Genomic DNA, 141215 nt, shown 5'->3' on the forward strand with positions numbered 1-141215 from the left:
GGTGTCATCTGGAATGCCAGGTGCTTACCCCACGGGGGAGGAAGAGACATTCAGTGCTCCTCTAAAACACCTTCCTCCCCACACTGCATGCAAAGTGCACGTTTGCTTTACAGCATTTCGGAAAAAGCCACAAACTTCAGAGTTCAGAAACTCTTTGTGCAGCCCAAGACCAGCGTAAGACATCCAAGAACAATTTTCAGACCACGCTTTCTGATACACTGAAGTATGCCTGGACAGAAAATTTTAACAGAAGCAACCGCATCTCCCCGAGCAATAGAAAAATGCTCCGACATTATTACCAAATGAGGAATTACAGCTATTTCTTGCTAAAGCTCTCATGCTGCAACTCTAATGACTCACAGAACGGCAGCGACTGCTCAGAGTATTTTGGCAGTTACTGAACACCTTTAAGCAAGGTTAAAAAAAAAAATAAAATTGCAGCAGCTCGTTGTTTTGGAAGGTTTTACAGCATGTAGCTCTCTACTTAGGTGGATGGGTGCTCCACCTGCTTGCAATGGACTACCTCCACCTCTCTTTGGTTTGCAATGTACTCGATTATTGACCTCTATGCTTCTGTGAGGGAGCAATGAACAGGCAGAGTAGGGCCATTAAAAAGCTACCATCAGCTGTGTTATCTGAATGCAGGAAGACTTCCAAGTATATCCTGAAGCATCAGTACGGCCCTTAAGCTTTCTCGGGAGTGTTTTTTTCTTCTCATCAGCTGAAAGTTTAAAAGCATTTTTCAGAGGCCAAGTGGCTTTAAATGAGCTTTCAGTGAGGCAACATCTTGTCATGACTAACACAACTGAATTTCTTGTAGCAGGGGAAAAAGCCTATTCATATGTATATCAGGGAATCGCATGACAAACCTCAGTACTGGCAAGTTTGAGCATCTTCTGCTTCAACGAAGCTGCCTTCTAGCCCCAGAAGAGCAACCTGAAAGCAAAGCAGCCTGCACCCAAACTGATTCCAAAGGCAATGCAGTGGAAGCAGCAAATAGGTAAAAGCAAATTTGGAGAAGTGGAAGGCTGTAAGGATGTAAGCCGTTCTCACAGCTGGTCTATCACAGCCGCATGATACTGTATTGTTTTTAATCTGCAGTTTTCAACTTCAGATTTCTGAGACCAGACCAGGCAGATGTGGCCTTCTGACACATTGGATTATGTTTTTGATTTTTTTTTGCATTCTATTCTGATAAGCAGAGCACACCCAGATACATTCTCAGAGTATTTCCTTTCATAAAATAAAAATTTATAAATCAAATAAACGCATGTAACAGCTGCTTTTACAGCATGTGCCAACACTAGCACATGCCACAGCTTGAAAAATATTATTCTAAATCTTTGTCTATGTCTTTGCAGTATAGTATAGTTCTACTGACCTTCCAGGAAATTATTTCCTATCATTATAAGATTTGATTCATTACATCCTGATGTGAACTCCAGGGATTACTGGCAGAGCCAGATCACAGCCACCACTGTGACCGCTCAGCGAAGGGGTGAACCAAGAAGTTCTGTGACATTCCTAGTGAACACGACCGGTCAAAAAAGTCTCCGTTGTGCCTCACCCTCTGGAGGAATTTATTGTTACAGTTGTTCCTCGAACTAAATTGCTGTGAAGATTTTAAGTACAGAACGCTGTATGAAAAAAGAAAGCCACCGTTTGCACACTTAGGTTTCCTCAGGTGTCTTTTCCTGTGTATACACCATATCTACTCTGTGGTAAACCAATGAAATTGAGACTTCAGGCTTCTATCACCAAGAACAATCTTTATTTTTCATCTTTTACCACTGTGTTGCTCATTAAGTGCATAACCAACCATCCTATGAATGTAAAAGCATCTAATGAAGTGAAGGAGACTCTCCCCGGCAAACCTTAAAAACTCTCAAAATAGTAAAAAATAAAAATAAAAAAATAATAAAAATTCTTTGATTAGACTCTCCTGTTAACACAGAATGACAGCAAACCAATCAAAAAGTAAATGTAGTCATGACACCTTCAATCTCTGGTACTAATGTCCAGCTTAAACAGCTGTCACAGTTGCACTAAGCTCTTCACTGAGTCCTGTGGTGGGTAGAGTCCGTGGTGATGACAGCACAGTTTCTTTCCATCTTGTCCGTAATGACAGTGAAGATATATTTCATGATTGCTACAAATTCACCTGATGTTATTTAATTTTTTTTTCCAGTACAAAACAATTACAAACAGGTTTTCTACAATGAAATAGAAAATTTAAAAAAAAAATAAAAATCTCAGTTAAAAACTATTTAAAATGTATATAATACTCCTATTTCAATCATGTAGTTATAAATATATTATGGACCAAGTACTGCCAAAAAACATTTTGGAAGTCCATAACAGCACTACAAGCAACAGCCACTTACTTAAAAACCTGTCGTTCACTTCGAACCACTGATCCTTTAATATCTTAAAAAATATGGCAAGATTCTATTTGTACAAAAAGACATCATTGAATGCCACAATACATACATTGCATGATATTTACTGCATTATCTATTTCACTTCACAGTCTCCCTTACAGAGGAAGATGCTGCAGAGTTTACTAAGCACAACACGCTTTCATTTGAAGAGGAGATCCTTATCAGTTCCAAGGTACCTTCCTCCCTAAGACACGGTTGGTGATTTTCTGAAAGATAAAAACAAAGCGGTAGAGACCAGTATTATCCCTCTAAAAATTAAAAACACCAAGCATGAGTACAGCTTATATATGTGACTCTAAGAAATGACCGTTCACACGTTTTAGGACAGCTACAGCAGCCTCGCTGTTTCACACTCGTCATTACAAAAAACACCAGGACATCCCTGTGCTGGCTGCTGTGGAAATGAGCAGAAGCAAGTACGAAGAGTCAGAGCACATCTTGACATTAGCTGATAGATAGTTTCCGCGTCTCTCTTCAGCTTTTGAAGGCAAACCTCTGGGCTTCACGCGAGCCTCTTGTTCCCGAGCTCACAGTGTTTATGAAAGGACACAGAAAAGAGGAGAACTAGAGAATTACAGGGAAGAGCGACAAGGATAGTGGAAGACACAGAAATTGCATTTTCTACAATAAACCACTGAAGAAATTAGGACTCTACACCGTGGCGGGAGGGATGAGCCGTATCTGAAGAGGAAGCAATGAGCAAGTGAACATCTACATGATTCTGAGAAAGCCTGAAGTAGGCGAAAAGGTGGTGTTAGTTACAAGCCTAAAAAAAAAAAAACACAAGTAGGCAAGTTCATGAAAGAAAAAAACATCAGTATATGAAGGATGCCTCGAAGTCCCTTGGACACAAATCACACAAGACTGTTAAAGCACCTCAGAGGAGCACTACTGGTGCTGGCTCCATTACACTGCTCTTCCCCAGGCACCTGCTAGCACGACCCACTCTTCCAACGGGCAATTCAGGTACTGAAACATCGCTCTGCTAGCTCAGACAGCACACTGCTGGTGTTCTGAAGCATGGCACACATTCGCGTGGCTTTACACAAGCGTGAGATGAAGAGCTCATGTCTTACAAACAGGGAAAGATAAGGGCATTCCCTGACGTGACCTTTTACGTTACCCAGAGGTATGCAACATGCAGCTCAGATCTTTATACACATATATATATTTATAGAGTACACAGCATGTGCATGAATTATATACACATGATATACAGTGTATAGACTATTCACACTAACACAGTATGCATTCTGCATACATCTCTATATATACATACAAAACGCAAAGCTGCTGACACGAATCTCAGTGTGGAATGTCCCCAGGAACTTCGTGAAGCCTCAGGACTCGAAAGCCTTACCCACACAACCTCTGAGCCTGCCCTTTCAGCTCACAGGCCAGCTTGCAACTTAATAAGCAAACCCAGCGAGCGATGAGATGCTATCTCCCCTCTTTGCTCCACTTCCTGGAAGTGGCTACAAAACAGACTAAGACGAAAACCATGATGCTGTCAAGAGAGAAAATGTAGCCAAGGGGATGAAAAACAAACATAAGAGAATCTTGTAAAGCAGCAGCAAAGTGCAATTCGGTTTTACACCTCTAGAAATGAGCGCTGTTTCCTTTGAGGTAGCGACATCTTGTGGCCCCTGTCTTGCATAGGCTCTAAAAGAAATGCATCCACACGCAAAAAACTTCAGTACTCCTGAATGCTAATGCTTAATAAATAAATAAATAAATAAACAAACAAATAAAAGCTACATGGAAGTATGTAGCTCAATAACTTTGCTATCCCCTTTATGGAGGTTTCTCTCATGCTTCATGTTTACAAAAATGACACACTACGTGCAGCGAACAGAAGAGCATCAGTAACAGAACAAATTTGTACCTGCTGAACTCAAAAAAAATTCAATTTCACGTGAGTAGGGTTGGAAGAGTTCCTTATGATTTATGCTGCCATCAGATCAGAAATCTGTCTCAAACGTAGTCTTCAAAATTAAAGGGCTTGCACCATTCTGTTATCTAACTAGTATAATTTTATGCTCTGTTTGAAAGTAAAAATAGAGAAGGGACAGAATATCGACCCAGACCCATGTGTATGTTGTGATAAAAATAACTTTTCAGATAGCAAAGTTAAGAACTTAACAATTCCAAAAGTTCAGGCGGCAGGCACAGCCCTCTCAGCTGCCTTCTAGCGCATGAATTCTGATGTTTGCTGTTATACGAGGATCCCCTCCTAGCTTAGTAATAACAAAACTTATTTCACTCCCTTTCCTTCTCACCGCATTGCCACGGCAGCATATGAATAACTCAGAACAAGCACTGCCAGCCCTTGCTTCTCGGGTGTCCTGTGTGAGTATTTTTACTTGTGCTTTACAAAAGGAAAAGTGGATTTTGGTTAAGATGTGTTTGTTAATTTGGGACCCTGTTTTGAGCCCCATAAACTCCGTTTCACCCCGCCCCCCCATAACCTGTGCACTAATTTAAGTTCATCATCATCATCTGCTCCCTACAGCTAACGAGAAGAGAGATGCTGCCTCCAGGGAGCAGTGTGCCCCGCATAATAGTTGTTCACACTGGAAACACACAGCTGTGTTTTCTCCTTGGGATGCATTTTTAAGCTGCTGGTGTGCATTTTTCCTTCTGAAGACCTGACAAATTATATCAACATGCACTTATACCTAACATACCCCTAAATACTGCTGCAAGGGTTTCATTCACAAGTGATACTGGCAAACACTTGTCCACGGTCATGTATATAAGGACGAGTGTGTGTGCACGTTTAATTCACTGCTTCCCTATGCAGACATTAAACACCCTTAACCAGTGAGCCTTCAATGCACAGCAGAAACAGCCTGCACGTGGTACTGGTAGCTAACCACATCCTCAGAGCCATCTGCACTACAGTCAGTGAGGTGTACACCTAGTTTTGCTTCTTACATTCAAGAAAGTGTCCCAGAGCCATATTACATCATGGTTGATATGTAATACACTTAGGGTGTAAGTACTCTTTGTTATGATAACAAATAATAATGGTGCTAGGAGAGGAGAGTGCTCAAATTCTCATTTACTGAGCAAAAACTAGAGCAGCAGGTAAGACATCCCCCTCCTTCCCAGCTGTTTCACTGGTGCTCCTCTTCCAGCTATTAATATTTAGTGCTAACCTACTGAGCCGCACCCTCAACTGGGGTGGCTGTGGCACGAGTACATCCTTCCCCCACCAAGATGTCCAGTGCTAGCCTGTCAAAATCCAAAGAGAGGACAACAAAGATTCATTAGGGACAAGTCATGCCCCTGAACACTGACCTGGAGTCAGAGAATATAGGTACCGTGCCCAGCTCCGCCACTGACCCAAACGCAGCCTTGAGTAGGGCACTTGAGGGTCTAACCCCTCTCCCTTCCCAAGCTTTGTCTCTAGATGCACGTCAAACGATTTGGGATAGAACAACACCTCATACAAACCTAGCAGGGGGCAACAGGACTCCTCCAGGAGACTGCAATTAACATAAAAGTCAGGTTTATTCTAGAGCACTGATCTGCTGCATCATCAGCAGTTCACAAACTTGTCACTGTAAGAGATACTCAGGCCAGTTTGGATACCATGAAGGATGATTTAAATGATAAAACCCTAGATTACGTATGTTTTTAGTCTAGCTTTTGTACCAGCATAACAAAACAGTTTTCTCCTCCTAATATTCTGTGTCATCTTTGGAGCCATTCCACAAAATCTGTAGCTCCTTTTTGTCCCTGACACACAATCGGATCTGCTTTAGAAACTGATGCTCTCAGCAACACATTAACAAAATTCTAAACAAACTATTCACTGTATTTACAGCTACTCACTACAGCTATTCTGCATCATCAAGGAAGACAAAAGATTACAGTATTTACTGCAATGAATCACCATCCTCTTGCAATCAAAACAACACTTGTACACAAAACTTTCAATATGATTCCCTCTTCTTCCAGCTGATTACACTGCTTCAAGTGAGTTACTGCCAACATTCATCAACTCGAAGACCTTACTGTACTGGCATCTGAGATTCTCAGACTAGTAGCAAAATATGTTGTGAATATACAGTGCAAAAGCATAACAGCAAATTCAAGTAATTCTAGTCATAAGTACCCACAACCAGATTAGGAAGGTATTCTGGATAATACACCGCATTACAAGCCCCTGCTTTTAAAATCCAATTACTGCTGTTTCTAACAAATAACTGTTATTCCAGCTCTGGTAGAACAACTCAGCCAGAAAAGAGTTGCAGTGCTAAAAACTGAAGTGTAAGCTTAAGATCCAGAAGAAAAAAAATCAGTTTTCATTTTTAATGCATGTCCTTAAACCAGTGAGGCCTCTAATGAATTTTATTGCCTATTTCCTGAGTTCTGCAGAAGGCTGCATTTATTGGTACATGGGTTAGACAGCAAGAAGGTGAGTCAGGTTAGAACCTGAGTGTTGATAATAGACTGCTGTTTCCCATCTTTTAGCTTTTACTGTCTTAAGAGAAAGCGTTTGGATGGCTGAAACAGCTCAAAAAGGGATACAGTGGTCAGCCTGAGAGATGTGCATCACAGAAGGGACTGATTGGCCTCCTCTGTTTTATCACATCACTCACTGTATATAAATTGATATGCTTTGTTACACAGAAATACAAGATAATAAGATGTGTGCATATAGGAGGAGAGATAGACAGAAGACTCTTTTCCTTGTTACTCATTGTGATTAACCCAGGAGAGTCTCTAGCACGCAGCTCTTCAATCTTTATGTCATTAATAAAACCTAAGCTTGACACACATAAAGCACTTGTTAAAAAACTTGGACAGCCAGGGAGGAAGAGCACTAGCAGCAATTGCTGGCTAGGACAGAAGCAGCTCCCTGCATGGATCTCTCCACTTCACGGCAGAACGGGGCAGGATTCAGCAGAGCCCTAGAGTGACCCAGCCAAAAGGGCCCCACAGATTCCTTCTCCTCCTCCACACAAAAATCCTGGAGTCCTCACCTCATCTTTGATCTGTTGCTGGTTGTACGGTGAGACCGCAGCACAGGAACTGTTCATAAAGTGCTGGTCAGTGTTTGTGGTTCAAAACTAGTCACACTCACGCTTGGGGATACCAGTTTATTCCACAGTTTGCCAGGCAGACCTGATCCTAGGCTGATCAGTGCCAGTGCATACTATCAGCCGAACAGGCATTTAATTGTGAAATCCACAGCCCTCAAATTTAATTACCACCAGGACTGCCAATTCTCCACTGGAGAAAAGTTAGAAACGACAACTCCAGGCTTTTTTTTAAACATGGCTATAAAGTTATCTGTGAATATTGTAAGTTCAAGCCATCTGCAGCAAGAGTACCCAAGAGCTACAACAGCAGCCTTCAATTCTAGGAGCTTATTTATGGAGTATCTCCTTTGGATATGCTCCACAGCCCACCTTGTTCTGCTCTCAAGACTCTGCACATGGCCTTTTTTGTATGCTGCTTACATGGGACTATGCTTCCTTGTTGGTTTTTTTTCCTCCCCCACACAATATGTAGGTACTGGAAGGATTTCCAGGTTAGATGTTTGTGGGTTTTTTTGTTCCATATTTTTATAAGCTTGACTTCTTTGACCCTGATTATCCTAATCACCTAGCATCTACAAAATAATACCACAGAATTAGCACTCAGTATTACTATAAAGCTTGTGACCTCACGGAAAAAAAAAAAATCTAACACGTTCCAATATAAGCACTTGACCAGAACACCTACCGTTTTGTAAAGCTGTGCTTTCAGGCGGTACGAGTTGTATTCCAATTTTCGCTTCTCTTCCTCTCGCTTCTTCTGCACTTCTGGCAGCTGCTCATAGATCCTTAATGTAAATACAAAAAGTCAAAAATAGTGACTTGGCAGGAAGGAATTTATCGATGTAAAAAAAATTCTCCTTTTTATCTTCACATTCTGTTAAAGGCTACTGGCCAACCACAATTGTATTTGGGGTTTTACTAGTGTCACACATGGAAAATTTGGAATACGCAGCAGTTGCAATACCAGAAGTTCCCACAATCCATAATGCCATTCTCTTACAAGCAGCACCTCCCAAAAGCAGTATTTGTAGCACTGAAACGACCATACAGCTGCTCTTATTACCCAGATGCAGAAGGTGGAGCTTCGATATCACCCGTGCAGAACGGCTTTGTTGCTTTGAAGGTGTGCTGCTTTGGAGTAACACGTTTACCCATTAACAGCAATATCCTTACGACAAGCATAACTTGAATTAAGCTGTTCAGGAATCTTTTCTGCCCAAATGCTGCCTTGCCTTGATCAATGCTTTGTCTTCTCCCCTGCTGAACTACTCCCATAGCAGAGCCAAACAGCAAGCGATGCTCTGAAATAAAAACGAAGGTGCCTAATGCTCACCCCAGTGTCAGCGCACTGTTCTAGGCTGTTTTATATGGTGCCGCCTAAAGAAGGGACCTAACCGCTAAGATGGCAGAACAGTGCTGACACTGCCTCCCCCAAATCTTCCTTTAAGATCTACTCAATTCATGGCAGTGGTTGCCAGGAACCATGCAGCTTCAAAAAGATTACAGTCTATGGGACATGAAAATGAACCTTGTTCAAAATTCCAGTCCCATTATATTTAAAGCAAGACAGATACTATAACTCCTTCCTTAACGTACTGACTTGATAATCAGCAATAGGAGGAGGAAAGGAAAAAAAAAAGTGTTACAATACCACAAAGGTACAGTTTTAAGAGACTGCTTCATTCTTACGTCAACATGATAACAACTTTCCATAATTACTGTTCACTTTGAATATTTTAAATGCATCTATGCCTTCAACTCCTATTATCTGAAAGTGCTTCAACCCATTCCGTTTTGAACACTGCAAATCAATACAGCCCACCAGCCGGGAGGGAGGAGAGGCGTCTTTCACAGTTGTCTTGGTCCTAACTCCAGCAGGAAAATAAGTTATTCTTCAAAACAGCAAAAGAAGTGATGGAGGCAAACGAGTCAACCTGCATTGATTTGCTATTTAGTCAGTAAGACTCAGGTGTTACTTCCATGTTTCAAAGGACAGAAGGACTAGAAATTAGCAGGAAAACAAACTAAAATGAAAGTGAAAGATGACTATGTAGGCAGAATCAACAAAGCAAGGAATCATATGTAAAATTTTGATAAGTATTGACTTTTATGTCCTAATTCCCCAGTATCAGCTATGGAGAGCCACACTCGTTTGTACAAGCATTACACAAGCGTGGGTATCAATCCATCACAGTTGAACTGATGAGCTTATGTTCTCTGAAGGCAAGGAAATACAAATCCAACACCAGGAAATTCTTTAACAGGCCACTTAATATTGCATCTATAGAGACAACTGTTATTAGATTTAAAAAATAATAAAGAAAATAAAGGAACTGTTTCCGTGACCTACCTCTTTGCGTATATTCCTATTCTCCTACTCTGTCTGCAGCTGCTCTTAAGGTCATCTTTCTAAAAATGTCACTACCCACAATGCTGCTACAGAAAAGAGGAAGTAAACCATATTTGGATGCTTATTTTCCATCTCTGATGCTTTGCTGATAGGCAGCAGAGGGTGCTAGGTCTATAGAAGTGCTACTGAAGCGGGGGGGTTGGGGTTTTGTTTTACTACCATCTCACCATTCACTAATGGCTTTACCATTCTAGGGCTCCCCTCAATGAAAGATCAAGGTTTACCACACACTGATTCGTCCCACCATAAAGATATTTAGAGCAAGAAACGGACAAATCAGAATTGTAGGTAAACTCACTGAAAATGGTTTTCATTAGCTCTAGCTAATTTACCACGAGAAATTCCACTTATACCCTCGCAGAGAAAAAGCAAAAGCTTCTGTACTCATTATAGGTGTGGATTTCAGAAGAATGGTAGAGAATAAATGACTTCTCAGATCCAGCTGAGAGTTGGAGTATGACAGCAGTAAGAACAAAAAAATGTCACCGAGTGCGACTGCCTGAATCAGTCTCCATAGAAATCCTGCTGACTTCGGTATTATGAAACCAGAGTTTCTGAAAAATACTTGAGTTCAGATATGCTGATTACACAGCCCAAGTGACCTGAATCCAAATCCTTCCATTTCCACTAAAACATGGAGGTACATTCCTGGGGGAGGCTGGCATATTTACCACTTCTGTCACCTTTTAACTAATGCCCTAAAAATACTGTTAAATGCCAAAGGCTATTGAAATAACACACCCTTTTTGTCCCCTAGCACATATATCACAGGGTTTATTTTCTATATTGTGTATTCCAGTGGATAGTTTGCAGAATCACTATGTGATTTAGGCTGGAAAGGACTCCTGGAGGTCACCTAGTCCAACCTCTTGCTAAAGCAGGACTAACTTCAAGGCTAGACCAGGTTGCTCAGGCCTCATCTTGGTAAACTTCGGACTGCTTCCAGTGATGGAGGTTGTACCATCTCTGTGGGTCCCAGGTCCAGCATTTCACGACCCTCTTTGTGAGAGCCTCATTTCCTTGTCTCTCTCCTTAACCGTAACACATCACCACTGCCACGTGTCCCATCACCATACACCTTCAAAAGAAGCCTTTCTTCTGCCTTCTCTCAACTCCCCTTTTCTGGCAGGGGAACACCACTGCCACATCCCCACCTCCAGCCTTCTCCTCCCCAGCCTCCACAGCTTCTCTTCACACACCACATCTTCCAGCCCTGTCTGTTTTGCTGGCCTCAACCAGAGTCAGGCCACTTGGTTAATAACGCCCAGAACAGGTCACAGGATCCAGCTGCGGTCCCATGAGCATGAAGCAAAGGAAATATCTGCTTCTCACCTGTATGAAACCCACCGTGTGGCTAGCCTTCATCACTGCAGGAGCACAATGCTGATTGCTATCAATTTGCTGTTCACCAGGCATCAGGCCACAAAGCCTTTTTCTAAGGGGCCACTGCATGAGCAGCCTGTCCTCAGGGGCTGCCAATGCCCTGATGGGGTGGTTGTGTCCCCAAGAGACATTTGATAGCTCTTGTTGATGATCTTGGCCCTTTCCAGCCCGCAGACGTCTCCAGAACCTCCAGAGCTACTCGCAGGCATACCAACTGTTCCTCCCAAAAAACTGTCTGTTCCTCCCAAAAAACTGCTGAGGTGTGTTCCACCCCATTGCTACTGATGAAGATGCAATGAAACAGTTCTGGCCCCAAATACTGTCCATAACACAAATCTTTCCCTTCATGTAGCACCTGCATTTGGTGCAACAAAGCACTTACACGATCAGAGAGAGCTTCGTGAGTTACAAATTTATGTTTAAGTATTTCTGCTGTTTCTCAGGTGGTACCTTTCAACCACCTCCTCTTGTATCTCTATCATTTCAGAATCCAGATGCAATAAAACACCATTTTTTATTAAACCCTTGCATATTCTCTCTGTGGCACAAGTATTACAGATGTTTAATACAACATTAGTGTGTTGTGCATTTAGCTATAAGTTACTTGATTCAAACATAAGACAAAATCTATCACAAGGTGTTTTTTTTTTTCCAAGAGTAAAATCCTCACTATTCCTTTGTGGATAATTATTTCTTCCACACAGCTACCTCCACTTGGTGAAATGGTACCTCACTTTCTGCCCCAATTACCTAGTTTGCTAATGTTTAAAACTATACAGACACTCCATTAGCCTGCACCCTGCATTTCATCTCTTTGGGGATCCAATACTTGGACAGTTTGCTGTAGCATTTGGACCGCAGGTACTGCAGCAGAATACTCAATTTACAAAAAACTTTTTTTCCAAAATGGTGTCATTTGTAGGATTTTATGAATAGGTGCTTTCTCACTCTGATAAAGTCCCTACATCTCGCACAGGAAGAGCCGAGTTATCCCCAAAGCCCATTTTTCTTTCTTACAGATACAATTAATCCATCTCTCCTACTCATTTACTCAGGGCACTTATCTATCTGAAACAAAAGTTTCTCAGCCTTACCGTTTAGATCTTTGAACCATTTCACTCTTCGGAATTGTTCTTCTCTTTTCTTTAACCAGGTAACCTAAATAGAAAGTTTTAGGATAAGAGCACAGTGAACAAGTCTGCTTATCACGAAGCATTCTGTTGCATCAATCTTACTCCTTTTTTGGATTTTTACAGATAATATAAAAAATTGTAATACTTTTATTAAAAATACACACAACCTTAAGAACAACGGGTAAATTAATTCATTCCTATAGAACACAAGGAGCAGAACCACAGAAGGTACCTCTGTCAGACAGCATGTGACTTGCATTCCTGTAGCCTTTCCTTTTCTCCGGAGGATTAAATAGCTCTTCGCGTTCAGACTGCAGCACGCTCTGTATCCTCCTTTCCTCCATTACAAGCTTCAGGTGCTTCACCCGCTCGCCAGAGCGGGAGATGAAATCAGGGCGATGCACTGCAAGAGCCTCCTAAGATGGGACGACAAAACAAAATCTAAAGTGGTCAGACAGACTCCCTACAGCTGGAAGAGAATAATCGAAATATCTAATTCATTACCAAAGCATGGGAAAAAAATCCCAAAGCAATATTTGGTATAATGTACAAAATCACGTATCCCTAGTGCTTAGTAGATCCTCAGAGACCTTGTTTAACGCACAATTTGTCAACAACAAGAAAACCAACTAGCTGGAAGGAAATAAAATACCCAAAAAAATGAGCAAAAAGGACACAAACCTCTTCTCAAAAAAGCATAGCAAAGTTCACACGAAGTTTAGCCTGTAGAAGATGCCATACCTTATTATGGTCTCCCTTGCTATAAATCAATGGGCACATCAACATTAGCACTTCGTTTTTGATCAAAAGTGGAATTTTCTTTTTTGTTCTCATTTTATTTTATTTTTTTAATATCTCCTGATATCCCTGTTTGCCACGCTTCAGTTTCCATCACAGGGAAGTCTCTAAGCACAGGAACAGATGCAACTGAACTTAAAGAAACTTCAGAAGTGCACCTGCATTAGCACGTGCCACTTTAGCTTTCACTTTTTATGGATGATCATCTTCAAAAGTATTTCTGTATGCTGTTATCTGTATTTTCCCAGACATTTAGAGTGATCACATTCAATTTCATCTGGAGTGGACATTATATATGCATGTGCATGAATATCAGCACTTCCAGTGTTTGCACTGTATGAATCAAAGCCCGCTTTAATCACACACTATGTACATCACACCATTACTTCTGCATGGAAGCAAGTATGACTTGGCATTACTTCAGCTACATTCCCTCTAGTTCTTGAAGCCAAGTGATTTAAGCCCTAAAATATTAGCTCAGTTCAAATAGATGATCGTATTGCGCAAAGTCAGTTTACAATAACAAGCAAACATGACTGATGACTTCATTGTGTTTTGGTTATTTTTTTGTTTTGCCTTTTTAAGGAAGAACGGTCTAACTTGTTGATTTCCAGCAATCATAAAGATGAGTTTACAAAAAAAAAAAAGAACAAAGTGTTTCCACAAGATTCAGCATTACTCCTGACAAAATCCTGTAGAGATCCCGGCAGCCTTACAGCAACAGCACAAGAGCGTGCCTTTACCTGTAGCGTAAGCTTCACGAGCGGCCGAAAGGACCTGGTCTCAGCATCTCTTTCTGGCACTGCTGGCTGAGTCACGTTGCTGTGCTGTTGCTCTTGCCAGTTCTTCTCTCGAAGAGGCTCCCTCCAGGGCTTAGTGTTGGTCAGTGGTTCAAACCAAGATGGACCAGGACAAGAATTGGAAAAGTTTTCTTTCCTAGATTCAGATTTCAAATCCTCCGCTTGGACAAACCATGAAATTCCTGTGGAGACGACCACAGAAGACAGTAAAGATAAAGATACACAATGCCCTTTTTCCATCCCCATCTACGGCCCTTCATGCCCAAGACCTCATTAGCTAAATACAATCTGGGGCCTAACACTGCAATAAATACTCGCTTCAGTTATTACACCAATTTCAGTGGGACTCTGTACCAGAAACCTTTGGTTGTTTCTGAAGAAGTTTTTTGCCAAGTGTCAGTAAACCAGCAAGCCTCTATCAAACAGCACTTTTGGAAAGGCACAAAATGGCTTCATTTGTAAGTTTCTTTCTTTGTAGAAAGAATATGCCCATGGCAGGGGGTTGGAATTAAATGATTTTTAAGGCCCCTTCCTACCCAAACCATCCTATGAATAGTTACTTATCAGCAATTACACATTTTAAGGAGCCTCTGTATGTGCTAAACCTGATGGCTTTTTATAGACTTTTTTGAAGAACAAATGTTTTACATCTTCCAAATGTTAAATATGTATACAAGAATTAAGATTACTCACAGTTTACATACATAATGGGATTTGAATACATCAGCTAGTATTCTGAGCAGATATTCTAAATAAAAATGTTATGAGAGAGAGTGATTTGTCCCTACAACAACAACGATGATGACTAAGGAAAATATTTTTAAACATTTAATCGTGACACTGTGAAGACTGTCAGTAAATTTAAAAAAAATAATCAAGAAACTACTCCATCAGCCCAAAAATGCAACTCCAGCTGAAAGAGGGAAACAAGTCTAGCTCTTCTGGTACCAAATTCTTCCCTTAAATACTCTGGGGAAAAAAAATAAAATAATAATAAAAAATTGTTCTTTGAAGCCTTAGTATATGAAGCAGTAAGTAAAACTTAACAGGGTCAGGTTACTCAGAACTTAGCAGAACCTTTTATACCTTGAAAATGAAACCACTTATCTACAAGATTCCTACCTTATCCCCTGCCTTATTCATTGCCTCCTATTTGCTACCTTTATTGGAAAGGCAGCATCTAATGGCTTGATTGAAAATGCATCATAGAGCATTAGAAATCTCATTTGCCATAGTGAGTATTTTTGTTTAAAATTTACTGATTAAAAACAACGTAAGAACTGACTAGACTAGTGTCAGAGACTACCGTGTTCCAGTTAATCTTCCTCGTACGTTTTGCTGGTCGCTGTTGAGATGCACAGCTTTTCTGCTCTGCAGAAAGTGTATTTTGGACTGACCTTGTGGTAAATGCAGTCTGCTCCTTTTTGTCCTTTTCTCCATGAAAAAATTGCCTGGCTGTCCCTTCTGCTTACCCTTGCTTCCTGCTGCCTGATGATCTGTGACCATACCAGCTGACTCTCCAAAAATACCATCGACACGATGCCAGGGTTTCCGTGGCCGTTGATTTGGCTGGCTGGGCCTTGGTGTAGGAAAAGTCACACCAACATCTCGGGTGTTTTTCTTAGTTGCACTGTTCACAATCTCCAAGTCTCCTGTAGACCAAAACAATGCAGTAACATCTTATTCTAGAGCATCTGGAAGTACTTCAACATCAGCACCTACGACACGCACAGCTCAGGGGGTGACCCTCAATTTTTAATTTGGAGTTGAAGGGTCACTTATTTTACCCCATCTTCAAGAGGCAACATCTTTTATAATACCACTTCAAATTCAAAGCAAATCCACTGTTACTTGGGATTGTTACTATATGATAATTAAATAAAATTAAAGATGTGTACATCCAGTCCCCCAGGCAAAGCAGGGATATTTTTTATTTGCATATTATTTATACATTTGTATAAATACATAACATATATTGTGTGTATGTTATATATATATATAAATAATATACAAATATAATATACAAATATATACGTGTATTGATTATATATTTGTATTAAAAGGGTGTGGGAGTAAACTTGAACCACCACTGCACATGAAAAAAGCAGTAATAAATAAATTATGTGTCTGATGACTGAAACAAAACCACTATTCAATTTTATGGTAGGAACTTGGCATTTAAATTAAAGTAATGGAGGAACTGGAAACTGCCACCGGAAAAAACTGAATGCAGAACTGCACCAGTCCAGGATGAGCTTGTGTTTTAAATAGAACATAACATCCAAAATATTACCAAGAGGAATGTGAAACACTGCAGTCACAGGCCTTCTGAAATAGTATGTGCCTACAAAATACATTCTGTGAGTAACAGATGTCTTACAGAGAAAACAAAATATAAAAAAATAGTCAGTCCACCTTTACGACTGAAATGAATCAGAAGTTTAGGTTAATAAAACTTACTAGTGAGTGAGAAAGTTGGCTACTACTCAAGCAAGACAAGAAAGGAAATGAAATGGGTCATTTTAATTAGACCAGAACATTCTTTTCTAAAAGCACATGAAGTGAATTTGAAGAATGCTGCACATACGTACCCATAACCAGGATTGTACAACAGACCCTGGAAAATGTTTTCAAAGAGATAAAAAGCAGAAGCAAAACACAAAAGACAAACTTGGAAGCCAGCAGCTCACCTGCTTGGACACCTTTGTTTAACATCCGTGTTCGTCGCTTGTTACTAAGAGCTGAGCTTGGCCCCCAAGAACTGCTGCTTGAAGAAGTTGAATCCAACGAAACACGGATTGCCTTCTGGAGGGGGAGAAAAAACAACAGAAATTCCTAAAAACCTAAGTGAAATGAAAAGGAAGAGGGATTTAAACAGCAAGTCATCCCTATTCGCAGTACCTTGACTCTAATGTTATTTAGATGTTTAAGAGGCTGCTCAGTGTCTCCTATTGCTGTGCCACACAACAGTCAGCCTTGGTTTTATAGCCTCATGCAGCAATGCACTTTGAGCACCCTGTTCTCGTAAGCAGAGTGCACGGTTTCTGTAAGATCAAATTCTGCACGGTGCTGAGCATCCTCCTGTTCATCTGTCCGAAGCTCAAGGGGCAGCATAGCCTGTCGAGACAACTCGTCCAAAGCCCCTCTGCAGCACCAAGACCATTTGTTGGCTGTGCTTTCAGGAAAGATTGCAAAGCGCAAGGTATTTCTGTTTTGGGAAGAGGGAGAAAATACATCTGAACCGAATCCTATATTCCTACCCTCTCAAACCAAAAGCCTTTAGAGGTGGCTGGTGTTGCTGGAGGGACAAACTGTCTTGAAAGAAAAGCATGTTGCTCTTTCAAGTGAATTCACAGCGAACTCCAGATCTGCAACGCTGGCACGAAAGAGCAAAATCTTCTCAAAGCATGAGAAGTTCTCTCACCCTTGTGATCCTCACTACAAAAAGTTCTCCAGGTGGAGAAAATTCAACTCAGAATCAAGAAACATGAGGACCATGGTGAGAGCACAGCTTAGGCGAAAGAAGGCTTTCACATCAACAGTCACACAAACAGGAGCTCCTGCCACAAAGAGAGTAAGCAGCATGACTGCCATAGAATTTAAATTATTTTAATATGTTATAACTTAACAGACATTTAAAATGGAATATATTCTAAGGGTAATGCATCTAGTCCATAAGCTGTTTGGTTATAGAACGCACAAAAACGGTAGTGCTTTATTAACAGCAATTCAGTGGCAGTGCTTCCCTGGGCTTCAAAGCCAACAGCACAGCACAGACCAGCCTCTGCGACTCTGCTCAATTTCATTTTTTAATTATGAAGCAGATTTTGTTTTGGTTTTTGCTTGATCATAGCAATTAGTGTTCTATTAGTAACTCATAACGCTAGCCACAATGGAAATGAACAAAGGCTTTTTATTACCTTTTTATTGATCCTCTGCTACCACCACTTCAATGCAAAACAATTTCATTTCAACATTTAAAGCAGGCAATTTTTATTCTCGTGCACGCCGGGAAGAGCTGTTTTTTAGTTTCATAAAACTATTACAGCTCTGACACAGTGCGCTAGGCAGCTGTAGTAGGTCTGTATCTTCTTTCAGAGAACAGAAGCAAATTTGAATATGGGCTGCTCAGCAAAAGGGAAGATGGGATGAAGCAGGGAAAAAAACAAGATAACCCATTTACATGCACATGCAGAAATAAATACAAGCAGCGATTCGGTACTGAATATCGACATGCATATCCCTATTTGGACCAGAATACTCAGCGCAGTGCCTTCAAAGCCCTTCAGCAGTTAAATAGCACAACCTTTAGTTTTGTACCTGCTACCAGATGGCAGCTTTAAGAGTGCTTTAGAAATAACAAACTGGAATAGATGAAAACCTTCTGGGATGGGTTCAGCGTCTATAAATAAAAAAAGCTGCAATCAAGTTTTCTGGAAGCAGAGCTGACAATAGGCTCTCAAAAAAAAAAAACTGAGCTACAAAGCGCAGCACTTGTCTGCAAGATTTGTACAGTAGTCTCCTTAGGAGTAGAGCTCCTGCTATAAATAAACAACAGTTTCTGAACCACAGATATTTGCAACTAAAAAAAAAAAAAAGATCTTGATTTCTGTTCTGCCAAGTATCACGGAAATTACCAACATTTGGATTTTACAATGAAGTTAACGTTCTGCCATTAATTTTCTCTCATCCTTACTTGAGGCAGGTCAATCATCTCTTTGTGTGTTGGTTATATATTCACACACACAGAGCACATCATGAGATAAAAGTTACCACTTTCTAAGAGCCACATGGATTCAATGCAACACCAAGCACTGAGAACAGTGAGTCTTTATTCTCATGTAAGTATTACCGGATTCTGTTATCTATCTCATAGGTGGTTTTCAAAGTCAAGTAGACTACAGGTTGTTTTTGAGGTCTAAATAGACATTGAAGGATTAGCCTTACAAACAGAATATGGAATAAAATCATCATGCCTCATCCCTGGCAGTGCCCAAGGCCAGGCTGGATGGGGCTTTGAGCAAGCTGGTCTGGTGGAAGGGGTCCCCGTCTATGGCAGGGGGGCTGGAATTAGATGATCTTTATGGTCCCTCCCAACCCAACCTATTCTGTGATTCTACGAACTTCCCAACGCTACAACCATGGCACAGCATGTTGGATCCTAATTTGATATTTAGACAGTCAGTGTGCTGATTAACGGTGTTAATGTTGCAAAGTTTGACTGTTTTATTTCGTAATATTAATAAAAATATTTTAAAACAATTCTTAGCCTTTGGAAGTCTTTCTTCCCAGACTTGCATTCAGTAACTTGACAGACAAATTTAGCTGGTTGTATTAAGAAAAACTAACTTGTTTCTCTAAAATCCATTATTAACAATAACACTATCACTTTCTTCCACCAAAATGAAGAAATATTTCCTACTTGTTCCTGTACTTTTCAGCATTAATGTACATTACAGAACCCCAGAACTCTTATTTCTTTCTATAATCATCAAATCCGTACCATGGCCGCCTTTCAGGAAATTAATTTTCATTTCTCCTGCAGGAGGCCACGTACAAATTCAGCTGAAGTCATCAGAACGATTTTCTCAGCTTCATAACAGCTTTACTCCAGAGTTTTTGTCTAGAACTCTCAGGCCAAATGCTTTCTTTTAATATGCCTAAACTGCCAAATACAGAAACTTACAACCAGCCAACACTCGGATGTTGATTAAATTCCAACATTTAAAATAGACAAACAATAATAAAATTCATATAAATCCTTTGATCCTTTTTATTAAACAGTATTTATTGTTGCCCAGATATACTTAGGTAGCAGTATTCAGTCAAAAGCTGCAACCTGAACTTTCTACCAGGACTGCAAAAAGCACAGAACCTGCACGTAACTAGAAATAAGACAGAGCAGCATCTTGTTTCCCAAGACTACCTCCCAGGCAAATAAAGGAAGAGGAAAAAAGACACAGAAGAACAGAAAGAAAGGAAGCAGGATTGATGTTTTAAGGTATTCTGAGCTCCTCCTTACTCCTGGAGAGGCAAAAGAGACTGTGTCTTGCTTTTGAGCTATCAAAGATAGAAGCCTACCACTGTGTGTTTTAAGTGATTCTCCAAGTAACAACAGAGGCTTTATTGCTGTACAGTAGTTTAAGAGTGCCTGTAAAAATCAGCTAAAATTATTTTTGGTCTAACTGATCACATACCTGGGTCTCTTTCCGTTTCCTGTGTTTCTCAGCAGTAACCTTGGGATATTCTACGCCCACTGCTTTGCTGCTTCCCTTGTCCCACTTTTCAGAGCGACTCTTCTGCTGGTTGATGGTGCAATAAAGCTGGGAAAGTCTTGGTGACACCCGCACTCTTTCATGCCCAAAAGCCCTGATGAGCCTGGCGGTGTCGATGGTGGAGATGGAACTGCTCACCTCTGTCTGAGTAACAGTTTCCAGCTCTGTTTGGGTTACCCCATCTGATTCAGAGATGGTAGAACTTATTGTGGTGCAATGATCTTTACTAAGCCTGCTCTCTGAGGAAGTGTCACTAGGAGTTTCCAAGTACTGCTGGTGCTCCAAAATTTTATTCATGTGGCAGATCATTTTCTCTTCTGACCTACTTTTCCTGAGCTCAACAAAGCTATTTTCATCATGGTTGATAAATGGCCTTTCTTCAACACATGCTGCATGAGGCTCCGAGGTACTTTCAGACGTGCTCTTTTCTGGCAGCCTTACTTTCTTCTGCTCTCTTATCTTGTATTTTCTTTCAAAAGCATTCTTTCCTGATTTTGCTGGTATTAGCGTATGCTTAATGGGATTCTGAAGGACCCTGGCCAATCGATCGAGGCGCTCAACGAGGGAGAGCTCACCGTTACCCCTAAAATCATGGTGCTGGTATCTCTTCTGGCGCTCCAGAAACTTAACCCAGAGGTCATCCAAGCTACCGGTGGAGTGGGTTCTCTGTCTCAGCGGCAGGTCTTTCTCCACATTCTCACGAAGACAAGTTGTTTGGCTACAGGTTAAAGGATAACTTCTAGCTGCCTTTTGTTCTGCGTCTCTTCTGCCGCGCTGAAGCAGCTCCTTTCCAGACATTTCACTCTCCGGAGACATACCAACGTTTAGATCCTCGTTCTTGCTGTAATCTGCTTCTGCAGCGAGCGGGAAGAACTCGTTTTCACTATCGCTCTTATGACGGGCAGAGAAAACACGTTTATGGCGATGTGCGTTCTTCCGGTTCTGGAAGACAGCACTTGAGGCAGGTCTAGCGCGTCCGACACCAGAACCGTCCTCCGAGAGCTCGCTGTTCGACTGGAAGGAGCTCTCACGCATGGACATGGGATGATGAAGGTAGAACTGGGCAGACTTGAAGACCGAGTGAGTGGTTTTCACAGACTTTAAACGATCCGCGTGTTCTACAACAGAAGAAAATCCTTTTGTTGTTGTTGTTCATTTACAAGGAAGCAAATAAAAACCAGCAAATCTGAAACAGGGTGATTTTCATCTCAACTCTCCCATTCCCAAAACGCAGCTCACTTAGGAATGAAGTTTTAGCATTATTAAAAGTACGTAAGTAGTATTTTCTATCATTTGCAACCCAGAACCCAAGAGAATACTGGATTCAACTGAATCTGAAGGAGGAATCTAGATATGCTGCATGTAATTACAGAGATCAAAATTTGGACAAATTTATATCATTGGAAAACTTACATTTATGGAAACTCATGACAGGAAGCCACAGCTCATTTTGCCTTTCAGACAAACGCCCAGGGAGTACAAATGTCCCCCTAGGGCTATGCCTGAATATTACCTCTTAACTCAGAAAAGCACTATATACAAGACAACCAATACCCCCTCCTGTATAGCTCCTGGAAACATTTCTGATAGTATATCAAGACCTAGCTCTGCTTTTTATTCAAGCTCAAATAACACATTTTAGCTCAAAGCAGCAGTGAAATCCCCCAAGAATATGCTACAACTTGAAATTACAGAGCACTATATGCAGGAATACAACTATTAACTCATTTGTAACAGACACACATTAAGTATGCATGCAGCACATTCTAGCAGAAAAATACTCCAAAGACAACTTTAAAGCCATTTTAATAAACTGGAAAAACCATAAAAAATAAAAAGTAAAAATGTTTCATATTATGTTCTTTGTACAACGGACTGAGTTATACAATCATATAGTCAAGGATCCATAAAGGAAGAAAGCAGGAACTACAGATCCTAGTGCCAGAAGGATTTCTCAAGTCCTCAAATACTCAAATTAGTTTTCCCTGGCTTTTCAACATTCTCCCCCAAAATGTTTTGTTGTTTTAAGCTATCTTCTCATTTCTCTCCTTCTGCAATTGTAACAAAGAACTGGTTTTTTTGTTTCTTTTTTTTAAAAAAAAGAAAAATTTGCTGCTGTTTCAGCAAAAGGGGTATTAAGTCCCACAACCAAGCCCCTCCCCACCCAAAGGAGGAAAAGCCTACCTGCCTCATCATGAATCACAGGCTAGGGTTTTATAAAACCTCAATTCCACATGGGAAATAGTGATGCAAGACAAGCACAGAAAGAGTTACGATAAAATTATGTCATTTTATCCTGTTAACACAGGCTTCATAAATTTTACTTTTATTCAGTCACTTGTTTCCTTGCATATCTTCCCTTCCCTGTCTCATCACAGAAACATTTCAGTGTCATGTTAAGATCAGGAACAGCACACCCAGTCTCACTAGCTCTGAAATGAGAGGAATTTGTGTTTGCATACAAGGTCAATGTTTATGTACCTATGTAGGAACATTCCTCCACATCCTCCTGACTAATGAGATTAGGCTTGGGAATACTATGCAGAATTTTTGTTACTTCTGTATTTTACAAAAAAAGGTTACCGACAAAACGGAAGGAATGCAAACAGACAAAAAATAAAGCTGTTTATATAGAGAAACTTTTTTTAAAAAAATAAATAACTTGCAGAATTTTAAGCTCTAGACAAGCTCTGTGGGTAGAGGTAATCTTTTATTAGGCCTGCTAAAAATACAGTTGAAAGAGTCAGAAGATTTTAAACATGCAAGTTCTCTTTCAGAAAGCTTGCTTATTAAGCTTTCAACTGTACTGTTTTAACAAAAGATTATTTCTACTTAGTTCTTTTCCTGCCTGTGTCTTTAGGCCATCATTCCTACAGAAAAATACCTTTAGTTAATTTTATATTAACAGTTGTGCTCCCGTTTCATTTTTACCCAGGCTATTCAGACAGACAGCATAAATGGTTCTCTGCTCCAGCGCAGCATTTTGTTTCTTATTGCAGGTTCTTGTTTGGAAAGCTCACTTCTATACATGCAGTCTTTCTTCAATTCTAACACTGTGACCCAAGATTCATCTTCTGTTTTGAGTTACCCCCAGCAAAAAAAAAAAGCTTTTTTTTATATTAAAAAAAAGTTATTCCTCTTTTCTGTATCCTTGCATTTTAAAAGTGTTCAGAGAATTATTTCTTCCGTTCAAATAAATAGGTTAAGAGAATGTTGTCGTTGTTGCACTAATTCAACTATTGATCCTATGCAGGTTTATCAAAAAAGTAAATACAAAATAATGACATTAAGCGTCTTACAGAAATATTTTAAATTATCTTCTGGAAATATCAATAACGTAATCTCCATTCTGAAGAAAAAAGCTTCACTTCAAAAGAAAATCCCTTCTAAATGGAAGAACTGAAGTCATCAGCAGGAATTGCTATCGATACATCAGCGCAGCTCTACGGGGTGACCTTATCCCAGGCATATTGAGCTCTCTGCTTAAAACAACAAAAATAATCATACTGAAGTATGATTGTTCTATTTAATGGAATGCATTCCAAAAACATATTCCATTAAGCACCTTCATATGGTATTTACATGGTATTAGGAAAAATAAATGGGCTCCCTAGAATAGTGTACGGGACTCTGCCTGTAAGAGCAGGAACCCTGTCTTTCGGCATCCATTATGCGGTTCACATGGTTCTGGTCCCACCCAATATTAGTATCCATAGTTACATTACCTTCTTGCAATTTGCTCATTCTGTTTGACTTAGCACATGTACTCTGTGATAAACACCTGCCCTGATGAATTCAGAGCTGTATCTAGGAGAGATGGCAACCACACCACCGTTTTCTGTTTAGAGTTACTTCTGCCCAGGAACAAGATGCAATTCCCGAACTGAACAAAAATCCTCATCCTTCCTCATACGTGAGGAAGTTTATCAGACACTCAAAATGGCAGCATGAGGTTTTGTACAAAAGGAGTGTCCATCAGGACTAATTTTAGCTACTATCATGAGATACAGTGCAAAACCGTTAGTTAGCTCAGCGTCGTTTCGTTTTGTTGGCATTCCAACAATGCAAGATTGCCTTAAAGTCGGCTGCTGTAGTATAAACCCTGACCTTCATCCCTCAGGAACTCCTCCATTAACCTTCTTGGATGGTGAGGAAGAAGGACATCAGTCAAATCAAATAGAAACTCAGTTAAATACCAGCATTACAGAGATACTTCACATGACATCACAAGATATCAGTGTATCTGTGGGAAGGAACAAAGCTCCTGCCCAATATACTGAGCCATCCCATGTGCTTTTACTTCTATTATTTTCTACATTTGCATCCTTCCCATACTTAAGAGAAAGCTTTGCACTTCACAAACTTAACAGAGTGCCTTAAAAAAGAAAAATAATCTTAAAAAAGGCCCTAATAAGAACTGTAGCTACTGGAATCCTAGCAAATAGAAATGTCCATGTTTCGCAGTATTAGGTTAAAGGCTGGACCAGAGGAGCTTAGATGTCTTTTCCAACCTAAATGATTCTACGATTCTAAGTATTTGGGCAGTCAGGGAGAAGCAGAGAGATGGAGAACAGAAAAAAGAGTCAGATTTAGCATCTTCAGGCAGAGTATAAGCAGTAGCATAAGACCAAACACCATGGATCCTAAAACCTAGTTCTTTTGATGTGATTTCATTCACATATGTTAAAATACATGTATGTGTGTATATACGTATGTATATATACACACACACACACACATATATATATTTTTTTTTTAAAAAAAAAGAACACCACCATGATAACTACCTGGCGCAGCCTCTAGGGGTATCATTTGTTCCTCAGCCCAGGCTAGCTTGGGCTTCGCCCTCTTACTGTACATTCCTTCTTTATGCTTGATAGCTGTACTGTCTGGAGGATTATCATCTCTGAAACCAAGCACATTTTCTGGAAACCTTGAGGGATGAGCATCATTTGATCCTGCAGAAAGAAAGGGCAGTAATTATGAGTAAAAGGCGGAAACACGAAGAATAGATACAGAAATTTCACAACAAAGATGTCTGAAAGAAAGCCTATTATCCAAGTATCAGTACCAGTACATTCAGAAACCAGCAATCATGATCCCTAGAGAGCAGATCTAATGACTAATAGGCAGCAGGCACTGCAGGATTGTTTTCCACAAACTTTGGTGACAACGTTCTTCCGTGAGACGCAGATAAACTTACCTTTTCTACTAATGAGCAGAAAAGAACACAAGAAAATTAGCATTAGACAAGTCTGCTAGGAAGCCAGACACAGGACTTCGGACTCCCTCCGATTCAAATTAAATTCCACACGTTTTCACTGACTGATGTAAATGCCTATTTTCTGAGCTCAGAATAGCCATGGAGAACAGCTAGAAGACAAGACTAGGTCTGTATAACCTCTAAACAGGAATTCAAGACAACAGCAGCATAGTTCTTGGTATTGTATCTCTGTGTCCTAATGTTAGAAACCTAAAACGGCCCCTAACTGATTTATTGTCCTTGTCAACACCACCCGGCTACATTCAGCAGACTTACCCAGTTTCCTTCAGCTACAACTCGGGAGCTAAGAATCCCAGCAGCCCGTTTAAAAACTACCATTTGGTTGGGTTGTTGTTGTTGTTAGTTTGTTGAGGGGGATTGTTTGTTTGTTTATTTGTTTTTAACTCCGCTCTGCATTTTCTAGAACCTTGCACTGTCTCGTATGCATGCTGAATTTTTGTATCTAGCATATTTTTAGAAAACAAGACTTGCCTCGCATTTGTTTCTCTCATTCTGACCATACTACAAGAGGCAGACTGGAAGGAGGTAATGAGCAGGGACACAAATAATTGCAAGCACAGCTTGGGGCTACAGTGACTAACCTGTGCACTTACTGTCGCCGCTGTACCAACCTACTCCCCTGGGGCACATCTGATAGGAACTGGACATCTTTATAATATTAATTTTGTCTACAAATAACTTTGGATGTCAAAAAGCTCTGGCTGAAAACAACATGAAAGTAAGACCTACAAAGCTTAAGTGATGTGTTCTTTACACATAGAAGAGAACTTAAAAAAAACAAGATGATGATTAATCCTAGATCATCCTTTTCTCTACTAAACAAGAAGTGTTTCTTACTGAGAGATAGGTGGATGGGGTGGTAAGAGGTTAGTTTGTATTTTAAACCACAGTTACAAATTGCAATATTTATAGGAATTTTCTATACTGGAATCCTCGAAAATGGAGGAAAGACATTCAATACTGAAAAAGCTACTATCAGAAATGCTTGTGGTATTTCCTGGTATTTCAGAATGCACACATCGCAAATTAAAAAAAAATATGAGAGAGAGAGAGAGAAAATACAGAAAGAAAGGAACTATAAGGAAGGAGAACTGGCAGAGATGTGAAAGAGCCCAAACTAAATAGTAACTCCCAGAGAAAAGTAAAGAATTATCAAGTTCCAAGACATTCAGCCTTGTTTCTTTGCCCTGCTAACAGAATGAGAACATCCTTTTCATCAGAGACTTTGAAACCGTAACCTTAAGTCAGGACTCATATATCTTTGTGTTATAAAGTGGCATGAATGTGAACAAAAACATTTTTCTATTAAAATCAGCACACTTCCTCTAAACTAGGAGAAGAGTTCTGAGCTAAACTGAGATAATTCTGCATGCAAAATAGATATATTTTGACCCATAAACTACAACCATGATCTCACATTGGAACATCTAAGCCAAATAAGTACCTGAGTGAGAGCTCTTAACGCTAGCTTCTGATCCAACTGGAGAAATTTTGGATCCTGCTCTGAGATAAGGAACATAATACATCCCAGTACTTCCAGAAGGTTTATACGGCAGCAGTAACGGCTGATCTGCAGGGATGGAAAGCACAGCAATTAACAGAAGTCAGGATTTAATCCTTTAATGCAGCTGAAGATAAAAGTAACAGATCAGGATGCAAGGAGACAGAAGGTGGTCATTGCAGTAAATCTCGAGAAACAGCATATTCTTTAGGAAAACAAATTGCAATTATTAAGTATCTAATGAATACCTACCCATGGGTTAGAAGACTGACTGTCAATTAAATAGAAAAGATAGCTTACTTGCCAATGGTTTTCCTCAAAGATCAATATTAAATTATTAAATTTGTGACTAGGGTGACAAACGCTGGCTTAAAAAATAAAAATACAACTCATATATCCACAGAGCCTCCATTGACCCACGGTTAATGAAATCATTTACAATGAGCATCGATATCTGTCTCTTGAGTCAATAAACACAGTGTGCTGTTATAACAGAACACACACAAATGTCTGGACCAAAACGTTAGCTGACTTCTAATAGAGAAGAGAACAGCTGATCAAATAGCTGGCATATTTTGCACTCTGATGTAATGAAGTAATCTGTTCTCAACTACACCATTTTAAACACCTTGACAATAGAGATACAAAGTCCAGAGCACAGGAAAATAGTACAAAACCTACAGTTTTTGTAGTACAAAACATCAGTGTGGGAAACCACACTGCAACATCCATATTCCTCCGTCAAGCTTTAAAAAGCCCCGCACACTCTCTTTTATTCTATGTATTTCATTCTAAAATAGTGATGGGTACATTTTTCTTAGTTTTCATCCAACCACTAATCTTTTTTAAGCTGTAAGCAGTGAACCAAATCAAGTTACCTAGAAACAAAACCCGAATTTTTTCTTGAACCAAGACTGTCTCCAACAAATGTGGTTCCAGATAGACTTGAACTGAACCACAACTGTCTTGATACAGCTCCCTACCAACAAGACTGTAAATCCCAAGTGTAAGGGTTCGCTTCATATGAACTGTAAATATCAATATTAGAATTATCTCGAGAATGTTACTTCCACAAAAAAGCTGCAGTTTTGTTTTTACTACCCATAAATACCTCAAACTTGAACAGATGGAAGACTACATATAAGACACTGATTTGCTCACCACCCTGCCTCTGGAAAGAGGAAATTTTGTTAAGAGCTGAAGTTGTATTTTGGGGAAATTCACGTATTTTCTGGAGAGACGACTGATGGGTAGTATTTTCACTGTCTTGTGAATTAACATAAATTTCTGCTGAAAAGGTTGTTTTTTCAGGACTTTCTGTCGTTATCTGGGTGGTGGCATCAGAGGTACTTTTCCCAGTTTCTGCAGGAACTATGGAGTTGCAGATATTCTTCAGATCACACCCCCCTGAACCCACGGCCTGCAGGCTCTCACTGCCTTGCGGAGGCAGCTCTTGGGCTGCTGTGCTTGGAACAGAGGAAAGCACCAGGCAGTGATCTGCTGAAGACACTGGCAGGGGGAAAGATGAACCCCTCTGATCTTCTGGAATAAGGGCAGCAGTTGGTAATTTAGAAACAGCTTCTAATAAAGCTTCTGGAGTTTTTAAAGGCACTGGTAGGGTATTAACTTCAGGTTTATCCCCCAGTCTCATCTCATTTGCAGTATTCAAGTCCCTGTGCAGCTCTGAGTTATTACATTTTGGGGAAAGAGTTATGTGGACACAAGACAGCACTTTCTTAATTGGCGATGAAGGAGACACAGACATGGTGGTTAAAACCTCATCTGGAGACGAATGGCGAGACGCACCGATTTGCTCTCCGGAAGGCTCTTTCGGAATGAGAGGCACTGCATCAGAAGGATGTTGCTCTTCTTCCAACAGCTTAACTTGGCCCTTCAGCAAATCAGTTTGTATGGCTGGATGGGAATCCTCTAAGCTCTCACACAACTGGATGTGGCCAGGCGGGCTGCTCTCCTCCTGCTGATCAGAGTTTACAGAACAGGGTTCAGAAAGCCCATTCGTACCTTGACTGAATCTTGCAGCAGAGTCTAGCCCCAGGATTCTGGCACTGTGCCTGCCCGATTCAGTCACATCTTGAGACAGAATGTCAGGATTTTTTGCACTAAGGGTCTGTCTCTCATCAGCACGGATGCTTACAGAATCCTGATCTGACAAACAGTCTGTTTCTTGATAAGCTCCAGCTCTGTCACTGCCAGCAGAGACATGATGAAACCTGGCTCTGTCAGCAGTAAATGCCATCTCATCAGACCGTGAGCCAGAGAGAACTGGACTTGAAGGAGGACAAGCCTTAGATCTTTCCCAGTGTTGCTTGCCATGTCTCTGTTCCTCAGCGCTAGCAGAACCAACCTCCAAAGGCATTAACCCATCGAGACCATCTCCACTAAGACTGCCACTGAGTGCCATGGAAGTCAGAGGCGACGGAAAACGTTTTCGGGATGAAAAGGTGATAGAGGTAATTTGCTTCGACATCTCTTCGGAACACTTTGGAAAAGACAGCTTTTTCTGAGCTGGTAAATGGACTTCTGTTTGCACATCAGAAGCAGCTGCAGACCTCACCACACATCCGTCCCGTTCCTTCTGCAACGGTGAGTGAAGTCCAACGACGCCAGCAGAATGACTACTTGCAACTGGCTGATGTTGGCTGCAGATAGGCGTTTGAACAGCACTCGGAGATTTAAAGGGTGTATCCTTCAGAAGGCAATGATCAGGAGGATTAGCTCTGTATAAAGGCACGACTTGTTGTAAGCTCGACTCTAAAAGCTCCTTAGTCCTGGAGGCTTGTGTTTGGCTGTCAGCATGAAATCTTTTGTCACTCAAAGCTTTGAAGTAGTCCATGTCCTGTTCCTGATTACAGCCATAGCCAGAAGCAGCTTCCAAACCGCAACTCCGTGCACCCTGAAAAACACAGAAGAATTGATATAGGTTATGTGGACGGCTTTCTGTCCTCACCAACATCAGGATTTCAGAATTCAGAGAAAGAGCAGTGCTATCAGTAATCAAGAGTCTGTAATTACAAATGAGCACACGCTTTCTCTGGAACTCATCTTTTTATGCAACTAATTAAAAATTTGTTTTATTTTAAGTGCTAGCAAATTAGCTAACAGTTTTATTCTTGTTTATCAGTGAGTGGAGTGATGTTGAGAAGTATTTGCAACTTAATTATCCTAAGAGCTAGAACCTTTTAGTTTTGTAAGCTATAAAGTTGTATTACAGATGTCGGCTCTGACGCTTGTTATGACATCAAAACTTTCTACCTTTTTATGAACTTTTTTCGTACACAGTTGAACACTTACCATAAACCTACTTCAAAATGTACTAGGAAAAATGACTACCCTTGGAATGCATATTTGTTCATTAAGTTCAAAGTGATTTAGACACACACATACACCACTATAGCCTTGTAATTTCAGTGCTATTTTAATCGTTAAAAAGATAACCAGTTAGATACACAATCACAGAAACACTTAGGTCAGAAGAGACCACCGGAGGTCTCCAGTCTGATCTGCTCAAAGCAGGGTAAATTCAACATCCCGACAGCTTGCTGAGGGACTTGTCTCATCAAATTTCATAGACCTCCAAGGACGGAGATTTTACACACAAGCTTAACTACCTGTGATCTTTTAAGTTTCTGATGAAAGGTGTCCCTTAATAGCTCCATGGAGAAACAAAACACAATGCAGAACCCCCCACGTTACCTTCCAATTACAAGTGCTCAAGCCTTAACCAAGTGCATGATGTTAAATGCTGGCAACCTCCACGAAATCAGTTATAGCAGGCAGCTAAAAATATTTTCGTTTGGAGCAGAGTCCAAACAAACTCCATGCAAGCGAAGCACTGTGTTGTGACATTTTAAGGTTACAGGGATGCTCTGGAATCTGACATTTTGCTACGGCATAACTATCACAATATAAAGTAGAACTTTTATATTAAATGTTTTCCCTCGCACTTGAGTTGTTTGATTCTAGCGTTCACGAAGCAGAACTAAAGTCAAAGAAACTCAATCACAAGGCAAGAAGAAATGTTCTTTAAAAAGAGAGATGTTCTTTAAAAAGCATGAGAAAATATTTAATTAGAAAAGCTTTAATTTTCCATAATTGATATTTTTGTTTTCCTTTAAAAAAAGCATGCCAACTTCCCAGACAAGACCTACAATAAATCTTTTTATGGTCACCACCCACTGCTGACAGTAATTAAAATATGACTGAAAACAATCAGACCTTTCATTTACTCTTTAAGGCAAATTATAGCTTGTAAAAACTTCCCAATTTTCAGGCGCAGATCATTTTCATTCTCCCATCAAAACAGACACATTTGCCACAAATACTTTTTTTCCCCCATTCTTTTTGAAAGCTGCTGAAACTGCTGGATACCGCAAGCAGCATAAGGAAATCCTAGCAGTAGGTAAGACACTAATCCAGCCAAAACCAAGGATGTCCACTGTCAGTTGTCCTTGTTCATAAATTTTGGGCTAAATTACGTTTACGTCTATGTCTGACCATGAAAATTGTCCCACATCCATATCACACCCCTCTATCACAGCCACTACGTTTAGGACTCTACTATTTGGTTACCCACATTCAGGCATCTCTGTCATGTATTTTACACAGCAGTATAAAATTCTGAGTCTTAAGTTATTTGCTTACGGCCGTTTAAGAAACTGAAACTAATAGCTTTAACTTTCTTCCTGGTTTTCTTGCCCAATTTTACTAACCGTTTGCAGCCTATTCTCCTGCCTTCATTGCTCCATATTCTCCTGTACCTCAAGGTCCATTGCCACCAGCCAAACAGCTCCACCATCAACAATCAACAGCAAACTGCTGTAGTAAGTAAATAAAATTAAAGCAACACAGGCTATAGCCCAACAGCAGAATCAGTCAAAAAACCCGCACCCTACCCTTTACATACTCTCCTCCTCAGATGGTGTTGCCTTTCAGCACCTGTTAATGAGGCAGAAAACCTACACAGCAGTTAATGGGACAATTCCCAGGGCGTGCTCCTCAGTTACAGCCCCTGCTTTCTACGGAGCCTGTGCTGCCTTCTGGCATCTCAAAATGAAATCTGAGTTCTCTACACCTTTTGCAGACAAACCATTAAATATACCATACAGAGAGAGAATGGATAAAGGGTTCAACAAGTGGCTCTTGGTACTTGCCAAACAACACAAATAAACGTGTCTAAATATATCAGTGAAGTTTGAAAACGCTTTAAATCTCATTACAAAGCACAGACACTAGCAAGGAACATTCATCATCTGCAGGGGCTTACAGAGATAAACCAGATGGACAAATAAAATGTGATCCTCTCTCTGCGGCAGAGACCTGTGTTTTTAAGGCTTTTCTCATTACAGCAGAAGCTCCAAAATGCTGGCAGCTCATCTTTGCAGCAACTTACCTGACTGGTGTAAGAAGGCAGTTTGGAAGAAAAGAAATGCAAATACCTCATGATCACACTACAAGCAAGTGAATAAAACACCACACTCCCAGATGCACGTGGAAAACCTGTTCATCTAAGAGCACAAAGATAAATGCTTGCAAGTATAACTGAGAAAAACTTACGTTACCATTCACAGTATTTTTTTTTTTTTCCTGTCAGTGTTGATCAAAACCTGCAACAGACTTTGCCCTGAAGCAAACTAAGGCAACTGCTCCCCTGATCTGCTAACTGCTCAGCTGCAGGGAGGGCACCTTCAGTAAGGGCAGTAACAAAACAAAGGAAATGCTGGTTTTTACAAGTAGCTGTTGCAATTCCAGAGTGACTTTTTATCCACAGAGATTCTTCTCACTTAATTAGGTTTGAACTAAACCTGGTATCATACTCTTATTCCCCCTCCTGACGCAAAATACCAACCCCCGTTTCACACGCCATGCTAGACAGCAGCTCCCTCTTCCATTATTCCAGCCCATCTCTTTCTGACAGATTGGTTTAGCATCAGGGGCAATCGTGGTTAGCTGGGAACAGCAAGACAAGACAAACAGTTTCATCAGCATCCAAAATTGACATCAAAATCCCTGGAGTGCAGTAGCGCATCTGAATGGCTAGGATTACTCTTCTTAGGATTACTCTTCCAAGGCTAGGATTACTCTTCCAAAGCAGTACTTTTCTGTGGCCTTACCTATTCCAAGGAAGTGCATTAGTTTATTTGAGTCCCTGCATTTCCTGTGGCTGGGAGGGACAATAAGGGGGTGTAGAAGTGTGTAAGGACACGGGGCACTTCTGTGCCAGGGCAGGGCTGCTCCTGAGCCCATCTCTTCTCTGAGCCATGTACCAGTTCAACCGCCTGAATGCAGCAACTCCTACTGAAAGCAAGCACAGCAGTTGCTATAAACTCATCTTCCCAAGCCTTTCACATGTTTTATTGTGCTTGTTATGTGTCATCTTTCCAAAAAAGATCTGTACGGCATATGATCCACAAGAGAATGCAGTGCAAATTTATAGCTACAACTCAGTGAACTTCCTGAAAAAGCAAGTAAGAACAAGGAGTGGAAAAATACAGTATATAGTGGAAGAATACAGAATGCAAAGGGAGAATACTCGTAGGTAAATCAAGTGATAACTACTTCGCATCCCCACAAATATAGGTGGAGTAATAAGATCCTAAATTTAGATGGAAAGAAACCATGGGGTTAGTATGTTGAAATTCTCTTACATCCAACATCATTTCGAAACCACTCAGCCCAAACAGGGGGGCACAGAAAGAAATGCACATACGCAAAAGGCACAGAAAGAAGGTTAAATTTGAAAGACAATACACCTGGAGCAGAACAGCACCTACAAGTCTTCAGATTTTCCCATCTGGCTACAGATATAGAAATTACCCAAAGTGACACTTAGGATAAGTGTCGCGAGGTTTACCTCCATACAACGTAAAATTTAACATTTCCTAGGCACCTTCATATAACATTCAGTTAATAAATCCACAGACTGGGGCTCCTGTGATACTCTCCTAAAGAAGCCCAGTGCCCTGCACCTTCCCTTTCCTTGAAGGACCAGTTAAGACCCTTAGGAAGAGTCGACTGGAAATGGAGTCAGTATGAAGTTTAAGAAATAAGCTGTATAAGTCCCATGTTTGCCATCTATCCCTAAACAGCCCTGCCAAGATTTAATGTTTATAAGCACATGAGTAAACTATTTCTCACCTTGTGTATAATGGAAGAGCTATAAAATGGACAGGAGGACGCCACCAATTAAGTGCACAGAAAACAGATGCACAGGGCAGGGTTTGTCAGTTTTACAGAAGAGAAAGCAAAGAAAACAATTCAGATTCTGAGTTACAGTCATGAGCGTTGCTTGCTATTAGAAATGCATCTTCAAAATTAAATGTCATTTTTATATAGAATGCTCCTTTCCGGGGGCAGTATTCAGCTGAGCACTTCAATACATGTTTGAAGCCTGTTCGTTTGCGTATGTCCCAATCACCTCCTTAAAACACCCAGCTTAACTAGAACTTGAGAAACCCTTACGCTTTTTCTTTTTTAGAGCATCTGTTATTTAACACATCACAAATGACAAACAGCAATCGATCAGACGCTATCCCAAACGTAGAACAGAACAATACTCAGATGATCCCTGAGAAGAACTCTCCCAAATTGTCCTGCTCTTTACTTGCATTTTCTTTTTAGTAGACAAGCTTCACATCTTTCCTGCTAGAAACAATAAAATATCACGGCAGTACATTTCTTGAGTTTTCACCTATAAAAAATGAGAGGCAGCATATAAACTTTCTAAAAAGGAATATTTGTCATAAGCCTGCATCAGAAGCACTAAATAAAAATGACGATCTGATGAAAGAATTGTTTGCGTGAGTGCTAGGAACAGTTTGCCATTCATAATCTTTAAAGTTTAGGAGAAGGAAAATATCTTTTCATAATCATTTTTCTGTTCTTTTTGAGTCAACACATCGCCAGCTTCGCTCTGTAAATTCAGGAGGTATTTTACAGAACGGTTTCCATTAAACTTATAGTAGATTATTTTGTCAGGAATAAAACTGGCTGCATTTTTTTCAGTTAAATAGTTTTATTTTCAACAATCTGGATTTTTCAGTGACATTGTTTTCCTTGGAGGGAAACAAACATTTATCTCAAGTATAACAAAAAAAGAAAAAAAAAGCATCTACCTTCATTCTGCAAATTCAAAACTACTTTTGATCTCCAATTAAAGCTATTGTAGAGTAAAAATGCTTCCAAGATCAAAGCAGAAGGTGTTGTAGTTAAGCCAAAAGTAATTTCTTGGAGTCTTGACTTACAAAACAATGGTATTTTTTTTCTTATTCTACACTGGGACAAAACAATTCATAGCCAACACTCATAAAGGTAGAATTATTTGGTTCCAAACTGTAACAAGTCAGTATTAGGGACAAAGCTGTGACCTAGCAAGAATTAAAAGCTCAAGAAAATAGCTCCAGAGCCTCTAGTTTTTGATAAGCACACTGAAGCAGACATTTGTGGGTTTATTTACTTATTTTTATTTTTAAGTGGGAAGAGTCTCTTGTCTGAAATTCCAAAAGTACATAAAATTGTTAAATTTATTTTCCTTTTTCTTTTTCCAGGCTCAAAGATTACATCAATACCTGAATAACTGAAGTTTGGCCTGATGCTTTTTAGAAGCTGATGTCTCTATTACCAACACTGCTCTTGACAAAGAAACTATAAACGCAAATATGGGCTACACATGAATCATACTCTCCCCCCTACCCTAAACTACTGCTTTTCCTGGCATGCAGTCAGTCTGCAGAAAAAAAAAGAAAAAAGAAAAAAAAAGACTAACTAAAGCTAAAGACATTTGTCCCATCCTTGGAAGTGTTCAAGGCCAGGCTGGATGGGGCTTTGAGCAACCTGGTCTGGTGGGAGGTGTCCCTGCCCATGGCAGGAGGTTGGAACCGGGTGATCTTTACGGTCCCTTCCAACCCAAACCATTCTGTGATTCTATGGTTGTCTGGAACACCAGATTAAGGACAGGTAATGACTGCATTTTCACATGCAACGTTTCTATATTCTCAGAAACTGCCCCAATTATCTTCAGTTCTGCCTGATTATCTGGTCTCTCTTCCAGTAACTCAGTACATTCTATCCTTCACTGCATGAAAAGATCATCCATCCCCTACTCATCTTACATAAACACCTCCACGTTTTTCTAGTTCATTCTTTTGTTTAAAATACCCTCTAAGAAGAGTGGCCTACCTTGGGACACACAGACAGCCACTAAAAGCTTGACGTGAGACAGCATTATCTCATGTCCAGTCATCTTGTACAACATCCTTCCTCCACAAAAGGAGGAGTTTACAAGGCACTGTCAACAAGTGTAAATGTTCTGTGAAAAGCAGAACTCATTAAACCTAATGGGATCACGAGCAGTGTGCATTTCTCCCATCACATAATAGCTGACCGTGTCTCTCTGCTTCATACCTTACAATCATAGAACGGTTTGGGTTGGAAAGGACCTTAAAGATCATCACACCTTCCTTCAGAGCATCTTCAGTTATGTATTAGTACTACCCCTGAGATATCCAACTATCAGCTGGGAAAAAGAAAAAACAGGAAAAAAACAGGATGTGCTACAGCTGGTCCAGACTAAGCCATGCCCAAAGAAGAAACAAGCTTATCCACTAACTTCATCTGCACCCCTCTCCCTGTCTATCCACCGGTCTTCAAAAACATCAGAAATATAATTCATCACTGTATGCTGGAAGGGAAGACAAAATTTCAGAGCAGCTGTTTCTCTTTCATACCTTGGCTAGTCCAGATTTCTTGGCACTCAGAAGCAGCTCCGCCTTTATCTCCTTTATTCTTTGTCGGTCCTCTTCATTCAAGTCTGACACAGATTCCTGAGATCGGCTGGCCAGCTTTAGCTTCACCCATGCTACACACAAGGGACATAATAAAGAAAGCTAATTACTTTTCTTTTTTGCTCATCATATATAGCAACAGTTTTATAATTTAAAGTCATAACTACGCTATGCATTTCTAACTACCCCAACAAAGGAAACAAAGATTAGTATCAAATACAGTGGTTTGAATATACGAAACACACTCCTGGACAGACTGACCAGGAATACGAGTCAAAATGGACCTTTTGAGCATTCGTTTGGAAAAATGGATCCAGAACCAACTGCCTGGTTCTGACATCTTTACAGCCTCAGGCTCAAGCCAACACTCTTACACAATCCCTTCCCAAGTACTTAAACTAGCACATTTCTAATAGCTATGTGGACAAAACCACAGTAACAATTTAGGCAAAAGAAGTATCCAAACTGGTAAAGTACAATTCTATCCTATTCTATCATCCTACATAAGGAGACAAAGACATTGAACATTAAGCCTTGTCCCATTAAAGCTTATCATAAGCAACATAATGTGGTATGTGATATCAGCAACATAATGTCATATGTGGCATGAACCTTTAAAACCAGTGGAAGAGGTCCTCCTGTGCCCATACCCCTTCATTTCAAAAGCACTTCAAAGCAATCCCGTAAACATATACCTACATTAAAGGTTTGCCATTCTGATATAACACTTGCTAAAACACAACTGAGCTATTTCATTACCTCGTGCTTTCCTCTCCTCTTCATCCGCACCACTCAGAATTTGTGTCGCATGGATTGCGGGTGATCCACTTCTCAGCAGGCTTTTGACACGGGCTGCCAGCGAGTCTCCACTGCTACTGCCATCGCTCTCTTGCATTCCTCCTGCCTTGCTTCCAGCTACACTCGCTTTCGACAACATGCTCTGGAAGCCTCCTGGGACATCAGTGACTCTGCCTAGAGGCTCTGAAGGAGGATCCCTCAGCAGGCTTTTGACACGGGCAGCAAGTGAATCTCCACTGCTACTGCCATCGCTCTCTTGCATGCCTCCTGCCTTGTTTCCAGCTACACTCACTTTTGACAACATGCTCTGGAAGCCTCCTGCGATATCAGTGATGTTGTCTAGAGGCACTGAAGATGGATTCCTCAGAAGGTTTTTGACGCGGGCAGCAAGGGAATCTCCACTGCTACTGCCATCACTCTCTTGCATACCTCCCGCCTTGCTTCCAGCTACACTAGCTTTAGACAACAAGCTCTGGAAGCTTCCTGGAACATTGGCAGCACTGCCGTGAGGCTCAGATGAAGAAGGATTCCCCAACCCTGAAATTCTTTCAGTGCTGAGTTCACTACTTGCATTGCTTTGTGCAACAGCCACGAGACCAGGTTGATTTCTGTCTGTAGTTACACTGCTGCAGCCTTCTGGCTCCGACCTTCCTACAGATTTCCCCATCCTAAACTCTTTGGTCATCTCCTTTATCATCTCTTCACTGCTACGCAAATTGACATCAGAAGAACTTTCCCATCTTAAATTGCCTTTGTGAGAATCCAGAGGCTTTATTACCGATCCCTCTTCTTGCATACTTCTTTGGGTCATAGTCTCATCCTGTGACAGTATCTTCTGAAACCAAAGGACGCTGTCTTTCTCCAACCCAGAATCTTTGGGGCCATCCTCCTTTTTAATCAGCACTGGGGAAGACTCACCAGTTTCTCTAGAAGAGGCAGCAGAAAAGACAGGGTCACACCAGCTGCCCGCTATAACCTCTGCCTCTGCCAAAAGCTTACATATTTCTTGCAATGCACCAGATCCAATCTGAGAATCACTTTCCTGAGCCTTATTTCTCTCACTACCCACACTCGAAGTTTGTGATCCTCTCTCAACTTCTATTTCACCTTTAACTCCAGCCAAGGAACTGGCAGTCCGTCTCTGTGAGCTGCTACTCACATCTCTCAACTCATTTTTAACTAGCAGATCCTGAGCATGTTTTGCAATCAGCATGGGACTCTCTCTATCAGAATGGCAGTCAGGTGAAACAGTCTGCAGGTGCTGGTTTGGTTCAGCTACTCTGGAGACAGCTGAATGTTCTGCCTCCTGTTGTGTGGAAAGCGGAGCACTCATCTCCACTTGGCGGCATGACACGCTGCACGGACTCAAGGGTTTGTCTCCAAAAGATCTTGAGAAGTTGGGAGAGAGTTCACTAGGTGACAGAACATCGGAGCCAACAGCTGAATTCATTGGTATAGAAATGCTGACAGTGGAAGTGCCAGAGTTGAAACTTGTTTGTGTAACTTCAACTGCTGCCAGCAGTTCACCTACAAAGAAAGAAAAAATTCTTTAAGTTTGGGACTCTGGGAAACAGCCAAATCAGTAAAGACTACTTTTTTCTTATACTAGAGGGACTAATTCTTCCCTTCTTGTAGAGGAAGAAAATAATTACAAATACTGAAAGACGTTCAGGAAGTGTTTTTAGAATGAGACTTGGCCTACCGCTTCCATGAGAATTCTCTACTGGAAGAAATCCGTTAAACCATTTTGGATAAATATCAACAAAACTACAGAAATTGACTTAAACAACTTGCATTTAAATAAATGGTTATTGTACTTTTTAAATAATTGTTCTTAGATAAGTGACATAGTGGTGACACTACATCCAAATGAATACTTGGATTATAAAAGTATCCCTGCAAGAAACGAGTCCTATGGGACAGTATTTCCAAAATACAACAGATAAGCTTGTTTCCCACTAGTGGTTGGAAAAGTCCAAAAGCAGACAGGATGCACATTTGGCATTACATTTAGCATTTAGATAGGTAATGTCTAATTGCTTTACAGAAATGAACTTAAATGCAAATGGTGTTTTTAAATCCATGCTGGCAGGTACACACAACTGCGAAAAGCCAGCTCCCAAGTATGCCTACCAACAGGAATTTTACAATCATAGAACATCCCGATTTGGAAGGGACCCATAAGGATCATCGAGTCCATTTTGTTTGTTTCAAACACAATTTTGTTTCATGCCCCAACCACCGACATTTTCAAGTACACTTAGCCCAGACAACATTGCCCCTGTACCTACTGCCAAGTGTTTCAGTTGCCAAGTCTCCCATAATGTTTACAGAAGGAAAAAAGAGAAAACAAGCAAGCCCAACAGGCTTAAGAAAAAGATGCATTTAATCTCTTCTTGTTAGAAATGCAGGTCAGCACAAGACACTTGAAAGTCTCAGATACTCAAAGGGTTAGACAGGTACTTGTGAAGAGGCTGCAGATCCGCTCTTCCCCACTGAGTACAAGATGCAAATACCAAAAGAGAATGTGCTAAGGAAAATACAAACTTTAACATTTAAATGAGGTACTACATGGGCATGGCGCTGAAGGACTTCTTAACCCTAACTGAACACATTGTTCTTCATATAGAAATGAGTCGACACTTATTAAGGTCGTTATCCATACATTTTTTATGTTGAGATAGACTGATTCATGAACTGATCAGGTCAGCTTTAAAGTGTGTACGACTTTTTGTCACACTGAACAAGCCAAGGAAGCCTCGTGAAGAAAAATAAACCAAGACTTACTACTCTCACAGAAATAAGAAGTTTTGTAACACTTTTTTAACCTTTAGATACAAAGCATTTGCTTCATAAGAAATCCTATGAAAAGAGAAATAAAGATACACGGACACCACACTGCCAAGAAGATGCCACATAGCCAGAATTTCTTGGTGAAAAGGTATGCTTCCAACGGTTTTAATACTTATTTTTCCAGTTCAAATATCTCACATTTGAGACCAAATCATACGAAGATCAAATTGTATGAATGATGAAGAGCATCACAGGAGAAGAAACATACTTGACACTGCCAGGCCACGAATAACCTCACGGGTATCTCTGAAGTTCTGTTCTCTAAGGTTTGCACATCACAAGGCCTTCCCCTCCCACATACCTTGGGGCTGCTGGGTCCTCGCCAGCGTGTCAGTGGAGTCCTTCAGTGTTCTGAGCTCTGAAGGGGAAAATTCAACTTCCCTGATGGGTCCTCGGGGTACAAACGGAGTCAGTATAGTTCCAGGTGACTGATCAATGCCAAGGTTGTGAAGGTATATCTGACAAAAGAAATAAGGGACACACGAGGCACTCTTACAGAATGCTAATGGATTCTGAAGTTGCACATTTTCCCTCCATCATCTCAGGGCACAGTAGAGCAGATCAGTTGGAAGAGGCTCACAGAGATCAAGTCCAACTGCCTGACCACTGCAGGGCTACCCAAAAGTTAAACCACATTAATGAGGGCAGCATCCAAACGCCTCTTGAACACTGACAGGCGCTGGGCATCAACCACCCCTCCAGGAAGCCTGTGCCAGTGTCTGACCACCCTCACAGTAAAGAATTTTTACCGAATATCCAGTCTGACCCTCCCCAGAGCAACTCCCATGCGTCCTGCTATTGGTTTCCAGCATCTCCTTATGTGCTTCCCCTCCTCAGGGAGTTGCAGAGAGTAACAAGGTCGCCTCTCAGCCTCCTTTGCTCCTCAGCCTCTCCCCACAGGACACGCATCCCAGGCCTTTCACCAGCTTTGCTGCCCTCCTCTGGACACTTTCAAGGACCTTAACATCCTTTTTACGTTGTGCAGCCCAGAGCTGCACGCAACATTCAAGGTGAGGCCGCACCAACGCTGAATACAGCGGGAGAATCACCTCTTTTGACTGCCTGGCTACGCAGTGTTTGATGCACCCCAACGCGTGCTTTCCCCTCAGGTCCCTTCCTGCTGAGCTGCTCCCCAACCACTTGTATCCCACCTACATCCAGCACTGTTCCACCCCAGGTGCAGCACCCAGCACTCACCTTCGCTGAATTTCGTGCCACCGATGAGTGCCCAGTGCTCTATCTAGATCCCTCTACAAGCCCTCAAATCCTTCCTGAGAGTCACCAGCACCTCCCAGTTTAGTAACATCAGCAAACTTGCTAAGGGCACATTCAGCTCTTGCATCCAGATCATTGATACAAACGTTGAACAGAACTGGCCCTAAAATTAGTGGGGGCCGGCCAGCAGCCAGATGTAGCCCCATTCACCACAACCCTCCGAGCTCTACCCCCAAGCCTCTTCCTCGCCCAGCGTAGCGTGAACCACTTCATCTCACAGTTGGACTATTTGTCCAGAAGGATGCCATGAGAGATAGTATCCCTGGCCTAAATAAAACCCAGAAAAATGACATCCACAAGGTGGGTGACCTTAGTGCAGAAGGGGATCAAATTAGACAAGACTTCCCCTTCACGAGCCCACGCTGACTACAGCCAGTAACAGCTTTGTTCTTTAAACGCCCTTCAGTAGCACCTAGGACGATCTTCTCCATAACTGCTGTAGGAACTAAGGTTAAACTAAGGTCTGTAGTTTCCTGGGTCTTCTCTCATGCCCTTTTTGTAGATGTGTATAGCATTGGCCAGCTTCCAGTCAGCCAGTACCTCCCTGGACTCCCATGACCTTTGGTAAATTGCTGAGAGGGGTCCAGCTGTAAGATCCTCTAATTCCTTCAGCAATTTGGCATGAATCCTGTCAGGCCCTATGCGCTTATGAATGTTGAGTTGATAAAACCAGTGCCTTACAATTCAGTGACCGATGACAGAGAGTCACTGATCCCCCGTCACGGTCCTCCAACTCAGTGGACTGGGCAGCATGAGATCTGTTATTACTGCTAAACAGTGAGGCAAAAAAGGCATTAAATGCTTCCACCTTTTCCTCATCCTTACTTGCCAGGTGCCCATCTGCATCAAGTATTAGTCCAGTGTCTTCCTCATACCTCCTCTTGCTCTTGACATACTTTAAAAAGCCTTTTTTTTGGTGTGATTACACCTTTTTCTTCCCAAATGGGTTCAGCACAGAAAGCTTAACATGATCAGACTTTGAAATTCAGGCTAGGCAGCAGGAAAGTTCCTCGCTCTTAAGGAAAAGTTCATTATGGGCCAGTCTTCAAGGCAAAGAGTTGTGAACCCTTTTGCCAGAGCTGGTTCAAAACAGTCATGAAATAATTTTGGTGATGTTGCTATAGAGAATAAACCCACACTGGACGAGGGATGAAATCAAATTTCAACCAACCAACCAACCAAGACTTCGTTTTACTAGTGCAGCTAAAGCAATAAATCACTCCATAGTAAAGACAGCATAAAATGTATGTCTTTTTTCCTTTTCCATATGGGAAAGTACAGAACAAATGCACACAAGCACTATCTGTAATTGGATGCTGCATATGTATATATATTCATATAACGTATTAAATAAAAAAATGCTATCCAAGTAAAATTTCTTCATTATCATTAAGCGTTAAAAGCAGTTTACAGAAGCAAAACTAAAATCCTACTTAAAAATCTAAAAAATGTGTGATACATATAGAGAGAAAAACATAACTAGGATGAAACCAACTCTCCGTGCAACACCCAGAGATTGTCAGTTCAGACACACACGGCATCATCCCCTGTATTAATATATTTTGAAAGCTGGAACAGTCTCTCAGAAGTAAGAGCCTATCAAAAGCCACCTACGGTCTCCTGAGAAAATTTCTTTCCTTTTACCAGAGTATCTATGTCTATAGATACTATATACAGCTTAAAAAAAAAAAGTTAGTTTTATTTCATCACTTATAGGGGGAAGTTATTTTCAACTTATACTACAGCCTAAATTTGCCAACCATATGAAATAAATGAATTTATAGAACTTGGCCAACTCTATCCCCTATGATACTTTTATAAACCTACATTTTAATAACTTACGTGCGACCTGATCCCCTTTACCTTGTCAGTGATTTATGACAACAGAATCCTCAAAACTACAGCTGGAGAACATGCCTCGTTATATTGATGAGTCTATGATTCTTTATATTCATTTAAAAAAATGGAGATAACAGACAACCTCTATATCTCATGAATTCCATTTAAAATATTCTCCCTCCAACATTTATATTTGTTTCAACCTGTGCTTTCAGAGACATCTCAGAGAGGAGAGCTTCTAAAACATAGTTCCAAGGACCTAACGATTACGGTTAAGGAATCATCTTGCGAGGGGAACAGCCACATACTCAGAAGATAATTACATGTTTATGATTAACACAAATCTGCATTTAATTTTCTCTAACACTCAGTGGCTATTAGTATAGTTAACATGGCTGCCACAATCTGCCCTTCATTCTCACCAGCAATCCTAAAATGGAGAAGGGAGAAATGAAATCTGCATTAGCCAGATAGGATAAAGAAAAGGTATGCAGAGCCTTCGAACATCGTTCATGAGCAATATAAAGAATCAGGAATTTATGTCTTAGATACCTGAACAAAGTGAACAAGAAAGAAGAGTATTTGCCAAGAAGTTCTGTGTCGGTTTTGCTATTATTGCAGATCCGTGGGTGTGTGAAGTTCAGCTCTCTCTCCTGCAGCCTAACGTTTCCTTAGTCAGCACTTGAGTCTCAACCTCACGTTTGGATAATTATATCCCGATCATTTGAAAGAAGCTGGAAGATCAGAAATGACTTACCAATGCTCTGCAAAAAGAGCTGTAAGCAACTTATTTACAAGTCTTCGTATCAAACATTTCACTTACCACTAATGCTATGTCCTGTTCTTTTTCTTGTGCCCTTTATGCTCCAGCACAATCAGCCACTGATCTTTACGTTCCTCTTGGGTATTGTTACTGTGATACTATCACCTGTACCCGGGGGAGCCTCTGTCATACCCAACCCTTACTTTTCCCATGATAAATATTACCTGAAAGTTATTTCATCCACCTCTGTAGTTAAGACAAACCGAACCACTATCATGGATCAAGTTCACCCGTAGAACAGACCAGTCAGTATAAAACCATTTGTATGTAGACCCTACCAAAGCAGTGGGAAAAACAATGGGACAACTCTAACGTCAGAGTTATTAGAATCACAAAAATGAAGTGTCCTTTAAGACTTATTAGGCATACACAAAATAAATCACCTAGTATTTCTACAATAACTATTGCATGACGGGTTCCTAACACAACTAGATGTCAGAAACTAACTATAAGCACGACAGCCTCTCGACTCAGACAACCAATCTTATGATACCTTCTGCACTTTTGTCCTACTTGCTCTAAAGTAGCTGAATATACTCATATCGCTTTATAATCCCTTGTAAAAAGTTACAAAATTTTATAAGAACATAACTTACTGGGATCCTTTCTTCAATATTAAACTCTTCTTTTTCCGGAGTTCCCAAACAAGCTGTTCCAAAGGGGATGAAGTTATCGTCTTCTGCACTGGTGAAGAAGTGTCCGGAAACTGCTGAAGAGCACCCTGCTGAGCCTGAGCCCCCCTGGCTACTTTCCCCAGAACTAGCAGCAGGAAGATTCAAACTGTCTTGGGAAATATCCCCTAAATTGTCCGTGCTGACATGACCAGTAGGAATATCTACGTTATGGGGCAGTTGTTGATTTTCAAGACCATCACAATTCTTCTGGTCATCAGCTGGAGAGTTTCTATCCTCTCTAAGGAGCTGAGCAACTCTTTCACAGGAAATGAAACCATTTGGGTCTGAACTTTGTCCTGTACTGTCACTTTCAGCATCTTTATCAGTAGGTCCAGAAACCATCTCAGTTGTAAACTTGTGTATCATGGAGCCTCCTAGTCTATTTTCAGACACTCTTAGAACACTACTTTTTTCTTCTAAAGGTTGCATCGCCTCCGTTGATGTTGCTGGCTGAACAACGTCAGTCAGGGAGGTGTTTCTACCAGCGACATTTACTGTGTTGTCAGACTGAGATCTAGTAAGAGGGTGAACATGCTCCAAGTTTTTATTATAACAGTGCAAACTTTCCAGGGAATGTGTCTCCCCAGAAGAAGCAGCAAGATAACCTTTAGGGTTTCTACTACTATTCTGCGTTGACAAAATATTGTTCAAAGAACTGGTAATTGCACTGTAGGCTTTCTTTCTCGGAGAAATTCCACTCGGGTGAGATGAAGCCAGTGCATCAGATACCTTGTCTGACTGGCTCATATTCCAAGTCCCCACCTTCTCCATGAAGCTAAGTGATGGGAGCGACTGAATTCTTCCAGTGTGAGGATATTTCAGTTTCAAGGACTCAAAGTGTTTGTCATTTCCTTTCTGAGCACATTGCAGAGAATGTTCCTTCTCAACAGATGTAGGTGTACTGGTAGACAAGTTCCCAGAATTTTCTTCATTTAAGCACAAAGGAGAGGCCTGAATATCCGACTTGATCACTCGAGCACTGGGTTCTGCCTCAGTTTTGTTTACAAGTATCCCTGGAGTCGACTGATAGCTTGGACGAGCAAGGTGTCCAAAGAATGAGCCATCACCTATGAGGAAATTAAATGAAGGGGAAATGTCTCTAAGTTTATGTCCCCTTTCTATGGAAAAATCTGAAATAGTTAATTCACCCCTGCGCACTCCAGGTTCTGCTTCCACTAGGGCATTCTCACCACGTGAAGAAGGAGCTTCCGTGTCCGTCACGACGAGCTGTTTAGGTGTACAATCACTAGTGCCCGTCACAACAGGGACAAGCTCCTCTTTCTCAAGTCTCACTGCAGGAGATGCTTGTTTCTGCTGATGATCTAGGAAAGCTCCCTGGGGCTCATTAGTAACAGCCACAAATTTCACGCTTCCGAAGTCATTTAAATCTGCTCCATTCTCCTCAGACTCTCTGAGTATTTCAGAAGTCTTTGCAGAAAATTTATCCTGTCCATCTGAACTTTTACAACTGTCTTTCCTCAAATCATCAGGCAACTTATTACAGAAATCAAGCCCAGAAACATTCTTGTTTTTTTCCAACTTCTCTAGGTGTCTCAGGCATCCTTCTGACTCTGCCTCAGCCATTGTTACTTTCTCCACCTGCATCTCTCTTTCACATTTTTCTGAATTCTTAGTCAGTGTTATTTTACAAGAGGAGTTTTCAGATGAGAACTCATCGTGCCTCAATAACCCTTTTTCCTTCTCTGCAAGCTCAAAACCAGGAGCTTTCACATTGTTGTCACAAGAGAAATGTTCATCTTTTGCAGAAGTACTACAGGTCTGCTTTGCAAGAGAAGCTTCCATTTTGTTCAGTCTACTTTCCTGGATTAGCATCGTTTTAGAAGTGGAGCTTGCTAAACTGTCACCTGTTTGGGGGATCAGTGTCTTTCCATTAGCGTCGTTTTTACAGTCCTCATTTGCCTCCTTGTTCACAAGTAGATGTCCAGAAAAACAAGAGGCTTGCTGAGACAAACCACCACTAAAACTGGCATCACAAGGTTCCCCGTGTCTGAATGGAAGCGGATGCTGAGACAAACTAAAGCAGTCACTGGGTGCATCGGAGGGTACTTCAGCATCTGCCAAACACACAGCTTCTTCTACGTGCAAAGGCTTTGAATGCTCCTCTGAAGCACCAGAAACATCAGGGACTCCTCTATAAGAGACAAGAAAAGTAAGTACATTTCTCATGACACTATTTATTTCAACATTTTCTGCTTAAGTATAAGAGGCCAAAGTATGACTTCATCCAAACAAGTAACTGGGATTTAGCAACATGCACATAAATACATCCCCTAAACAGAGCAAAATGCAAAGAAATGTAAAGAAAGTCCAAATAATATTGAAAAGCCCTCCTGCCCTATAAAGTCAAGGTTTGAAAGTTATTTTTTCTACTTGGTATGTTGGTATTTTTAGTCAGTTCGGGTCTGAAAGGTTTTGCTTGTTTTTATTGTACTAACAGGACACTTTAGTTAAATGTAAAATAAGACAGAAGTCTAAAGAAAATAGAGGATTTGCTTACATTTTTTAAAAAATGCAAATGTATAAATGTATATAAATTGTATAACATAGAGGAAATACAAGAATCATCCACTTCAGTTTTTTTATATTAATTATTTAAAGGATATAAAATATAGTGTTTTTTAATATAAAAATTATCATTAAACCTCAACTAATATTACTAAATGCAAGTAGATCATCACCTCTGGTGGAACTGAGTTCTGATCCACGAAGTAAAGTCACCGTACGTTATATTAGGAAACAAACCTGTCCTGTCACACACCGGATACGTAGGGGGAAACAAACATCAATGACACTCTAAATATGTGTATTTACATGCACACTCTTTTCCTGTCTTTAATAAAGGGCAGAAAATTTCCTGACTTCTTTGCACAGGAGTTATTTGTCACACTTTCGTATGAAGGCTTTGACAAAGACTTTAAAGAAATACTTATTGCAGTAACATATTCATATTTTTATATAAAAGTAAGTATTTTAAATGACAAGTGTTACTCTAGCAAATAAAAGCATAGAGTCATATAGAATGGTTTGAGTTGGAAGGGACCTTAAAGACCATCTCGTTCCAACCCTTCTGCCATGGGCTGGGAGACCTTCCACTAGATCAGGTTACTTAAAGCCCCATCCAGCCTGGCCTTAAACGCTCACATAAAAAATGAAAAACACATAAAACACATAAAAAATGAAAAGTTCATATAAGACCTGTTGAGGTTTTCCCTTGTTCAAACCTTTTTGAAGGCAAAATAATGAGAAGAACTCTACTAAAGCCTTCTCTCTACTTAAAATAAATACATAAAACACAATAAATAAAATAAATAAATAAACAAGCAAACAAACAACCACACATCTTTGTCCTTTGTTTCTGTGACCACAAAATGATTATTATTTAATTATGAAAGACAGGACAATTTATGGTCACTCAGGAAAAAAGTTGTGTTCTGTCACAACACCGGGTAACTTTATCCTACCTTAAAGGAATAAAATCCATTTCTGATTGCTGGAGAAGCGTCTCATCTGAAAACCTCCGGCCTTGTGTTGAATACGTCAGCAGGGGAAGACAGGGAGAGAATTGACTGTCCTGAATATCTTTTAAAAACAACAACAACACAGCAATCAAAGTTTGCAAGGTAATCCCTATTTAACTGCCCTGCCAACTAACACAGCCTTCAAACTCAAAAACGTGCTAACTGCAGTCAAAATGATGTAACCCCATCGTTTACTCTACTGAAGCATATTCCCTTATGTTTAAGGGAAAAATTTTAATTTAGCTTTTTTTTTTTTTTGTATCAAACTCAAAGGTTTCCTCTCACCGATCTCAAAATGCTACATGACACTGACATCTCTAACTTACCTTCTTAAGCTTAAATTTCCTTTTGTGCACATCCCTATCCTTTTTCACTCATTAGCCAGCATCTCCCCTAGTGATTTCCTTGCAGCCTGTACACAGGACAGGCTTCTACCCAGACCACCATTTATTCCTTTAAAAGCGGAGAAGCTCCAGTGATGTCTTCTCCAGTTGCCATTTTTTCATAATTTCTGTTTGCAGCAAAGGCCATGTATACATTTTTCTTTCTTTAGGGTTTAAAGACGCAAGTAATAGTAAAATTTAGTTATCACAATTATACTAGCACCACTGTCTACTGCCATAGCAGTAAGTTTTAGGTTCTATCACATATTTCTTTGTTGTTTGAGGTACTTGGCATTTCCAACCTTTTTAATTCACTGCTTACAAAAACAAAAGGAAATGTTTCATAACACAAGAATACAAATAACTGTAAGCTTGCATTTGATAAATGTAAATGACAACATACACGTTTTGATAGAAGCAAAACAATTACTTCCACTTCAATGATAAGTAAACAGATTTTTTTAAGCAAAAAAGCAATTTGTCATCAACAGTCTGACTTTCAGAATCAGAGTTCACATTGACTTTAATTACGTTCATTAGTTTCCAACCATCGCAGACCAGCTATACTCTGGATCACTTACAGAAGCGTAATCACATCAGATAAGATGACCATTACACAAAAAGAATAAAACTTTAACATTACATCAGCTTTATCCCAAGGCTTTCCGCAGCCTGTATTACATCACCTGATGAGTGCTATCTGACCAGAAGATGACCTTTGAGTCATTTTTAATTTAATACTTACAATTAATGTTTTTAATTACTTTAGAACATTACATAATAAGAGCATAATTAAAGGAGTAGAAATAATTTTATGTCACACAGCAAAGCTGGATCAAAATATGGATGCCCCCTACTCCCACCCCATCAGCAGCCATAATAATAACAATAATAACAGTAATAGATTGCTAGTTTCAGAAATTCCCTTTTATCTCAGCAGCTGTCTCAACCACATGGCAAGCCTAACGTCTCCTAGAAGAAACCAAATTTGTACCTTAGCATCAGTTGTACAGATGGCACAAACATGCTACAGCAACTTAAGTGAGGAGTCTTTGTTTTTCTAGCACCCAGTACCTCTTCAAAGCTAAACTCTCTCCTCTACTTGATTAAATAAATGCATTGCACTAGTCACCATTCCACTGTACTTTCATCTTAATTATTTGCAATACCAAACAGGAATGAAAAGATAAGCTGCCTGCTTTTTTGGACGTTTATAGGAACAGGAGCATAGGCATCCTAAAGGTGGGGGCATGGTATGACTTGCTACTTCTGAGCAACTGGACAAGAGAAAGCATTTGGAAGAGGCTCCAACGCAGACTGGTAAGCACCTGTGCCAAACAGGATGAAAAAATGTTTTACGCTTCCATGCCCATTATAAAAGTAGGCAGAACAGCAAAAAGGAGAAAACACTGTCAACATCAGCATAGAGAGAGCAAGATCCAGCTAAGGAACAAGGCCAAGGATGTCTTTTTACTACAAATAGTGCCTCGGGGCTTCAACCAAGACCGTGGCCAAATGTACTGGGCTGTTTTGTATTTACGTGGTTTGAATCACAATTTGAATCATGACTTAAAATCACGGAACAGGAGACTGATTCATTTCACTGTAATCTCTAACATTATTTACAACTTACTTTTAAGAAAACAAAGAGGTTTGTTTCCAGTGGCTGATCCTGGTTTAGAACCAAATACATTCTGCACATTAGATTTCTTATTCCCAGTCACTAACTGGAAACAGACAATATTTACGATGTATTTAATCAACCATTTATTATGTTTAGTATATATTTATTCAAATAATTGTTTTTAATTTTTTATTATACTTGAAAATACTGAGACAGTAGACTGACCACAGATATCTTGCACACAGAATTGTATTAAAAATGCAAAACCATTTATTTTAAGAAACATTAAGCAAGTTGGAATCCAAACTACCTTAGCTGTATTAGATGCATTTTTTCCTCCCAAATCTTGTTTTGCATTTAAAATATTAGTGAACAAAGGAAATAGTAACTGTAGTTATTGAATTAGACTTGTCATCTCCCATCATGATATACTTCATGTTCTCAGAGCTGGCATCTTATTTTTAGTCATACAATAGAAGAGGAAAATAAGCTTTTCTCAATTTTCAGCTTAACTTCTTCACTTTGAATGAAAATGTATTTTCAAGCTAAACTGAAAATCAGAAGTGATTAAAGAAAAAGCTCCCTGCACAATAAAGCCTGGGTGTGCTGTCTTTGTAAATGAAGAGACAAAAAAGACTATGAGGGAGGGAACCAAAAAATAATTGAAAAAAAGCTGTCAAATGCTGTCAAAAATAGATCCTGCCAAACAACTTTTAATGCATCTACACATGTATTGATAAAATAAATGTGCATATAGACATACACACACACCATTAAGTCACAATATTTGGCTGATAAATCAATGCTTTGAAGATATATTATATCAACACAAATTTAAGTACCACTCAATATTTGTGCTGAGAAATTCAACCTCGCACTCAAACTGATGAAAAATTATTTACCATTCTCCAAGCAGAGTTATAAACAGGAAATCCTCCCTACACGGGTATGCATCCAGTCAGTCCCTTCAATGGCCGTTCTCGTCCCGGTCCTATCCCAAACCCTGGCCCCCAGAAATCCCCACCTTCTTAGAGAAGAGGCACACAGATGAGGCAGATGTTTGCCGAGCAATAAATATCTCGCAGCAGAGACCACCACTACAGGGCGGCCTGGTCACCTGGCATCGCAGCACGGCAAATGATATCACAGAATCACAGAATTGTAGGGGTTGGAAGGGACCTCCAGAGATCATCGGGTCCAACCCCCCTGCCAAAGCAGTTCCCTAGAGCAGGCTGCCCAGGTAGGCGTCCAGACAGGCCTTGAATATCTCCAGAGAAGGAGACCCCACAACCTCCCTGGGCAGCCTGTCCCAGTGCTCCGTCACCCTCACTGTGAAGTTCTTTCGCAGGTTGGTGCGGAATTTCCTGGGCTCCATTTTGTGGCCATTGCCCCTTGCCCTGTCCCCACAAACCACTGAAAAGAGGTTGGCCAAATCCCTCTGTCTCCCACATTTCAGGTATTTGTAAACATTGATAAGATCCCCTCTCAGTCTTCTCTTCTCAAGGCTGAACAGACCCAGGTCTCTCAGCCTTTCCTCACAGGGAAGATGCTCCAGGCCCCGTATCATCTTTGTGGCCCTCTGCTGGGCTCTTTCCAGGAGATCCCTGTCTTTTTTGTACCAGAGAGCCCAGAAATATAGATAGATAGATAGATACAGATCTTTATATAGATAAATAGATATAGATCTTGTTATAGAAATAGATCTTTTTATGACCAAAGTCCAGCCATACGTTTCAGGGGACAAAGCACCCTAGCAAATCTAACAGAGTCGAGGGCTACCTTAGAGGATGACTTGGGGTCACGATCAACAAGCCAGGACAGGAGCCCAGAGCATTACTGAACCCAGAATGGCAAGCATGTTTTCTAGACATACAAGGAGAAAAATTGTTGCTAAGTAGTAACAAGGACTGCTCTCGCCTACCTTCTGCTGAAGCTACTGTTGAAATAGCATTTGCAGGTCCTGATAACTGTAACTCAGAAGATACCCCTAAAATAAGAAGATACCACGGGAGGATCGGAGAAAACAGCCAAGTGATCGGAGAAGCACGCCTCACCACAAAAGGCTGTCAGAGCTAGATCTCGTTAGTGTAATAAAAGAGAAGATTACCGGTGACTCAATCACATTTGTATGTATGCATGCAAGACCAGAAATCTGGTAGTTAAGAGGATTTCAGTTCATATATATATAAATATATATATATAAAACAACAATCCAACATAAAACACGGAAGCTATGCAAACCCAGATGATAAGATACTCCGGAGGGCATCGACAAGATCCAGCATCGCTGGCGTTCTAGAAGATGTACAAAGTAGTTTAAATAGATCATTAATAGCTTCAACATCTATTTTTTGCTTCAATTCTCTCTTCTCTCCTTCCTCAGCCTCTTATACATCATCCTGAACAAGAGCCTGAAAGTTCTCCACCTCCACCCAAAGCAATGAAAGCAAATCTCAGCAAGGTACAGCCCCAGTCTCCCCACCCCAGCCCAGGAATGCATTTCCCCCTCCTCTTTTTGCACAGGCACCAGAACTTCACTCAGAGGAAGGGTGCTGGTGCTCAGTGCCTGGAGGCAGCACACGAACAACAAAGCCATGCAGGGTGAGAAGAAGGGGAAGAGAAAAGAGGGGGAAGGAGCAGTTGCGATTCAGCACAGTTGCATCCTTGGTGGAAACCCTCTCCTCCAGCTTGCCCCCTGCAGCAACCTGCAGAAACACCCTTATGGAGTTCAATAAATTAATTTTAACTGAGGCTATAAAACTAAAAATATTTTATACAACATAACTCCATCCATGTCAAATGTTCTTTCCCTTCCAGCTCTTTTCTTTTTCTTTTTTTTTAAACCTTTTCTAATCTTTCAGCGCACAAACTCTATTTTTTTCAGTAACTTATTCTAGAGGGAGAAGGATCATTGCTATCATATTTTGGTTGCTTACAATGATCTAGGGGCTCATTACACTCCAGCATAACCTAGGTTTTGCAGGCAGAGAAGCAGGTGCTCGATGCTTAAAGCAGCAAGTGACGTCAGTACAACACACTTCGAGGATCTTGTGTCAAAACAGTAATTCTTCCTGCTGTCGCTCTGAAGGTCAAAAGCTTCCTCACAGTTGAATTCACTGAACAAGCAAAGCTGGGCATGCTACATTATCTTACAGCCTGCTGACAATTCTGAATGCCAGAGTCAAACTGCCATTTGTGGAAGATAAAGGAAGGCAAAACAAAAACAAAACCTTCTTGGCTTTGTCAATCTGTTCCACAATGTAGCAGGAGCAGTTTCAATGCAACTGTCATTGTGATTTTTCTTTCCACCACCAAAAGGTGATTCAAACACCTTCCGAAGAGAGAAAGGAATAAATTAGTATTATAGGTTACGTTGCTCCCTTCCCTCTCAGATCAGGAAATTTAAGCTTATATAAGGAAATGCTGTGGTTACTGGAACACACTCTAGAAAGCAGTAAATAAGATGCCAGAAGTATAGGGAATTCTTAGATCTTTAAGTATCATGTTAGAAAGCCTTATGCTTTCTATTTCATCTTGCATTTAAAAAAACAAACTTTGACAAATAACAGGAAATTTTTCATGATAAAAAGGTTTCTAGTTCTGCAAACTAATGTGGACAAAAAGCTATACAACATACTAAATACACTAACCCTACAATGAGGATGTAGTCAAAGATAAAGCATACCTAACCTATCGTGTCCTTCCACTTCCTAATATCTGACTTAAACCTGAATTTCCCACATGGCAAAACAAAAAAAGGGTGTTATTCAGTATTACCTAACTTTAGCCAGACACTGTATGTGTACATTGCAGTGAGATGTTACCTGTAGACCCAAACATGAGAAAGCTAGGAGTGTGTTTTGCTTCATAAAGGAGAACATTTATTCCAAAACATCTCAAAAGTCACCCCAAATCCACAGCAGCCAGCAACTAATTCAGCCATACCAGCTTTTCTGCCTGTGCTGTTATGCCAGAACAGGACCTCATTTCATCTTGCTAACATGATGCTTAGAAAAAGAAGAAGAAAAGCTTATAGCAAAATGGTTTAGCATTCAGTATAGTTAATATATTGCTTTTGGTCTATGTCTTGGCAAAAGTCTAAGTCCAAGACTTACAATAAGCTACCTGAAGTTTCTAAGAAGGAAAAAGATGTGCTTGGTCATTACTTCTATGCGTCTCTATCACACACAGGATTTTTCCTGTTCTTTCAACAGATGTACTACTTCTACCAAAGCTAACTTTGTCCCAGGTTTTGCATTTGCAGGTAGATGTCATCTTCTGTCCTGGTTTTCTTCACAGAAATCTATGTATATTCACCACTGAATTCAAAAAACCCTTAGGAGCCACAAATGTTTATCAGGCTATTCCCAAGGCACTTTCAACTCCATCCCCTTGAGCCAGTTTTTTAACTTCAGAACAAACAACCACAAAGAGCAACACGCACACAAGCAGGTACAGGAACAGCAAACTGCAAGCTGAACTTGCCGTTAACTGGAAGCAACAGAGGCTTATTTTTAAAATATCACAAGCAATCATGCTATTTGCCTATAATTACCTTGTTTGTTTATGAAAAGAACAAAAAAGATGGTGTAGTGAAACCAGCCTTAGAAGCCGCTTTATTCAGCAATTTCAGCTACATCCTGGAAAAGTGAGTCACAAATATAATAACATAACAGGTGGGTAACACTTGATTTTACAGAGTGATCCTCTAAGGGGTATCAGTACAAAAAGAAACACTTCAAGCTTAGTAACAGCATTGTTAAGAAATGTGTTTCCAAGAAGCGTATGCAAGGATATGCATAAAAGAAGTCCAGGTGGGTGCCATGGAAGTAAAGAAAAAAAGAAAAATAAGTGCTATCAGCATGCAAGAAGTTAACATATTGTAACTTACTGTTACATCATCTAGACCAACAAAGGTTTGCACAGGGAAAATTAAAAGCACAATATTTGATTGGAAATGAGACAAAGCTAACGCTGAAAGTCAGAAGTTAAACTTACAGCACATGATCAAATGTGATGTAAGAACCAGCATTTAAGAGCAGAACTCTACACCTAAATGCAACAAGAGCATTGCAACCGATGGACAACAAGCATGGGTGGGGGACTGCTGAACAGTGGCTGAACACTGTAACTGGGATGAGTAAGGAAACAGAAATGCAATAAACGAAAATAATGCAATAATTAAGTAAGGTAAGCAAGGAAACCATTCTAGCCTGGGTAACGAAACCAAGTATTGATAACACTCTTGGCTAGTTGTGTCTTCCATAGACAGCACAGAAAAGGAAAATAAACCACTTACACAATATTAAAGGTTGGACTAGATGATCTTAGAGGACTTTTCCAAACTGAATGCTTCGACGGTTCTATATGGGTACGGTTAACTATACACTACCTAGCTCTACCTTTACTTTTTGGTTTTATTAAGTGTGCATATGCAAAAAAAGGAAAAGATAGAATAGTTCCAAGTGGAAAGGACCTACAAAGGTCGAGTCCAACGGTCAGACTTCTTCGGGGCTGACCTAAAAATTAAAACATATCATTGAGTCATTTGGTTAACACTCTTAAACACACACAGGCACAGGCAACCACCACGTCACTGGGACACCTGTTCCAGCATCTAACTACCCTCTCAGTTAAGATGTTTTACCAAACGTTCAGTCTGACCCTCTCCTGGTGCAGCTCTGTGCCATTCCCATGCGTTCTGTCACTATATACCAGTGAGAAAAGATGAGCACCTCCCTCATTCCCTTCCTCAGGGAGTTGCAGAGAACAAAGAGGTTACCCCTCAACCTCCTTTACTCCAGGCTTAACAAACCCAGTGTCCTCAGCCTCTCCCCACAGGACATGCCTCCCAGGCCTTTCACCAGCTTTGCTGCCCTCCTCTGGACACTTTCAAGGACCTTAACATCCTTTTTATGTTGTGGAGCCCCGAGCTGCACGCAACGTTCAAGGCGAGGCTGCATCAACACTGAGCACAGCAGGAGAATCGCCTCTTCTGACCGCCTGGCTATGCCGTGTTTGATGCACCCCAACACACGCTCTTGGCTGCCAGGCACCCTGCTGGACACGCTGAGCCCACTGCCGCCAGCGCCCCCAGATCCCTTTCTGCAGAGCTGCTCTCCAGCCACTAGTCTCCCAATCTGTACTTACGTCCAGCATTACTCCACCTCAAGCACAGAATTCAACTGTTCTTGTTAAATTTCATGCCATGGTTGATGGCCCAAGGTATAATATACTTTATAAATTGATTGCCACAGCTCAAAGTCGAAAAAAAAAATGAGCAAATACAAGCAAATAAAAGCAATAAAGAAAAATGGATCCAATCAAGGTTGGCTCCGCTTCCAAGAGAAATTAGTTCCTCTTGTTGGGGGACAGATGTGTGTGCTATTATTAATGGGGTCATTTGAAAAAAAAGTCTTTGTTTCCACCATTTTGAGGATAATTATAAACTACTTCAATAAATCAGTAGTATAGTAGTATCACTTGCATCTTAAGATGCAGAGAATAATGTTGTGGTACTAACAGAAGTTTTCTGTTTCAAAGATGTACTGCTGCCAGTGAACTAAAAAGCATACAACCGGAATGGATTAGAATATTCTGACTCCACATGGATGAAAATCAATGTAAAACGGAATGAATAAAGGCAAAAATTAAATTTTGGAACCTCTCAAATCAATCTAACTAAACCGTGGCAATTAGATGTGAAAGAAAGCAACAGAAACGCTTATCTTTCCTAAAACAGAGGCGTTAATACTGGAAAATATTTCTGACAGCAATATAAATAGTACCTAAAGGCATGTGTTAGCAATTAGGACCACTACTAGAATATTAAACATTATAAATTATGGTCTATTGCTACAAAAATATCATTTATCTAAACACTCAATGCAGAAAGAAAATAAGTAAATGAACCACCCCATGGTGGTGGAACTAGATGGCCTTTAAGGTCCCTTCCAACCCAAACTATTCTATGATTCCATGAATAAATCTGTGTCTAGGCTGGTGCAAGTTCTAGGCATGGAAACAATACAACCATGTCATCAGATTAGATTAGAAAAAAATAGAGAAACAGAAAATCTGGATACTTTATGTCAAAAATAAAGATGACTGCCAAATAATAGATGCACGGTCCCACTAGCATTACCAAATGTAATCCATCAGTCACTCAGGATACCTCATGTGAGAGCTCATGGCGTATTAGCAGAGCTAAAAACGCGTTGTGAAAAATGGAGTTATAACAAATGGGTCTGTCCTACAGGAATACAGCCAGAAGAACGCTGTACTTGAATGCAGCAAAAACTACTTCGAATACAGGACGAATCAGCAGTTAATGATTCTCTCACTTAGGATGCTACAAACAGCTGCATGCATATTCTTTCCCAGTATCCAGCTTGGTGGGGATAACCCAACTCCATGTGTTCTTCATTTACATATCAAGGATGAAATATATGCAGTGTCCAGCCACATCATGCATTAGCTAATCAGAACTATATGGTCTGGAAGATTGCTACACCAGCATTAGTATGGCTGGAAAACAAACTTATTGATGAACTACAACAAACAGAACAAGAAGCTGAAGTATGAGGAAACACCAAGCCAGAAAGCCTCAAATTATGTCAGAAAACTGACAGCTGTTATAATCAGTTGATGCAAAAACTAAGTATTTACCATTAGTGTATTATTCTGGATGGTCACAGACATTAGCTTTAACACCCTTCAGGTTTTTTCTATTTGAAACTGCATTCTTAATGACAATGCTTGTAATAAAGCAATAAACCGCACGCAGCTTTCATATCTTCGCTATGATTAACAATACTGAGGAGAATATACCACCTGAAAAAGCACGGCAAGGCCCAAATGACCAATTTAATACAGATAGTGATTCTTTCCCTTAATGTGTTACATCCCAATACAGGTATTGTCTGAAGACAGAAATTTAAGGACTTGTAACAAAAACCTTAATGTTGATATGAATGAAGTAAGAATTTGGTTGTGAACACACATGCAAGCACCAGAACAGAAGGCTATTTAGCAGAAGATCCTGTGCCCTGAAAACAGGAGGGTAACAAGGCTGCAACATTTCATATACATGGTGCCTCCTCCTGTTAGCCCAAGAGGACAGCAGAATACAGCAAAGCACCACCCCATAACCAGAACTTGATAGTTTTGATAGCTGGTCTGTAACACAGAGGCTAGTGCATCCTAGCTAGACCACCAGGTGAAAAAAAAAAAGTTGGTGGTTCTGAGTGCAACAGTGCGAGTGGGTGGACATCAGCTGACTCAGACGTTTTGAAAATTACCATCACCTTCCCCTTCCAGGTAGTCTTTGTTATACTAACTTCCTACATGAGCAAATCCCTTTATCTGGATAGTTTGGGTTGCAGTAGTACAGTACTTCTAGCTAAAATTCTTCAGTTTTTCCTCTTATCTGCAAATGAATACAAATACCAATTAATTAAAGAGCAGCAGCATTTATACAGTACCTCTACAAAGGGCCACTGAAAACTTTTTTAAACTGTATTTGGAGATTGCTTTGTAACAAAAAAAAGCAGAGAAAGGTGGAAGCAGTACACAGTAGCTTGAATATATGAGACGGGTACAAATATGTACACACCAAAGTTTTTGAAGCTATCAATTACATCTAGTTTACTGTTTTGAAGTTAACAAAGATTTATGACTAAAACTAACACAGGTTTTAAAGAGAATATCTGATCACCTAAAAAGAACCCCCAAAATTTCTAACTTGAATACAGCTTACTGTTAATTCTCCAGGAAAACAAGACTACAGTTTTACCTGAGAACAAAGATAATCGGTTCACCTATTAAAAGACCCAGGGAAGGCACACAAGCTCTCTATCTCATGTTGAAGATGGGCTTTGACAACAAAATTACACAGAACATATTTTGTGAACACCAGTTCTCACAAGAAGAAGTCAAATCCAAGCTGAGGACTGGTTTGAAAGGAAAAGTAAAATCCTAATCATTTAGCAGATTAAAGATGCTGTGTTGAACATACCCAGCAGTAAGCCACGTGATGTATCTCCAGGATACTGCCTTCTGGATGTTTCTGCTGAAGACAACACTCCTTCCTCCAGCGTAGGGAACTCCGTCAGGTCATTTCTATCACAAGTCAGGCCAAGCTTCGTCTCCGAGGCAGCAGTTAATCGGCTGGCATCCACTTCTGGTGGAAGCTGATACCACGACTCAATTTCCTAAGAACAAGTGGGGAGATTAAACTGTGCATCAAGAAAATTCTAAGACATTTTTTCCAAGGAATTAAAGCCTAGGTTTTTAAATAGTGAAGTCATTGATTCTAGATTGTATTTTCTATACAAATACTCAGTTGTCATTGTTAACGAATCATGATGCACTAATGAACTGCCGAAGTCCACTGTCAGTTCTCACCATGGTCCGAGTTCTCAGCATTCACTACCTGTTCACCAGCCTTCCATCACTTCTCAGAAACTGAGCTCCATCTCCAAATCCTACAAATATAGAAGACTTTTTTCCAAACCAGAATGAAATCTCTCACTTAGAAATGACAACCCCAATGAAGACAAATGCTTCTGCAGGATGCTGGGCCAATACAGTACCTGACACTGTATAGTAAAGGTGGTTCGCATTCTGTAACTGGGGATTAACAAGCAGAACACTTACCAGTTCAACTTTGAAAAGATTCTAGTTATAAAAGTTCTGAGTTCACACAGATAGTGCCTGAGACTTCTAGCCAACCCTTCGTTTTGTTTTTTAACAGAAAAAGACATACAGTTCACGTGCAACTGGAAAGGTGCATCGTCAATTCAAGTAATTCATTAAAGAATTTGCATTGGGATTACTGGGGAAGTAATTAAATGGATAATTTTTAATTATGGAAAAGGTACAGACCTATCTGGTGTAAAGACTTAAGAATACCAATCACTTAAGGCAACCCATTATCTTGAGCATATATAACATAATTATATATACATTAATATGAGCAAGAAAGTGTCCTGGTAAATTGGTAGAAGTACACAGAGCACACAGAGTTGTTAAGGCTGGAAAAGCCCTCCGAGCTCATCTGGTCCAACCACCCCCCTACCACCACCGTCACCCACTGAACCACGTCCCCAAGCACCACGTCCAACCCTCCCTTGAACACCCCCAGGGACGGTGACACCACCACCTCCCTGTCACCCCATCCCTATACCTGACCACTCTTTCTGAGAAGAAATGTCTCCTCATTTCCCACCTGAACCTCCCGTGGCACAACTTGAGGCCATTCCCTCTGGTCCTATCACTGGTTACCTGTGAGAAGAGGCCGACCCCCAGCTCCCCACATTTCCTTTCAGGCAGTTGCAGAGAGCAATGAGGTCTCCCCTGAGCCTCCTCTTCCCCAGACCAAACACCCCCAGCTCCCTCAGCCGCTCCTCACAGGACTTGTGCTCCAGGCCCTTCACCAGCTTCGTAGCCCTTCTCTGGACACGCTCCAGGGCCTCGACGTCCTTCGTGTAGTGAGGGGCCCAAAACTGAACACAGCACTCAAGGTGCACCCTCACCAGAGCTGAGTACTGGGCTATGATCGCCTCCCTGCTCCTGCTGGCTACGCTATTCCTGATGCAAGCCAGGATGCTGTTGGCCTTCTTGGCACAAAAATTTGGGCGTTTCTGCATTGGCCGGGAATCGAACCCGGGCCTCCCGCGTGGCAGGCGAGAATTCTACCACTGAACCACCAATGCCAGATGCTCTGTGTTTTGCTGTTACAAACCGACCACCTTGCTAAAACTCAGTTGTTACTGAAGTAGCATCCTTGCATAACGGCTGCAGGTTCTTCTGCCTTTTGAAACGCTGCTAACGTATTAAAAGCTGCTTTTCACATCAGGATTTTACCACAGGAGCTATCATCTTCGCTCAAGATTCTTTATAGTCCATTTGAGAACTCTGAGTTGATGAGAAATTTTGTTTCCAAAAAACTGTGATCTTATGCAGTTCTTGGAGTACTGAAATATTTAGCAGCGTATCCATTAGATAGAACTACTGCATCGCAATGCGAGTACAATTTTCCTTAATCAAATCAAGAACGTGATTAAAACTAGGGACTAGAAGTAGTCACACTTTACGTGAACTGAAGCATGGCTCTCTGCTAACAGGCAAATCCAGTATTTTGAGGCAGACTGATCTGACAACTTAGAAGGAGTAGCAGGATCGGGATTATAGTGAATTGCAAACTGGATACACATCACTGCTGCGATGCAGAAAACATTATACTGGAAAATTTGTGTAAGTTAATAACCAGAAAACAGAGGTCACCCCCCTCTCCTCAGCACAGGTATGTTCTCAGCTGAACTACTGGTGACTCGGTTTTGAACACTGTATATGTAGAAAAGGTTTGTAACACCTGGATCACGGCTAGAAAACTTGACAGATTTTACAACAGTCCTGTAGTTCTGCAGTTCCAACATACAGAAATACCGAACTTTACGGGGGGTAGGCCTGAATTATACAGGTAAAGCCCTTTGTGTTATTTTAAGTCACATAATTAACCTTCAACTGTGACAAAAAAAAAAAAGCACAAGGCAAGTACCTGGTTAATGGCAGTTCTCTGACGTATCGCTTCTCCTAGGGAGATGCCGCTGGTAGCCGATGCCTGGGTCTCGCTGCTGCTCTGGCTTAGCGATTCCTCCTTCCAACGACGATGTGGTGGAGTTGTTGCAATAGGCTGAAAGAAACAACGTGCATTTTTAAAGCAGAAAATTTCTGGGTATTTCAACATGCATACATACCTAAGTAAACTGACAATTAAATATACAAAATAGCCAGGACATCTGTAATGCTGGAAGTTAGGCATCCACCCCAGTGGATTTGGCCAGCGAACAAAATTCCATACAGAGTCCCAACAGAGCGTATTTTTTTGCACATTAGCCCCTTGTTTTTGAGGGCCAGAGACTTACTTCTCATTCCCATCCTACGTACATGCAGCTCTGAGTAAATCACAAAACACTAAAAATCATTCTGACATTTGTCCTGTCTCTTTTATTAACAGCAGACTTCTTTTTATAGTCTTTTGTTATTTTTATATTATTTTTGTTAAAAACAGAAGGCTTTTAATTTATATCAGTGTTACCAACTCAATTTAAGTTGTTTTAACTCAATTTTTAAAGGCAATTTATGTAAATACCTTAAAGCAACTACAAGATGATCTCTATATTACAGTTTAGCACTACCTGACTCCGAGGACATGAACTGAAGTTAAATTGGACTTCTGCCTAGAAAAGCAGCTGTGACACTTTTCCCTCGAGGTAGCAGAGGAATCTATTCTGCAGTCAGAAACAAATTTCTCTCCCAGAGCATCCCATGCCTGCCACCCCAGCGACTCTAACAGCCTTCCTCAGCCAGGCCCAAGCACAATCGTATACAAGTGTGAAGACAGACACGTTTGCAACTCCCAGATTCAGCCAAAAGAAAAGTGTTCCAAGGAAAGCAGATTATTAGCTTAAAAATAAATAAATAAATAAAATCTGGAGACTAGCACTGGTGAATATCGGGTAAGGTTATTAATGCAGCAATCTGACGTGAAGTCCCAACCAGAAGGGCTTGCAGCTCTCCTACCCCTTTAATACACCTCCCTGCCCTCATACTCTTCCTCACGCCAACTCTGGTTCCAATCTAACTTACTAATAACAAATATTTTACAAATTTTTTAAAGCTCAGCCACCCTTGGAGGTGTATTTAGTGAAGAACGCTGCAGCCAGAGCAAGCTGGGCAGGAGGACGATGAGGGCCCATCACCCGGGCAGGGGATGAAGGGCTGAAGTAGGCAGGGACACGCTGAGAAAAGGACAGGGCTGCCGAGAAGCAAAGGATTTCCTGGAAGCCCTCCCTCTACACACCTAACTGGAGTACTGTTGGATCTAAACCTTCAGTTGCAAAGCCCTTCGGCGACTTTTTCTTTCGTTATGTATTTCTGACAAAGTGGTCTAACATTCATTCGCCAATTCCCATTCAGCAGCACAGATCTACATTTGACCGAGTACCTTTTGCAGCCTGAAAAGCAAGCCAGAGTTTTCACGGAATATGAATGTCTTTACGGGAAGAGATCAGATGCAAACATAGCAAAAAAAATACTGAAAATTCAGTATTTAAGACTGCTTTCTTTAGACAGGGATAATACCGACTAAATCGGCTAAATTTACACCTGAATTCTGTTTAATTCTTCTTACGCACAAAAAGCCGGCAAGGAAATGAATAAAAGCTTTTAAAACTTTTTTTTTTTTTTTTTAATGTGAGTTCTTGAACTTAAAAAAGATGAGACGACTTTTTACTACAGAATCTCAGCTGAAGATGATTTCTCACGCAAAGCACACCAACCCTTTCGGTCCATCCACAAAAAAAAAACCAGGCTGGGTTGTCACCTACAGGCGTTTGGGCCTTCCCTCTAAATCCCAATTAACAGGCATCCAAACTTCCAGGGAACGGCACACTTCCACCCCTACCAAGTCTGGGAAGACACAGAGCTGAACCTCTCCTGCCTCTAAAGTGTTTGCTCCGGGGACCTTTTAATTTTTTTAATTATTTTTTTTTATTTTTATTTTTCCTTTAAAATACATCGCTTGCTCAAATGCACGCGTTTAAACTAAAGAACATCTCTGGGGCAACGCCTCTGCATCTTTTCCAGATGCAGCTACACAAACCTCAACTCCATGCAGCAATCTCACAATTTTTAGCTTTTGGAAGGAGGACAGTTGCCAAAATTCGGCACCATTCTTCCACGCAGCAGCACCACCAAACCCAAAAACATGCAGCTTTCCTTTGCCCGGAGCAGCCGCGGGTGTGCAGCGTGGCACTGACAGCCCACAGCCACGTGGAGCACCCCTTGCTTCTGGGTAGGTCAGCACCCCAAAATTACCTGGAACAGCAAGAAAATTTTTGTCTGCGTTTAAACAAGCTTTAGCACTCAACGGAGAGATGTTGATTCTTGTTGACGAGGACTTGCTTTCCACGTCACTGCACCTTTAATGAAGATTTAAGCGAAAAAGGAAGCTTCTCTTGAAAGCGTCGCTGCAATGCTGATGAAGCTCCCCACCCTCAGAGACAACAGCTCTAAAATTAGAGATGACAGGAGCTCCGTGATCCACACGGACGGAACCAAGCCTCAGCCCGGCAGAAACCACTAGGTGAAGCAGTGGTCATAGTCTTTTGTGCAGCCTTACCCACGCCGAGCAGGGCAGCCCTTTTAGCCCCGAGGAGCTTGCCCTGCTGTCCTGGGGACACAGGCAGGGAGGAGCAGCTCTCCTACGCTTCTCCAAATTAATTCCCTGCACAAAAAGAAGAAAGGCTTTGCCTGGGCTTTGTGTCAAGACTAAAGGTAATAATTGTAGCCTGTATGCATATATTCAATCGCTGCATATATTCAATCGCTGTTGCATTCCCCTAGTTTTTATTGTTCGCTCTACACAAGTCATTAAAAGAAGTGGCACTGAAGTGTACGTGACAACAGCTCCGAATGCTAAATATTCCAGGAGCTATTTGGTAAATTAATTAAGGCCTGCTATTGAAAATTTGATTCTGCATCCTCAACAAAGGGCGACTTTATTAATCTAGCTGGAAATTAATAGCGTTAGGTAGGGGCCCCATACTGCGCTTAGAAAACTAATTCCCCCCAAAATAGGTACTGATTTTATTTAGCTGTGCTCCGCGTGGCTAATTGAGTGAGGGCTCCAGAGGACAGCAGAATGCACGAGCAATGACCGCATTCGAGATGCACACAACGAACAAAAGACTAAACGCCTGAACTGTGCCTGTTATTCTTCATGCTCCTCTTTAAAGTAACCTTCTTTAGCCTATGGTGAGCAAACCCTCTCCAAATCCTTTCGTTGTTTGTATACCTGCCAGCCACTTACATTAAAATCCTCTCTCTGTGCTCCAGCAGTTGCACTGCAGGCTTCCCACAAACATGCCACAGGAACCACTTCACACGAGGAGAATCCTTCACCTCCCGAAGCCCACTGATTAACTTGCTTACAAAGATTTTAAAAAAATTTTTTTTTTTTTTAAAGTTGTCTGACAACCTAAAGAAAACATGACAATTTAATTAAATCTTACAGACAGAATCTGAATTTAACCCTTCTTCTTTATACTTTCAGCGCACACAGAGTGATGTATTTTGGTCACCGTGCCACAAGACAAATAACACTCAAAATATGTGAAAGCACTAACGAGTTATGATGCATTTAGGACAAACAGTAATATTCTAGAAGATCCCAAGCACAATTACACCCAGAACTACTTAGGTTCAATCACTCACCCAGGAGAGCAAGGAGCCACAGCAGCACCGCTATTGCTAAAAGTACCTACATACACAGTGCAAAGACCCAAAGCTGTATCACAAATATTGATTCTTGGCGCTAATTAGAATGCATGTGATAAACATTTATCCTGCTTTTACCAGGCACGGAGACCTTAACGTATACAACACCACCACAAATCAATGCCAGAGCTGAGCCCGGAGTAGCGTGGTATGACCACAACGCTGCACACATCTCCTGTGATGCTCTGCGCCTTCCTCTGTCCTTGCCTGCCTCTTACCAGAGAGTCCAAAAGAGAAGCACTTACTGTATCACAAGCCCAAGAGGTTAAAGCATGAAATGAGAAGGTGAAATAAGACAAAACTTTTTGTATCGCAATTAAATAACGATGCCCCTTGATAACATGCTCTATTACAACGGGAACTGCTGTCACTGTCACGGTGACACCATAGGATCAACATGAAAAGCACTCTGCACAGTGGCTACAGGGAAGGGATATTTGCAGTCCATTTCTGTGAAACATGAGTATTTTGCATTATGCACCTCCCTGATCCAAACAAGCAAAGTACCTTTTTTGTTTAGGCAAAAAGAAATTTAAAAATGACAAAAAAAAAGCCAGAAACACTCGCTGCTGGCCCCCCACTCTACCAGTGCCCAGTTCTGATTTCCAGATATTTGACACCACTTCTTTTCAAAATGCCCACAAATCATTGATCTTTCTGCAAAACTACCAGGGGCTGGGACGGAAGAGGATTTGAATGTGAGGAAAAAAATGAAGCAGGAGCACTGGGAAAGGAATATAAATAGTCAGGAGTTCTCCACTGAAACACGCTCTTCAGAAAACATCAATAGCATGACACCTAAGGTACCCCATGTGAAACAAACAGTTATTGTCAGTAACTGATGGATTTGTCCTGAAAGGCAAAACCCTGGAAAATCAGCCACCCAACAAGTCAAAAGCTCTACAAATCAAGGAGCAATCCTACTGTCCTAGCGTCTGGCTGCCCACCTGGCAGATGCTCACTGAAGCCATTTATCAGTTATCCGTACATTTATCCATTCCACTGCTGCTATTTAAATAGTTCAGCTGCGTATCTCCAAAAGAATCACATCCATCAAGAGTTATTGGGGTCACACAAACCGTTAGTTACTCTGACACAAACAAGTCAGAGTTTTTCTGGGAAGATTTCATGAATTCGCACCTTTAAAACTTCCCTCAAAAAAAGAAAAAGCAGTTTTTACACAACTGCATACATCCACAGCCACACATTTCCAAATTTTACGCTCTAAAACCAGAGAGAATCACAAGCCAATCATGCTCGAGGTACCGAAGCAACAGGACCCCCAAGGAAAGCTTCCTCAACTCAAGTACTTCTCACGCTGCAGGATTTTTTTTTCCTGGTACCTCCCAACCCGATTTGTCTTCGCCCTGCAAACGCCCCAGCTCAGGGCTGGAGACCCACAGGCTTACCAGCGGGAGGTTCTCGTTCCTGCGTGCGTAAAGCCATGCCACGTGTTTAGCATCGCTCTTTAGAGCCTGACGTGACATTAGCAGAGCTCCGCAAGGGAAATAATCTCTCCTTTTCAAAGCCAGCCAAGTCACTCGGACCTCGTGCGTTAGCAGCTGGAGGGAAGCAAAGGGAACGTGCAAACGGCACTTTCTGTTTCATTATTTTGGTTTTAATCCTCATAGCAAAGAGCAATATTAAAGGAACGGTACAATGGAACAGATCTGCCAGATATTAGCACTGTGTGTACCAGGGCACATAACGAAGCAGTTGCAAGCGAAAAAAAAAAAAATAAGTCGGGATTGAGTAAATTAGTATAATCATCTCGGAGGGCTTCCACATCGCTAAATTCAAATGAAGAAAATGTAGCCAGGTTTTTCTTCCTGCAATCCAAAAGTTAGCTTGTGCTGCTAAACACATAATGAGAAGGAAAGACGAAAATAAAGCTTACCAACCCCAGCCACCCCCACGCCCCACGGTGCCATTGACTTGCATGGCAGGAACGGCTCCTGCTTGGCATGCTTAACTGACGCCACGCTTTGTGGAAAGAAACAGGAAAGTTCCTCTGTTTTGGACCACTGGAAGTTTGAATATCCAGACTCGTGTCTGCTTACTTTATTCTGACCCACTGATCACCAAAAATACCCCAGTAGAAATATCCTACAACAGACCACAGCACAACAAAGATCTGAAGAGGTATAGGAAACAGAACGCCCTAGATGAGCAATTTGAAGAAACAGATCTTCCCCAAACATCAGAAACACTGTAACTTCTTCAAAATACTTTATTTCATCTCATTACTGCCTCCTAAAAATCAACGATACATGGCCAGGTTAATTCAGGATTAATCTGTGTCAGTTTCCTTACCCAGCTGAACATGCAGCTGCAAAGTCGTCAACCCAGCAAGAGCAAGCAGTGGGGTTCAGGGCCAGCTCTTCCAGCATCAGCAAGTGTCTGCACCAAATTAAGGTGAACATACAACAGTGCTAGAGACAGAAACCACTCTGAACTTGCCCTTGTTACATTTCAAACTGTTAAATTCAGGACCTCCCTTCAGTTTTTCAGGAACATTCCTCATTTTGACGCCATCTTCCAGAGCACTTGCCACTTTCCCCAGCATAGCTTTAGCTACTTATTTTCAAGGACTTGCCATCCACTGATCGTGCAATTAATTCATCAATGAAAATACTGAATAGGAATGAGCCAGGAAAAACATCAAGAACTGCAGTTGAAATGCCTTCCAAATGTGCTGCGTACTTCCTTAGCTTACCCCAAGATCGCAAACCCCACTGACAAGACACAGTCATAACACCATCACTTCTAGATCACTCACCCTTTCAAAGACTAATTCAACGGGTTTGAAATTGTTTCTCGACAAAAGTCACACTTGGACGTTTTCTTAACTCATTTCCATTAGTTACAAACAGTTTGTTCTGAATTCTTGCCTTTTTGTGCTTTTATCACCTGCTGCTCGTGGTGAAACAAGCAAACAACACACAAACACAATTAATGAATAATTGGACAAGCAACATTTCATATTTCAGACAAACATGAATTCGACCATCTGTATACACAACTGTTTTTTGATTCAGATGCAGAAAAATCCCCACCCTAGAAACCCCAGGCACGTGTGCCGAATAATTGCACCCAGAGCATCTACGACTGAAATCCTTTCGCTGGAGGTTTCTTCACTGCTGCAAAACTTGCGCTGTGTACTAAGAGATCCTTGTTCACATTTATCCATTAGTTTACGTTCAAGTTTTATTTGGGAAGAGCCGTAAAGGCTCTAAGTTGTCACAGATCATACCTGATTCTAGCTTTCCACAGCTTTTTCCCTCGCCTGGGGAGCCTCAGGGAGGGAGGTGTGAGCACAGCACCAGACCCAGCCATGCCCGAGGATTAAAAAAATCGGTTTTGCTAGGACACGAAGAACACAGGGCACGCTGTCTCACACCTGCCCTGCTCCTTCCACGGTGTAGTTATCAGCTGGTAACGGACAGTCAAGGAAAAGCAAAGCAGCTGCCATGCAAAAGCACTTCAAGGGCTGCATGCAAAGGCAGAACTCCGTGAATGCTACAGGAACACGGCTATTCCAGCGTAACCCAACAATTTGTCGTGGCTTTACAGTCCGTATCAAACCTGCTTCGTGTGTCAGAATACTAAGCATAAAGCAGTCTCGCTCCTCATTCAAATGCAGAATAGGTTTTTACATCAGAGTTGTTCTTGGCCAGAAGCCCGGTACCACAAGCTGTATGAAAATTGCCAGCGTTTCCGCGCAGCTACTGAAATCAACAGCAAGATTCCCACCGTCTGCAAATGAGCCGGTACTAGAGGTTCATCTGTGAGCATACCTGTAAGTAATGCGGATTTCGAGAACAGGATTCGAAGAATGTAACAATGATTTGGTGTTGTCAGGTATGATAAGGTACAGCCAAAACAGCTTGTGTTATTTTCCTTGATAAGGACTGGTATGCCAGCAGTACTTCTCAGGCCCATGCCATTCCCTTCTGGCCTGAAGGCAACGTCAACCAGCACACATCTCCAATGCAAAGCAAAACTCACAACACAGTGAGCTGTCAGGGTGTGCCAAACGTGTTCCAGGGAGATAATCTGTGTATTTACACAATAGGCACTGACATTGCAACGGCTGCTAGCAGAGCACTGTGAATCTTTTAAAAATAGTAGTTCACAGGCAAGGTTATAACATCTTTATGGACTGTCCCAAAAGGACAGGGGCAAAATTAGTCACTTTCTGCCTATTTTTTCACCCAGTTTCCTACAAAAGTAAGGCTTCCAAGGCTGACAGCACATGCTCTGTTCCCTGTTACACCTCAACCACACGTGCTGTAAGGCACTAAAATCTGATTGCTGTAAAGCACCTTGACGCCTGAAGCAGAAGCTTTATTCGTGTCATCAAAGCATAGCTGAGGTTGCAAAGGACCTCTGGACATCACTGGGTCCATCCTCCTGCTGAAAGCAGCACGGACTTCAAGGCCAGATCTGGACACGATCAAGTGAACCCAGCCTCCTCTGCCTCTCCTCACGCACCACATGCTCCAGCCCCGACTGTCCTGGAGGCCTCCAGGGAACTCAGGCGGCTCTGTTCACCTCTCCTGCGGTGGCAAAAAAGGTGACAGGACCTGGTGTGGCCAAGAAGAGGGAACACACAGGTGCCTCCAGCTGCTACTTACGCTTTACTTACTCTTTAACAGAGTCCAGCAAGCGGCAGGCCTGCATCACTGCTGAGAGCACACCGCCAGCCCCTGTTCACCTTGCTGTCCGCCAGGTCCTCAGGTTCCTCTTTGAAGGATCTCCAGTATGGGGATTTTCCTTCTCAGCGAGAAAGACTCCGCATTTTTCATTCCTAAAAAACTCATGAGATTCCTCTTGGACTATTCCCCCAGCTCAGCCAAGTCCCCGGAATGGCATCCACGTCCTCCAGCACATCATGCAGTCCTCCAACTTGCTGTCATCCACAAACTCGATGTGAGTGTGCTCACCCCATCCACCTAGGTCATCAGTGGTGACATTACACAGCACCAGGCCAGGGACTGGCCCGAGGAACACCACCAGTTGGGGTCTGAAGAGCTAGCCAAGCTAACCAGTTAGTTGTTCCCCAGGTTCCCCCTTCCTGCCCTTCTTGCGAGAGGGTAGCATCACCCTTTTTCCAGCTATCGCAGACATCTCCCAGTCATCGCAGCTCTTCAGAGACGACAGAGGCCAGTTTGTGCCATCAGCACCCACCCATCCCCATGGGCTTAGAGCCGGCTGGTTCCCCCAAGGGGTCACTGTCATGAGCCGCCCCTGCCCCAAGCACTGCCTCTCGCCCACAAGCCCTTTGACCAGGCACTGAAGCTAAAGAAGATTTACATGAAACTAGGATGTTATCCCACTTCTTTGGCACTGAACATGGACCGCCCTATTAATTCGGAACTAATTAATTTTGGATTTACAGTTGCAAGAACACACCGAGTTCCTGACATCTGTTAACACCACTACAGCCTCTTCAGCAATCTAACAGCGAATAATTAGAATGAACTTTCCTCCAAGCATCAAGCTCTTCTACATTTTGTCTTTATTTGAATTAAATAGAGTTTAAGCATCTACCCAAGATTTCAGAACTGCTTGTTTCTCGTACAGTAGTTAATCCATCTTAGCGCCATTCCTGTGAAAAAAATCCCTTAATTGCTTACTATCCAAATTTTAACTCCAGCATGAACACTTAGCAGTGTTCCTGAATGCTTTTCAGTAATGAGGTCAACAACTTCTTTATACTCACTGCTTTGCATCAGTAAAAATGCCATGCATATCTCTGAGTTTTAGATTTTTGTGTAGATGATGCTTTCAAGAGCTGTAACCTGTATTCCATCATCTGTCATCTGAGTTTTAAGAAAATGCTCGTTCCTTTATCGCTTCCATACTAAATTACCATTGAAGTAAAAGGCACCATGTCAGATGTACCCTAATATGATGTTTCTACTTCAGTTAAAAAAGCAAAAAATAAGTATTTCTGACAATCAATGATGGACTTTACAGACCGTAGGCACTAACACACAGTGCGTAAGAGCAAGAACCACAACCTCGATCCTACTGGATCTCAGTTGCAATACGTATGTTTAACTAAACTGAGGATAAAAACTTTGCTTAAATCATCCTCACAATCAAAAACAAACTAAAACCAAACTGTTTTCACTGATAAAACAATAGCATAAACAGTAAAGAGTAGCGCTATGTTGGTGACAGAATTTTCTCTCATTCTTACAGTCCAATGCCAGCAGTTCCGTAACATCTTTAAATTAGCATAAACTGGCACTTCAGCAGGAAGATACAGTCCCAGTTTCTCTTCAGCAAGCAAAAACTTGGGGTAAGAGTTGTCTACATGTTTCTTAAGACAGTTTTGAATGCAGTTAACAGCCCACTGCCTAACTGCATTGATTTTTGTCTATCAGAACAGACAGCACTGACAAGAAGCAACCAGGACACAGCAGCACATTACTTCTTTTGATGTAGACTTCCTGATTTGTATGCCACTCACGAAATCACAGCCCTAGGAATTACACCTTACAATCATGGGTCTTCAACATTAGTCTCTCTCTGTCACTTGACAGTATAGGTAAAATAATCTCTTGCAACAAAAACATGCAATAAAGGTGTAAGAGCAACCATGCTGGGACAACCAGAAGATCCAGCTGCCCTCCTGCCTACCTGCACCTGCATCCCCTGGACCCACAACAGAGGTAGCGTTCTGATAACAGGCTTGGCTCGGCTCCATCTGGTATTCCCAGGCCTGAGCTCTGGTTGTCAGAGCAGCAATTAAACCTCAGAGCTAAACACACGCAGAGAAGGAAGCACTGGCCACCGTGAAACAACAAAACATGAAACCCAAAACGGATCAAACCGAACTGAGCTATGATGAATACCATGAAGACAAAATAAGAAGCAGGAGGCAAGTTCACTGGTCTGTACCGTCACATACAACCGAGTACCACAAATTTAACTATGAGACTTGTCCGTCTGTAAATCAGCATGCAGATGAACTTCATTCCTAATAAAATATATACAAAAACACACCATCGCACAAAAAACTTCTCTTCGGTTGTTTCCTGAAAACACACGGTGAAGGTCCTTCACCAAAAGGCTTTCAGACACCAAATTAAGACCACACCATCTGAACCCCTGTGTTCACGTGTTTGTTGGCGCTGGACTTGCTTTGGATGTGCCATACTTACTCATATGACTGCCTCCGTTCTTTATTTTAGTTTCTATTAGTTTTTGTGATAGGATGGGAAGCTGTACCAATCCGTGGTTCTTCCCAAGGCACGCTGACGGTTGGACCAGGTGATCTTGGAGGTCTTTTCCAACCTCAACGATTCGGTCTGCAAAAATCGCTCTGACACCTACCACGGGTTGTCACTTGGTGGTGGCACCTCGGGGGTCCTTCAGAGCTCCAGGGTGAAGCTCTGGAGCGATCACCGTGAGATCCTTGCAGCTTTACGTTTGTGTTGAGCTTTTATACCTTTCCTAGTACACGTATCGGGACGTGACACCCACGAACATCTCCGGCCTCAAGCATCCAACATCAGCTGCCCCAGCACCCAGCACAAAGCTGCCTCCCAACAGCCTGGGAAGCTGGGGACACGTGCAGGTGCCGCAAGCCCTTTCTGCTTCTGCAAAGCACCGAGCAGACAGCGGGACGGGGAACCGCAGGCGCCACAAACGTGCAACACCACAGGCAGCTTCCCAAAGCTCCCACGAGGTGCAAGTTTAGGAAGATGCCGCTGGAGACGGTGGGACACGGCGGATCTCCAAAGCTCCCCCCTCGCACCCAGTGCTGCGGCACAAACACAGCAAAGTCCCCGAGCCCCCCTCCTCCAAGGGCAGCAGGGGAGAAGGATCAGGCCCCCCACAGCCCTCTAAGCCCAGGGGGAGGAGGAGAGGTGCCCTGCGGGGGCCGTGTCCCCCATCCCCTCTGCGGGGCACGGCGAGCAGCCAGCCGCCCCCAGACCACCCCCGTCCCTCGCGGAGCACCACAAACACCAGCGAAACCAGCCCAAATCCCCCCCCAGACCCCTTCTTCCCCTTCCCCACACCCCCCTACAGCCCGGTGCGGGTACTCACGGGGACCCTCTGCTCCTCCTCCTCCTCATCTTCCTCCTCCTCCTGCTGCCTCCGCTCTTCCTCCCGGCGCGGCCCCGCCGCCATGGCCGCCCCCCCCCCCCAGCCCCGTCGCTAGGGACTCGCCCCCCCCCCCCGCCCCTCCCCGCGCATGCGCGGCGGGCGGCGGTGACGGTTGGGAGGGCGCCATGGCGGTGCCCGGATGGGGGGGGGGAAATGGGGGGAGTTGTGTCATGGCCGCCGTCAGGCCTGGGTGTCACTGAGCAGCATCCCCTGTCGCTCCTGCCCTCCCTTGAGGTGGCACGGAGGAAAGCAGAGCCTCACGTTTCACCTAACGCAGCCACAGTGCTGTCGCTGCCGGTGCCCAGCGTGATACGTGATGTTTCTGCTGCTTTAGTAAAGGAGGAATGTCCCCACAAAAGCAGGGTGCTGTGCTTGCTCGGCTTACCCTTCCTCTAAAGCATCAGGAGCAGCAAAAGCTGCGGGTCACTGAAGTGACACAGCGCTGACAAACCTTCCTTCAGCGCCATGGAGGAGTCTGGGGGTCGCTGGCTGAAGCTTGGCAACCCTGCGTGCCACAGGCGATCCACGCGCAGAGCTCGATTTAATCTTCATAAACTTACCGAGCTCCTTCTCAAAAGCAATTAAGCTTTTCTGGTGATGGGATAGGCAATACATCCAGCCGTCCGTTTGGATATAGATTCAGACTGTCCACCTCGCTGCGTATTAGACAATAAATAACTGTGCCAGATTTCATTCCCTGCTAAGCAGAGGGAAGCTGAGATAGGCTGAAAAAATAAAGGCGCTCCCGTGACACTTTCTGTCTCCCAAGTTATTTATTCTCCTCACAGCAGTTATCTGCCACGTATCCAGTGTAACATCTCCCAAAGGGCAGTATATGCTCGTTTTTGTCTCTGTTGATTCTGCAGCCAATTGGGCATTATTTTTCAGTACTGGATAAATCAGAGCAGTCAAATACATCAAGGAAAACATGCCTTAAAAGAATTAAAATGCTGACAAGAAAATGCAGCTTTATATCCGAACCCATCGCCTAATACAAACGAAATTAAATTTGCTGCTCTCAGCCCATCCTAGTCCTTGCTTATGCACATCCCCAAAATCATCGCCTAGTAATTTACAAGTGAAAACTAAGAAAAAAAAATCGTATAAGGGTGTGTGCCTGGGAAAACTGAATGAGGAAGATAAGAGGCAGCAACAAAAAAGTAAATACCTCTGCAGGAAGCAGACTCCGTTCTCGCTTTTACTGCGAAATACAAGGAATAGCCTGTTTGATTTCAGTGCCATTTTTCCCTAATTACAGTGGTACAGGGGGGAGCAGAATTTAGCCCGTACGTTGTAGTGCTAATAACAGTTCCAAATGTCATCTGTGAGAAAGCTTGCCATTTGCTTTTCTCAGCTGCAAATGACTGAAGGGCTTCTCTTGTCATACAATACAGAAATTCTGTCATACCCTTTATTTTTAGAAGAGCAATTCACAGGCAGAGAGGGGAGGAGGAAGGGTTTTCTGAATGTTTATCACTTACACATCATACAGGAAGCTGTTCAAATTCTTTATTAATTTTCTAACAATGTTCAGAGACTTACTCAGTCTGAGATGTAATATGCTAAAATCCTTTTCAATAAAATGTCACTTGAAATGAAAATCAGAGAGGAATTAAAAACAGGCCATCACTGTGGAAGATTATTAGAGAGCCAGGCCTGACCAGCCCTGCCTGGCTTGGCTTTCCCCAAAACTACGTAAATTCCAAGGGCTTTTAAAGGTGAAATGTATTAAAACACAGCAATTAAATAATGTGCTATTTCCAAAGCAGAATATAAAACATAGGTGTCCCTCGTAACTGCAGATACCTTGCAAAAAGAAATATTTAAAAATCAGGTCCTGACTTGTGCTAGTGATGTTAATTACAAAGCTTTTGGCATAGGGATTGTTTCTATCTCATGCAAAAGCACCCAAGCAGATGGGGACTCTACATGTGGCCTTAGTGGAAATGTTTAATAAAAACAGGTACATAGTGCTGTGAATGAATTATGACCTGTTAAATAAGAGTCTCTGTCCTTACTACAGCTGGTGATACCAGGCAACCTGAGATGATAGAGAGAAAAGTAATCTATGAATGGCTGTGATATCCTCAGCTACTGCGCCTTTTGACAGTCCTCTTGTCACACCGACAAAACAGGAAATTGTTTTTCAAGTATTTTGCCAAAGATCTAATTGAGTTTTCAGGCTGTAGAATTTGGATGCGCTGAGGTATTTGGAAATTCAACATCACTGGGAGCCAGTCAACAGGATTCTTCAGCTGGACTAGAAAATCTCAGCTCTTTTAGTGTTTGTGAACACTTAACAGAGCTTGCCCTGCTCTGTCTTTTCCTGGTTTGTGATTTAAAAAATGCATTTGGTTTAGTCTTGGTTAAAAAAATAAAAATAAAAACAATATAAATCAAAAAAAAAGTGAGGGAAAAGCAGGTAAGTGGTGAATGGCAACAGATAAAGTGTGTCAGTGGGCAGAAGGGTGGGCAGCAAAGAGAAAAAAGTGCTCGTGCTCAGGAAGACTTGATTAGGTAGGTGACACAATTAGTGAAAGGACAGTGGGAGTGCTCCGTTAAAAGAAAAGCTGCAATGTGTATGTATTAGTGCAATCTAGGGAGTTCAAACTAGGGATGCAAGACATGAAACCAGGTATTAGGATAACAATAACAGTGAGTTAGAACTCACGACTAGAGCAGAGGCACCAAAGAATAAGTGCTGTTTGGGAAATAAGAAGATAAATGAATGGGAGGCTGTGCAACATGCCCGGGTTTACTAGACTGCAGATATAGCACAGGAGCTGGAACACACAGAAAAGAACTGGAGTAGGACAATGGGATTTTGAGGTTAAAAGGTTTTTCTCTTTGCTGTCTGCAGTAGTGCTAACTATCTGCCATGATTACTGAAATCCTGTTGGAGAAAGCCAGAGGGTTTATTAACCGATTCTGTCTAAGTTATATGGAGGGATAAACAGAATCTGGGCTTGGCTGCTGTCTTCCATCTCAAAAGAGCAAACTGGGATTAAACCAAGAGAGCTACTTAAGGACATGAAATGACCTGAGGAACTTGGGTGCCTGGGGTAGCTAACCATCCAAGTTAGGTGCTCTGGTAAGATGCCTGAAATTAGGTTAAATAGAGTCAAGCTCTGGGGACCTGAGCATGGAGAAAGCTTGAAACTTCTGTCAGTGATACATGACTTGTTTAAAATTTACGTCCCATGTTAGAGGGGAAACTGCATCAAAAGTCTCTGGACCTGGGTGGAAAACAACCTCGGAGTGGATACTGTGAATAATCAGGGGCTCAGAAACAGGGATCAGGAAGATACATCACCAAGAAAGCTTTATCCAAGGGATGAGAAAGCTTAGGATGCAATTACGAGCATGAAAGGGTAAGCTGGGATAAGAACAGGAGCCCCAGCACCTTCCTCCCAAAGAGTGGGTGATGCTGAGCCCTGATTTCAAGCAAAAGGAGAATCTCGTAGCCAACCTTTCCCCAGTGACCCAGAGCAGGCTGGTGTGCTGTTTATTGGCATCCCCTCCGACAACAGACAGTGCAACTCCAGCAACTATCACAGCCACAGATTGAGGACTTGTGTCTTGACTCACATGTTATGCAATCCTTCTCCTCACCAGGAAGCTCGAAAGAACCTATTAAATCTGCCCACACAGCGTCTCTAATGCCTGAGCTGAAAGTGTTAGAAAATTATGATAGATTTATGGAGCCCTTCTCCAGTTTTCAGACAAATTAGGGGAAAGTTCCTTCAGAAAAATGTTCAGCTAATTATGGATTTTCCAGCTGAGATAATGTTTGGAGGTCTAACTTTTTCTTTAATTAAATCAGAGGTTTACGACTGAACGCTTACATTTCTGGTAGGAGTCTGTAGGGAGTAGCCTCTGAATTGGTAAATCAGCTGCCTGAATAAACCACTTGTCAAGCTAAAATGTTACATTCCTTGAGTTACATGCTAAGTTTAAAAAAAAAAAAAAAAAGTGAATTTAATGGAGATGAAAAACGGCAAACTGACAACGCTTGGAAACCGAAGTCTTCCTTTTACCTGCTGGGTTAGAATAGCACCTGCAGGACTTTCTGCCTGTGCCACCCCATCGGTGTGCTTCAGCTCCGGTGGCAGAGGCCCTTGGGATTGTTTGCACTCCATCACCCATTCAGACCTTGCTTTCTGCGTTGTCTAGGGCTGTCAAAAATACATCAACTTCTGCTAGTTGTCTTGGTGGCTTTCGGATGCTTCAAACCTGCTTGTGCCAGGCCTACCTGGTTCTTCAGACGAATCTCCCTGATAAACTGGCAGTAGCGTAAGGGCTCTGAGGCTGTGCTTGTGGAAGCTGAAGCATCTGTTTTGTATTTGAAATGTGGAGAAGTCTAAAAGTTTTCAATCTGTCTTCAGTAGCGCACTCCCAAGTCCTTCTACCACGAGAATGCCATCATGCCTTGGCATCCAAGGTGTCTGAATTACAGGCCAAGGGTGAACAAAACACCTGAGTTTAAGTCCCTACATGGGGGTTTCTACATATGGATTGTGTTTAAAACCCCCTACAGTCAGTGACAATGCAGGACAGGATCCCATTGCCTAAATATAGGACCTAGTTCAACCTGAGGTCCTTGCACATCCCCGTGGAGCTGGTGGGGGAAGGCCCTCACCCGCCTGCAGGAGCGATTCTGGAGATGCAGTCAGCTACTGAGACGTGGGTACCTGCTGTAGGGTCAGCTGAATCACTCCTACACCTCACAAGGCTCAACCCTTGTTACTTATCCACATCCAGTGCCACCTGAGAAGTGGCAGAGTACCCAGGACGTCTGTGTGGGGCCCCGTAAATCTGACACCAGCCCTGTGGGAGACCTGTGTCCGTGTGGAAATGGACATGCGATACGCCGCTGGGCATCTCAAGTAGCACTGGGTGCCTGTGTTGGGCAAGGGGCCTGATCCTCAGATTTTTAATGACTGTAAAGGGAGCTTAGACACCCAACTCAGATGCAGACATTCCTGTGTTCGCATGCTCCTGTCTGAGGAGCCCCAGCAACACTTGGTCGACTTGCACACTCCCAAGAGGAGCCACTCACTCACCCAACACTCCCCAGACACTTTTCCTCTGAAGGCCTTCTGAAGCAGCCTGCTCCTTTCAGCTCTGACTGTAAACCCACAGACAGATTTTCTCTGCCCTCCAGATGACCGCTATTGATGAATTCTCTTCCATGCTCAGCCCTCTCATCTCCAACCCCCCTCCACTCTTCCCTCTTTTCTACCTTTGCCTCTTTTTCCCTTCTCCCCCGTTGCAGGGCTGCCCAGTTCTCTGCTCCTGCACTCAGCTACAGGCTGTTGGGGCGGAGAGGCAGCATGGCACTCATCTCAAGCTATATTCCTACAGGATCGGCTTCTAATCGGAGCTCAGGAGTGTCAGCTTCCTTTGTAGTCTGTGGGGAAAAATCATGCTCTTTTAGGGCATGAGTCAGCTGATCTGTTTTAAACATCTATTTTAGGATGAGATGAAGCGTGCCCTCAAAGTTTCTTTTCTTCTGTGTTGACTTTAAAGGGAGCCCAGGGTGTCTTGCTCAAATAGAGATATCTGTAGTATGAAAGCCTATCTTTGGTCTGATGAATCCCAACATTAAAGAGCAAGGGTGACTTCATTCATTAGATATTCATTATTTTGAGTGGATTCACTCAGTCTCAAGTTCTGCTACCTGGCTGATGCAGTATTAGACTCTTGCACTGATAACTCCTTAAAGTTTCTTATCTTCTCAGCTCTGCTTCTCAGAAGATCTTGCCTAATACTTCCATGAGTTTATGGACAAAATATAGTGTGACCCCCTCCCTACATCTGTGCTTCCCTGACCTCCGTCTGCCTTTCATTCTTCTCCTCCATGGCCACCGATGCACGAGTTTCTTGATCTTCCACATTTGCTTTGAGTATCTCACGCTGTCTCCTGATCTCCTTTGCTCTCACTTTCATCCCTTCCCCTACTTGCCTCCTTACACCCTCATTCCTGACTACTTACTTCTGCTCACACTACAATCACGCTTTAAGCCCTACCATCTACAAAACCTCCCGCTCCGAAGCCCATTTGCCACCTCCATTCCTGTCCCATCTTCCTTTCTCTCTCCACCTCAAAGCTCATTGAGCACACAGTTGCTGCCACAGAATTGTAGAAACATTTAGGGCTGGAAGGGACTTTGGGAAGTCATTTAGCAGATCCAACTAGATCAAGTTGCTTAGGGCTTTGTCCAGGCAAGTTCTGAATACCTCCAAGGACAGAGATACCAAATTGATTTGGATTCTTCCAGTGTCCATCCTTTCAATGCCTAAGATGTGCTCATTCCAGAGTCCCTCATGACTTCTGTAGGGTTAAATCTCAAAAACAATCTTTCATCCTCATCGTCCCTGAGCAGTTCCAGAAGTTACAGTGAACTTCTTCTTGAAGTCTTGTGTTTCTCTGGCATCCTCCTATTTCTCCAGTGGATGATTCGGTATGTACTTCAGAGAATTTCTCTCCTTGCTCTCAGGGTCCCTGCATAGGTCTCACAGGGCTCCATATGCTGCATATGACAGCCCTCACCTTGACTTGGGTCTCCTCCCTGGACCCCTACTCAAGCTGTCTAAGTGTCTCTGACCCTTTCCACCTGAAGGCTCGGAGACGCAGACCCGCACCCAGCCATCTCACAGCCTAAATGCTGAGCTGTCCTCTCCTCTGGGCTTCACAGCCTGACCCCCCCTTACTTACTCAAGGGGTAGCTGCAAAACCAAACATTTTTTTCCAGTTGCCCTGTTTGCTGTGTCCTTCGGCTCTCTCCTCTCTGTTGCCTCCAACTCAAGCACTTGCTTCATTTTCAAGGTCCTTTCTACTTAATGCCAGGCATCCTTCATCCTTCATCGGCATCAGGAAGCCAGCTTTCTTTTTCTGTCATCAGGAGCCAGCCGGCACTACCTCTGTGCAGGTGTGCAACCTCCCTGCTGGTGTGCAACCTCTGTGCTGGTGTGCAACCTCCATGCTGGTGTGCAACCTCCGTGCTGGTGTGCAACCTCCCCGCTGGTGTGCAACCTCCCCGCTGGTGTGCAACCTCCCCGCTGGTGTACAACCTCTGTGCTGGTGTGCAACCTCCATGCTGGTGTGCAACCTCCCCGCTGGTGTGCAACCTCTGTGCTGGTGTGCAACCTCCATGCTGGTGTGCAACCTCTGTGCAGGTGTGCAACCTCCATGCTGGTGTGCAACCTCTGTGCAGGTGTGCATCATCCCTGCTGGTGTGCATCATCCCTGCTGGTGTGCAGCCTCCATCCTGCTGTGCAACCACTCTGCCAGTGTGCAGACAAACACCTTCAAGCCCTTCCCCATGCCACTGCCCCCGTTTTGCTGTGATTCGTGCAGAAAGCTCTCTAGCAGACTAACTGGGGTGCTGAGCTGACTTCCCGTCATGCTGGCTGACATTGTATCATTGTTTTCTTGCTTTCCTCCATCTGTCTGTTTCCATCTGTTATATCTTGCCTTATCCTTAGACCGTAGCCTTTGAGAGGCAGACTGTCTTTTTGATTGCTGTGCTTGTGCAGCACATGGTACAGTGTGGCCCTGGTGTGTGAGCAGGGCTGAAAGGCAATTTAATAATAAATATACAATAAAATAACAGTAGCACACTCACAGCAATGGGCACCCAGCCTTCGACTCTCACGAGAAAGAAAAAAAGGCCTTAAATTTGTACAAGACTTTATCTCTGTTCCCCAAATCTTCTTCCGGGGTAATGGGAAACTACCTCCTTTTTAACTCTCTGATTGTCCTTAAATTACTTATAATTATCAGCCTCCAAAATAAGACTAATAACATGGAACTGTAGTTCATTTTCAGACTTGGCTAAGAAAAGGCTGTAAGCAGACTGAGCAATTTCAATTCAAAGCAAATTAAGGATTTAAATTTAGCATGGCAACCAAAATCCTACAAATCATAAACCGTCGCCCCATGTTAAATGCACAATCATCTTCTTCTCATAGTCGGATGTTACACAGAATCCTTGTCATTTGGTTTCTGACCAGTCTAAAATCATCGTTGCGGTATTAGTCATGCAATGAATGTCTGGGAACTTACAATGCTTAACATTTTGTTTCCTTCTTACTTCATGGAAGGGTTTGGGTTATTTTTTTTGAGTACTTTACTATTAAAGTACAGTATAATACTATTTTTGGACGGAAATCTTTAACATTAACAGAGTTTTTATGCTTTGCAAAAATAAGAGACCTACATGAGAAACAGTCTTATTTAAATGTTCATTCTTCGTTCTTCAATTTGATGTTGAGTAGCAGAAGCAGTAAGTGATTTTGCTCTTAAATACATTAATGAACTTGATTATTTTAGGAATCCAAGCTGCTGAGCAAGTTACCTATTTTAGAATGTGAGGGCATCATAAATTAAATGTAGCAATTAAACGTGTAGCAAAAAGCAGGTAATGTAATGAGAAGTTCTGACAGACGGGATGGTTGGGTGGGGGAAATAGTAGGAAAGCAACAGGCACAGGTATGTGTTTTAGTGGATCCAGTTGTCCCAGTTGGTCTTTCCCAGGACAGTTGAGAAGGAAACAGGATTTCCTAGAACAGAAATCAGGAACATGTTATGTTATCTGTAGATGTTTTCCAAAAAGGTTCTGATTTTTTTAGTTTTAGTATATACTCCAGAGACTTTTCTAATTCTAGATACCAAACCACTCCAAGGAAATATAATAATAAAAAGGAATATTCCTGTCTTGTCGTTTGAAAACCTCCAGCCAGAAACAAAGGCCGGTTGTGCTAGGCGCTGGCCAAGTGCAGAAGGAAATGTTTGCTGTACAGGTGCACAGATGAAAGACTTAAGAAATAATTACCAAAGCTGCATTATGGTGGGGACGGTCATCGCGTTGGCTTTCGGGAGCACTGTGGTGGGGATGGTCACCTCTTTGGGAGCTTTGGCTCTTGAGAAGCCCCATGAACCACTTCTCCATCACCGTCTTACTGGAAGGAGCTGCCCCAGAGCTTCCATCACGAGGGCAATTGTGAGATTTTCCTGGTCATCCTCCAAATTCTTCCCGCATCTCCTCCAGGAGGTGGGACATGCGTGTGCCGGAGTGCACAGACTTTGTGTGTCCCACCTCCTGTAAACCTTCCCTGGGGATACGCACTGATCTGTAGCGCTGGCTTTGGCCTCTGCCCTCGGGCACAGAGACTTTATGTGATGGTGCCATTAGCTCCCTAACATCCCAAGAAGGTAAGAGATAAAATTAGCTTTTGCCCCACAGCAGTTTGCCAGTTCCAACAAAGAACAATTACCGCTGGGGAACAATAAACATTTCCCAGTAGCGGGCTTCCTCTTCGCAGCCACTTGCTTTGCCAAAACTCCGAGCCTTGGTGCTGGAGGTGACAACCAGGTCTCACCTACCCTCGGTTCTCAATCATCCGTGCCTGCTTCAGCCCACTGATGGGTTCTGGTTGGTTTTACGACGTGCTCGCATCACTGCCTGCAAATAATCCGTGCCCCCACTGGTGCAGCACTCATCGTGGTGCCCATTTAACCAGTGCTGGGGCGGCCAGCCTGGAGCTGGGGGGTGATAAAAGAAATGGGAGGTGATCGAATGATCGATTAATAAACATAATTCCACTGATAATTCCATCTGCCAGTCTAACAGCTCGCTCATAATGTTTTTTAATAATAACTTGTGCTTACATAACATCTCCTGTATGTGGCTTTCTAAGCACTCTGCAAGTATTAATTAAAGCCCAAAACAGCCGCGCGAGGCAGGTGGGAATTCACGTTGAATACCGCTATCATCACTCCTTCATTCTGCAGACAGGGGAGCTGGCAGAGCTGGCCACGGGCTCCCAGCACTGCGGGCAAAATTGCATTTGCTCTGCACAAACCAGTTTCCCAGCACGGCTTCTCCCTCTGCAGCACGGCCAGAGCAAGGCCGGGTGCTCCGTCCCCTCCGCACCTCCCTGCAGGGGTTTATGGGAATGGATGGGATCCCCCAAGCCCCCTCTTTTCTGGGCTAAAAAAAAAAAAACAAAAAACAAAAAAAAACAGATCCCTTGATCATTTCGGTGGCCCTACGCTAGACTCTTTCCAGTGCATTACTGTCTCTCTTAAAAAGCCAGGTTAAAAGCCAAGTCCTGTAAATTCTCACCTCCTCTCCTAGGGTTTCCTATGATGACTTAGAAATCATAACATGTAGTGTTATCTGGACCAATACTTTAGTATTATTCTCTCATTATAACTATTATTATTTTAGTTATTATTCCTGGTGTATTTATTTGGGTCCTGGCCACAGTCCAACAAACGGGTCCCCTTGGGCTCCAAGCTGCAGAAACCCAACTCACAGGCACTTTATCTGTGCTGGAGGAAAACGGGCGGACAAGATGTACCCCGTTCTGCGAGTCTACCTGTGGATGCTACACGGCAGGCATCCAAGCTCTCATGTAGTCAACAGAGATCAGGCAATGGAGCCCAGGGGGTGATTCACCCCCTCTAAAATGCTTTTGTTTGCTCTGCTTTATACATTTTGAGAAGACCAAGGGTGTGGGAGACCACAGACATAGAGCCCGTTTATACCAGCATAGGAGGTCAGCTGTTTATTAAAAGTTAATCAATTTTTATGTGCCCTCTGCAGTCTCCACTTGCTGAACCAAACATTTACAATGCGCTCCCCCTCTGTAAGCTGTAATTTTTAGTCGCAAAGACAAAATGAAAACCCACAGTGCAGCTTTAGGAGGGGTCACACATCCATTTATCTTTCAGAGGGTCATCGGCACCTCGTTTATATCCCTGAAATCCCTGCACAGGATTGAGTGAACATACAGCTCACCCCCACCTACTGACCCCCACCTTCGTGGTGAATCACTTTTTGCTACTTCAACCCTTCGGTCTTTCTTCTCCCTTGCTCCTTTCAATGCTCCTTTCAATGCAGAAACAAATGTAAACCAGCAATGGGCTCAAAGTGCATTTCATTCCCGTTCATGCCTCTTCAGCTGCTGGCATTTCACACACTTGCATTGTCGGAGCCTGTTACAAGGAAAGCACGATGTTGAGTTCTGTCTGGCAGGTCACCCCCGTGTGGGAGTTTATGAAATCTTACACTTGAGGAGTGTAAGATGTCCATCCTAATTCCTTGAGACACCTCTGAGCCCGGCTTCCTTGGAAACAAGGCTGAGGTGATCGCATCCTGCCTGTGCCTGCATCTGTCTGCTCATCGTCCCGATTTTTAAGGAATAAAGTAATAACTGGCTGATAGCCATTGGGAAGCTTCAACCAAATGTTGTGAATTGCCCGACTGCAGGAGGAGTTTTACAGAGTCTGTTAATTAAAGCCTTATGAAACGCCAGGGGACCCAATTAAGAGCTACAGCTCTGTAGGACATCAGGCTTCACCGGCTCCGCTGATCACTGCCCACCTTGTTCGCTTACATGGTTCATCGCACTTTGTGGGCAAAGCTCACCACGCGTGGAGGCCTCGTATTCCCGGTGTCATACTCAAGGAAAACCTGAGTTAACCCCGAGCTATCTGACAGGCAAACCCTGGCAGCAGAGGGTGCCCCACTCGCTCTCATCTGGGCAAGAGTCCCTGCACCTTTGGAAAGACCATGCTCCAGCTCACGGCCTCCAAGCACAGAATGGGGCCAAAATGTGGCCACCCATATCCCCAGCAGCTATCCCAAATGGAGCTTGTCCCAACCAGAACAAGCACTCAGCCTCTCAGGCAGCCCGCACAGGGAAAAAGAAGAGGTTGGAGGTCTTGGCACATATGAGCCTGGTCTTGAGCCCTCTTTGGCATCTCCTGCAGAGGGCTTGGGGACCTCCCGTTGCCTGCAGAGCTGCCAGATCTCAGACAGCAGTGCCTGGTCGTGGTTTTAAGTTGAGAAATGGTGGGCTGAGGACGCAGGGCAACCCGTGTGAGGGCACTGATGTGTTGGACAAGTCACATTACTCTCTGAACTCGAACACCCGCTACCACCCTGTCCTGCCCATGACCTGCCCGTGTTGGCACTACCCTCCTCTTCCAGAGCCTTCCTTATTTACGAAGTTACCCTTCCCTTTCCATCCTCTTCTCAGCTTCTCTTCCACTGCATTACCCTTTCCCTATTTGGTTCTCGTTTCTCCTCGGCGTGCCCACGATATGCCAACACTAACTCCTTGATCTTTCGCAGTGACTAACGCTTCCGTTTTGCCAACCGTTGTGAATCACTCTGGCTGGTTCAGCACATATCCACGGAACTGGCACACATCATTATTCCTGGGCGCAAAGTTACATGAAGGAATTGCGTCCCCTCGGGTTGCTTTTCTAGTTGCCGTTTTTGGCTACAGGATCACCCGGAATGTGCATGCAAAAAATATGGTAGCCAGCGTGTTGTGGGTGTGTTACAGTTTTCAGTAATTTTATCAGCATGATTTCTGTATCTTTCCATCTGTGAAGCAAGATGCCCTTGGCTTATATATCTGTAATCCACTCTGCTAAGATTTTAGAAGCTCGGAAGTGGTCTCCTTCAACAAGCCAGGAAACCCAAGTTCAAGATCTGCTGTTGCGAGACAAAGTCCACCTTGGCTGACCACCTATCTGTAGGAGACCCTGGCGTCCCACCTCCTCAGAAAGAGAAGTCACCTGCTTTTTGGGTTCATTCGCTACTGAAAGAGAGTTGGATCATAAAGGCTGAAATGTCCCTGCCTTTGACCATGGGCAACCATCAGAAGCAGGAGGGAAGACTCCGCGCAGTGCGGACAAGTAGTGAGTGCACTTGTCTTGTAATATTTTGCCAGTGACAGCCTTGTAGATATGGAAGCCAAACGTTTAACTAAAATGAAGTTTGCTTCAAGGATGCAAAGCTAAAGACACCGTTGCTGTAAGTAGCATATATGGTCCGTTGCCGGTTCCGACTGCTCTGCTCGTTACGGCAGCCCAGCTTTTCCTGTTTCCAACGCCCAACTTCAGTTGCTCAGAACTTTTGCCAAACTGTAGTTGTTTGGACAAGAATTTTCTGGGACAAATGTCTCCCTCCAGCTGAGATTTTGTGTAAAGTTTCAGATGAAACAGTTCTGTGGTTTTCAGGAATGAGGGGAAGAAAAAAATACGTTGTTTGGCCAGATTAAAAAGTGTTTTGGAGTGCCATAAAATGTGGGATGATCAGGGAGACACCTATCCCGGGAAAATCCACCCGAACGTCCTCAGGTGGAACCTTTGACAAATCTGGCTTTTCTCCTTGTGCTCAAGGAGATTTATGGCAACTTCTCAGGCATGATCTGGGAATGCTTTGCCCCTGGTGAGCTTATCTCAGCCCTCCACAGCTCCTGAAACTGGAGAGCATGTGCTCTGCTGCTGCTCCTGCAGCGCGCGGGACACGTTGGGAGTAGAGGAGCTCGGGAGGACTTTTTGGCCAGTGCCAAGGATGAAACAGGCAAGAGCTGACACGAATAGCAGGAGCCTGTCTGCGTCTGCCCAAGGCACCATAGAGGGGTGAGGTGTGTGTCTCTCATACAGGAGGAACAACGGGGTAGAGGAGGAAAGGAGACTGGGAGAAAGGAAACAGTTTTGACATAGTCTGGTGTCATCCTGGTTGCTTCTGGCATTCCCTGCTTGGGGCATCCTGTCCTCTGGTGTGCTGTGCGGGCTGCAGGCAGATGCTGCTTGTATTGCTGCAGGAAAGACCCCTGTGAATGGTAGAAAAATTGGAAGCGGTGATTACAAGCACTTAGTGTACGCATTGCATCATTTTCGTTCCAAATTATCCTGATCTGACAAGTGCTAGGGATAATAACGAAGAGCTAATGAAAACGTTCTGGCAAAGAGCACCACACGGTTTCAGCCGGTGCTCGGGGCTGAAGACCTCAGCTTTCGGTCTTCTCTGGAAGAGTAACTCAACCCCAGCCAAGTTTCATGAGTCAGGACTTCAGGCGGTGTCAGTTGGTTGGCTCGAGCTCCAGGCTTGGCCCTGTGATCCGATGGAAATCAAAATGCAATGGAAGTCAAAATGCAATGGAAATCAAAATGCAATGCCCGTGTTTCATGAAGCTAAACATGACAAAGGGGGAGCAAAACCTGACAATCGGAAGCAAACACTCCACGCGCGGCTCAGGTGAGAGCCTGACATTTCCAAACCGGTGCGGCATTTTGTTTAACACATCAGTGAGGCATCGAATGGGATTAATCACCGCTCTCGGTGACTGCAGAGGAAGCTGGAGCTGCTTACAGCGAGGGGTCAGAATCGCCAGCGAGGACAAGGAGAAAGGGTAGAGCCACAGCTTCTGATGTCGGACACGTTCGAAGCGTTGCCTACGGATCGCTGCGGGAAAGTCGCAGCTGTGCCGACAAAGCGCAGCCTTGTTTCATCTCCTCGGAAAACCAGGCGTGTTTCTTCCCCTGAAATGTCCGCGCTTCCAGCATGATGTGGTCTTTCGACCTTTTGCTATCACCGATTGAATCTGAATTCTGAAAGGAGAGGGAAAAAACAGAAGAAAATGTCATGTGCAAGTGAAAGTAGCGAATATTAGCATGTTCCATGCCAAAGCTGGCTGCATTTCAGAGGTAAGAGTAAATGCTTATGATCGTGTTCAGCCCCTAAGGACAGCTGGGTTATGCCTAGGACAAACTGGGAGATGAATGTTTCCTGAAGAATAAGCTTTATTTACCTCATTGGAGGAGGAGGAAAGGAGAAATCAGACTGAAGAGTCAAGAAACAAACAAAACAGATACAACATGAAATGCCTCTGAGTAGAGCCTGAGATAGAGCTGAAACCTCCCCAAAGTGCTGGCACCCTTAAAGCCAACACTGACGATCCCACTAGATGTTCCCACAGAAGCTCACCCCAGTATCTCCAGTAGCAGCTCGTGCATGACCTTGGGAGGGGATGTGCACCTCGTAGGCCCTTCCCAAACACTCTTTGGGCAGGAATGATACATCTTGCAGCATTCCTCTGCAGCAGGCTGTTATTAACCTTAACCTGTTATTAATGTTATTTTATTAACATAAATGTTAAAAATGTTTAATTCACGTGCGCCCTGCAAGGAGTGATTCTCTGGAGTCCCAGAGACCGGGTCACTCGGTGGCCATGGAGCACAGGGCCCCAGGGTGTGGGACCTCCAGCCCCACGTCCCGGCGGCTGCTGAAGCTCCCCCAGGAGGAGCCCCCCAAGCTCTGGGCAGCCTGTGCCAGGGCTCCGGCACCCGCCCGGCCCAGCAGTGCTGCCTGAGGGGCAGGGGGAGCCGCCGGGGCTCCGCGCTGGGCCCGCGGCCTCCGGGCCTGGCCCTGGGCACCGCTGAGCAGAGCCTGGCTCCGGCCTCTCCGCACCTCCCTGCGGGGCTTGGCGGACACGAGATCCCCCTGAGCAGCCCCCAGCACCTCCGTGCATGCCCCTCTGTAGGCAACCAGAGCACGGAGGGGGGGACAGAAGGAGGTTGCACTGCCAGGCCTCTTCCCAGCAGGGAGCCAAGGCATGGTCGAGGCACGAAACGAGCCCAGGCTCATTGTCAGAGACCAAAAGGTTGCAGCGGGGGTCAGGCTGCGACCTGCTAGGAGAGCTCGCTAGAGGTTTTTACGCCAGGATCCTGATCCACCACCTGACCATGAAGGTGGGGTCAGCGGCTCTGACTGCATCCTCCTCCCTGGATATTTCCTGGCCATACAGGAAAGGAATGTCTATTTTTTGCAGGAAGGCATTGATCTGGGGGTGTTTCCTGGGCAGAGGTTTAAAGCTGTGGCAATGACGGAGGTGATCTAGCTTTAAAAACGTCTCCGCTCACCAGCATTGCTTTTTATTTTTATTTATCTATTACCCCACAATTCCTTGGAGCAGACTCAGCTCCTTCTTCTGCTTATTTTTAGTTGCGAACTGGAGCAGCAAAGGAGAAATCGGTGCAAGCTGAGCATGCGTCCGTCATCGCTCACAGTCACAACACCAGGGGTGCAGTGTCCATCCCGTGCCTTGCACCCGGCGCTGTCCCCGGTGATTGCATCCTGCTTATATTTAAAAAAATAGAGAAATAAAGCAGAGAAAAAAACAGAGGTCCACCACACCGATGGGCTGATGCTAGCTGCAGCTGGCTGTTGGCATCAGGACACCCAGACCCTGCCCAAAGCAAGGCAGGGTCCCCCCTGGAACCAAGTGGTCTTCAAGGTCCCTTCCAACCCAAACCATTCCACGATTCGGTGTTATATCCCAGATTTAATCGCTGGTGATTTCCCAATTGCTGTGCTTATTTGTAGGTGGATATAAGCTCCAGAACTGATGCTAGAGGCCATGGCATTAGCTGAGGTGGACCTCCATGCAAACAAACCCTTCGACCCAGCTGGCATCACCAGCTTCGGGCGATGACGGGAAGAGGACGCACCAGGGAAGGCTGAGAGGAGCCATGAGACCATGAGCTGAAGGGAGCCAAGACGAGAGGAGACTGCTCACGGTGTGGCCTGCAGAGCAGTGTCCCAGGACCAGCAGGCTCCTGCGGGGGTTGCTCGGCCTTGCTCCAGTCCCTTTTCATCAGCTCCAAGGCAAAGAAAAACCCTCCTGGTCGCCTCAGAGACTGAAGCGTGGAGGGCCCCTTGGAGGCCCACTCAAGACCCTTCCTCCTCCTGACTCTGTTTCAGGTGACACGAGTAAATATTCCCGGTGATGTGTGGCATTGTGGTGATTCAAGTTTATAGGAAAGTTTCAACCCCATCCCTTTCCAGCTCAGCCTAATTCTCCTATACGGCTTCCTCGCCGCATTACCTACTGATCTGTTCCCAGCTCCAGCCGATCCTGGTAAAAGGTATAAGGTAAAAGGGTGATGGATGCGTGGCTGGAACCCATCAGGCCAGGAGGGGATGCACTGACTCCTTCCCTCTCCTGCACCACGGTATTTTTCCACTGAGACGGTTTTGGGGTAAAAAAAAAAAATGCACTCTAGCAAATATATTTGAGAGTGATGCTTTTTCCATTCATGCCTAGGTTGAGCAGCCTGCTGCCTGCAGGTGAGAAGGGAACTTCTGCTCTTGTAGCTGAACGGGGGCACTGCAGAATAGATGCAGCTTGTATTAATTTGCACAAAACACCACGTTTAATAGTTTTCCTAATTATATGCCAAGAGGCCAGAGCAGTCGATTCGCAGAGTTCCATGACTTTCCACGCACTTCCAACCTTTGGCAAGAATATCATCAAGTTTTATTAATATAATTAATACTAATGGCAAAAGAAAGCCTACCATCATTTCACAATCGTATTTTGGATGCGAGTCGAGATCACGCTGCTGTAACCACAAGCAACAAATCAGAACTTGATAGATGGATTTGCCTTCTCTAGCAGCTGATGGTGACAGCCTTTAAATTTACTTGGAAGGAAGAATTGATGGCACAGAAAGCCGGCTTCAAAGGCTGATGGTTTTATTTCATGGAGAAGAGAGTTAATAAATCTTTATGCTGCGCTGATTAATGATTCTGGAGTGTGTTTCTCTGGAGTCTTGGAAACATTCCTGAAAAGGATCTGGTCAAGGAAGCAGACAGCCCTCACAAACGAAGAGCTGTGGGATAAATTCCTCACCAGGCAGGCACTGGGCCAGGCGCCCCTTAAAATCAGAGGGGTTGGGAACCACAGGGGGGCTCGAGGGCACGGCTTGCAGCCGGTGCTTGGAAAAGCTTTGGCCACCATCTCTGCAACAGGCTCTCCGTGTGTCCTTGGCCATGTCACTTCACTCGCACCGGTGGGTGGAGGAATGGCTCTGGTAACTTGCCCTCTGCTAGCAGCACCTCTGCAGCCAGCTCAGCCCTTCTACGTCCGTCCTTAGGGGGATTTTATTCCAATGGTTTGTTAATGAGCAGCCTTATCTGATGGCAAGGTGGCTCTGTTTCGGGTGGAAGGGTGGCGGAGGACGTCCATGTCCTGCTCAGGGCATCTCTGCTGCCTCGCTGGCAAAGCCAGAGCCCTGTGATGCTGGGGGCACGGCAGCCTGCGATGTCCTGGGGGGGCTGAGGGCCCTGAGGGAACCCCCCGGTGCTGGTTCATTTCAGGCATCAAGGTCCTGGTCAAAGCCCTCTGGAAACTCAGAAGTTACAAATAAAACAGCCCAATGGTTCAGTTTAAATATTGTTTTATTAAAAACATACAGTTTTTTTTTTTAGAGGTGGTTAAAAACCAGTGTGAGAGCGAGTGGAGAAAGACTTATTTGGGGCTCAGTGAATCATTTTATTCAGCCTGGAAGGAGGGCTTGCTTGAAGTGCCTGCAGCTTTCCAGTCAACGCACCGCGGCGGTGAGACTCTTAGAGAAAAACGTGAATTTGGAAAGAAGTTGAGGAAATCGTCCCCTCCTGCTTTGTTACAGGGAAACGTGCCCACCAGCTGCCTGGCAAAGTCACGGTGCTTGTCCTGAGCCCAGCTGATTGTCCTGCCCCTAAGCAGCACATGCAAAACCAACGCTAAAAATATCGTGGCTAGGATGTGTGATGAAGGAGAGAGCAGAAACACTGCTTCTGCTTCCCTGTGAGCTCACAGTGACAGTGCTTTGCCTTTGGGATCAATTTGGGTGTGATCATTCGGTGGGCTGGGGGGCAGGAGAAGAGCTGCTTTCCTCCCAGCCTATTTTTAGGACGAAAAGCTCCGTTTTGGAGAGCTGCTCCGCCGTCCTCGCCTGCTCCCGGGCTGCAGGGAGCAGCCACAGCACCCGAATTGGAGGGATTTCACCCCAAAGCTGGTAAAAAAGCAAGGATGCAGGAGAAGCCATAAATGTTAAGGTCAGGAAGAGGCGGCATCGTCGCTGAGCGCCCGGTGAATATGGTGATGTGCAGCAACATAAAACCTGGAGGGAGATAGCCATCCGCCCCGACCTCCCGCCGGGCTCAGCTCTGAAATTCCAGCCAGCTGCTCCTCCCTCGTGCCAGGTAATAAAAAAATAATAAAAAGAAAAAAAAAAAAAGCCCTTTTGGCAGACATCTTACAGAGCCTCACATGCTGCTCAAATCTGCTGAAGCCACCAGGGGAAAGATGCGCTTGGGCAAAAGTCCTCGGTGGTGGCATGGGTGGGAGGTGGAGGCAATCCTTGTGACTTCTCGGTGTCCCCTCCGTCACACGAGCATCCCCTCTGCCGAGCAGGGAAGGGACCGGCAGCAGGGCTGGTGGTGTGCCAGTTGCCATGGAAATGCGGAGCAATGCATTCTAGTTTTCCTGAAAGGGGCGCCGTACCCCTCCCTGGAGGGGTGGCACAGAGCGAAGAGGAGAAATCCGGCAGCGGGGCAGCGACCCATCGGCGTGCCGCCTCCAGCAGCCGCCCCAGGATGGGTCACTGCCCCATCCCATCTCACCATCCATCCCCCCGTGAAGTCCATCACCAGCTTCAGGGCAGGCTCCTGCTCCCTTTTCTTTCTCCAAGGCCCAGCTGAGGGAAATCTGGGGTGGTTCATAAAGAAATAGCATTGTCTTCTGCTGTTTTCTTTTCTTTTGGTGGGGGTGGGTTAAGGATTCACAGAAACATCTTGCTGAATATTCAAGGCTGGTGGCTCAGCTGATGGAGCCACGGTCTCTTGTGGGCAGCCGGCAGGTTCATCGCACACACCCCGGTGTGCCTGGAGGCTCCTCAGCCCACAGGGATGCTAAGGGTTCAAAAAGTAATTAGACAATGGAAAAAAAAACTACAAAGGGTTATTAAATGTAGGTCTAGTGCAGAAGAAGCAGGAGGTATAAATACCTGGGATGTGGAAGAAGACACGTGGAAATTATCCCTTTCCCTACGTGTGGCATCACCCCGAGCCACATTCAGTCCATCCCTTCGGAGAAACGACTTCCAGCCTCAGCTCCGTGCTGCCCAACTCCACCTCTGGGAGGCTGCGGTGGGGAGGGAGCTCCCCAGGCCTCCCCTAGCTCCTTTCTGGCCACGGCAAGGCAAGGCAGGGCAAGAGCAGGAGGACACTTTGCCTCCTTTCCACAGCACCTTCTCCCTCAACAAGGGCTGGGAGTCCCAGGAGCATCCACCCCCTTGCTAGAGACCCTCTGGAGCATAAGGGAGAGCCCAGACCAAGGCCCCAAAGGTGAAAGCTGGGGGAGAAATGAGACGAAGCCAAGAATTTGCATTTGATTTCCATGCTATAGCCCCGCTGGGGGGGAGGCAGCTTGTCGTGATGATCTGTGTGTCGTGGGGGGGAAGCCAAAAAGAAACATTGGGGTCCAGCTTGGAGGAAATGCCTGGGCGGACCAGCAGGCACCGGAGAGGAGCTCGCCAAGTGAACACTCACCCAGGCTGGAGCCAGGGCTGGTGGCTTGTGCCAGCCGGCTGCAGATGGTGGGTGGCCGGGGAGCCCCTGGGCTGGCACCGTGTCCCCCAGGGGGGCTGCGCTCCTGGGCGAGCTGGGGACAAGATAAGGGGGTGCGCGCACAGCAGGGGGCAGAGGGCACTGGGCAAATTGTGTCCTGTCTTTGGGTTCCTGGCAATGCCAGAGCAAAAGCTCTGCTCCCTTTGGGGTCATCGGTGGCTGCCCCGAGGGTGCTCCCATGGGGGTGCAGGTGGGGAGGGACGCCCGGACAGCCGCCGAACCCTTTCTCCTTGGGGCGATCGCCACGGCAAGGCACACGCTTGGAGCTCACACAACAGCTTTCCAAACCGCTTCCACTCCTGGAGAGCTTCAGCAGGGACTCCTGCAAGGAGCAGAGACGGCGAGGACCTGAAAATCGGGGGTGAAATCTGTTATCTGCCCGGGTGCCTCCGCAAGGCAGGAGGGGAGCTGGCGGCGGCGCATGGATTCCCTCCTGTCCCCGTGTGACGACACGGTGCGCCACGGGAAGGCTATCCCACGTCCTCCCGGCCAAGGACCCTCCTGGGCACCGAGGCGCTGTGCCAGCAGCTGGCCCCGGAGCCTGGCTCTGCTCCCGGTCACGTTTTCTATTACCTCATGCGCTTCGCTGGAGCCCTTGCTGGCAGCATCACCTCCCCGGCCGGAGCTGATGCTCCCCTCGCTAACACGGCCACACTCCCCGACAGGAGCTGCCTTCAGAGAGGGTCATTTAGAGACTGATTTACAAATGCAAGTGGGGTTTTATTTCTCTCAAGCTAAGCAGGAAAAAAAAAAGGAGAGGGTTCGTGGGACCATACCCAAACCACCACAGCCGCCCCTGGAGGATTAGCAGTGCTCCCCCAGGCAGACAAGGCTTACATAAACAACACACCGTTGTTTTCCTGACTCAGACCACCACGATTTTAGGATCAGCTCTCCGGATGGAGAGAGGTTTCCTAGGGCTGCCCTTGCCCCGTGGCGGTGGCAGGGGACATGTGGGGCACGTCAGCCCTTGCTGCCTGGCATCCCATAAAGGTGGGACAGGGTTTTCCACCTCCAGGAGAAAAGGGACTGGGGCTGTCCGACACATCCCCGGAGAGATGCCCAGGGCAGGGGGAGGAGGAGAGCAGGGACCCCAAGGTCCATCCCCGGGTTGGGTCCCGTCAGCGAGCAGCAGATCTCATGAACAGGAGGCTGTGGTTGTGGCCAGCAGCCACAGGCAGACTGTTTGAACCCATTTGTCGCTCCGGTCTCCGTGACATCCTGGAGCCACGAGTTTCGGTTTCATCGAGCCCTGCAGGGCTAAGCGTTGCCTTTGGCCCGCCCCAAACCTGCGTTGTGGCCATGGCACTGGGCTCCCCCAGCTCCCAGGAGCTGGAAAACCATGAATAACTATGTCCTGCTCACCATTTCCACCAGTGACAATGTCCTGCACCTCTCTCCATCCCCTCTTTTGTTTCCAGCCTGAACCTCGCAGCTCATCCCCTGACACTCCCTGAATCACCAGCCGGGCTTAACGCCTCTTTGCACCTCTTCTCCGGAGATCTCGGCGCATTTTACAGAGGCAGCGCTTAGCAGCCTGCCCCCAGCGTGGAGAAGCACTGCTAGACACATCTGGAAGTGCTGTGCCCGAGGTGAGGCACTGAGTCACGGCCCCAGCCAGGAATAGCTCTGCGCTCTTGCCGGCGCCCCGCTTGGTGCCGCGGATGCGGTGGGTGATGCTCATAGACCGCGCCGACCTCTTCACCGGCTTCATTCTGCTCAGAAGCGGTGGGTTTGTTCCAAAACCACCTGTAATTGTTGCTCCACGTGCGTTTTGTGGTGGGGTCTGAAATGCCTGGAGAAGAACTTCCCCTCCTTGGCTAAACCACCCACGCTCGAAGCCGGTTCCCCAAAGCATGGCCACTCTGCCGGGCTCGGCTCCGGCTCAAAGTTGCCCTTGGAAATTTGGAAATCTCCAAAATCAAAGCAGGACAAGCAGCAGCCTCCACGCTTCCTTCAGTGGAGGCTTCAGGATGCTCAGGGCACCACGGCAGCAGTGGAAGGAGCCTCCCGAAGAGCTGCTCCTACCAACTCCACCCTCGCAACGTCCCCCTTGGATGCGCCGGCGGGGTTTACGGTGTGGATCTGCCCTCTCCCAGCCTGAACCCACGCCGATCGCACCGGTGTGGCCAGGAGCCAAGAACCAGGAAGATGGGGACACGGTGAGGGAGCTGGCCGCAGCGTTTGCCTTCTCGTTTTGGCAGCTCGCCCCCATCGCAGGAGAAGCCGGCGCGGCCAGGATCTGCCTCGCGGCTCCAAACGCAGAATGCCAGCAGAAATGGGAAAGCATTGCAAAAATCCGCCTTGGGAAGGAGGAAAAGGGGGAGGGGGGGGGAATCGCAAGCCCGGCACCTTTCACGCTTCTAGAAGGAACAAGAGCAACAAAAGGCATTCACGGGGAAAAAATAGCATAAGGCGAATAAGAGCCTGGGGAGATGTAAATCTGGAATAACAGCAGCCCACGTTGGGAGGGGAGCCAGAGCCCGAGCGCTCGCGGAGTGCGGTGCTGCGGTGCGAGGGCCGGATCCTGAGCGTCCCCCGGCCCTGGGGATGGTGACCCGAGCCCGGAGGGAGGCGAGGGGTGTGTGTACGTGTGTGTGTGTGTGTGTGTGTGTGTGTTTGCACATGTGTGTGCGCGCACGGGTGTGGCGGTGAGAAAGTGTGGGGGGGGGGTGCGGGTGGGACGGGGGGGGGGATGTGCGTGCACACGGAGAGGGTCCAGGCACAAATACACACAAAAACACACACGCAGAAATAAAACGCACGCGCAAACACGGGCACACGACTGAAATACACGCGCAAACAGATGCACAGCCAGGTGCAGCCGTGCACCCAGCCGTGCACCCAGCCGTGCACCCCAAGCCCGGCGGCACCGCGGGGCCTGCGGAGATTTGTTAAAAATATCGCGATTATTAGGGGGAAAAAAAAAAAAAAAAAAAGGGAGAGAAGGAGGAAGGAAAAAGGGGAAAAAAAAAAAAAGATAAAAAAAAATAAGCTGGAGAAAAGGCGGAGGGAGGGGTGGGGGGAGGGAGGGGGCAGCAGCGTCACGGGAGAGATTTCCTTATTGGGGCTCCCTAGCCTACATCCTGAGTCCATGTTTGGGCATTTACGTCACGGCAGCCTCGCTGGGGACTCCAGAAATGGCTGCGGCGGAAGGGTCGGAGCGGCCCCGCGGCAGCTATAAAGGGGGCGGCGGGGAGGGCGAGCCGGGCGTCCGCACGGGCTGCGCTGCTCCGACGGCCCCCTGCCGCCCCACGGCCCCGGGCACGGCTGCCACAGCCCGCGGCCCCCCCCGCACACGCCGCCCACGGCACCCCCGGCACCCCCCGAGGCACCCCGAGCACCCCCCGGATCCCCCCGAGCACCCCCCGAGGCACCCCGAGCACCCCCCGGATCCCCCCGAGCACCCCCCGGCTCGCCCCGAGCATCCCCTGGATCGCCCCGAGCATCCTTTGCATCACGCCGGGTACCCCACAGCATCCCCTGGATCCCCCCCGAGCATCCCTGGGATCGTCCTGAGCATCCCCTGGACCACCCTGAGCATCCCCCGGATCCCCCCGAGCATCCCCTGGACCACCCTGAGCATCCCCTGGATCACCCCGAGCATCCCCCGGATCCCCCCGAGCATCCCCTGGATCACCCCGAGCATCCCTTGCACCACGCCGGGTACCCCGCAGCATCCCCCGGATCACCCCGAGCATCCCCCGGATCGCCCTGAGCGTCCTCTGCGTCACACCGGGTACCCCGCAGCATCCCCTGGATCACCCCGAGAATTCCCTGGATCGCCGTGAGCGTCCCTTGCACCACGCCGGGTATCCTGCATCATCCTCCGGATCACCCCGCAGCATCCTCGGGATCACTGTGAGCATCCCCCGGATCATCCTGAGCATCCCCCGGATCGCCCCGAGCATCCCCTGGACCACGCCGGGTACCCCGCAGCACCTCCCGGCTCACCCCACGCAGCCCCCGGAGCATCCTCGGGCTCGGCCCGAGCCCCCACTCCAAGCACCCCCCAGCTGCTCTCCTCCGACCGTGCCTCCCAGGGAGATGCTCAACGTCATGGATTTCTCCTGCCCGGACCCGCTCTACTCCAAGTACGAGGAGAGCTGCGAGATGAAAGCCGGGGAGCTGCAGGGCTTGGGGCAGCCCGAGCAGCAACTTCTGGCGGAGGCCGAATTCCTCGGAGGTAAGGGCAGGGGGGGAGCCGGGCAGGGATGCGGGACCCCCCTGGGGGTGACATCTCCAGCTGGGAGCCGGGCACCGTCCCCAACTCTGCCCCCCCAGCCCCTGGCTGCGGGTCCAGCAGTGCCCGGCCAGCCCAGGGTGGGGGTGATGGGGGTCCTGCCATGGGGGGGGCACAGGGGACCCGGCTGGGATGGGGACCACGCGGTGACGCAGCTCCAGCATCCCGCCGTTCCCCCGCGTCTCCCCCCTCCCCATCCCAGCATCCCTCTATCCCTCCATCCCCTCTAACAATCGTCCCCTCTGCGTCCCCAGGTGAGCTGCTGGGCGCCCCGGTGAGCGGCGGGGCGGCGGATTACCCCCCCCCGGGCAGCCAGCCCTCCCCCTCGCTCAGCTACACCGGCAGCTTCTTCATCAAGGCGGTGCCGGAGCACCCCCAGGACCAGGAATCCCTCTTCAACCTGATGTCGGGGATCCTGGGCATCTCCCCCTTCGCCCCCTCCGAGGGCCACCAAAGGCACCTGGACGCTCTCTACCCCTGCCCCGAGGCGCCCCCGAGCCAGCTGGAGCTCTACGCCGGCTGCCAGCCCGACATGAACGTCCCCGTGCCGGCCCCCTTCGGCGAGCAGGGCTACGGCACCTTCCCCGCCGCCGAGGCCGCGCACCCCCTGCAGCCCCAGCCCTCCTTGGGGAGCCCCTCGCAGTGCTTCTTCGAGCCCAAGCTCCTGGACACCAAGCAGGACATCAAGCTGCCCCCCGGCTCGCCGTCCCTGGACAAGTTCAAAGCCTCCTGCGCCCAGTGGGAGCCCGTGGCCCAGCACCAAGCCTACTTGCCCGCTGGCTACCATTCCCCCGAGGCCTTCCCGGCCGGGGAGAGCGGCCAGGCCATGTTCCACCCGCTGGGCTCCAAGATGGAAAACGTGCTGTCCGTCAGCTGCCAGTCGGAGCTCAGCAGCCTGGCGGAGGACCCCAGCTGCTTCCCCGGAGCCGCTTTGGGGTTCGGCTGCGAGCCCGAAAACTTCCCGGCCCGTGGCGACTTTGGGGACGCCAAGCTGCACGGCCTCGCCCCCCAGCTCCTGCCGGACTTCGACTCCTCCTTGGCCCAGCCCGAGGTCCTGCCGGCTCTGCTGAGCTCCGGCGAGCTCCTCCATCCCCACCCCTCGCCCTCCGTCCCTCCCGCGGACTTTTTGGGCCACCCGGCCCCGGCCTCCATCCCCTCACTGCTGCCTGCCGCCCCGCCGGCCCTGGCCGAGCCCAAGAAGAAGACCCGCCGCACCAAGTGCTCTTCCAAATGCTTCTGCCCCAAGCCCCACGAGAAAGCCTTCGCCTGCCCCGTTGAGAACTGCGTGCGGAGCTTCGCCCGCTCCGACGAGCTCAACAGGCACCTCCGCATCCACACGGGCCACAAGCCCTTCCAGTGCCGCATCTGCCTGAGGAACTTCAGCCGCAGCGACCACCTCACCACCCACATCCGCACCCACACGGGCGAGAAGCCCTTCTCCTGCGACACCTGCGGCCGCCGCTTCGCCAGGAGCGACGAGAAGAAGCGGCACAGCAAAGTCCACCTGAAGCAGAAAGCGCGGACGGAGGAGAAGCTCAAAGGCTTGGGCTTCTTCTCGGTGGGTCTCTCCTTCGGGACGCTGTGAAGCCCCCGCGCTGAGCGCCGCGAGACGGCGTTTGCCCGAAACGGGACCCCCACCCCCCCACCCCGAGCATCTGGAGGAAGAGCTGGGCTGGGAACACCCTGGGGTGGCCCCGGAGAGGACGCCAGCCGCGAGCGAGCCGTGCCCGGCTGTGCCAGGAGGAGAGCAGCGCGGCGGAGAGGGCCGAGGCGGTGCTGAGCCGCTGCTCTGCGCCCGTGGCTCGGAGCAGCTCTGGCCACCGGAGCCGCCTCCAAAGCGCAAGGACCGAGCCGTTCCTACAGCTCCTGCGCCGAGGAGGAACAGAACAAAAGATGTACAGAGAGGAATCGCCACCGATTTTTTTTTATACGCCCACGGACAGCCCGGCTGGGGCTGCCTTCGCAGCGCCCGGGCCGCGAGTTACCCCGCTCCCGGCGTGGAGTAAATGGTGTAAACCGGCACCTCTCCTGCGGGGACGCGGTGCCCTCGGCGCCACGCGGTGGGGATGGCGCGGCCACCGCCCGCCTTTGGCGGCAGCGGTCCCTTTGGAAAGGCGATGTTGGTATTATGAATATTTTCCCGTTTGTAAGCAGATTCTACGGGGAACATTAGAGAATCGCGTCTATTTTTGTAATTAAACGTTTGTTCCGATCCGAGGCCTCGCTGGGCTCGCTCTCTGCCTGCCGAAACCGCGCAGCGGCCAACGGCAGCGGGATTTCTGCTGCGTTTTTCACCTTTAGCTGCCACGTCGCGGAGAAAGGTGCCCAGATAATCAGCAGGGAGGGAAAATCCATCAGTGGGGGAGCCTGCGGTCCTCATCCCTCATCCCAAGGCGGGCAGCTCGTCCCGGGAAAAAGGTCCTGTCCCCAAATGGAATGGGAAAGGGGCCCCGAAAACAGGGCTGTGGCTCTGGGCTTGTTTTGCAAGGAGTGCCGGGGCCACGGATGCTGGGCGGCCCTGGGCAGCGGCCAAATCCTGCTCCTGGAGGGATTTGTCCTACTTGGAGCCCCGGAGCCAGCTCAGCCTCAGGTCCCCAGCCCGCCAGGTCCCCGCGGCTGGGGTGGGACGGAGGGAAGGAGGCACGGACATCGTGGGGGTGTCGTGAGCAGCGGGGTGGAAGCGTCCCCCCCAGCTCCAGCAAGGCTTGGGCAAAGGGGGAACAAAGAGAAATCCCAGAAGAAACCAGGAAAAATGCAGCCCCGCTACTCTCTTTGGACCTCAGGGCTTGAGGTTGTTTTCCTGCCCTCTCCCAGCCCAGAAAAGCAGGGATCTGTCCCCAAACCGCCCTGGGGAGGAGGGAGATCTCCTTCTCCAGCCCCCGTGTTCCCCCCCAGCCCTTTGCTGAGCATCCCAGAGCTAAACCCAGGTGACACCGTTGTCCCACGTCTCTGCCTCACAGAACCCACACCGCGGGTGGGAGATGGGGAGGGACGGGGCTGCGGGTCCCCCGGGGCTGCCTCCGGGGATGGGATGGGGTCAGCCCTGCTGGAAGGGGCCAGAGGGAAACCGGGTGGAGGGGGAGTTCCTAAATGTCCCCTCGGACCTGTCCCTGAGAGGGTTGTCACCGTAGGCTCGGAGCTCTGATGGCACCCAAGGGTGCTCACACCCAGCGGGTGGGATCCTGCTGGCCCCGAGCACTGCTGGCACCAACAGCGGTGCCACACAAGGAGGGGACACACACCACGTCCCCCCCACCTGCCAGCTTTGCTTTAACAACGCTCAGCACCCCCAATCTCCCCCAGATTCACACCAAAACCTGCGGTGAGAAATCCCACCGGTGCCCTCCCTTCTCTGCTGCCATCGAGCCTGCAAGCCCCGTGGGATGCGGATGGCCCTGGGCACCACGAAAAAAAACACTCTTTTTATTGGGGGATATACAAGATATGGTTAATAGGGACCTCAGCACCCGTTTTTCTTTGGGAAAAGGCCATTTTTTGGGTGCTGGTGGCTCTCACCCTGCAGCAAGAAGCCTTCCGTGCCACTTACCACGCACGGTGCGCAAGGCCTTGGTTAACCCAAAAGCGCGTCTGCTGTTGATGCTGGCCCCAAAAGCTCTGCGAGGGCACAGCTCCAGCCTCGCCCTCTGCTCTCTGGCCGGAGCACCCCAAACCCCAGGGCTTTTAGGGGATGGGGACATCCCTTTTTCCCCCCGGCTGGCAGCACCCTGGTCCCACGCTGCCATCTCCACCTGCACCCAAAGCCACGTCCCCATCAGAGACGATGAAATATATCGGTGCTGGGCGGCTTCAGCACCAGGGACCACGCAGGGCTGCTTGGGGACCGGACCAGGACCAAGCTGAGGTGCTCAGGGGACACATCGGAACCCCGCTGGGGGCCAAACTGAGATGTTTTTGGGGAGTGGATCGTGATCGAGCCAGGGTGGTCAGGGACCGGACCACGACCACGCCAAGGTTCTCAGGCTCTGGATCAGGACCAAGCTGAGGTGCTCGGGGACCAGCTGGGGACTGGACAAGGGTGTTTGGGGCCTGGGTCAGGATGAAGCCGAGGACCGATCCGGGGAGCTCAGAGGTGAGGCCAACACCAAGCCGGGGACCACGCCACGGTGTTTGGGAACCAGGCTCGGCACCAAGCCGGGGCACTCAGGTTCTGGATCAGAACCAAGCCAGGGACCAAGCCTTGGAGCTCGGGGACCACACCAGGACCAGGGAAGGAGCCGTGCGGGTGCCCACGCCTGGTGGGGATGCTCTGGGGGTGATGCCAGGCAGGAGCTGCCAGGGGCAGGGGCATGGCTTCGGGGGGGCACAAGGGGGGGGAACGGCAGGCGGGGGGCGGGGGGGGGTGCAGGATGAGGCCGCATGGCAGCAGCAAGGCCCGGCGGAGGTTCGTGGGGAGACAGGCAGAGGGAGCTGTGCGGGAGGAAAGCGGCAGCGAGGAACAGTCCGGGCTCAGGCTGCAAAGGAGGAGGAGGCGGCTGCCAGCGCTCGCCCTCCCTCCTTCCCTCTCCCTCCATCCCTCCCTCCATCCCTCCATCCTTCTCCCTCCCTCCATCCTTCTCCCTCCATCCTTCGCCATGCGCGGCGCCCCCTGAGCCCCGCAGCGCCCCCGGGGTGCCCAGCACCCCCTCTCCCCACCCCGGCGGGGGCCTTCAGCCTCTACCCTCCTCCTCCTCCTCCTCCTCCCTCCGTCCTCCCCCTCCTCCCGCAGCCCCCCCCCCTTCCCTTCCCTTCCCTTCCCTTCCCTTCCCTTCCCTTCCCTTCCCTTCCCTTCCCTTCCCTTCCCTTCCCTTCCCCAGGGCCCTCCATGGAGCTGCCGGCCGCAGGGAGCCGGCTGCTGCCCGCGGGGCCGGGAGCCCGCAGCCCCCCTCCCTCCGCCCCGACCAAGCCCTGAAGCCGCCTCCTTTGTGCACCGGGGCGGGTGGGAGCTCTCGGCCCCCCCCCCCCCCCCTTCCCTTCCTCTGCTCCCCCCCCCGCGGCTCGGAGGGGACGGGGAAGCGGCGGAGATGCTGCCCTGGCCGCAGGAGCGAGGAGCAGGTAGGAGGGATGCTGAGCCGGGGGGGGGGGGGGGGGTAGCTTGGTCCCGGTCTGTCGCTGGCCTTGGGGACAAAGCTGATGCTGGGGGGGGTGGGGGGCGACGGGGGACCCGCTGTGCCCTGATCCGGGGGGGCCCGGCCGCCCTGCGCCCCCCCGCTGCTGTCACTGCAGCCCCAGCTGGGGAAGGATGGGGACCAGCACCCGCCACCCCCTTCCCCGCCGCCCCCCTCCAGCCCAGCAGCTGGAGCCTGCTGGTAATTCTGTATTTTATTTTATTTTATCGGGGGGTGGGAAATAAATAAAAAATTTTTAAAAAAGCCAAACAATGCGAAGAAAGGATCCATGATGGATCGGAGGTAGCGGCACCGAGGCAGCCCAGGGATGGGTTTTGCTGCTGCTGCTGCTGCTGCTGCTGCTGCAATCTCCCGGTGGCCACGAGCGCTGCCCGGCTCGGGATGCTGCGGGTTTGTGGGGCGGCCGCGGCGGCATCAAACCCCAAATCCTGGTCACCGTAAGGGGAAGGAGGCAGGAGAGGTTTTCATGGAGCCGGGGCTCTGCCCAGGACGAGGGGCGAGGCGGTGTGGGCATCGCACCTGCCTGGGTCGGATCCTGCCCTGGCTTAGGGCTGGAAAATCCCAAGCGAGGCGGATCGGGTACCCCGGGAGATGCGGGCGGGGATCCAGGCCTGAAATACCGGCGGCACGATGCCGTGGCCCCGGCCCTACAGCAGAAAAGCGCTTTATCATCCCCCCGGCACCAGAGGCAACCGATGGAAACCCAGAGTTCCCGGCCGTGCTTTGTGCTGCCGAGCTCCGGCCAGCGCTGAGCCAGGAGGGGTTAAGGGGGGAGGATGGATGCGTTTTGTAACTACCCCAAAATACAAACCCGGCCAGCAGACGGCTTCGGGAGCAGCCAGGCAGCTCCATAAATCCACCCTGCACATCTGTGTTCTTTTTTTATTATTATTCTTTGCACGGATTTCTTTCCCTTACTAATTTTTCCCTTAAAAAAAAAAATGGTTTTGAGGTGTGTGCTGAGCTCTGTGGGATATTGGTGGCTCTGAGCCAGCAGGACAGCCGCCCTCCTGGGTGGAGGAGGGTTCGGTGGTGATTTAGCCCTCTTGAAGGCCCGTGGTTTTGGGGTGCAAAGGGGCTCAGAGGGGTTTTAGGGTGCAGGGAATTGCCCTTTGCAGGCTATTGCAGAGGGGTGAGCCAAGGATGCTCCCACCCATGGGTCCCCTCGGTGCTTCGGGGAGGGGAACAGCCACGGCGCCTCTTTGGGGCAGAAACATGGTTGTGTTTTTTTTCAAGCTGGAATCCCGTGCCAGGCCAGCAGCTTCGTGCATGGAGACAACCTAAAATAATTAAACCAAATTCCTCGAGAGAGGAGGAGGCGATAACTGGGTGCTCCCGGCCCTGCGCGGGAAACGGCGCGGTTCTGGCGGCTGGGTTTCATCTGGCTTGTCCCGTTCCCCAAGGGTATTTTTTTCCCCCGATACCTTGAAGGGTTTGTGGGCAGGGGACAAAACAGGTCCCCATGGAAACACTCGGCATGGGAAGCCAGCTTGTCCTCTGCAGCTCCACGGCTCGGGGATCCCACAGCCCTGGGGCCAAAAAACCTCATGGGGAGCAGGATCCTGAGGTGTGTGGAGCCACGAGGTGACCCCATCTGGCCCCTGGGGATGTCTCATCCCTACACCACCTCCCTGGGGACATCTTGGGGCTTCGTGGCCAAGCAACAAACGGGACAAATCCCCATGGGGCTGGGTTGGTCTGGGATGGAGGAGCATCGGCTGTGCCTGTAGCAGGGGGAAGAGGAGATGGACAGCCCAGCACCCGCGGGGTGATCCCATCACAACCACGGGCTGTGGTCAGTCCCACCACAGTCCCAACGGGAACATCCCCGTGGGCAGCGGTGAAACCTAATGGTTGTGGTGAGGGGCTGGAGAAGTGATTGTGGGAGAGAAATCATGCTGTGGGGTGACATTTCGGGTTGGAAATTAGGAGGAATTTCTTCTCAAATAGAGTAGTCAGGTGTAGGGATGGGGTGCCCAGGGGGGTGGTGGCATCACCGTCCCTGGGGGTGTTTAAGGAAGGGTTGGACGTGGTGCTTGGGGACATGGTTCAGTGGGTGACGGTGGTGGTAAGGGGATGGTTGGACCAGATGATCCTGGAGGGCTTTTCCAACCTTAATTATCCTGTGATTTGATGACATGGTCTATCAGCACTGAGTCACCCTTTGCTTGGAGGAGGTGAGATCCAACCACAGGGATGCTCCTTGGGCTGGAGACCCCTGGCACCACAGAGGCCGCTCACATGGTGATTGTGCAGGAAGGCACACGGGACACCCCTCTGTGGCAAGCCCAGGGCTGATGGACAGAGATTCCCCATGGGTTGTCCACCTTCCCAATGGCTGTGAGCCTTCCCAAGGACTGTGCACCTTCCCAAGGGGTGTGGACCATCCCAAGGGTCATGGGTCTTTCCAACAACAGTTGTGGATCTTCCCAATGGTTGTAGACCTTCCCAAGGGCTGTGGCCCTTCCCAAGGTTTATGGACCTTCCCAAGAGTTGTGGACCTTCCCAAGGGTCGTGGGTCTTTCCCAAGGTCTGTGGATCTTCCCAGGGGTTGTAGACCTTCCCAAGGGCTGTGGACCTTCCCAAGGGTTTCAGACCTTTCCCAAGAGGAGGTTGATCATGTCCCCAAGGCTTGTGGGTCTTCCCAAAGATTGTACCAAGAAGAAGGACCAGGGAAGGACTTTTGGGGCCTTGCCATCCCTGTGTCACTAACCCCCCTCTCTCTTCCAGCACCCAGCACCACCTGATGCTGACACCCCCCCAGGACTTTGCCGGACCCCCTCTCCCATCCCAGGGCTCCCACCCCACCATGCTCCAGCGGAGCTGTGGCCCCACCATCCCGGCTTCCCCGACCCATCCCACGTGCCACCCGTCCGTCTGTCCCACGCCATGAGAGGGGCCGCACGGTTCCCCTGCGTTGGGGCGCGTAGCTGAGGGATGGCCTCGCTGGACCTGCCCTACCGGTGTCCGCGGTGCGGGGAGCACAAGCGTTTCCGCAGCCTCTCCTCGCTGCGGGCGCACCTGGAGTACAACCACACCTATGAGACCCTCTACGTCCTCTCCAAGACCAACAGCATCTGCGATGCCGCCGTCTTCCCCCTGGCCGCCGACGGGGCCCTGCTGACGCCGGCCGCCCGGCGGGACTACTTTGAGAGCACCTCCTTCCAAGGCAAGGAGCAGCGCTTCTCCTGCGACCTCGTCCCCGCCGAGGAGCTGGAGCCGGCCCCGTCCTCCTCCCCCTCGCCCCGCTATGTCCATGAGATCGAGATCCCGCTGACCGAGATCTTCACCCGGGGCAAAGCCGTGGCGCCGGCCCCCACGCCGCCGGCTGCTATGGACGCTGCCTACGAGGAAGGCCTGGCCCGCCTGAAGATCCGCGCCTTCGAGAAGCTGGAGGTGGACAAGCGGCTGGAGAAGCTGACGGAGGAGGTGGAGCAGAAGATCGCCTCGCAGGTCGGCCGGCTCCAGGTGGAGCTGGACCGCAAGAGCTCGGAGCTGGAGAAAGCCAAGCAGGAGAGCCTGCGGCTCAGCCGGGAGAAGCAGGAGCTGGAGGACCGGGCGTCCGAGCTGTCCCGCCAGGTGGACGTCAGCGTGGAGATGCTGGCCTCGCTCAAGCAGGACCTGGTGCAGAAGGAGCAGGAGCTCACCCGCAAGCAGCAGTGAGTCCTTCGTTCCTCCTCCTTGCGGTGGGGCGGGGGGACATCAGCCCCGGGAATGAGCCCCAAACACTGTCACCAAACCCTCTGAGCAGTGCTAGGGCGTGAGCCCCTTGGCAGTGCCCATTGGCATCATCACTCATCATGGTTTGTTTCTTATCCCACGTGGGCAGTGTCCACTTACACCTGAGCTCCTCCATGCCTGTGACCAAGCTGTCACGTCATGTCAGACTGCCCCAGAGCCACCAGTGCCCCATGGCGTGGCCAAACTGGGGATGCACGTGGCCATCAGGCTGAGGAACACAGTGGTGGCCACGTTGCTCCAGCCCATCTCTGGTGCCAACAGGAGTCCCCCAGCATCAGGACTGGGTCGTCCCCACTAACCCCACAGCTGAAGTGCTCATGGAGTGACCCATTGACCCACCCCATGGTCATAAACATGAAAAGGGCCACCTTGGCCGTGCCAAATTCAGGGTTATTCTCCCAGAAGAAGGGTGGTGTAGCCCGAGCAGTGTGACCTCCACTCGCTGTTAGGGCTGTGGCACTGCCCTCTGCATTTTCATCCCATGTTCCCCATTCAGACCCCCCCTTCCCACCCCAGGGCTGCTCCAGAGTTTCCCCCAGCCAAGCATTGAGTCCTTGCCCATCGGTGTCACTCAGCCAAACCAGACCTCGTCCCTCATGAGTTTCTTGGCCAAGCTGGAGGTTGTGGTAGTGTCCATAAAGTCAGCGAGGAGCAGGTGAAGGGGGACAGTCCCAGTTGTGCTGGACTGGGAGTGATGGGGAGGTTCCTCAAAGAGCTGTCTTGATGCCCACCATCTTCCACACATTCGTTAATGACTTTGACCCCAAAATAATGACTGGGGCTGGGAAGCAATGTGTGCGTTCATGGGATTTGCTGGTGTTGGGGGTGGTCCTGGGGTGCAGAGCAGGATGATGCTGGATAAGGGGACACCTCTTCTGTGGAAGGTGCACGTGTATGGGACAGGAGGTTTGGGGGCTGCCATCACTGTCCCATGGGTGTTTTCCAGGGGCACCTCAAGCATGTGCAGTGGCAGGATGAGGGCCAACAGGGTGGACAGCTCCAGAGCAGGGTGTGGAGAGATGTGGATTGGGGCAGATGGAGGTTGATCAATGGGTCACACATGGTTTGTTCAGTCCATGGACATGGTTGCCACCTAGGAACCTAGTTTTATACCCCAAAAATACCTTCTGGATCTAAATCTCCTTAGAGAAACCCTCCTACCCATCGACCATCCCCATAGGTCCCCCACCTCCTCCAGGCAGACCAGGGACAGACCACAAGCTGGCAGCAGGCTGGGGCTCATGGTAGCCCCTGTGAAAAGCAGGAAAAAAAGGGGAATCCAGAGCAAAAAAATTAATCTGTTGCCATTTATATATCTGTCCGACCCCCCCCCCCCAGCTTAAATTAATATTTCCAGTAAGGCTTCATCAGCCACAAGGTGGGGAGGTTGCTGGCTAACCTACACCCAGCCCATGCACCCAGTGACACCCAAGAGCCCTTGGCAGTGGCCGGTGACGTTTGTTCCCTGCAGCCATTGGCACGGGGATGCTTTTTGCACCTCGGCTCCGTTGGCTTTGCCAGGGGTGTTTTTCCACTCGGTCCATGGGAATGAGAGACGCGGGAGATAACCATCAGCATCTCCTTACACTGCCAGCCGCGTGCCAGCGCCCCATTTGCCTTCCAAATCTCAGGGACCCCTCGCCAGGAGCCTTCCTAAATTATTGCTGGTGATCACCCCTTCAAATGGCAGGTTTGGGGGCAATTAGTTGGTAATTAAAGGGCAATAATATCCGACAACATGAATTGCATCGCTGTGGGCTGCCTCCTCCTCTCCTTCCCCTTCGTACTCCAGGGCATGCATGCAGCCAGGTGTGCAAGGCTGGGTGTGCACAAGGCAGGAGCACAGAGCTGTGGTTGTGCATCTGTCAGTGTGAGCAAAGGTGTGAGAGCTGTTGTGTGTGTGTGTATACATCCATGTGTACATCACCTGTGCAGTTGTGGCAGGGAGATTACAGGGAGTGATTGGTGCTGGGTGTGCACGCAGCTGGGTGTGTCTGGGTGAGCGTGCTCATGGGTGTGCACGCTGTGTGTGTGTCAGGGTGTTTTTTTTTTTTTGTGTGTGTTTCCGTGGTGCTTTGGCACGTAAGAGTGGCTCTGCACGTGGGTGTGATGCACTGGTGGGTGTGCGAGATGGCTGTGCGTGTGTGTGCCTGGGTGTGCAAGCGTGCATTCGTGTGACAGGCGCATTTGCAGCGATGCGATAGCAGCGTGTCCGATGCACGTGTTTATGGGACGCACATGCTCGTGGGGCTGTGACGGCTGAGTGTGCCTGTGCGTATACACACATATTTTTGGGAATCGGATGAAGTCAGCAGCAGGGTGCGTGCCTGGACTCACGCATGTGTGGGGTGAGAGCAGGTCACTGTGCACTCTGCGTGCTGGGGACAACATTGCAGTGCCTCAGTACAGCAAATCCCTTGCCAGGACCCATCCAGAGGCTCAAGGCTCTGAGCTCCTGTTAATTAATACATTAATGAAGGAGCTGAAGGTGCAGCAAGGGATATGGGGCTGAGTGGGGTTTAAGTGTTCAGGCTGCCCTTGAGTTCATTCCCTTAAATCTGCCCTTCCCAAATGAGGCAGGGCACCGCTGCCACACTCTGCCGTCCTGCATCAACATCATCCTCCTCCCTCTGCTCTGCCGTGCCCAGGGGCCTGACCCCAGTCCTGGCAGCGAGGGCTTGGGCTGGGGTGTACATCCCAGAGAAGGTGCTGGAGACACCATCCCCACGTAACCAAGGTGGCTGCATCCATCCTGCACGCAGGAGCATCCCCTGGTCCCCAGCATGTCCAGATGTGGAACCATCCGGGCTGGGAGAGCCCCAAATGAGGCTGATGACGGACTGGGGTGGATGTGCACAAGCATCCCTGCCCAGCTGCTGGGCTGGGTGGAGGTGCTCAGCGGGGCTGGGTGGGGAAGGACCCGGGTGCCACCGCCACCCCCTGTCCCCTCCGCGCAGGGAGGTGCTGCAGATCGACCAGTTCCTGAAGGAGACGGCCGCCCGCGAGGCCAACGCCAAGGTGCGCCTCCAGCACTTCATCGAGGAGCTGCTGGACCGTGCGGACCGCGCCGAGAAGCAGCTCCAGATCATCAGCAGCAGCTGCGGCACCACCCCGAACGGCAGCCTGGGGCGCTGCGGCACGCCGGGCGCCAAGGCCATCGGCCGGCCGGTACCGGCGCGGGCACAGGCACGGGCACCCCGCGCATCCGGGCACGAGTGCTCGCGTGGCTTCTAGGGTGGCTGCAAAAGGGTTGAGCGGGGACACACGGGGGACCCCCGTGGGGATGCGGGTAACCCTGGCGGGGGGATTCCCAAAGGGTCTTGGTTGGTGTCTGGGTGCCACATGGGGTGAGGGTGGGTAAGGTGCAGGGGTGATGCTGGGGATGTTCTTCTGCATCCCATGTGGGCATGGACCAACACATCGGTGGTGCTGGGTGGGTGATGGGGGACGAGTCCACCCGCATTCCCTGCATCCGATGGGTTTCTCCATGTTGGGTCCTCACGTCCCCTCTCCCCACAGAGAGAGAGGCACCCAGGGCCGGGGACGGCCGTGCACGGCCCCTACGCCATTCCCAACCAGCGCTCCTCCTCCAGCACCGGGTGAGTGCGCCCATTTGGGATTTTAATGGGATGGGAGGTGCTCATGGGAAGGGGACACCCTCCCTGGGGTGCCCTTGGCAGGGACTGAGGTTGGACATCTCCATTCCTAAGGGCCTCGAGCAGGGCGAAAGTGGTGTCGCAGAGCTCGGGCTGCTACGACAGTGACAGTGCGGAGCCGTGCCCCACCGACGACACCGCCGACGGGCACCCCTACGCGGCGCGGGACGGTGGCCGGGGCTCGGGGCTGCGGCGCCAGGCCATCCAAAATTGGCACCGCCGGCCCTACCGCAACAGCACCGAGGGCGAGGAGGGCGACGTCTCCGACGTGGGGTCCCGCACCACCGAGTCGGAGGCCGAGGGCTGGGACCCGGAGGTGCCCGGCATCGCTGCGTCCCGGCCCCCCGGCAGCTGCCGGCTGACCGGTGAGACCGCGCTGGGGGGCTTGAGGATGGGAGGGTGCGAGGTTGGGGACAGGGATGCGACCATGCTGGGCAACATCATGGTGCGTGGAGGTTTTGGGTCGCCTCTCTCCTCTTCCCCATCTCCGCAAGGAGCATCCCTTCCCCGGCTTGCCAGTGGCACTGATGGCACGTGTCCCACAGCCAGGTCCGAGGGGGCTATGTGCAAGGGGGGCCGGCTGGAGAGGGGCAGCCCCGTCCACTCCAGCGAGGTGATCAGCCCCGAGATCCTCAAGATGAGGGCAGCGCTCTTCTGCATCTTCACCTACCTGGACACCAAGACCCTGCTGCGGGCGGCCGAGGTGTGCAAGGACTGGAAGTTCGTGGCCCGGCACCCGGCCGTGTGGACGCGGGTGCTGCTGGAGAATGCCAGGGTCTCCTCCAAGGTATGGGGACAGGGGTGGCACAGCCCAGGGTGAGGGCATACATGCATACTCTCTTGCACGTGCATTTTCACAGAGTTATGGCATGCATGTGTTTGTGCATGCTGAAACGATTGTGCGTGTGCGTGGTGGGGTGTGCGCAGACCTGCCCCGGATAGCCAAGGATGGGTGGCACGGGACATCACTGAAAATGCCCCCCCGTGACAGCCACCCCTGTCCCCCAGTTCCTGGCCATGCTGTCCCAGTGGTGCACCCAGATGCACTCCCTCACCCTCCAAAACCTCAAGCCACGCCAGCGGGGGAAGAAGGAGAGCAAGGAGGACTACATGAAGAGCACGCGGTGAGTCCCCGCGGCACCGGGCACCCCCCGGCACCCTTCCAGGGATGGTGATGCTCCACAAGCACCAATGGCCTGTTTCCACTCGTGGCCTTTCATCACCCCCTGGCTCCTGCTGTGGGTTTTGGGCCCCAGCATCCAAACCCCATGGGACCTCACCCACCCAGGGTGGCCGGAGGGAGAGCGAGCAGGGGTCCCCGTGCCTGATCCCGCCTCTGTCCCCGCAGGGGCTGCCTGGAAGCCGGGCTGGAGTCCCTGCTGAAGGCCACGGGCAGCAACCTGCTCATCCTCCGCATCTCGCACTGCCCCAACGTGCTGACCGACCGCTCGCTCTGGCTGGCCAGCTGCTACTGCCGGGCCCTGCAGGCCGTCACCTACCGGTAAGGGCAGCCCGCGGGGAGCAGGCAGGGAATATCCATGGGATGTGCTGGGACCCCTCTGATGCCCACCGTCACCCCCAGTGTCCCTAAGGAGAAATTCAAAAGCTGTTCTTGCAGCCCTCATCCTCTTCTTGCATGTTCCCAGGTAGACATTTCCCTTGCTGGTCCGTTCCCACCACCCCGTTCCCAGCTGGAAGTGTGTCTGGGGTCTTGGTACAGGGATGCTGCTTTATGTTAGAGATGGACAAAGGAGGAGAGGGGCACCAAAATGGGGTCCCAGTGAGGTTCTGCCTGCCTGCTGAAGGCTCCCAGTCGGGAGCAGAGCCCTCGGGGTCCCTCCATCCTGGATACAAGGACTGGTGTGCTATGGAATCACCAAAACCCACCGTGGATACCTTGCCCAAGGGCAAGGGCACGATGCCCATGGCAGTGCCCAGGTCCTGGAGGAGCTCAGGGGCTGCTCCTGCACCTTGGCCACCTCCCAAGGAAGCTCTGCCTCCTGTGGAGGCAAGATTTAGTTTTCCTACTCCCCTAGGGAGGACAATCCTTGCTCCACTGCCCCCTGCAAGCAACCACTTCAGGCTCAGCACCCCAAGTTGCCTGCAGGCAGCGGGTCTCCTCATCCCCCCCCAGGATGGGGAGTCCTTCGGGTGGGCAGGTGTGCCCAGGGCACCCCAAGGGTTGGACCAGGTGCTTGGGTGCTAGGGGGACCCCACACTGCGAGGCAGGATGGTGCCACCAGGGGTAACCCAAGGACTCGGCCACCAGCCCTTCGAGGGCACATCGCTAACCCGTGACTCTGACTCACGCCCAATTAACCCACCGCACGCCCAGGGGGCTCTCGGCAGGCACCTTTGGTGCAGATGTGTGAAACGGTCACGATAACACCTCTAGCTTATTTTTAGGCCCGCCTGAAGTTTCGAAGTAGGTCATTCAGAGTTAGGAAGCCTCAGCAGGGATCAGTGTGGGGACGTGGCCGGAGACCTCAGCCCGGGCTCCTGGCCTCGGGACAGTGATCCCTGACATCGCTGCTGCACTGCCTCGGTTCAGGGAGCCACGGGTGCCAGTGGGAGCTCCCCTGAGCCCATGGCACGGCACAAACGCTGGGTGGGGAGGTATTTGTGAAACCATCCCAGTGGGATCTGCAGGGGCGTAATATTTGCTCTGCAAGGATACATGGCCTGGGCAGTCCCAGTTCAACCTCTTGCGTTCATCCAAGCACCTGAGCACCGCAGGGCTGATGTGCCACCTTTCTTTTGGAAGACTTCAGCCTCCACCTTCAACCTCATCTTCCACAATCAGCCTCACCTTCAGCCTCACCTCCAAACCCAACTTCAGCTTCACCTCACCTTCTATTTTTCTAGATATTATGTGTCCGTAAGCCCAATTCCAGATGGAAATGCCTTCAGCCTTCCTGCGTGTGTGGGTGGTGGTTCCCGGGTGGGCTGCGGGCTGTATGCAGTGGGAGCAGCCCCCCACATATCCTCTGTGTCATTCCAGGAGCTCTACGGACCCCGTGGGTCACGAAGTCATCTGGGCCCTCGGAGCAGGCTGCAGGGACATCATCTCTCTCCAGGTCGCACCTCTGCACCCGTGGTAAGGGTCCTGCTGAGGCTGGCAGGGGCCGGGCCGAGCATGGAGGCTGGAGAGAAGTCGGGTCCCAGGTCCACGTTTGCTTGTGGGACCCCTGGGAGTTGGGTTCTGGGGGACCAGGAGCTCAGCCCCATCCCTGGCTGCAAAGACCGAGAGATGCTGGGTGTGGGAACCTCCCTGCCAGCCAGGAATGTCTCTGGGGAGACTGCCAGCACCAGAGATGATACGGGGGCCCTGATCGCTCTGGTGGTGACACTGAACATCAAATGTTTGTCTGAGCTCTTCACTACTTGTAGAGCAGCAGCCCTGAAGGGCCCGGATGATTTCAGAAGGGTGTCGAGTCACTGCGGAGTCACTGACTGCAGCTCCTCTCTTTTTTTGGGTCATGAAGATGCTGGGGGCTCCCCACTCCGTGACACCTGGGTGCTCAGGAATTCATGGCTTAGGAAACACCACAAACAGGGCTAGCTGAGAAATCAGGCAGGTCACTCAGCTCTGTGCCATGGGGCCGGGCACACCTCCTGGGCATCTCTTCTTGTCCCGAGAGGTTTGCTGTGATGGCGTGCCCTCCATCCAGGCAATGCCTGGATCAAGGTGTACAGAGGGGGATCTCTCAGCAGGAGAAGCTCGATGTCGAGTCCCTGATGACTTATTCCTTCCCTGGGGGACACCTCGAGTGACATGTAGGCTTCTCCACCTGCTGCTAGTTCGATCACTGCAGGCAACAGAGCTCGGACCTCCAAAGGTGAAGGATCTGGGGCAGAAGGACTCCGCTGTGTGCATGTTCGTGCTCTGCCCTGGTTGTAGGAACTCCTGGTCCCTGCTCTGTCCTGGTTGTAGGAACTCTTGGTTTCTGCTCTGCCCTGGTTGTAGGAACTCCTGGTCCCTGCTTTGCCCTGGTTGTAGGAACTCCTGGTCCCTGCTCTGCCCTGGTTGTAGGATCTCCTGTTTCCTGCTCTGTCCTGGTTGCAGCTCAGCCCAGGGTAGCTGCTCCGATGGAGACATTTGCCCTGGGGCCACCTCCTGCCAGCGTGGCCATTCCACCCACAGGGACGCTCATGGTGGGAGGTGAGCTTTTCTGCCAGCCCTCCCCAGCTCTTCCTTCTTCTTCTTCTTCTCCCCAGCCAGCAGCCAACGCGTTTCAGCAACCGCTGCCTTCAGATGATCGGCCGGTGCTGGCCGCACCTGCGGGCGCTGGGCATCGGAGGGGCAGGCTGTGGAGTCCAGGGACTGGCCTCCTTAGGTAGGTGGTTCTCTTCCCAGGGGACAGGGAGAGGGGCCCTGGCCAAGGGCATGGTGCACCCCTGGGTGATCTCAGGGCATGAATCCACCCCATGGACCCCCAAGGACCATGGTTGGATGCTGCTCCTCCTTGCTGCCACCCTTCCTCCCACCACCCTGCTGGCGCTGGCTGTCCCCATCCCTTCCCGGGGCTGTTGACGTGGGCTCTCTGTCCTTCCAGCCCGAAACTGCATGCGGCTGCAGGTCCTGGAGCTGGACCACGTGGCGGAGATCAACCAGGAGGTCGCAGCCGAGATGTGTCGCGAGGGGCTGAAGGGGCTGGAGATGCTGGTGCTGACCTCCACGCCGGTCACCCCCAAAGCCCTGCTGCACTTCAACAGTGAGTAGCCATGCTCGTGGAGCAGGGTTCGTAACATCATCTGCTGACCAAAATGCCACCACAGATCCACAAAGCAGACCGTTCCATCCAGCCCCACCAGCAGGAACATGCTGCTGACACCACGAGGTGCTGGGACCTCTCGTAGACCAGCATCCTCCCTGCAGAGGGCTTGGTCACCAAGAGTAGGTCTCCTGCATCATCAGGATGAGGTTTCCCTGAATATTGATGTGTTGAGGAGCACGGGATGGGTTGTAGGGTTAAACCCAGCTGTAGGGAGGCTGTCCCCACCAGTTATGGGGTGTCTCTGCCCCCAGGTGTGTGCCGGAACCTGAAGTCCATCGTCGTGCAGGTGGGCATTGTGGACTACTTCAAGGAACCCCACAGCCCTGAGGCCAAAAAGATGTTCGAAGAAATGGTGAACAAGCTCCAGGTAAGGGGTGCTGGTCCCGGGTCACCCAGTAGAGAACATTTGGCTCTCTGGGGGGACATCGTGAAGACTTGCTCTGGTTCAGACCCAAATCCCTAAGACCAAAACAAGATCTAGAGTGCTGCGATTCCTTCCCACTGCCTTAATCCTTCTGCTGCGCTGCAGGTTTGTTCCTCGAGGGCAGAAAAGGGCTGTTACTTCCCTCCCAGCACAACTTACACGCATATCTCTGTAAAGTCACTTAAAATCCACCCATGAAAGGAGAAATAGGGGTAATTTTATTTACACAGTGCAGGCTACACAGAGCTGCAGAACTTGTTTTTTGATGCTCGGCAGGGTCTGGGCTGTCCTGGGTCTGGGCAAGGTCCCCAAAGCAGATGTCTCCACCCATGCCCAAGGGAAAAAAAAGGGAAAAAGAGGTTCTTCAGCTTCTCTTCATCCTCTGGTTGCCTTCATCCCACAGAGGGCTGGGCACAAGGTGAAACGCCTGTGGGATGCAGGGCAGGAGGTGGGGATGGAGGCCCACCAGCACACCCAGATGGGGCCACACATCTCATGGGGCTCCTGCACTGCTGAGACCCAGACCCACACCCACCCCTGGGCTCGGGGGCACCTGCAGAGGAATTTTGGAGGGTCCCTCCTTGCCCACCACCACGCCACGTGAATGCTGCCTACGTGTCGATGTTGTCTGCCCCCAAGTATCGCTGCCGCCTGGAAAAGGTGCCTTAAACCAAGCAGAAACCAACCCCAGAGCTGGTTTCAGAGGCACTGAGGCAGTCCCATAAGGGACCCAAGTCCCCACGGGGTGTGGGTGGTGAGGTGGGACCAGGGCAGACCCCTTCCCATGGGTAGGACCACGAGATCATCTCCCCTCTCCCTCACCGGCCCCGTGGGGCAGCAGGGCCTGTCACATCCCCCACCAACCCCACTCTCTGCTCCTCCTCCAGGCCCTGAGGAAAAGACCCGGCTTCTCCAAGATCTTACACATCAAGGTGGAAGGAGGCTGCTAGACCTTCAGGGAACCACCAAGCACATTCCCTCTCCTGCCCGGCGGAGCCAGAGGCCCCGCACAACCGAACCCAAGCCCACCGCGCTCCCGGAGCCCGGAGACGCCGGCCCATGCACAAAACCCCAAAACTCTCCAGGCCTTAGTGAGCAGCCCGTGCTCGCCCCGGGGCCGGCTCCACGGACGTGTGGCGGGCCAGAAGGTGCTACTTAGGGGAATTTTTCAGCTGCCCAAAGGGGCAGGCCCGTGCTGTTTCCCTGAAGGGAAGACGGCTTCGAACCCCACGGCTGCTCATCGCCAAGGATCCTTGTTTGGGGAATGTCTTTTTCTTTGAACTCTCTTTTTTTTGGGGGGTTGTTTTTTCAGTTTGGTTTTTGGCCACTTGCTGGTGTGGGAGCTGAGGATGGCTCAGGCCACCCCCGTGGGCTCTTTGCAGAGCGCTGGGCCCGGTGTGTCACCACCAGACTGTCCTGTCCCCTCCGTGGGCTGGTGGAGGAGGGCTGGGAAGGGCCTTTCCTCCTCAGGAAGCAGTGCCCAGCCTTCCTGCGGGGTTTCTGCTCACTTTCATCACAGTTCTGTGACAGAAAGCCCGAAGGTGGGTAAAAGCTGCCCAGAAACCAGCAGCCGCGACAGCACAAGCGCAGCACAGCTGCGTCTGGGGGCTGCAGGAGCCAGAGGACACCAGGAGAAGGCCGCTTGTCCAGAGGCCTCCAGCCTCGCCTCCCCCCGCACCCACCCCTCCCTGCCAAGGCAATAAACCAGCCCCGAGGTCCTCGCCCACCAGGAAACACGGGTCATGCTCCCATCCCCACCAGCGCTGACCACCCGCCCAGGCTCCTTCTGGAGCCAGTTGTCCTGTGTGGAGAGGGGGACTAGCACGGGACACCCATATCTGTCGTCTCCTCGCCGTCCCCAGCAGCCCGAAGGAGAAACCCAAGCCAAATCATCCCGAAATCCAAAGCAGCTGGAGGAAGCACCAGCCCAGCCACCCTGGGAGAGCCCATATCTCCGTCCACCGCTTCTTTTATAATTCTGCTTTTGTTCTTCTGGCTCTCTCCTTCCTGCGACCTCGTCAGCCCCCAAACACCCTTCTTTTTCCAAAGGAGAAGGTTCTTGAAAGGCTTCCAGCAGGGTCAGGCATCTCCGTCCTCAGCCCTGGGGAGAAGACCCCAGGGGACCCCCATCGCAGCACTGCCCGCAGCAGGGACCTGGTGCCCTTATCCACGGCCCCAGCCAGGCGTGCTTGGACCCCACGCCTTATGCCGAGAGGAGCCGACTGGGAAGAGCAGATCTGGGAGGGATTTGTCTTCTTCTGGGCCACCGTTGAAGGTTTTGGTGCCTGTTGGCCAATGGGGCCGCCTGTGGCGCGTGCGGGGCTGAGAGGAATCGGCTCTTCCCGGAGCATCTCCCCTTCCTCCAGCCCTGCCAGGGTGCTGGGCTGCCACCGAGCGTCCCCTTGGGATGGAGGAGACCGCAGACCCGTCCCAGTACCACCTTCCCCACCCACATCACTGACCTCAGCGAGAAGCTCCGACCACGTGGCAACCCCCGGGGACCCCAATAGAAAACACCCAAATTGCCAAGGCCGACGGCGGGGCGGAGGCAGCTCCTGGCTCTCCGACCCCAGAAGACCATTTCGTCCCCTCCTCATCCCATCCCCGCTCTCTCCTCTGAAGCAGGGTAGGGTCGCGTGCCTTTTTTTTGGCCGTAACCCCCGACGTGAAGCACCTCCGCCCCCCGCTGACTCCCCGTGCGCACCGAGCATGGGATCCCCAAAAATTGCCTGCGAGAAACAACCATGTCCTGGGTACAAGCTCCCACCACGGGTTACCTCCACCCCGGGGAGGCTGGGACATGCAGAAATGGGGGCACAAGGAGCAAGGGGTGCCCCCACCAGCAAAAAAGAAAAACACCCAGCAAAGCTACAGCCCCCGGCCCCATGCGCCGCTGTTGTCACCATCCCATGAGCGTGGTGGCCCTGGTGGGGACGTCCCCATTGGAAACAGCGCAGAGACTTGTGAAATTCCCTTCAAAGAAACAAAGTAAGTATTTATTTCTATAAAAAAAAAAACAAAGAAGGAAAAAAAAAAAAAGATTTTAAAGGAAAATTATATACTCAGCATGTTTATACACTCTATGCTTAAAGACTATCGTGTCGGAGAGTTGTGGCCCAAGGCTGAAGGTGGCTGCCCCGGGTGTGCTGCTGGTCCCTGCTGGCTCCTGGAGGCTGCGAGGAAGGCGAGGATGGGGTTGGGGAGAGGCTGGGGAGACGTTGAGGACTTGGAGAAACCTTCGGTGCCCACCGGAGCGGCTGCCGGTGTTGTCGGTGCACATTTTGGCTTGTGGACATGGTGGCGTGGGGCATCGGTGGGTGGTTCGGCTTTGTGTGACGTCCCCGTCCCCCAGCCCCGTGAGGGTTTTGTCACATGGGACAGCCTCATCCCGAATCGGTGTTTCGGTGCGTCGCCAAGGCGAGACCAAACCAACTGCCTCCCCCTGGGGCATTCCCAAAAAGTCCAACTTCTGGCTTGGCAAAGCCCCGTTTTTACAAAAACCCGTGACGACACAAGGCCTTGAGCAGGTTCAAGGCTCTGAAGATGGAACGTGAGGGTTTTTTTCCCCCCATTTTTCTCAATGCCTGGGCTTGGACACATCCCTTCCTCCTCCTCCTCTTCCTCAGCCAGGGATGAAGGCATCCGACACGGTGACGTGGGCTTGGTGGTAATGAGAGCCCTGCATCTCCCCAGCCTTCCCAGTGGCTCTTAATTGCCCAGGTTGTTAATGGCAATGAGCTCATTAACGGTGTCTCAGTGATGGTTTCCCTGCTGGCTCCCAGTCCCACGGGCCCTGCAGCCCCCATCGCCCACCCTCTTCCCCCCCCACGGGTGCTCAGCAACGCTGCCCGTGGCCGCAGGCCTCTCCGCTCGGTCGTGGGGCTTCAGCCCTGTTCCCTCTGGAAACGATGGAGACCAAAAATCCCAAATCCCCCAGGAGCACCCTGAAATCACGCGGCGCTTTAGGGTGCCGGGAGGGAAGGCACTGCTGTAGCGTGAGCTCAACCCCATACCAGACCCTAGAGAAGCCCCACTGGGGCTCTGCGATGACAATCCCCAGCAAAAGCCAGGGGTTCCAGGGCGAGCAGCTTTCTTTTGGGGTTGTGGTGGCTTCCCACAGGATCAGTTTTGGGGGATTTCTTTCTTTTCTAGCGAGCTTGCCCAAAGTTGTCCCATGGCCAACGTTAGCGGCGTTCCCCTTCTCTTGAACCTCGGTGCCGGGCAGGGGCATCAAGAGGAATAACACCAGCAAAAGCCAGCTCGGGGGCCAAATTCACCCCAAATCCACGTTTTTTTCTGCCTCCGTCCCTCGTCCGTTGGGTTTTGCTCTGCATCCATCGCTCGCACCCAGGGCAGCGGCTGCTCCCCTGCGGCTGGGCTCGGGGCTGCGATGGCTCCAGGAGAGGAGAAAAGCCCCGCGTCGGCTCCGTCCAAGGAGGATTTAAATTTATTGAGCAAGCAAGGTGGATGGCAAGGGAAAAATATCCCAAATGTCGCCACGGGTCACAGCCCTGGCTGCCACCCAAGGCACGGGCAAGGCCAGGTCTTACACAGCCGAAAGGCTCTGAATTAGGTTGAAACAAACAAAAAAAAAAAAACAAAAAATATATGAAAAATGTTGATAAAGGCTCTTAGGCTCATCTCAAAGCAGACGACGAGTGATTTCCCTCAGCTCTAAGAGGAGCCGCGACGAAGCCAGCCCCTGCTGGGAGCTGGCACGTGGCTCCAGCCTCTCGTTTTGGGTTGAAAACCTGCAGGTTCGGGTGGAGCAACAGCGTTTGGGAATCGGTGCCAAATGACAACATGCTTTAAAAAAAAAAATAAAAATAAAAAACGGGGAGCAGGGTGATTTTAGCAGCTGGAAATGGTTTGTTGCAACCAAAGTGTGGCGGGGCGGTGGCGCAGGCCGTCCCCACCAGCGGGAGGAAAAGCTGCTGCAAACCCCTCCCTGCCGCACAGCAGCGAGGGGAAAACTGCCCGAAAGCAGGAAAATAAAATGGGATTTTCTGATCCAGCCTCAGGACCGAGCCCCGAGGGGGCAGGATCCGGGCTGGGGCCGGGGCCGAGCGGGTGCAATGGTGGGGGGGGCGGGCGGGATCGCTGTGGGGCAGCGAGGGCAACGCACACTTGCTTCGAGATAATCAGCGGAGGGGCTCCCCGAGGGACAGACACACGTCCCGCATCGCAATCGTTGCCCCTACAGCGCTTCTCTTGGTGGCTGCTCCAGCCGAAGCTCAGCCCCGGCGAGCGATGCCCGAGGCGCTCTGTACAGTGTCCCCCCCCCCCCCCCCATCCCCAAAAGTCAGCGATTTTGCCTCCTAAGTTATTTTTTTAACTCTCTATAAATCTAGGTCTATTTTAGTCTTTCGCAGCGATGTGCCAGTGTCTGGAGAACCAAACGTCCCTTTCTGCCCCCCCCATCCCACGGCCGCGCCGCCCCCGATGCTAAAATGGGTCCCCGACGCTGGAGGTGCCGGAGGAGGGGGGTGGCCGCGGTGGCTCTGGGGGTGGCAGCGGGGTGTCCCCGCGACTGCTGCCCCTCGGCCGCGGACCCCCGTGGTTTTAGCACTTTGGTTGGTACTATCACCTGTAGACGCACTTTGATGTTGTTGCTTTGAAACTTTGCCGAGTGTAAACAATGTGTATTTAAAGAATTACAAAAAAAAAAAGAAAAAAAAAAGCGTGTAAAGAGCTATTTTATGATTCGGAGTTGAATAAAGACGCTTGAGACCGAGGCGGGGTTTTTGCTCACCCCGGGGCTACGAGGAACCCAGGCCAGCGCATGTATCCCTGAGTCCCGCACCAAACCAGTGCGACCAGTTGCCGCTCCAGGCTTACTGGAGGCAGCCCCTCCCGCTGTTACTTCCCTCTCCCTGTGGGCACAGGGCATCCAGGAGCGTTTGGCAGCGCCCAGCTGCAAGATGCTGCCAGAGCCCAGAGAGAGCTCGAACCCAAACCCAGCTGCCAGGGGCTGAAAAGAGCCGAGCTCCCCCGCAAAGGATCCAGCAGCAGCCGGCCACTCCCAAACGCCCTCGACGCCCAACTCCTGCTTTTACGCCTCCCAGCCGGAGAGCTGAGGTATTTTCTCTCCGGGGCGTTGATGTTTTAACACCCAGGCTAAGGAACGGCAGGAGGGTTTTTACGCAAGGGCCGCAGCTGCCCCCGCTTTTGAAGTACAAGCGCTCACGTGCTGCAGAGAGCGGGTAACAGAACAGCTCGAGTGGAAGTGACCCACGGAGATCACGTCCACTTGTAATGCATTTGGTGGTGTAACAGGGCATCAACTCGACTAATTCAGTGAGATCTCAAAGGTATATCAGATCTCAAAGGGCTGATACCAGACATAAATTTCTCCCCCTACTTTCCATTAACGCTTTTGAGGGACCTGCCCCACCCCCAGAGCCCCAGCCCGTGTCCCCCTGCTCCCTGGCAGGGAAGCCCCAGCCCCAGAACCATCGCTGAAGCCCCACCAGCCCCACGTCTCCTCCCCACAGCCCCCAGCCGGGGCTGGAGCTGTTGGAGCACTCCCCTGGCACCAGCTTCCATCGAAGAAGAGGCAGGACGCAAGCAGCCCATTAGGCAAACGCAAGTAGAAATGTCCCTGAGCAGTATCGATGGGGAAAATGGGGGAAAAAAAAATGGTTAAAATGTACAACAACCTCAAGCTACCACCCTGTAGAATAAAGCAAGCAGCAAAGAGAAGAAAGCCACCAAAGCCTGCCACGGAAACACTGCCATTCTTTTATTGAGCCCGGGTTCAAACCCCCAGCAGACAGACGTATAAATACAAAGAAACCCCAGGCATGCTCGCCGCGCTGCCTGCCAGCATCGAGGAGGGCTCTGCCCAGCACAGCTGCCGCGGGGCGAGCCTCGGGGGATCAGTGCTGTGGAGGAAATGTTGGGGCAGGGCACCTCGCAGGAGGCTGCCACTGCCCCCGCCAAGATTCGACTCAAATTAAACGAGGCCAGTGGTTGCCCGTGAACCCTCCAAGTGACCATCTGGTAAAGGGCCTGTTAATTAAGCTAGGAATCGTTTCCCATCCGCACGCCGGAGGAGAGCCCCAGGACGCCGAAAGGGAGAGGGAGGGGTTCAGTGGTTGTGGGGCCTGCCTCGGCCCCGGCCCCGGCCACCGGGAGGGGCGTCCACGGTGGAGCGGGGGTTCTTGATGGTCTCGTCGACGGACACGATGAGGCAGGCGGCCTCCGAGGCGGCCGTCAGCGCGTTGATGCGCACCACGGCCGGCTCCCACACGCAGGCCTCGAAGTTGTCGGCGATGTCCTCGTTGTTGACGTCCACGCCGTACCACATGCCTCCCTGGCAGGGGAGAGAAGGGGAGAAGCTCTGGTTACAGGGCGGGGCAGTTCAGGGATGATGTCCCGAGAAGCAAGGGCACGCAAACGCTCGAGGAGACGCAGAGATTGGACCTCGCTGTATGAAGGGGGCGGGAAATTTGAGGAGAACACGAGGAAAAAAGGCTCAGCTGTCAGCCAACAGTGGCAGCGAAGCCTCACAGGACAGGAAACTTGCTCCATTTCACAAAGAAGCTGTCGAACACAACGGACTTCCCCCTCGCTGTTGTCTCTTCCCTCACCCACCGCAGTCACCTGCGGCGTGACACGCGGCACGGGTGACGCCACAGCGACACAACTGCTGCTAAAAGGCACGAGCAGCAAACCGAGACCTAACCGCCTGAATTAGGGCCTCACGTGCACCCGCTCCGCAAAATCTGAAGCGATCGCAAGCAATCAGGGACCTCCGGTCTGCAGCTCCGCTGGAAAACGCACCACGGAGCCAACTTTTCCACTAATTACTTTCCTGTTTAATACAGAAGCCTCCCTCCTGACAAACGATGCACTTTTAACAAGCAAATCAGAACTCCCAGCTCTAAAAAAAGTCACCCGACAGCTGCGATCAAAGGGAAAACACATCATTTCCCTTTATAGCAACCTGCCGCAAGCCCACGCTGCATCTGAAAACAAAACCCAGCGTTTCATCAAAGGGGACACGAGCCCAGCAGAAACGTGGAGGAATTCCAGCGGCTCTGCCAAGGGCAGGCACCCACCTGCGCGTGCTTGGCTCGCAGCTTGTTCAGGATGTTGGTGGCATCGAAGCCCGCGTTGTCACAGAGCTGGCGGGGAATGATCTCGAGGGCTTTAGCGTAAGCTCCTATCAGCAGCTGCTGCTTGCCCGGAATGGTCCTGGAGTAGTCCCGGAGGTATTTGGAGAGCTCCATCTCTATCGCGCCACCGCCGGCGACCACCGAGTCGTTCTGGAAAAAGACAGGGAGAAGAGGCGACGCTCGCACTCCTGTCCCGGGAACGGGGAGAGCAGCAAAGCCCCTCTCCCAGGAGCGTCCTGCAGCGGGGCAGCGCAGGCACTGCAGTCCCAGGGGAAGCCCCCGGCCTGGGCCACCACACTTCAGAAACAGGTCGAGACCCTCGGGTGGTCCCTGCCAGCAGCTCGGTCCCGTGGTCGGGCGGTGCTGTGCCAGCGAGGGCCCGGCAGACCACAGCCTCCCTTGCGCTGCACCAGCATCCCTCATTTCTGTAAAGCGTTCAGAACTGCAGATATTTGCAGCAGCGCTTCGCAGCCAAGTTCTCCTACTAGCTATTTTTTCCCCTCCCTGTCTGCTTCAGTAGAGAGATCAGGATGTTCTTTCTGAAGCCAGAACAGTTCCAAAAATGTTGACATGCTTCCTTCCATGGGCGCTCAGCCTCACAGGAAAAAAAAAAACCACCACACATCAACACGTTATCACGCGCAACCCAGAAACGCCTGCAGTTAGGGAACACAGGAGCAGCAACCCTGCAAGCACGGCACAGTCCCACACACCTCAGACCCCTCTCTCGGTACCTCCACACAAGGGGGTGGTCACCAACGCTTACCCCTCCGAGAAGTCACCGAGGGGGGGAGGAATGGGCTTGTAACAGATGAAATTCAGGCACAAAATCAACCTTGCTACTCACATCCACCGCAGACCTACCCAGCACACCCCAAAGACCGCTCCCTGCCAGGGTGAAGGTGTTGACGGAACACACAGCAACCCAGCAAGGACAATTTGGTTAAAAACTAAAGAGAAGACAAAGCCGGGCGTGCCTGGAAAGCGGCTGGCAGTGCTGCAGAGAAGACAGCAATCGAGTCAATCAGTCAGACGCTGCTCGTCTGCACGCTCCATCTACAGGCTGCGGCTCCCTGCCTCAGCAGAAGTCCAGTAGGAGAGACCTCGGCCAGCGCCGGGGTGTGTGAGAGGGCTGCTGGAAGGCGTTACGGCTGTGCCGGGGCTGATCTCCAGCAGGGAGGTACCTCCGCGGGTCCTTACCTTGATGGCTCTCCGCACTATCATGATGGCATCGTGCAGGGAGCGTTCCGTCTCCTCCATGAACTGCTCTGCGCCCCCTCGCAGGATTATCGTGCACGTCTTTGCCTTCGGGCAGCCTGTGAAGAAGTTGTACCTGCCAAGGGCACAACACGGCAACAGTTGAGGCGACCAAAAGGCAGCGCTGCTCCTCAGCGGGCTCAGCACGAGGGCAGAGCAGCTCTTCCCAAGCGAGATTCACGAGCAAAACGCCTGCTGACCCAGGGAAATCTGCTCTCTGCTGCTGCTAAAGGCTTTGCACTAAGCCGGCGCTCTCATTTTCACTTGGCGGGAGCACAGCAGATGTTCGGAGACAGCCCCAAAGAGGATTTCTCCTCTAGCAACAGGAAGAACCCCACCGCGCGGTGCCCAGCTCCATTGACACAGTGTGAAGCGGCGCCGTGGGACACCAGACGATGCCAGCACCAGGCCCGGAAGGCGCTGCTTTTAAGTTTGAATGAAACACCACCAGGCCTTCTACACTGCACCAGGGAAATGATAGTTAAAAAGCATGTAGGAGAGGTCAGATAAGCCTTAAATGAGAGTTGACTGCTGCTCCTCAGCCTCACACGAAGAAGTAACGATGCAGTCTTGCTTTCCGCATCACCTAGAGAGACGCTCCCACCCGCTAACGCTCACGCCCTAACTTTTCCAGCTAATACCGGAGTGTTTGCACAGGACTCCAGGCTCACAGCCGGCACGTTTACCTGTCTCCTCCGATCTGAGTCTCCTCGAAGAGCTCGCATCGGCCCAGCACGTCGTCTGACAGGGCATTCACGCTGGTCTGAATGGAACCGCCGCAGGCCTGCACGGGAGGAAGATAAGCGCGGCATTACCAGCGCTGACAAACGAGACAAATTTGCCCAGCAGGCTACTGCTCTTCTGAGACAGCCCGGCCTTTTAGCTGATGCAGAACCACCCCGCAGGTCAGATTCAGGGAAAAAAAAACAATCTACTTCCCTCCCATCTCGAGTATCTAGGCAGGCTACCAGCAACAGAAGCGATCCTCGACAGCAAAATGAGATTACGCTTCTTTTAAGCGCTGACTCACGGGCTCTGGAGTCCAGCAGCGACACAAAGGCAGCTCAGAGAAACCCACTCACAGCAGAACGGGCAAGAAGTAGGGAAAATAAACTTCTACCAACGCGGCGTGCAGAACCTAATACGGTGTAACACCAGGGAAACTAAAAAGCAGCGTAGCCGCAGCCAGTTTGCGATCGGTCGCTCCGCCAAGGAACAGCTCTGTCAGTATGCTACAACTTTACGCAACGAGCGTTTTCTCAAAGAAACCACGTGATTTTTGTTTTAAATCTTCACGTTCAGTCACTGACTGTGCCCTGTTTTGGGGATGGCATGACCGGCCTGGCACTATTCAAACTGAATTTCAAGTCTTTACCCCAAGAGCAAGGCAGCTCACCATCATAGTTCTCTTGAGATCTTCCTCCGGGACACGGCCAGCACAAAACATGTCCCTGTCCGCGAAGTACTGAGTAGCCACGTCACCGATAGGAAGCTTGGACAGGACGACTTTGGCTCCCGACTTGTGGATTTTGTCGAGCTTGTCGTACAAGATGTTCCATTCGGCATCCACGATGGCCTGGTAGTCCTGGCAGGGAGGAGAGGAACGGCCAGCACTGGCGTTAGAGAGGAGTAAACGCCCCCCACTGCACCCGGGCTCTTCTAAAGCAAAGGCAGCACTGACGCTGCTCCGTGTGGCCGTGGCAGCCGACGGCTTCCCGAGGCTCAGAGGCAGTTTTGGGTCACTCCATCTTATGACGGAGAAGCACGTTTGTTAAACTGCTGCCGGCAGCAGAGCCGAGTAGAAAAAGGGGCTGCGTGACCCGAGAAAAAGGTAGCAACAGCTTGAGAGAGGGAACACGGGAAGGAGGAAGGGACTGTACTGATGTGAGGTGTTTACAGAGCCGTGCGCAGACACTGGGGCGAAGAAATTCAGCGTTCTCTCAAACAGGAAACAGACACGGAGAAACCCCGTGCTTTAGCAGCGTGCCTGTGCTTGACAAGCCTTACGCACGAGCCCGCCGCGTTCCAGCTCAGTGAAGCACAGCCCCAGGCAGCTAGGAGAGCTGCTGACAGCACGCGGCGACGCCACGCGCAGCCGCCGAACGCGACGGGAAGTCACATCCGCCAAGGCAGCGAGGAGAACCTCAGGGAAACAATCACCGACATCACAGCGGGGCCAAGACCCAAAAACCAAAGCGCGCGGATTTTCAGACACCGCAGTCATGCAGGAGCCAAGCACACGCAGCACTTTGCAACGGGGTCATTCTCTGACACCTCGTTTCTTAAGGTTAAGTCCATGAGATGGAAAGAGATCTACTGCCTGAACTGCTACCTCGCTGGGTTGAATACATTTTTTCCACATTTAAAGTGCCGCTTAATTAAGACTTCCCTGGGAGGCCACTCGTTAGACATAAAAAAGTCACCACCCAGCCGCTGGCTGTAACTGAGAGCAGAAACACGCCCTAAAGCCTCTGTAACTCAAGGTCCGTTACACTTCTCCCAGCGCAGCGCAGCAGGGACTCTCAGGAGGGACGGATGCAGTCAGAGCGCCCAGCTCCCTGACATTTGCTCCCAGCTGGCAGGCACGAGGAAGGAGAGGCTCCCCTTTCAGCTCTTACCTCCACCGTGTTCACTCTGACTTCGGCGTTGTCCTTCTCCGCTTTGAGCTCCAGCTCCACGTTCAGCAAGGCGATCTTGGGAGACTGGTACTTCTTGGGCTGCATTTCAAACCCGGCGTACGAAAACGTCTTCTTAAAGGCAACTCCGGCCACCAGCTGCGAGTCCTTGAGGAGAGGGAATTTCGTTAGGCTCAGCCTCCCAAGGTTCTCTCAGCGGGGTTAATAACTCCCCCGGGAGACTCCCTGCTTCTCAGTCCTCATTTAACAAAGCGCTCACCAACAGCCGTCTCCTTTGATTCACCCACTTTTAAAACAAATAAGCAGCGAATATTTTCTTCCCTCTGTTCACAGAACCAGCTTCTATCATTTCCTTTCTATCCCTCAAGACGCTGCAGCTGAAGACGCTACACACAATCTCAAGATCAAGGGATGGAGCAATCTGTTCTCCCTCTGATGTCTTTCCCGTTTCTGCCCTTTGAAGACAGATACTTCTCATCCGCAGCCCCACACCTTTTTTTTTTTTTCCCCTTGGCTTGTTTCTACAAGCTCCACCACCATCCCTAGGACTGCTCCTCAGCAGGATTACCCTGCCCAACACCGCCCCCTTCAGAGAACTTCTCGACTTGGTGGCTAGGAGAGAAATCGGCACCTCAACCTCCCGCCCCACGGGCATCAAACCTCACTGCAGACTCAGCTCTGCCCAGGGAGCACCCATCCTTTCACCCTCCTCAGCCAGGGAAAGCCCAGATTTTCTGTGCTAGCTGACAGGGCAGGGTGACCAGGATCCAAAACGAGCCAGCCCCAAAAAGCGGCGTGCTAAGTTATCTGCCCCAGCCACAGACACCTCTCCGAGGAGCCTGAGAGGCGAATACAAGGGCAAAACTGAGACTCCCCCATGCCCAGGGGGCCGATTTCTGCAAGCCCCAAAATACCACTAGGCCCAGACACAGGGAGAACAGATGCTGAAACATTCCTAATTCACTAAATCAGGTGTCCGGGCAAGATAATGGGGTAATTGTAACGTCTCCTCTCAATGAAAATGCTCGTGAGAAGTGTTCACAGACAGTAACAGCCACAGAATAACGATTCGGAGACTGTGGCAGGCTTTCCTCTCCAGCAGGAGCGGGCCAAGCAGCAGGTAAAACTTCAAAGGGGCTGCAGCCACTGTCCCCTACCCCTCAAGGCAGGTTCTAAGAGCACTTACCTCCAGAGCACCTCCTTGCACCTTCTTTATCCCAATCATTTTGAGCTGCAGCAAGTCGTCTAACATCATGACGGCGTCCACCACCATCTTGGAAAAAAAGTCCTTGCTCTGGGAGATCAGCTTGGAGCTCAGGGCCGTGGCTGCGCACTTCTCCAGCAGGCTCCTCTGCTCGCTGCAGGGGAGGAAAAGACAAAGCCTTGTTGCTGATCCCTTTCACAAAACCCCAAAACTGTGTGTATGGCAGACCCACACGAGGAGGCAAGGATCAGCTCCTGGCCGTGGACGGGGAAAGCAGGGCACATGGAAGCCAAAACAGATTTGTAAAGCCTGAACATGAGCCCCATACCGATGGGGCTGGTTGGCTTTTAGATACCACACGCCTGAGCAGAACAGCGGGGCTCGGGCACCTTCATCTTCATCCAAAGGTGGTATGAAGTTTGGGACAACTTTAAAGGGATTTAGGTTCTCCGAGTGTTACCTCGGGTAACGCAAGTCGTGGTAGAGCGGGTGATAGAAGGGACACCAGGGAAACAGGAGAGCAGAAAGAGCAAGAATTATTTTGGTGTATTTAATAGGGCCACACAGCTCAACGTGAAGTTCTGCTGGAGGTGCTAGGAAGGTCTAATCACACAGACGAGCAAAAAATGCAGGGAGAAAATCATCACTAGCATTATCATCTCATTTCAGTGATTATTTCATTAATGTTCTTAGCCATTTCCCTTCAGCTACTCGGCAGCTAAGGACGGATTTGATTTTAAGGGAAGCACCGAGCATTCAACGCTGCCGGTGATTCCACCGAACGCTGCAAGTCTCCGCTGTCACTCGACAGAAGGAATGAGGCCGCTTATTTTGGTACCTAGCCTCCTCCAAGCGCTCGGGAGAACGCTGCCCCACTTCGCTGCAGCCGCAACCCAAGTGAGAGCACGGCCCCTTCCCTGGGGGAGCAGGAAATTCCGAGGGCTCGAGAAAAACCCCGGCGGGGGGCCCCGGCTGCTCATCCCGACCTCAAGAGCTCAGCCGGAGCCCCAGCAGAAGGCAGAAATGCCTTGCAGGCACCAGGCGAAGCCCAGCTACGCAACCAGGCCGTCCACGAGGAAGACTTACTCTTTATCTTCCTTCTTCACGGAAACAGCGATGTCTTTGATCTTGTTCACAGCCTGCCAAAACACAAGCCAACAGCTGGGTTAACGATTCGTGCCTGTGAGCTGAGCGGACCTCCAGCTTCTCTTTGTATTTGATGCCCTCTTTTATTCCCCCCTTCAACGTAACCGAAGTTTCAAGCACTTCACTACTCCAACCCTTCCAGCAGAGCAGCTGTAAGAAATCCAGCAAGTTTAAGAGAAAGGGGAGAGGCTCAAAGCCGCGCTGCTGCTTTCAGCGGAGATCTGGGAAACCCCATCTACACACACACACCCCAGGCAACCAGCAGCAGCACGGACAGCTAAGAACGTTTACACACAACCTCACCCCACGCTCTGAGCAGAACTCCCAGATCCCACCTGCTGTCCTATTTCCTGGTTTAATTACTAGAAGCTTAATGCGGTCGTTAAGAGGCTTCTTCCTTTTCAACCCATAAAAATAACAACTTTAAAAAACTCCGGTGGGATTTTGAACGGTTATCTCTGCACATTTAAGAGCCTCCTAACCCAGTTCCCCAATCCAGCCAGGCTTTACAACCATCGGAGTTAACCCCCAGAGAAGGTTCAGCCTGACTGACTGATTTGCTTCACGAGACATAAGGTGTACAAGGAGCAGCAGAGACCAGGAAGTGAATTTTCCCGCTTATTCATTCTTCCTTGGAGGAAAAAACAAAGAAGGGAACAGCGCCCCAGAGGCACGGGCTGGCAACAACAGCTCGGTGATAGCAGAGAACAGCTGATGCTTGCAGGAGATCGCTACCGTCACCCCCACCCTGCTTCACCACCGGCTCTGGCCTGGAAGAACGGTTTTATTTTACCCCCCTCCTCCCCTGGCACAGGCTGCGCCCCCCCCCCGAGACGCTCTGGCAGAGCACGCGGCGCCGCCTTACCAGCTGCGTGGCCGTGCGGAAGGCACGGATGATGATCTGAGGGTGGAGGCCTTCCTCCACGTAGGGCTTCACCTGCTTCAGGAACTCAGCAGCGAGCAGAGTGACGGACGTGGTGCCATCGCCGACCTGCGCGAACGGGGAAGGTTTGGGGTCACCGCCTGCAGAGCTGCTGGGGTAACAGCTTCAAAACCACACGCAAGGGCTTCCTGAGGAGCGCGGGTGGCACAGCCTTCCCTGCTCACGCATCCGCAGCTGGATTCTTTGGTTACTGCGAACCACTGGGTTCAGACTCCGTCCCGTCTGAGGGCGCGGTGACGTCTCCCATTTCCCAGTTACCCGCGCTCATCAGATGGGAACTCGGCCCGCTGAAATTCCCAACCCCCTTCCCACCTCCACGGGATTCCAAAGTCACCATGAGAACAAAAGCACAAAGGAGCCAAGCCAAACGTCAGCACTCCGTGACCAATCCCCCCCAGTTAACACCAAGCGCACACCGGTGCCACCAGGAGCAAGCCCGCTGCTGCCTTTCGTGCCTCCGCCCACAGCCAGGCCGCCCTCCTACCTCGGCATCCTGAGACTTGGCGATGTCCACCAACGTCTTCGCGGCCGGATGGACAACGTCCAGGAGCTTCAGGATGGTGGCGCCGTCGTTCGAGATGGTGGCTTTGCCTGTAATGGATTTGGATGAGGAAATCAAGCTCGGCTGCCCCAAATCCGGCCCTCAGCACCACAAAAGGGACGTGTCAGTGTGCTGGGGAGCTCTGCAGACCTCAGGGACTCGAACACAAGAGTAACCAACCAGCCAGCCCCACTGGGCTCCATCGCTGTGAATTTCATCGAGTTGAAACCACAACAGGCTGTAACCCCAAACTTCCATTTAAAATTATTTATTTTTGGCCAAACTACCGCATTGTTTTTTCTCTCCCACGTGATCTGCAAGGCGGTCACCGCGATATTTTAACACTGCCAGACACAGAGCTGTAAGCTGGCTGACACGGACAGCACAAAAAGAGGGGGAGAGCCCAGGACGGCCGTTGCACAGAGCGTCAGCAGGAAAAATCCCACGCTGACAGTGTCCTTTTAGCCCAATTTTGGAGCAAATTAAGTGTAGCTTGTGAAAGTGCAGAACAAGTCTCCGCATCAGTTAAGGGAGAGGATTTAAATCCATCTCCCTCTACTTCTGAATAGTCTTCTTAAAGTTAAAAAAAAAAAAAAACAAAACCAAAAAACTTATACTCTAGTCTGATACTCACCTAAAGAAAGAGGCTAGAAATCGCATTATCCATAGAGTAAATTTAAAATTTAGATTAAATTTAAATAATATTGAAATTTCAAGTGACATTTTTAAATGCAATTATTACAGTTTGTGTTTGTAAAAAATATTAAAAGAGTTCTAAGACCTTACAGTAACAGGGATTAAAAAAAAAAAAAACAACTTTTAGTGACTTGAAGCAAGTCTTTTCAGAAGGGTGAGTCTCATCCCTCATCACACAAAAAACAAACCCAGTAACATCCACTGACCCCACGCTCGCTCAGCCAAACCAAGAGCTAAGTAACCCCACGCAAATTATGAGCCTCGCTATAAAAACAAGGGGATGGGGGGCAGAGAGCGAGAGAGAGAGTCGGGGTACCTGAGGATCACACTCAGGACACACAGCTACTGCTTCCTGCCACGGATGTGTGTCGAGTCACCCCAACCCTGGATCTCAGCAGCCTCCCAAGGAAAGCAGAGCCGCCCAAACACCGGGCAGCAGGCAGGTGGGACACCTGTGACAGCTGGGGCCAGAACCAAGGCGCTGAACCGAGCCCTGAGCCAGGGGCTGCCCCTCTGCCTTGGGAGCCGAGATCAGTACGGGGCAGAGAAGTCAAATCCTGTACAAACGCTTACGTTGGTTTAACAGATGCGAAGGTGTGAATTGAATCACGTTACACAACGCCCATCAGCAGCGAGAGGAGCCTGGCTGAGGAGGGCTGCTTACCCCGGTCATCCACGATGAGCTTGTCCATGCCCCGCGGCCCCAGCGTGGTGCGCACGGCCTCGGCGATCACCTGGCAGGCATTGATGTTGCTGACGAGCTGGGGGATCCCCTGCGAGGTGTCGGTGCCCTCCTTCAGCAGGATAACCGGCGTCGGCTGGAGGAGAACAGACAGGCAGGGCTGGCACCCCGATCTGGGTGCTCTGCGTTCAGCCCAGAGCTGCCTCTGGCGCAGCCCAGCACGATCCCACCGCACGAGGCCAAGGCCGAAACCTACAGACCCCTCAAACCCCTCCGCCCAGAGAGCACCAGGCACACTGCTTTTAACCCCACTGCTCCAAAGCGGGGCTCGAAGTCCTTCCACGGGAATTCACCCGGATGCCTCCAGCATGCAGCCTGGGAGCAGCCTGTAACTGTCCACAAAACTTCTGGGCTTCCCTCACTGCAGCGCAGCTCCCTGAGGCTGATTTTGATGGCATATTAGAGAAGACAGCACACGCAGTAATCGCTAAGCCAGCAGGATGTTCGGCACAACAGAATCACAGAATAATTAAGGCTGGAAAAGCCTTCCAAGATCATCTGCTCCAACCACCCCCTACCACCACTGTCACCCACTGAACCACGTCCCCAAGCACCACGTCCAACCTCTCCTCGAACACCCCCAGGGACGGTGACACCACCACCTCCCTGTCACCCCGTCCCTACACCTGACCGCTCTTTCTGAGGAGAAATGTCTCCTCATTTCCCACCTGAACCTCCCGTGGCACAACCTGAGGCCATTCCCTCTGGTCCTATCACTGGTTACCTGTGAGAAGAGGCCGACCCCCAGCTCCCCACACCTTCCCTTCAGGCAGTTGCAAAGAGCAATGAGGTCTCCCGAGCCTCCTCTTCCCCAGACCAAACACCCCCAGTGCCCTCAGCCACTCCTCACAGGACTTGTGCACCAGCTTCATAGCCCTTCTCTGGACAGGCTCCAGGGCCTCCATGTCCTTCTGGTACTAATGGCCCTTTCCCTGTCGCATCTCAAGCCACAGCCCACGCGACCCCAAGGAGAACAACTGGAGAATAACGCGTTCAGAGAGAACGCGGTAGACGAACGCAAGCTAAGGGACCACACCTGCCTGATGCCAAACAGGGAGAGAGGTCTCAGAAATACAGGCAGGGCCTAGAGGGCATCAAAGCCCCCAGCAGGCTCCTCTCTGTGCTCTGCAAACCCATTGCCGGATTTCACAAAGGGAACCAGACGTGCCGGGCGGGCACGGCCCCAAGTCCAGGCACAGCCCAAGTTTTGTTACCCCCAGCTTTAACCAGGCCGAGAGCAGAACCACAGGACAACCACCGCGCTGAAGAGCGACACGACCACCGCCGAGGGCCTGCTGACGAGCCGAGGGCTGGGAGTGCCACAGCCAGCCCCGTCCTCGAAGCCCAACGCGAAGGGAACCGCACGGCGCCCTCCCACACCCCCCGGGGGACGGATCCCAACGGGGGAGCAAACCCCGCACCCCCCGTCCCCGGACTACAACTCCCGGCAGGCCCCACGGCCGCCCCCCAAGCCCGGGCCTAGCCCCCCACCCGCCGCCCGGCACCCGCAGGCTCGGCCGCGCCGCCATCAGCGGGCCCAAAGTGCGGCGGAACCCGCCGCATCCCCGCCTGCGATGGCCCCCGGAGGGCGGCGGAGGCCGGGCGGGGCGGCGGCGGGGCGGATGGCGGCGGATGGCGCTCACCATCATCCCGGCGGCGCTCCTCGCGGCGGCTCCCGGCTGCGGCAGGCCCCGCGCCCACAATCCCCCGCGCGTTGCTAGGCAACCACTTCCGGCCGCGCTCGGTGGTGCGGGGAGGCCAGAGCGGGCCCCGCCGGGGGTGCCCTTCTGTCCCCCGATGACCATAGAGAGGCAGAGACGGGAGGAGGCTCACTGTTTTGCAAGGGGCGCGGCCTGCGACGAGCAGCGCAGGCGGGTGGCTCTTTATTTGGCAGGCCCGCCGGAGGACCGAGCCGGCCGGCACTGACAACGCCCCCCTCGGCCTCTCAGGAGATTGACAGCGACGCCGCCCAATGGGGAGGCGAGATGAGGGCGGCGCGGCCAATGGGAGCGGCGCGGGGGCGAGCGGGGCGGGGCCGGGCGCAGCCATGCTCCGCCGCTCGCTGTGGCTCTGCCTCTGCCTCTGCTCCTGCCCGGCCCGAGGTGAGCGGCCCCCGGCACCCCCGGGAACCCCCGGGGACCCCCCCCGGAGAACACCGGAGACCCCCGGGCACCCTCGGGGCCGGGGTCAGGCGCTGCCGGAGGGTGCAGGGCCCGCCCGGCCCAGCCCCCCTCAGGGCCCCCCAGCGCCCCTCAGATCTCCTCAGGCCCCCTCAGAGGCCCTCAGGGCCCCTCAGCCCCCTTCAGAGCCCCTCAGGGCCCCCCAGCTCCCCTAAGCCCCCCACAGGGCCCCTCAGCCCCCCTCATCTTCCCTCAGCCCCCTCAGAGCCCCTCAGCACCTGCCCGGGTTCTGTTTTTTGTGTGTTTTTGTGTTTGTTTTTTTTTTTTAATTTTTCACGAGTTTTGCGTTTCCTCTGCCTCTCACCACTCTCTTCCCCCCCCCCAGCAGGTCTGCGCATCCACGAGTACCTGTACTTCCAAGTGCTGAGCCCTGGAGACATCCGCTACATCTTCACGGCCACGCCGGCCAAGGATTTTGGTGGGGTGTTTGTAAGTACGGCGATAAATGTGTTTCCCATCCCGACATTTCACCACGGGGGTATTTGTAAGTATGGGAATAAATGCGGGTCCCGTCCTGACATTTCACTGTGGGGCCCCCGCCTTGACATCTCACCGCTTCAGGGCCCGCTGACGTGAAGGTTTTTATGGGAAACGAGCTGATCGCTTTTCCGCAAGCCTTCCCATGGAAGGAGGGAGGTGCTGGAGAGGCAGCTGGCAGCCCTAAAGCTCCCCAGGACACGTCCCACAGGGGGACAAGCGGGGCAGGGGGCAGCAGCGGTCCTGCTCCCCCCCCGCTCAGCACTGCCTGTCTTGTTCTCGGAGAACACAAGGTACGACCAGATCCACCTGGTCCCAGCGGATCCCCCCGAAGCCTGCGGAGAGCTGAACAATGGCGTCTTCATCCAGGACCAGATCGCCTTGGTGGAGCGGGGGTAGGTCTGCGCTGCGGGAGCTGCTTGGAGGGGGGACATCGGGGCAGGAGGGAGCTGCCCGTGGGGCAGCGGGTGGCAGTGCCAGGGCCCAGACACGTGCTGCCGTCACCCCCAGCTTCTTCCTGTGACCTTCCCCACATGGGGGAAACAGGGGGGGATGCTTTCAGCCCTGAGCATTTCGTGTGGCAGCTCTTAGAAGACGGTTGGAAAAAGCTGTATTTTTTTTTTTCCCCTTAGGAGAAAGCAGCCCAGCAGCAAAATCTGGGCAGTCACGTCCTTAAAAACAGACGCAGAGAGGTCTATTTTTATTTATCTGAGTCTGATTTACGCAGAGAGGCGTTGGGAGAGGCGCGGTGACGGGGAGGCAGTCCCTGGGAGGCGTCTCCAGCACTTGCTGTCTCTGGTGCCACCTCCCGCTGCCCCGCTGGCCGCAGAGGCTGAGCCAGAGGCAGATACCCGCACGCCTCCCGGCTTCGCTCCCCGAACGCCATCGGCCCTGCGGCTGCTGACCCAAGATTTACGCTTCCGTGCCCCAGGGGCTGCTCGTTCCTGTCGAAGACGCGCGTGATCCAGGAGCACGGAGGGCGGGCGGTGATCATCGCGGACAACGCCTACGATAACGACAGCTTCTACATCGAGATGATCCAGGACAGCACCAGGAGGACGGCCGACATCCCCGCGCTCTTCCTCCTGGGCAGGGACGGGTAGGTGCCTCGGCCGAGGGGCGCCTGGTCGGCCCAAGCCTCACAGGAAGGGCCGAGCAAGTCCCGTTCCCGCTGAACGGGGAGGTCCCCGTGTCCCACCCAAGCTTTGGGCCGGATTTTCGGGGGGTTTTGTCACGTTTAATCCGGTTTCTGAGCTGGCTGGCGGCCCGCGCTCGCGCTGGGGCTCCGCTCTCCCTCCCACCTTGCCTTTATCCTTGCAGGTACATGATCAGGCGCTCGCTGGAGCAGCACGGGCTCCCGTGGGCCGTCATCTCCATCCCCGTCAACGTCACCAGCATCCCGACGTACGAGATGATGCAGCCCCCCTGGACCTTCTGGTAGCGGCGGGAGGCCGCAGCGGAGCGAGGACTTTAGGGGGGGGACCCCTGGAGCTCGCCCCGGGGGACCAGCTGTGAGGACGGGACCCCGCCGCGCTCCCCAAATCCCACCTCCCAGCCCGCCGGGAAGATCCTCGTGCTGGCATGGAGCCGGGCGAAACCCCAGCGCCCAAGGTGGGACCTCGAGCAACCTCTGCAGAGACTTTTTGGGAGGGAGGGGGCGGCCCGGCGCTTCCCCGAGGAAGGTTTTAACGATGCCAAGGGCAGCGCGCGCTGCTGACTCCGAGGGACGCGGTACGTTACGCGGAGGCAGCCCGCAGGGGAGGGGAGGGAGCGGCTGACACGGGCTCGGTCTGTACTAGCAGGGCTCGCCCGGCCCCTGTGTATTTTCGTCTGAGCTAATGAAGTCTGGACAAGTTTTAGAGGAAGGGGGAGTTTCCTCTTTTTTTTTTTTTTAGCAGCTGTGCATAAAAGAACGATTCCATCCCCCCTTTTTTTTTTCCCCTGCGACTGCGGCAGGGCTGCTGTCTGCCCTCAGCCCCTCCCCGCGCCCCCAAACTATCCTAACCCGCAGCCCTTTTTGTACCCGCTCTCGCCCCCCTCCCACGTAAGCGCACAGACGACACAGCCCTGGGTCTCACCCAGTTTATTACCAACACCGAAGGGCGCGGGGCTGGCAGCGACGGTCGTGGCGGAGGCGCCCCAGCTGCAGCGTCGCCCTCGGTCCCACAAACGCCGCCGGCCCGGAGGCAACGGGCTGGAAAACAGCTCCAAAAAAAAAAAAAAAACACGGGGTGGGGGAAAAAAAATAAAAAATACCCCAGGTGCTTCCCAGCTTGCTGCCAGCCCCTCACGGGGGAGCCATTTCCTTCCCCCCACAGCCGTGTGGACACCGCACGCCCCAGCACCCAGCACGGGATGGGCGACGTTGCGGTGCGGGGCCCCGGTAGCGAGCGTCCTTCTTCCCCTGTGGAAGCAGGAGGCCGCCCCTCGCGCTCACCCTCCTCCCGACAGCCTGGGGGATGGCTCACTGCCAAACCCCGAACGTTTTCTTGGGGTTTGGGGCTGGATTTGCTTGCGCGGCCCAGCCCGCGGCAGCGCTCCCCGAGGAGCCCAGCAAGGCTGCATCAGCGGAAGGCTGGGGCCGAGGCAGGGAGGATTCATGGCCTGCCCCAGGTGTCTGAGCCACCCCGAGGCGTTTTTTGCCCCACCTTCACACCCGTTTCGCCCCTCGCTTGCTGCTCGCCGAGCTCAAGGCGCGGAACGGAGCATAGACAAGGCCCCCCGGCTCCTCGGTGCGTAGCTAGCGCTAATACAGACATTAAATAGTACCCCTCGTGCACACACACACGTGTGCGCGCACTCCCCTCGTCCCTGCGGGGTAGGAAAGGACCCGGGGAGCAGCCTCGGGGGCGGCCGCAGCGTGAGCACCACGCTGTGCCCTACCCCAGAGCCCCCTCCGGCTTCCCCTGCGACCACCAGCCGGCCCCGTGGGGCACCGGGACGAGGCAGGGGGCTGCCGGCTCGCACCCGCTCCTCGCAGGGAGGACGGGGGTGGCCTCGCACGCACACGCACAGAGCACGAGGGCAGGTGGAAGCGGGGCCTGCCTCCGGCTCCCCCACGCCAACAGAGCCTCTCCCCCCCCACCCCGAAACCCCACAACACAACCCTGTTTGAATATTAAAGCTGCTGCCTCGGGGAGGACCCTTTCCTCTTTCCCCCCCACCCTCCCCGTCCCTCTCCTCTCGCCCCGGGGCCAGGATCACACGTCGGTCATCTCGTCCTCCAGCTCGGCGTCGTCCGTCTCCCCTTCGCCCTCCTCCTCCTCGTCCGACGTCGCGTCGGGGTCGTCGGCTTGCGCCAGGCACTTGGGGCACGAGCAGGCAAACAAGTAGTTCTCCCTGGGAGAACGGGGAGGGGGGGCGGGAGAAAAGAGGGAGGGAGGCGAGACAGGCAAAGATCTAACGAGGCAGAGGGTCAGGGCAGCCCGCAGGGGGCTAAAACAAGCGGCACGTGCGGGGGGGGCGTCTGCCCCTCCAGGCAGCCCCTACCTGAGTATCTTGTTGCGGCTGTGTCTGCTCCGCTCCCTCTGACAGCAGTCCAGGTAACTGATGCAGATTTCCTGCGAGCAAAGAGAAAAGGGCCGGGCTGAGAGCCGCCTCCTAGGAAGCCGAAGCAGCACAGGTCGTACCGGTCACCCCGAAAGCCACGTGGGAACGTGGGGTCGGGCGGCGCCCACGCGGAATAAGGCTCCAATTCACCGCAGCCGGGGAAGCGCCCTGCGCCGGGGCAACGCCAGAGGTACAGGGCCGGGGTTCATGGGGGACATGGAGGTCTCTGCCGAGGTGCGCCCTCGCCCCAGGTTTCAGCCACGTGCACCCCTCTCACCTCTCCTGCTTCGATGTCCTCCAGAGCCGTCAGATGCAGGAGGAAGTTGTTGTCCGGGAAGGACGTCTCGGCGTTGGGGATGCAGCTGTGGTTACCTGGGGGGGGGGGGGAACACCAACCACGGCTGCCAGCGCTCCTCCAGACAAAGGGAACGTCCAGGGACCACCAAACCAGCCGGTGGGGCTTGTGCCAGCCGTCCCGCATGGCCCAGGACCGGGCCGGTTTTGCCGGCCAAACCCTGCTCCTTCGGCTACCGGTGGCCAGGGGCACGCGGGAAGCAGTGCCTCCAACCGGGAGGGGCCACAGCCGGGCTGAGGATATGGCAGCGCAGCGCTGCGGCCACCCCACCTGCACCGGGGACACCAGCACTGCACCGTCCGCTCGCACTGGGGACTAGGAAAAGGTGGATCGGGCCAGCGCGGCACAACCGGCACGGCACGGCACGGCACGACCCTCCCCGGGCTGCCAGTTCCTCCCGCAGCCCTCGCGTTACTTACAGCAGCTCTGCAGCACGTAGAGACCCGATCCCTCGCAGTTGAGGAACTCCCCCGATTCTGCAGCAGAGAGAAAGGGGGGAGGGTAAGGGCAGGCTTCGTGGGGGCTGTCCTGGCCCTGCCGCACACGCAGCACGAAGTCCCGCACGAAGTCCCGGCGCAGCATCGGGACTCCCTCTAACCCCCCGAGGGGGTGGGCGAGGAAGCGAGGAAGGAACATCCCCAGGGCAGCTGCCCTAAAGCGACCCAGGGGATGTCCCACGCCACACGGCGTCACGCTCAGCAATAAAAGGTGGGAAAGGGAAGAAGAGGGGAGGGGGTGGCTCCGGTGAAAACGTCTGTCCTCCTCCCGAACACCGGCTACGTGCCTTGAGGCCCTGCTTCAAGGAGGTGGCCAAGCACCGCTCGTTTGTGGCAAGCAGAGAGTAATTTCTTTCCTCCGCACTTCCACACAGCCTTTACTTTTTTTCCCTTTCCCCCTTTAGTTAAATTGTTTAATTAATAACAATCTCTCCCTAATAATTATTTGTTCCCGTTAGTTAAATTACCCTTATCTCAACCCGTGAGTTGT

General features: G+C 48.8%; 6 protein-coding genes and 1 long non-coding RNA gene across 15 annotated transcripts in view; 3 read left to right on the forward strand and 4 right to left on the reverse strand.

The window, feature by feature from the left end:
- Nucleotides 1-1749: 1749 nt before the first annotated feature.
- Nucleotides 1750-74219, reverse strand: ALMS1 (ALMS1 centrosome and basal body associated protein). 4 transcript variants are annotated; one of them, XM_083835208.1, is made up of 19 exons: nucleotides 74094-74219; nucleotides 62248-62382; nucleotides 59704-59899; nucleotides 48624-48741; nucleotides 45064-47293; nucleotides 40832-40988; nucleotides 37639-39204; nucleotides 36823-36953; nucleotides 28886-29993; nucleotides 27023-27148; nucleotides 25082-25252; nucleotides 20217-21412; nucleotides 16710-16824; nucleotides 15417-15671; nucleotides 13963-14201; nucleotides 12654-12837; nucleotides 12383-12446; nucleotides 8181-8280; nucleotides 1750-2647 (listed from the first exon to the last, which is right to left on the reverse strand). In XM_083835208.1, exons 1-19 carry the CDS (start codon nucleotides 74175-74177, stop codon nucleotides 2603-2605), a joined length of 8220 nt encoding a protein of 2739 aa, XP_083691334.1. In that variant the 5' UTR covers nucleotides 74178-74219; the 3' UTR covers nucleotides 1750-2602. The 4 variants fall into 4 exon arrangements, with proteins under 4 accessions (XP_083691334.1, XP_083691332.1, XP_083691331.1 ...); XM_083835206.1 differs by having other exon boundaries at nucleotides 15492-15671; nucleotides 28241-29993; XM_083835205.1 differs by having other exon boundaries at nucleotides 28241-29993.
- Nucleotides 74220-91371: 17152 nt separating this feature from the next.
- Nucleotides 91372-97024, reverse strand: LOC310899061. The gene is made up of 2 exons (XR_014583958.1): nucleotides 93793-97024; nucleotides 91372-93697 (listed from the first exon to the last, which is right to left on the reverse strand). It is a non-coding gene; the product is annotated as an uncharacterized lncRNA (long non-coding RNA).
- Nucleotides 97025-97621: 597 nt separating this feature from the next.
- Nucleotides 97622-100874, forward strand: EGR4 (early growth response 4). Its single transcript, XM_083835008.1, has 2 exons — nucleotides 97622-98600; nucleotides 98912-100874. Exons 1-2 carry the CDS (start codon nucleotides 98462-98464, stop codon nucleotides 100240-100242), a joined length of 1470 nt encoding a protein of 489 aa, XP_083691134.1. The 5' UTR covers nucleotides 97622-98461; the 3' UTR covers nucleotides 100243-100874.
- Nucleotides 100875-103446: 2572 nt separating this feature from the next.
- On the forward strand, nucleotides 103447-121234 carry FBXO41 (F-box protein 41). 3 transcript variants are annotated; one of them, XM_083834130.1, is made up of 13 exons: nucleotides 103447-103709; nucleotides 106514-107442; nucleotides 110482-110710; nucleotides 111044-111123; nucleotides 111235-111545; nucleotides 111726-111967; nucleotides 112189-112304; nucleotides 112529-112681; nucleotides 114182-114277; nucleotides 115399-115517; nucleotides 115737-115895; nucleotides 116210-116325; nucleotides 117270-121234. In XM_083834130.1, the coding sequence occupies exons 2-13, from the start codon at nucleotides 106721-106723 to the stop codon at nucleotides 117330-117332; spliced, it is 2406 nt and encodes an 801-aa protein (XP_083690256.1). In that variant the 5' UTR covers nucleotides 103447-103709; nucleotides 106514-106720; the 3' UTR covers nucleotides 117333-121234. The 3 variants fall into 3 exon arrangements, with proteins under 3 accessions (XP_083690256.1, XP_083690257.1, XP_083690255.1); XM_083834131.1 differs by having other exon boundaries at nucleotides 110482-110692; XM_083834129.1 differs by having other exon boundaries at nucleotides 106521-107442.
- A 1866-nt stretch (nucleotides 121235-123100) lies between these two features.
- On the reverse strand, nucleotides 123101-135472 carry CCT7 (chaperonin containing TCP1 subunit 7; the record flags this gene model as incomplete). Its single annotated transcript, XM_083834141.1, has 12 exons — nucleotides 123101-123697; nucleotides 124446-124652; nucleotides 125703-125835; nucleotides 126446-126543; nucleotides 127156-127344; nucleotides 128378-128542; nucleotides 129582-129753; nucleotides 130686-130738; nucleotides 131611-131736; nucleotides 132173-132279; nucleotides 133590-133743; nucleotides 135311-135472. 12 exons carry the CDS (start codon nucleotides 135470-135472, stop codon nucleotides 123473-123475), a joined length of 1791 nt encoding a protein of 596 aa, XP_083690267.1. The 3' UTR covers nucleotides 123101-123472.
- A 31-nt stretch (nucleotides 135473-135503) lies between these two features.
- Nucleotides 135504-138189, forward strand: PRADC1 (protease associated domain containing 1). Of its 4 annotated transcripts, none has more exons than XM_083834153.1 (6): nucleotides 135504-135769; nucleotides 136176-136276; nucleotides 136610-136719; nucleotides 136957-137016; nucleotides 137256-137423; nucleotides 137645-138189. In XM_083834153.1, exons 1-6 carry the CDS (start codon nucleotides 135640-135642, stop codon nucleotides 137763-137765), a joined length of 690 nt encoding a protein of 229 aa, XP_083690279.1. In that variant the 5' UTR covers nucleotides 135504-135639; the 3' UTR covers nucleotides 137766-138189. The 4 variants fall into 4 exon arrangements, with proteins under 4 accessions (XP_083690279.1, XP_083690280.1, XP_083690281.1 ...); XM_083834152.1 differs by having other exon boundaries at nucleotides 135627-135769; nucleotides 136173-136276; XM_083834154.1 differs by lacking the exon at nucleotides 136957-137016 and having other exon boundaries at nucleotides 136173-136276.
- A 204-nt stretch (nucleotides 138190-138393) lies between these two features.
- Nucleotides 138394-141215, reverse strand: part of SMYD5 (SMYD family member 5) — a 7190-nt gene continuing 4368 nt past the window's right edge. The window contains exons 10-13 of the mRNA XM_083834143.1: nucleotides 140648-140704; nucleotides 140151-140245; nucleotides 139814-139884; nucleotides 138394-139663 (exon numbers count right to left, since the gene is read on the reverse strand). Coding sequence (XP_083690269.1) covers nucleotides 139525-139663; nucleotides 139814-139884; nucleotides 140151-140245; nucleotides 140648-140704 — 362 coding nt within the window. The 3' untranslated portion in view covers nucleotides 138394-139524. The remainder of the gene's footprint in view (nucleotides 139664-139813; nucleotides 139885-140150; nucleotides 140246-140647; nucleotides 140705-141215) is intronic.

The sequence above is a fragment of the Anser anser genome (genome assembly GCF_964211835.1).
Source record: "Anser anser genome assembly, chromosome: 4".
Classification (NCBI taxonomy): Eukaryota; Metazoa; Chordata; class Aves; order Anseriformes; family Anatidae; genus Anser; species Anser anser.

Excerpts from the sequence above, each read along its gene's own strand:
- ALMS1 (XM_083835205.1), bottom strand. The coding sequence starts at position 74,177 with ATGGCGGCGGGGCCGCGCCGGGAGGAAGAGCGGAGGCAGCAGGAGGAG. Across the intron at positions 62,383-74,093 it reads AGGAGGAGCAGAGGGTCCCC|CCTATTGCAACAACTCCACC; the intron begins GTGAGTACCCGC and ends TGTTTCTTTCAG. Across the intron at positions 36,954-37,638 it reads AGAGGAGAGGAAAGCACGAG|CATGGGTGAAGCTAAAGCTG; the intron begins GTAATGAAATAG and ends CCTTGTGTGTAG.
- EGR4 (XM_083835008.1), top strand. The coding sequence starts at position 98,462 with ATGCTCAACGTCATGGATTTCTCCTGCCCGGACCCGCTCTACTCCAAG. Across the intron at positions 98,601-98,911 it reads GGAGGCCGAATTCCTCGGAG|GTGAGCTGCTGGGCGCCCCG; the intron begins GTAAGGGCAGGG and ends CTGCGTCCCCAG.
- FBXO41 (XM_083834130.1), top strand. The coding sequence starts at position 106,721 with ATGGCCTCGCTGGACCTGCCCTACCGGTGTCCGCGGTGCGGGGAGCAC. Across the intron at positions 112,305-112,528 it reads GACTACATGAAGAGCACGCG|GGGCTGCCTGGAAGCCGGGC; the intron begins GTGAGTCCCCGC and ends CTGTCCCCGCAG. Across the intron at positions 115,518-115,736 it reads CCAGGGACTGGCCTCCTTAG|CCCGAAACTGCATGCGGCTG; the intron begins GTAGGTGGTTCT and ends CTGTCCTTCCAG.
- PRADC1 (XM_083834152.1), top strand. The coding sequence starts at position 135,640 with ATGGGGAGGCGAGATGAGGGCGGCGCGGCCAATGGGAGCGGCGCGGGG. Across the intron at positions 135,770-136,172 it reads CTGCTCCTGCCCGGCCCGAG|CAGGTCTGCGCATCCACGAG; the intron begins GTGAGCGGCCCC and ends CCCCCCCCCCAG. Across the intron at positions 136,720-136,956 it reads ATCGCCTTGGTGGAGCGGGG|GAGAAAGCAGCCCAGCAGCA; the intron begins GTAGGTCTGCGC and ends TTTTCCCCTTAG.